Raw genomic sequence first — 144,179 nt, 5'->3', positions numbered from 1 at the left:
ACCGGGGGATAAGTTAATGGGGGACTGCTAGGGTGAAGGGAGGGGGTGCTGATGAGGAGGCGGGCGGAGGGAAGCGTTGAAGGGGTTGAGGAACGGTGGAAGTGAGGGGAGAGGGGTTACCCGGGGGGAGACGGTATGATGGTAGTTGAGTGAGGGGATTAGGGATGAGGGAGGGAGTGAGGACGCAATTGGGAGAAGGGGGCTGCAGCGACACACGCACTGACGTCACTCCGCCAATCCGAGGGGGACTGTCGACGCACGCACCCTGCCTTGTCGCAGAGGTCACACTGGGGTGCGCATGCATCAGGAAGGTCACAGTGGCTGGAGTCACTCCGCGTGTCGGGCAGCTGCTCAGTGGAGAGGGAATGCGTGACGTTTGGGGTCGAGACCCTTCAGTCTGATGGGAAGTACAGAGATAAGGAAGTGTAAGGAGCGACAACAGGACAAAGGGAATGGAGTTGAAGGAAAATGTAGAATAGATCATTGTTAGTTGGGAGAAGGTAACAGGCAATAGGTGCAGGAGTAGGCCACTCCGCCCTTCGATTGCCAGCACCGCCATTCAATACTGGACATGGCCAGATCACATCCAAAGGATAAGGGGAAATCCTTTAAAACCGAGATGATGGAATGAACTTTTTGCACGCAGAGAGTGGTGAATCTCTGGAACTCTCTGCCACAGAGGGTAGTTGAGGCCAGTTCATTGGCTATAGTTAGAGGGAGTTAGATGTGGCCACCTTGTGGCTAAGGGATCAGGGGTATGGAGGAGAAGCAGGTACGGGATACTGAGTTGGATGATCAGCCATGATCATATTGAATGGGCGGTGCAGGCTCGAAGGGCCGAATGGCCTACTCCTGCCACCTAATTTCTATGTTTCTATGTTTCTATGTTTCTAATCTGAGTATCCCGTTCCTGCGTTTTCCCCACATCCCTTGATTCCGTTAGCCTTTGAGCTAAATCTAACTTGAAAATCTAGTCTTGAAAAACTCCAGTGATTAAGCAAGTTCAGTATTCTGACTGCGCATGCCCAGGTCATAGGTCACTCGCTGCAAACATTCTCGACGGCTGTGCTGCTGTGTGGGTGCAGGTCTGCGTTTTGCCCGTGGTTGGGCCCGGGTCTCTGGCACTGCGGGCACTGTTAAGTTGCTGCTGGACCTTCCCCATCCCCTCCCGGGTGTCCCGTCTATGTCCGGGAGTGTCCGGAGTTTTCCGGGTTGGCCCTGAGCTGGCCCCGGACTTGCAGCTGGCGTGAGCTGGGCAGACACTGGCTCCAGCTCGTCTCTGCCTGTCCCACCGGGTTGGTCGGCAGCCCTGGACTGGTAGGGCGCTGGGCCCTGAGCGGTGGTGGCCCTGGACTTGCAGCCAGCGTGAGGGGGAGGGGGTGGGGGGTCGCTGGCTCCTGCTCGGCTCCAGCTCCCAGGGGGGCTATTCCTAGGCGGGCCGGGGACCGTCGGCTGCGCCTCTCGCCTTGTCCAGTGGCTGTCGGCGCCTCGGTGCCGGCCGGAGCCGAGCGCCGGTCATCGGTGGGGATGCACACGGGATGCTGCGGTGGCTCGGCCGGTCAGGCAACATCTCTGGCGAAGGGATGTTGCCTGACCCGAAGCGTCACCCGTTCCTTTTCTCCGGGGATGCTGCCTGTCCCGCTGAGTTGCTGCAGCGTTTTGTGTCCCCCCGTTGATGGCTGGTGCTCGGCTTTCACCGGTGCCCGGGGGAGTTGGACGGCGGTCTCTGGTTGCGGCGGCGAGTGCGGCTGTGTGTGTGTGTGTGTGTGTGTGTGTGTGTGTGTGTGTGTGTGTGTGTGTGTGTGTGTGTGTGTGTGTGTGTGTGTGTGTGTGTGTGTGTGTGTGTGTTGTGTGTGTGTGTGTGTGTGTGTGTGTGTGTGTGTGTGTGTGTGTGTGTGTGTGAGAGAACCGCCGAGATTGTCCCCATTTCCGTAGAGATTTCACTATTACATCCATATATCCAACCCTCATTAAATGTCATTGTGTTTATGTACACATTTTAATAAAATCCTCCCCCCCTCTCCTCCCCTCATCCTCCCATCCCCATCCCTCTCTTCCCAACCCCTTACCTCTCTCCCCTTTCCTCCCCCACACCATTCCCTTCTTTCCTCCTCCATCCCCTTCCCCCTCCGCACTCTTCCCCCCTTTCATCCACACTGTTCCCCCTCTACCACCAACCCCATCTCCCCCCTTGCCTCCCTCCCCCTCCCACACCTCTCTCTCCCCTCCTCTCTCTCCTCCTCTCCCTCCCTCTCTCTCTCCCCTTCCCTCTCTCCTCTACCTATCCATCTCCCTCTCCTCACCCCTCTCACTCTCCTTCCCCCCCCTCCTACCACTCCCATTCCCTCCACTCTCCACACCCTTCCCATACCCCTCTGTCCCTCTTTCTCCACTCCCCCTAGAGTGCATTCCCCCTAGAGTGCCAGAGACACAATGTATTTCCCCCCTCTCTGTACTGTACACTGACAATGACAATTAAAATTGAATCTGAATCTGAATCTGACCTCCCTCCCAACTCTTACACCTCACCCCCCCTCTCCCCAACCTCTCTCTCCCCTTCGTTCCCCCTCCCTCTTTCCCCCCCTACCCCTCTGACCCTCTTGCATCACCTCCCCCAACTCCACTCCCCCTCCCTCCACCACTCTTCCACCTCTCCCCCCGCTCCCCCCTTCCACTCCTTCCCCACTCTTTCCCCTCTCAACCCCCACCCCTCCCCCACTGCCCCCCTCCCTCCACACTCTTCCCCCCTACTCTCCTACCCCCCATCTCCCTCTTCCCCCCTCCCCCACACCCTCTCTTCCTTCCCCCCTCCCTCTCTCTCCTCCCCCTCCACCCCCCTCTCTCTCCTCCCCTCTCCGTCCCTCTCTTCACCCCCCTCTCCTCCCCCTCCTCCTCTTCCCACCCCCATCCCTCTCTCTCCCACTCCCCTTCCCTCTCCCCCACCCCTCTACCCCATCTCCCTCCTCCCCTCCCTCCGCCTCTCGTTCGCCCCTCCCCCTCCCCCTCCCTCTCCCCCTCCCCCACCCCCTCTCTCCTCTCCCCTCTCGCCATCTCACCCCTCTCCTTCCCCCCCCCCGACCTCCTCCCATCCCCATCCCATTCTTCCCCCCCACCCCCTTCCCTCTCCCCGCACCCCTTCCCTCTCTCCCCAACCACCCCTGCCCCTTCCCCCTCTACCCCCCCTCCCTCCACTCTCTTCCTCCTCCTCTCTCCCCTACCCCCACACACATCTCTCCCCCTCCCCACTCTCTCCTCCCCCTCTCCCTCCCTCACTCCCACTCCTCACCCCTCCCCCCTCCCCTCCCTCAACACTATTATCCCTCTCCCCCTCTCCCCCTCTCCCCTCCCATCCCACTCTTCCCCCGCCCCTATCACTCTCCCCTCCCTCCACACTCTTCCACTCTCCATCCTCCCTCCCCTCCCCCCTCCCCCCTCCCCCTCCTCCCTCTTTCCCCTTCCCCCCACCCCTCTCCCCCCACTCTCCTCCTCCCCGTCCCCCCTCTCCATCCCCATCTCCCCCCACCCCTTCCCTCTCTCTTGCACCACTCCCCCGCTACCACTCACCCCACCCCCCTACCCCTCTACCCCCTTCCTGCCCTCCCCGCTCTCCTCCCACTCCACATCCCCCTCCCCATCCCCCCTCTCTCTCCCCCTACCCCACTCTCCTCTCCCTCCCAAATCTCTCCAGTTCCTCCTCCCCCTCTCCCTTCCTTCCCTCTCTTCTCCCCCTCCGCCTTCCCCCTCCCCCCTTCCCCCCCCCCCCCCCACCTGTGTGTTTGGGGGGTGGTTAGTGTGAGTGTGATGCCCAACGGGTCTGCACTTGGTCTAGTTCACTTATAAAACTCGTGTGTGTGTGTGTGTGTGTGGCTTTGTTTGTGGGTCAATGTCAGATTAGATTTTCAGATTTTTCGCCTCCTGCTGGCCAGCCACCACAACGGCTCTCCTCCAATAACGCCGACATTTTCCCTAACGGCTGCTGCCGCCCAGCCTTCCTCCACTGCCCCCCGGCCCGGATCTGTCACGCTGGCTCAAGCCAAAAATCGGCTGTTCCCCCGCTGCTTTTCGCCGTCTTCTGTACGAGGACGGCGAAAAGCAGCGGGGGAACAGCCGATCTTTGGCTTCAGCCAGCGTGACAGAGCCAGCGCATCAACGGCCTGTCGGCCCGCAGGCGCATTGAGGGCGTACGCAGCGGCTAGACGGACGTCTGCAGGCTCTTGACCAAAGATTCGCTATAAGATCTTTGCTCTTGACGGCGTAGGCCTGGCCCGCAGGCTCACCCGGCATCACGCCCGCCCATTCCACCCTCCCCCTCCCCGTACTTGGGGTCTGATGCACGTTCGGGGAACAGACCCAATGCGTCTGCACTTGTGTCCTTTAAATGCTTTTTTTAGTACTTGCTTCAACTACCTCCTCTGGCAGCTCGTTCCAGATACCCACCACCATGTGTGCGAAAAGTGTCCTCGGGTTTCAATAAAATCTCTCTCCTCTCGCCTCACACGTCCTCTGGTTCTGTATTTCCCTACGCCGGGTAAAAGACTCCACGCAACTACTTAATTTACCGCCATGATAAAGGGAGGGTTTGCAGGATCTGATACAACTGTAAGATCATCATTCAGCCTCCTGGAATAACATTATAGCCTGCCTGCCTCTTATCCCCCCACCCCGCGCCACGACCCTATTTACTAAGGCATTTGTGGGGGGCACAGCAGTGACGGCTCTAAACTATGGATGCTGTCATGCAGAATTTGTACATTCTCTCTGTGATGACCTGTATTTCCTCTGGGTCAAGATCATGCCCTGGTTTTACTTTCCCAAATGCGACACCTCGCGCATATTAAACTCTCCTAACCACTCCCTAGCCATTTGCCAAATTGTTCAAGATCCTGCTGTAATTTGTGATAATCATCTGCGTTATCTATGACACCACCCACTATCCCCAAATTTACTAATAAAGTATTTCCCTCCTTTCATATTACAGTGTACATCAGACAGAAAGTGTCTAAAACGTTTCTGAATATCAGTGAGACTCCAAGTCTAGTACGTCTGTTTCAATAGACAATAGACAATAGGTGCAGGAGTAGAGGCCATTCGGCCCTTCGAGCCAGGACCGCATTTAATGTGATCATGGCTGATCATCCCCAATCAGTACCCTGTTCCTGCCTTCTCCCCATATCCCCTGACTCCGCGATTTTTAAGAGCCCTATCTAGCTCCTACTTGAACGCATCCAGAGAAGCTGCCCCCATAGCCCTCTGAGGCAGAGAATTCCACAGGTTCACTACTCTCTGTGAGAAAAAAAGTGTTTCCTCGTCTTCGTTCTAAATGTCTTACTCCTTATTCTTAAACTGTGGCCCCTGGTTCTGGTCTCCCCCAACATCGGGGAAATGTTTCCTGCCTCTAGCTGTCCAAGCCCTTAACAATCTTATATGTTTCAATTAGATATCCTCTCATCCTTCTAAACTCCAGTGTTCAAGCCCAGCTGCTCCATTCTCTCAGCATATGACAGTCTCGAGAATTAACCTTGTAAACCTACGCTGCACTCCCCCAATAGCAAGAATGTCCTTCCTCAAATTAGGGGACCAAAACTGCACACAGTATTTTCAATCGGTAGTTTCAATAAAATGACATGCAGCAGTTTATTTTGCACTTAGTCAATAACATAACCCTTATAAAACACTGAATGAAATAAAGATTGGTGAAGGAAAAGATACACAACATTTCACAAATTAATCACAATAGCACCCGATTGATAAAGTAACGTCTAAGAAATAGTCTGGAATGTCACAGTGATTCATTGTGTGAAGTTCAGTGGCTAGAAAGGTTTGATTGGAGACTGGTCATAATACATAGGTGTACTTCAAAAAGGGCTTGAATAAACATTCCTACTCCGAAGTAATCGCTGCACCATCTTGAACAATTTGATCATAATTTCCCCGATCAAATCAACCCAGAGATTAGTGAGTAAGATTCTCGTTCTCAGAATGCTGCCCAATCCGAGCTCCTCCTGAGCTATTCCTGTCTCTGCATTTGCACAGGGCTCAACCTGGAGGTATGCAGGCTGAGATGTCCTGCAGATCAATTGACAAGGCGAGGGCGCTCGAGATACTCAGTATGAATTGGGCCCAGCTTGTCCACACGGGTGGCAGCGTACCCCTTTGAACAGGATGGCCAGGATTCAGGAAATTGATCAAAAATATAACCATGCCGAAGGTGGAAATATTTCTTCTTGGAATTGTCACAGTTTAATATTTAATCCTTGTCTGAGTTCGCGCAGAGACTTCAGTTGATTCTGTCCGTCTGAACTGATCGGATTCCCCTGGAGTCTGAAACAGATTGAAGAGTAAAGAGAATACGGAGATTGAACATTAGTGTCAATAACAGGGAATTAAGTTAATATTTCATAGAAACGTAGAAACATAGAACATAGGTGCAGGAGGAGGCTATTTGGTCCCTCGAGCCAGCACCGCCATTCATTGTGATCATGGCTGATCGTCCCCTATCAATAACCTGTGCCTGCCTTCTCCCCATATCCCTTGATTCCACTAGCCACTAGAATTCTATCTAACTCTCTCTTAGATCCATCCAGTGACTTGGCCTCCACTGCCCTCTGTGGCAGGGAATTCCATAAATTCACAACTCTCTGGGTGAAAAAGTTTTTTCTTACCTCAGTCTTAAATGACCTCCTCTATATTCTGAGACTGTGTCCCCTGGTTCTGGACTTGCCCAACATTGGGACCATTTCTACTACATCTAGCTTGTCCAGTCCTTTTATAATTGTATATGTTCCTATAAGATACCCTCTCATCCTTCTAAACTCCAGTGAATACAAGCCTAGTCTTTTCAATCTTTCCTCATAAGACATTCCCGCCATCCCAGGGATCAATCTCCTGAACCTATGCTGCACTGCCTCAATCACATGGATGTCCTTCCTCAAATTAGGAGACCAAAACTGTACACAATACTCCAGATGTGGTCTCACCAGAGCACTATATAACTGCAGAAGAACCTCTTTACTCCTATACTGAAATCCTCTTGTTGTGAAGGCCAACATTTCATTAGCTTTCTTCACTGCCTGCTGAACCTGTAAGCCCACTTTCAGTGACCGGTGTACATGGATGCCCATGGCTCACTGCACCTCCCCCTTACCTAACCTAACCCGATTGAGATAATAATCTGCCCCCTTGTTTTTGCCGCCAAAGTGGATCTCTTCACATTTATCTATATTATACCGCATCTGCCCACTCACTGGTCAGTCTGCAACCTCCTAACGTCCTCTTCAGAGCTCTGCCAACCAGCTTTGTGTCATCCGCAAACTTGCTAGTGATGCTCCTAATTCCCTCTTCCAAAGCATTAATATATATGGTAAACAGTTGCGGCCCCAACACCGAGCCTTGCGGCACTCCACTCGCCACTGCCTGCCATTCTGAAAAGCACCCGTTCACTCCTACTCTTTGCTTCCGGACTGGCAACCAATTTTCTATCCATATCATTCCTGGGCGTGTACACCTCTGAAGATCTTTCCTGGTCCGAGAACACTAATGCAATTATCAATAAAGCTCATCAGCGCCTCTACTTCATGAGAAGATTACTGAGAGTCGGTTTGTCAAGGAAGACTCTCTCTAACTTCTACAGGTGCACAGTAGAGAGCATGCTGACCGGTTGCATCGTGGCTTGGTTCGGCAATTTGAGCGTCCTGGAGAGGAAAAGACTACAAAAAGTAGTAAACACTGCCCATCCCATCATCGGCTCTGACCTACCGTCCATCGAGGGGATTTATCGCAGTCGCTGCCTCAAAAAGGCTGGCAGTATCATCAAAGACACGCACCATCCTGGCCACACTCTCATCTCCCTGCTACCTTCAGGTAGAAAGTACACGAGCCTGAAGACTGCAACAACCAGGTTCAGGAATGGCTACTTCCCCACAGCCATCAGGCTATTAAACCTGGCTCGGACAAAACTCTTGATTATTAGGAACCCATTTTCTGTTATGTGCACTTTATCAGTTTATTTATTCATGTGTGTATATATTTATATTATGGTATATGGACACACTGATCTGTTTTGTAGTAAATGCCTACTATGCTCTATGTACTGAAGCAAAGCAAGAATTTCATTGTCCTATACAGGGACACATGACAATAAACTCACTTGAACTTGATATCAACATCCTACCCCCAATACCATGTGCTCTAATTTCAACCACATTTACAGACAAATATCACCAGAAAAGCATCAAATCCACAGATACTTTATCACGTAACACTGTAACACACTTACACGATCTGCTTCAAATTCTTGCGTTTCTCAATGAGGCGGCGGAGAGTGGGAACAGATACGTCTGTGAAAGAGTTTGCTCCCAGATCCACAACTTTCAGTGAATGCATTTTCCTGAGACACGAAGAGAGATCCTCCGTGCATGAATCTGTCAAGCCATTGTTATACAGCCTGAGGAGCAGACAGAGAAATAACAGCAGTTAGAGTCAGGGGGGACTGTGGCCCTTTCTCCCAACAACATTAGTCCCACCTGCCTGCGTTTGGTCCACATTCCTCCAAACTGTATCATCCATGTGCCTGTCTAGCTGTTTCTTAAACGTTGGGATAGTCGCAGCTTCAACAACCTCCTCTGGCAGCTTGTTCCATACACCCACCACCCTTTGTATGACATGCCAGCACTGGTTATTTCACTAATGGTAACGGTAATTACATAAGGTCATGGAATTATGGAGTTCCTGTACATCAGGGAAACAGACCACTCGGCCAAACACACCCAAAACAGCCAATGGCCACTTTTACGTTTCAACCCGGTCTGCCGCTACTAAGCACGAGCCTTCTATGTCATGATTGGTCAGGACAGTTGTGAATTGCTGCCAATAACTCAGCTTCCACCAATCTTTCTGGCAACACATTGCAGATACAACTCAATGGGTAAAAACGGTTGCCTCCGACCCCCATAAACCTCTCACACATCACTGGAATTTGATATCCCCAATTTTACTACACCTGATCGAGGGAAAAGCTCATGTCATCTACTCTAAAGGGCCTGTCCCACGGGCGCCATTTGCGCGCCACGCAGGTGGCACGCGAGGATTCTGAGAATAAAGTTCAGTAACTTTTTTAGAACTTTTAAGAATGTTATTCCCCATCTGTTCACCATCAGCAACACAACCCATCACCATGACACAAAAAAAACAGAAAATCATAGAGCAAGGAAAATGATAGAGCAAGAAAAGTGGGCAGTTGACCTGCTCTTCACAAAATTAGGAAAGGCAGACACTGAAATGTCGAAATTTCCTAAGAGTAGCTCGTTTCCATAGAAACATAGAAAAATACGTGCAGGAGTAGGCCTTTCTAAAATCAAGAAACCGTTCCTGCCTTTCCCCCCATATCCCTTGATTCCCTTAGCCCCAAGAGCTAAATCTAAATCTCTCTTCAAAACATCCACTGCTTTCTGTGGCAGAGAATTCCACAGATTCACAACCCTCTGGGTGAACAAAAATGGCATTAAAGTGTTGGGACGATCACCTCTGCCCATGCTGTATGCGTCTATAACTGGTAACTTAGTAGGTGAGGCAACATCTCTGGAGCACATAGGTAATGTTCAGCCATACCCGTCTGGGGCACAAGGAAGAGAAGGGGAAAAGGGACGTGTCAGGTGGCAGAGGTATGCGTTGGGGAACAGTTCGGGACCAGTGATCACAATACCATTAGCTTCAATATAATTATGGAGACGGGCAGAACTGGACCTAGGGTTGAGATTTTTGATTGGAGAACGGCTAACTGAGGAGATGCGAAAGGATTTAAAAGGAGTAAATTGGGACATTTTGTTTTATGGGAAAGATGTGGAAGAGAAATGGAGTACATTTAAAGGTGAAATTTTAAGAGTACAGAATCTTTATGTCCCTGTTCGGTTGAAAGGAAATAGTAAAAATAGGAAAGAGCCATGGTTTTCAAGGGAAATTGGACACTTGGTTCGGAAAAAAAGGAAGATCTACAATAATTATAGGCAGAATGGAGTAAATGAGGTGCTTGAAGAGTATAAAGAATGTAAAAAGAATCTCAAGAAAGAAATTAGAAAAGCTAAAAGAAGATATGAGGTTGCTTTGGCAAGTAAGGTGAAAGTAAATCCAAAGGGTTTCTACAGCTATATTAATAGCAAAAGGATAACGAGGAATAAAATTGGTCCATTAGAGAGTCAGAGTGGACAGCTATCTGCAGAGCCAAAAGAGATGGGGGAGATATTGAACAATGTACTTTCTTCGGTATTCACCAAGGAGAAGGACATTGAATTATGTGAGGTAAGGGAAACAAGTAGAGTAACTATGGAAACTATGAGATTCAAAGAAGAGGAAGTACTGACACTTTTGAGAAATATAAAAGTGGATAAGTCTCCAGGTCCGGACAGGATATTCCCTAGGACATTGAGGGAAGCTGGTGTAGAAATAGCAGGGGCTATGACAGAAATATTTCAAATGTCATTAGAAATGGGAATACTGCCGGAGGATTGGCATACTGCGCATGTTGTTCCATTGTTTAAAAAGGGGTCCAAGAGTAAACCTAGCAATTATAGACCTGTTAGTTTGACGTCAGTGGTGGGCAAATTAATGGAAAGGATACTTAGATATAATATATATAAGCATCTGGATAAACATGGTCTGATTAGGAACAGTCAACATGGATTTGTGCCTGGAAGGTCATGTTTGACTAATCTTCTTGAATTGTTTGAAGAGGTTACTCGGGAAATTGATGAGGGTAAAGCAGTGGATGTTGTATATATGGACTTCAGTAAGGCCTTTGACAAGGTTCCTCATGGAAGGTTGGTTAAGAAGGTTCAATGTTTGGGTATTAATGGTGGAGTAGCAAGATGGATTCAACAGTGGCTGAATGGGAGATGGCAGAGAGTAATGGTGGATGGTTGTTTGTCAGGTTGGAGGCCAGTGACTAGTGGGGTGCCACAGGGATCTGTGTTGGGTCCACTGTTGTTTGTCATTTACATCAATGATCTGGATGATGGTGTGGTAAATTGGATTAGTAAGTATGCAGATGATACTAAGATAGGAGGGGTTGTGGATAATGAAGTAGATTTTCAAAGTCTACAGAGAGATGTATGCCAGTTGGAAGAGTGGACTGAAAGATGGCAGATGGAGTTTAATGCTGATAAGTGTGAGGTGCTACATCTTGGCAGGACAAATCAAAATAGGACGTACATGGTAAATGGTAGGGAATTGAAGAATGCAGGTGAACAGAGGGATCTGGGAATAACTGTGCACAGTTCCCTGAAAGTGGAATCTCATGTAGATAGGGTGGTAAAGAAAGCATTTGGTGTGCTGGCCTTTATAAATCAGAGCATTGAGTATAGAAGTTGGGATGCAATGTTAAAATTGTACAAGGCATTGGTGAGGCCAATTCTGGAGTATGGTGTACAATTTTGGTCGCCTAATTATAGGAAGGATGTCAACAAAATAGAGAGAGTACAGAGGAGCTTTACTAGAATTTGCCTGGGTTTCAGCAACTAAGTTACAGAGAAAGGTTGAACAAGTTAGGGCTTTATTCTTTGGAGCGCAGAAGGTTAAGGGGGGACTTGATAGAGGTCTTTAAAATGATGAGAGGGATAGACAGAGTTGACGTGGATAAGCTTTTCCCACTGGGAGGAGGGAAGATGCAAACAAGGGGACATGACTTGAGAATTAATGGACTGAAGTTTAGGGGTAACATGAGGGGGAACTTCTTTACTCAGAGAGTGGTGGCTGTGTGGAATGAGCTTCCAGTGAAGGTGGTGGAGGCAAGTTCGTTTTTATAATTTAAAAATAAATTGGATAGCTTTATGGATGAGAAAGGAATGGAGGGTTATGGTCTGAGCGCAGGTATATGGGACTAGGGGAGAATACGTGTTCGGCACGGACTAGAAGGGTCGAGATGGCCTGTTTCCGTGCTGTAATTGTTATATGGTTATATGGTTATAGGGACGTTACTTAACATTCCAGAATATAATGTTTAAACCATTGTGCTGGCAACAATACTGATACTTACTCCAGTTCCTGCAGTTTACATTGTTGGCTCCCCAGGGCCTCAGAGAAACGTTTTATGCCCGGATCTCCAAGTAGGTTATCGCCCAGTGACAGAACTTTCAGCGAGCAGTTTGTGACAAGAGCAGAGGCCAGATCCTCACTGCACGACTCTGTGAGACCGACGTCCCATAAACTGAGGACATGAGACAAGAATGTAAGAGAATGACATTGTCAGCACAAGTTAAAATAGTACAGCACCCGAACAGTCCCATTTGCCCACAATGTGTGGTGAACATGATGCCAAGATCATCTCATCTGCTTCCATATAATTCATACCGCTCCATTTCGTGATCATTGACATGCCTTTCCAAAAGTATCTTAGATGCCAATATCACATCTACCTCAATTGTGTAAAAGACCTTTCCAAGCACATCTCCGTTAAACTTTGTCTGCCTCACCTGGAAGCTATGCCCTCTTGTATTTGATTTTCAATCTTGGGAAAAGGTTTATGGCTGTCTATCCTATCTATGCATCTCGTAATGTTGTATGTCATTCCTCCCCCCCCCCCCCCCCCATACGTTTGTGTGTTGGAGAGAAAACAATACAATCTGTCCAACCGCTCCCTGTATCTGATAATCTAGGCATAATTGCCTAATCTAGGCACAATAATGATCAACTTCCTCTGCAACCTTTCCAAAGCCTACACATCCATCCAGTAACGGCATGCAAAACTCCAAATGTGTCCTATCAAACGTCCATTCAAGCTGCATCATGCATTCCTGACGCTTGTACTCAATGCCCCACCTATGGCATAACATGTGCCCTCTTGACCACTGTCCGACTGAATGCCTCGCCAGCGAGCACGACCTCCCATGGCCAACCTGGAAGACACTCAACAGATTACGAGTGGAGCAGGGGAGATGCAAAGCACTTATGAAAGCATGGAACTACCAGGCAGAAGACACATGCAGCTGTGGAGTAGTACAGACAATGTCCCACCTACTGGAGTGTGACGACTCCGCTCAGTGCCGCCCCCAGGACCTGGCTGAACCGACCCGACCAGCTGTGACCTGCGCCAGATACTGGCAGAATGACATCTGACATTGCAACGGACTCGAAGAAGAAGAAGAAGACCACTGTCTAATTCTGTTTCAACTATCAGGGAGATATGAACTTGGACCCAAAGATCACATGTACATCAATGCTGTTAAGGGTCATGCCATTAATTGCATATTTTCTCTCACATTTGATTGAAAGGCAACACAACAGACTTGATCAGATTAAACACCGGAAACATTTGAATATTTAAAAATAAATCGTTATGCTCCCACCCCCACTTAAAATTTCAGTCATTGTTATCTATATTACTAAAAGTCTGAACTTATAACCATATAACCATATAACAATTACAGCACAGAAACAGGCCATCTCGGCCCTACAAGTTCGTGCCGAACAATTATTTTCCCTCAGTCCCACCTGCCTGAACTCATACCATAACCCTTCTGATCCATATGCCTATCCATTTTTTTTTTGACCGCTTTTGGCCCACTGTGCTACGATTTCTGAGAGAACGCCGCCACCAACGACCGTAATTTTTGGCCACCTCGCTCAGAGCCCCCCTCCACCAGAGGAGTTTTCCCATCGATGAAAAATCAGAGAGATATTAATGTTTCTAAAAAAATACCCATTCTCTCTGCTCCCCCCGCTGGTGGCAGGGGGAGGGACCATAAAACCCGGAAGTGTAGTGCCTCACTCAGTCTCTGCCAGACCCAGGAAGCAAGAGGGTCATGGCAGAGAGCTGATAATAACACTGAACGCACGTCTACTCCATGGTGAGTCCCCTCGATGCGGCTCTAAAGTGGCTGCAGCCCAATTGTTTGCCTCGCCTTTTTAATATCTTTGTGTTCACAAAATGAATCTTGGTTGTCAGGTGGCTGCAGCTTAATTGTTTGCTTTCGCTTTTTAACAAGTTTGTGTTCACAAAATGAATTTTGGTTGTCCGGTGGCTGCAGCCCAATTGTTTGCCTCGCCTTTTTTAACATGTTTGTATTCACAAAATGAATTTTGGTTGTCGAGTGGCTGCAGCCCAATTGTTTGCCTCGCCGTTTTTAAAAAGTTTGTGTTCACAAAATGAATTTTGGTTGGCGGGTGGCTGCAGCCAAATTGTTTGCCTTGGCTTGGCTTTAAAATCGTTGCAACAGTTGGATGCCAGCCCAAGAATCCATTCTGCCCACAATGTCTGTACTAGCCCTCTGGATCCCAGTACCTTCGGCCCGCAACACTCATACTAGCGCAAAAGAAAGCCCCTACAGCCCCTCCACTGGCGAGCAATATGGGAATTGTTGGGGGGTGGAATAATGCGTTGGTGACCAGCCCTCCCTTGTGATGCTGGGACCCAACGGGTCCCACTTTGTCTAGTTGATCATATAGTTATTCATATGGACGTATATATAACCACTTCAATATAATACAATTTAATTTCAGTCTCTATTTCATTTTGAACAAAACAATCACTCGCCGTTTGGTACTTACTGCAGTTTCTGTATTTTGCAGTCTGGATTCTTCAAAGCCTCAGATACCAACTTCACTCCGGGTGTTCCCAGTGCATTAGAACTCAGAGAAACATTTATCAGAGAACAGTTTGTCTTGAGAGCGGAGACGAGATCCTTGGCACCAGAATCCGTCAGACCGATACTACATAGCCTGGATGGACACAAAATGCTGGAGTAACTCAACGGGTCAGGCAGCATCTCTGGAGAAAATGAATAGGTGACATTTCAGGCAGAAAAGAAAAGGGCAGGACACAGAGCTGCCAAGATATGACGTTCGGAAGGGTGGAGTCTTTAATGGCCCAGTGTTGGCTCGGGAAGATGTGCTGTCAACACTGATACAAGGATGCGAACAGTGGAAGGAGTAGGTTGACTAGATCTGGGATGGGGACGGGGGTGATGGTGATTCCAGGAGTTAATTGGGATTAAATAATCCAATTTCATAGTTTCTACAATTTGCATGTGACCTCACTGTGACAGTGGAGGAGGCTCAGCACGAAAAGAGATTTTGGCAATCGGATGGGGAGTTTAAATATTTGCCAACCGGGAGATTGCGTAGGCCTAGGCAACTGAGAGTCAGTGTTCAGCGAAATGATCTCCAAGTCTACACTTGATCTCACCAATATATAGGAGCTTACACCAGGAGCACCGGATACAGTAGATTAGTTTGGAGGAGGCGCATGTAAACTTTGACCTCAACTGAAATTACAGTCGGCGTCGCTGGATGCAGTCACGGGGGGTGGGGGGGGGGGGGGGGGGGGGGGGTGCAAGGACAAGTTTTGTTTATCCTGCAAGTTGCGAAGGGAACGGTCTGTGCAGAAAGCAGAAATGGGTGGAGATGAGAAGATATAACAAGTGGTAGGATCCCGGTTGACTTGATGAAAATGTTGCATGATGTGTTGTATGCGATGCCTGATGGGGTGAAAGTTGAGGAGTAGGGGGACTCTGTCCCTGTTGCGACTGGGGGGAGGGGGAGCAAGAAACAACGAAATGGAGGATTGAGTGAGGCTCTTATCTATGATGAAAGTGGAATATTCCTGTTCCCGAATGAATGAGGACATTTCGGATGTCTGAGCATGGAGCACCGCATCTTGGGAGTAGATGCAGTGGAGACGAAGGAATTGGAATTCGGGGAGAGTGTCTTTGCAAGAGCCAGTGTGGGAAGAACTGTCATCCATATAACTATGGGAATCAGTAGGTCTATGATAGGCGTCAGTTGATTGTCTATCTGCTGCGATGGAAACACACATTTCCTGCAATGGAACCATTACAGGCAATAGACTAACGACTGATAGTATAAACCAGCATGCGCAGTTCCTTTGTACATAACCTGAAGTTCAGAGAAAAACATGTCTAATCCGTGTACATTTTTCTCTGTTCCTCATCTCAAATCCGCTCATACAGCAAACATGAATGCACATAATTGAACCAATTACTGCCATAAACATTTGTCAATATCAGGCACCCAATATTGAACACAATTTCTCGCACTCCAGTACTTACCTTAGAGTTTGTATTTTGCAATCTGTGTTCCTCAGAGCAGCACACAGTAGTTTCACTCCCGAATCTCCAAGTTTATTGTTATCTAGTCCCAGTTCCATCAGCGAGCCATTTGCACTGAGCGCAGAGACGAGTTTCTTCATGCAAGAAGCTGTTAAACTGTTATTTTTCAGCCTAGTGATCAATAAGATGTGACAAAAGCAGAGAGTCATTAAGCGGTTCAAAAAACAAAAACTCACGTCGCAGCGGCCTCTGCAGTCCGTCTGTCTTTGTGTTATTTTTTGTCCCGTTTTAATGTAGTTTTTATTTTTTTGATGGGGTATGTGTGTGTGTGTGTGGGGGGGCGTGGGGTGAGGACTTTTAAAATCTTTCCCCTACATGGAGAACCCGACCTTTTCCCTGTCGGGTCTCCGTTGCCATTAGGGCTGCAACGTGGAGCGGCCTCCAGCAGTAACGTCCTGGGGCTCCAGTCACGGAGCTGCGGAGCTACTCACCATCGTAAAGCTGGCCGAGTCCGGAGCGGGAGGAGCGGTGGTGGTGCACTGCTGCGACCCGACCCTCGGTGATTCGGAGGCTTACCGCAGGTCTTGTGGATGGTGATATCGGGAGCCCGCGGGTCCCTGCTGGGAGACCGCTTTTCGGGGCTTCCGCAACGGCGACTTCTCCCGCCCGAGTAGCGGGGTCGAGGATGAGCGGGGCCTTACATCATCGCCCGGCGTGGCTTCAACGGCTGCGGGACTTTGCCAGCGCCCGCCGGGGGCTCCAACAACAAGACCCGGAGCGCGGTCTTGCATCACCCGGCGCGGCGTTAATGGCCGCGTGACAATTGTCATCGCCCGCCGGGGGCTCTGACTTTGACTCTGACATCGGGGGGGAGAGGGAAATGCAGGGGGGAGATACTTTTTTTTTGCCTTCCATCACAGCGAGGAGGAGATGCGCTGTGATGGATGTTTGTGTAAATTGTGTTGTGTCTTGAGTTTTTTTCTTGTATGCATGACTGCAGAAACAACATTTCACTTGAGTCTCTATGAGGTTCTAGTGACAAATAAATTGTATTATATTGTGTATTGTGTAAATTGCCAATATTCACTGACGACCTATGAATAACGTTTCTCGTACCATGTTGTTTTGGAAACAATCTATTAGAGTATTTTACTTACTCCAATTTCTGTATTTTATTTTCCGAGTTCTTCAGAGGCTCAGATAGATGATTCACACCCACATCTCCCAGTTTGTTTATCCTTAAAATCAAGCTCCATCAGCGAACGGTTTGCGGCAAGAGCAGTGGCAAATTCGGCAATTGGAGAAGCGGTGAGGCCATTATTTCCCAATCTGGGCAACATAACCAAAATAAAAAGCATGGGTTCGGAACATTGTGAGATTTCACCAGTAATTCTTTGAATTGCATTGCGTTTCATCATAAACTAGTTCCAGTGAGCGAGTTCGGTATACCGTCTGCACATGCCCAGGTCATAGGTCACTCGTGATAAACATTCTTGGCAGCTGTGAATGTACACAAACCTACATTTCATCCATAGTCAGGATCAAACCCGGGTCTCCGGCACTGCAAGCGCTGTTGAATTGCTACTCGACCGTCCCCGTCCCCTCCCGAGTGTTCCATCCCTGTCCCGGGGTGGCCGGAGATGTCCGGGGTGACCCTGGATTGACGGGACACCGGCGCGAAGCATTGGCGGCCCACGCTTGCAGCCAACGCGGGTAAGGAGCGCTAAATCGACTGCTGGTGTCCCATCAGTCCAGGGCTGTCGGTTAACCTAGCTGGACAGGCAGAGTTGAGCTGGAGTTAGCTCTTCTTCCCCATGTTGGCTGTATGCCTGGGCCACCCCTGTTGCCGAGAATGTTTATCACGAGAGATCTTTGACAAATCCCATGAATCCTTGCGTTTATCGGAATACCGAACATGTTATCAGGGGGTCATGACCCAAAACGTTACCTATTCCTTTTCTCCAGATATGCTGTTTGACCCGCTGAGTTACTTCAACTTTTTGTGTCTATACAATACTCGCATACATCGCGAACTCCAGGACTTACCCCAGTCTCTGGATTTCACAGTTCGGATCCCTCAGAGCGACAGACACCAGCTTCATGGTTGAATCTCCCAGGTCATTATTTCCCAATCTAAACCAAACCAAACAACAAACCAGACAAGTTGAACCAAGTTGAACCAGACGACTGATGTGATATAATTTATTTCATTCAAATTAGTCATTAAACACATCAATGCATTTAGGCAATTAGTAACCAGATTATGTCACTACATTTCCTATTGACAGCATACAGTCTTTGAGTCCAAATCCATTTGTGTTAAAGTTTTCTTATAAATCAATGATTTATGAATGTTTCTCTGGGAAGTCTCATTTCCCAATTTCCTCCTGGGGCTTTGATCATATATGCAAATGTTTGAATTTTGCTGTGATATCCTTGTCTTAATTGCGGCATATCAATGAAATGGATGAATTATGAAATAAATTAATATTGATTTGGTTAAAAATAATTTGTTTCAAAATTCAGTCGTTTGAGGATCTTTTGGAAATTCCGAGAGGCAGTTTGTTTCATTTGTTAACCACCTTGTGAATGTAAATGTATCGCAGAGATTTATGTAAAATCATTCCCTTCTCAACTTAAACCTCTGACCTCTAGCTCTTGATTCCCATACCCTGGGGACAAAAGTGTGTATTGAGCCCTTCCATTCCCCTCATGGTTTTATACACCAGTGCTCAGCTACCTGCGCTCCATGGAATAAAGTCCATGGAGTTAATAGCGGGCCCACCAGAACAGAATGTAATACTTCAAGTTCTGCCTCACCAAAGTCTTGTACAACTGCAATGTAACATTGAAACCTGTATACTCATTCCCCAGACTGATGACTGGCATCTTGCCAAATGCCGTTTTCACCCAATCTATGTCTCTCAGAGAACTATGTATAACTACTCCCAAATCCCTCTGTCCCCCACAAGTGGCCTTTCTCCCTGGCAGGCGTATAATGCTATTAGTGCTTCTAAGCACTATAATTAAATTAAAAAAAAACCTTCTTTAGACATAAAAACATGGTTAGTTTGAATATCAATGACACCAGTCTGATCCCCAAACCTAATAAGTAAGCAATCAAAATATTTAGAGTTACCGCAAGTGGTGACACTTATGCAGCCTGGGTTCCAGCCGCTGGAGTCCTTCATGTTGGATGTGGCAGCTCTCCAAATCGAGGTGTTTTATTGTATCGCAGCAGCCAATGACATGAGACAGGACTGCACAGTCAATCGGGGTCAGTCGCAATCCACTGAATGAAAGTGTTTCCACAGATCCCAGTGCGTTCCGAGCCAGTCCACTATTATGAGACTCAAACAGGTAGTGCATTGTGTTCAGGAGACTCCTCTTGCCAGCTTCACACTCTGCGTTTCCAGCCTGGCATTTAACCTCCTCCTTCACCCAGTCAATCACCTGGCAGGTAATTTCATTAGGAAATGGACCCAGAAACTCCCCCAGGCACCGTGTTGACAATGAGGAGGAGAGACCAGCAACAAACCGGAGAAATATCTCAAATCTCCCATCTGTCGTGCTGTGGGATTCGGTGAGTAGTCTCCGAAGATCCTCAGAATATGGAGTCAGGAATTGCGCGAGTGCAGCTACAAACTCTTGGATGGTGAGGTGAGGGAATGTGTACACCACATTCTGAACAGAATGATCTCTGTCCAATAATTCCATCAGAAAGCCAGACAGGGACTGGGAAGGCTGCAGATTGTACTTGGCCAAATCTCCATCTGTAAACACAATTTTCTTCTCCGATACACCTGTAAAGGCCATCTGACCAAGCCTCAGTATCACCTCACGGAGGTTCTCAGTCTCTGGCTTAGGGCCGTGGTTTTGCAGGATGTTGTAAATATAGTAGGAATATAATTGGGTGATGGTCTTGGGAACTCGGTTAGAGTCCTTACTTCTTTGTGTGAAGAAGGGGCCCAGTGTCATGCCAAGGATCGAGCAGTAGGAGGGGTTGTAGCTCATGGTGTACAGAATCTCGTTCTCTTTCACGTGTTTGAAAACAGCTGCAGCCACCGACTGATCTTCAAAATGCCTGGTGAAATATTCCTTCCGTTGCTCACCAACAAATCCCAAGATTTCAGCACACACACTAACCTTTGCCTTTTCCAATAAATGTAGTGCACATGGACGGGTGGTCACTAGCACTGAACACCCTGGGAGCAGCTTGTGCTGGATTAAATTGTACACAATGTCAGACACTTCACACCACCACTCGGGATCTGGGCACTGGTGCTTAGGTTCTGTATCTCTCCGACTGTCAGCAAAATCGATTCTGCCCTTGAATTCATCCAAACCATCGAATATAAACAGCAATCCATCTGGATTCTTCCAGACCTCTCCCAGGATATTCCCAAAGTAAGGGTACTGTTCCAGAATCAATTCCTTCAGGGTTATTTGAGAGTTAATGGTGTTCAAATCCCGGAATCTGAAACTGAAGACAAACTGGAAGTGTTGGTATATTTTCCCCGTGGCCCAGTCATGAACAATCTTTTGCACCATTGTTGTTTTTCCAATCCCCGTAACTCCGGCCACTATTGCAAAACTCCCAGAGTTCACTTCGGTCGCTGACACCAAGTTTCTAGATTTGTATCCGAAAAAACGCCAGATTTGGTCCCAATAAGTCACGTTTTGGAAAAAGCAGCTCTGAAACAATTGATCAATCCGGATTTTTTCCAACTCTCTCTGGAGACATTTCACTCTGCACTTCTCATGGTCCCGGCCTCTTGCCAGCAACTCATGTTCCACCAGGCTCCGATCTCGAACAGTAGAGATGACCGTGAGCGCAGCGTATCGATCGACCAACTGGAAATCCTTAACCTTTTCCCTCATCAGGATTGTGTTCACACTCAATGTTTCAGTCCGTGCCCGCAGAGTCTCCTTGTGATCCTTTTGAAGATCTTTATTTTGGAAATAAAGGCAATGGTTGAGACAATATTAATGCTAAAGATGGAATCAAGGACATGAAATGTAATGTGCATGAAAATGAGCAATGACTGAGAAACATGCTAAATAAGTGTCAGTGAGCATTTTTTTGGCTGAAAGTCAAGTTAACCCTCTGCCCTCTTTAGTTATTGTCTTGACCAGAGATAACTACAAACTATGGCGACGTACCAGTTGTGGTTCGACAGGATAGCTGATATAACCCGCCTGTATTCACACTGAGTGTTCACGACCGATTTAATTCAATGTAGTCTATCTCTTGCATTACTATGGGTTAGGCAGATATAATCGCAGTCGCATGAAAACCGTTGAATGGAAGTTTAATTACTAAATGCAAAATTAAGTCATAAAAAATCATGCTAAGATAATGGCCCTGTCCCACTGTACGAGTTCATTCAAGTGTTCTCCCGAGTTTAAAAAATATATCAAACTCATGGTGAGCACGGAGAATGAATGTAGCGGGTACGTCGGAGCTCGGGGATGTCTCTTAGCGGCTCGTAACGCTAACGGCAGGTACTCGGGAAAACACGCTAACGGCAGGTAAGCTCGGGAATACTCGTGAAGATTTTTCAACACGTTGAAAAATGTCCACGAGAGCCCCGAAAACGCTCGAGCGGCCATTACCGTAAATCTCCGAGTTCGAATTAGTGCAAACTCGGGGAGAACTCTTGAATGAACTCGTACAGTGGGACAGGGCTTTAACTTTACTAAAACATCGAACCACATATCAAGAATCATATATATTAACCCAAAAATACCTATGAAAGATAACAATAGAATAGTAGAGCACTGTACCGGGTCATTCGGCCCAGGCTGTTTCTACCAAATATGATGCCAAGTTAAACTCATGTGCCTGTACAGGATTAATATCCTTATTTTCCCTCCATTCTACATGCAAATCTAAACGCTGCATAAACGCCACTGTCGTATTTGCCTCCACCACCAAACCTGGCTAGGCGTTCTATGCCCTCACTACCCACTACATCTCGGCACAGTAACGGCATGTGGCACAGCAGTAAAATGTATGCCAACGCCGCCTGCAGGCCCAGAGACCCGGGTTTGATCCCGACTACAGGTGCTGTCCGTACGGAGTTTGTACTTTCTCCCATTGACCAAGTGGGTTTTCTCCGACATCTTCGGTTTACTCTCACACTTCATTGACGTGCAGGTGTGTCGGTTAATTGGCTCGGTAGAAATGTACATTGTCCCTAGTGTGTAGGATAATGTTAAAGTACGGAAATCGCTGGTCAGTGCAGACTCAGCGGGCGAAAGGGCATGCTATGATATGTTTTAATCTACAATTTAAGATGGAGATAGGAAAATCGGAAGTATCAGTATTAGAGTTGAACAAAGGGGACTATGGGGCCATGAGGGAGGAGCTGGCTACAGGTAACAGGACAGATACACTAGCAGGCATGACAGTGGAACAACAATGGCAGGCACAGTGGCTTGCAAAAGTTTTCATACCTCTTGAACTTTTCCACATTTTGTCACGTTACAACCACAAACGTAAATGTATTTTATTGGGATTTTATGTGATAGACCAACACAACGTGGTGCATAATTGTGACGTGGAAGGAAAATGATACATGGTTTTCAAATTTTTTACAAATATAAAACTGAAAAGTGTGGCGTGCAAAAGTATTCAGCCCCCCTTAGTCAATACTTTGTAGAACCACCTTTCGTTGCAATTACAGCTGCAAGGCTTTTGGGGTATGTCTCTACCAGCTTTGCACATCTAGAGACTGATTTTTTTGCCCATTCTTCTTTGCAAAATAGCTCAAGCTCAGTCAGATTGGATGGAGAGCGTCTGTGAACAGCAATTTTCAAGTCTTGCCAGAGATTCTCAATTGGATTTAGGTCTGGACTTCGACTGGGCCATTCTAACACATGAATATGCTTTGATCTAAACCATTCCATTGTAGCTCTGGCTGTATGTTTAGGGTCGTTGTCCTGCTGGAAGGTGAACCTCTGCCCCAGTCTCAAGTCTTTTGCAGACTCTAACGGGTTTTCTTCCAAGATTGCCATGTATTTGGCTCCATTCACCTTCCCATCAACTCTGACCAGCTTCCCTGTCCCTGCTGAAGAAAAGCATCCCCACAGCATGATGCTGCCAGCACCATTTTTCACAGTGGGGATGGTGTGTTCAGGGTGATGTGCAGTGTTAGTTTTCTGCCACACATAGGGTTTTGCATTTAGGCCAAAAACTTCAATTTTGGTCTCATCTGACCAGAGCACCTTCCTCCACATGTTTGCTGTGTCCCCCACATGGCTTGTGGCAAACTGCAAACGGGACTTCTTATGGCTTTTTTTCAACAATGGCTTTTTTCTTGCCACTCTGCCACAAAGGCCCGATTTGTGGAGTGCACAACTAATAGTTGTCCTGTGGACAGATTCTCGCACCTGAACTGTGGATCTCTGCAGCTCCTCCAGAGTTACCATGGGTCTCTTGGCTGCTTCTCTGATCAACGCTCTCCTTGCCCGGCCTGTCAGTTTAAGTGGACGGCCATGTCTTGGTAGGTTTGCAGTTGTGCCATACTCTTTCCATTTTTGGATGATGGATTGAACAGTGCTCCATGAGATGTTCAAAGCTTGGGATATTTTATTATAACCTAACCCTGCTTTAAACTTCTCCGCAACTTTATCCCTGACCTGTCTGGTGTGTTCCTCGGGCTTCATGATGCTGTTTGTTCACTAATGCTCTTTAACAAACCTCTGAGGCCTTCACAGAACAGCTGTATTTATACTGAGATTAGATTACACACAAGTGGATTCTATTTACTAATTAGGTGACTTCTGAAGGCATTTGGTTACACTGGATTTTATTTAGGGGTATCAAAGGGGGCTGAATACTTTTGCACGACACACTTTTCAGTTTTTTATTTGCAAAAAAATTTGAAAACCACGTATCATTGGCCTTCCACTTCACAATTATGCGCCTCTTTGTGTTGATCTATCACATAAAATCCCAATAAAATACATGTACGTTTGTAGTTGTAACGTGACAAAATGTGGAAGAGTTCAAGGGGTATGAATGCTTTTGCAAGCCACTGTATTTCTGGTAATAATACAGAAGGTGCAGGATCAGTTCATTTCAAAGAGGAAGAAAGATTTCAAGGGGAATATGGGTCTGAATAGGGAAGTCAGGGACAATATAAAAATAAAAGAGAAGAGGTATTACATAACAAAGATGAGCGGGAAGCCAGACGATTGGAAAACTTTTAAAGAGCAACAGTAGATAACTAAAAAGGCAATACGGGAGAAATGATGAGGCACAAAGGTAAGCAAGCCAAGAACATAAAGGAGGATAGTAAAAGCTTATTTAGGTATGTGAAGAGGATAAAAATAGTTTAGACCAAAGTTGGATCCTTGAAGACCGAAACAGGTGAATGATTATGGAGATCAAGGAAATGGCAGACGAGTTGAACAGATACTTTGGATATGGCTTCACTAAGGAATACACAAATAATCTCCCTGATGTATTAGTGGCCAGAGGATCTAGGGCAGGGATGGGGAACCTTTTCATGTTGGAATGTTAGCTGTAATCTAATAAGGCCGCATCCAAGAAACTTGAATTAGATATACTTCAAATTGTACATTATTTTGTTAAAATAGCCGTCATGACTTACTAATGTTTTAAGTGTGACCGTCAGTCGGGGAAGATTATTTTGTTCAATATTCTTTTACTCTTTGGTATTTTAAATACGTTCATTTTAAGATTAAAATTAAAATAATAAAAGACGAACAAAAACAGGAATAAAAATAAAAGGATTCGTTCTACAAAATTTGGATTCATTCACAAGGCTGCACTTAATGACCTAGAAGGCGGCATGCGGCCTTAGGTTCCCCACCCCTGATCTAGGGTGACAGAGGAACTGAAGGAAATCAACATTAGGCAGAAAATGGTGTTGAGTAGATTGATGGGACTGATGGCTGATAAATCCTCAGGGCCTGATGGCTTGCATTCCAGGGTACTTAAGGAAGTGGCTCTAGAAATCGTGGACGCATTGGTGATCATTTTCCAATGTTCTATAGATTCACAATCAGTTCCTGGGGATTGGAGGGTAGCTAATGTTATCGCACTTTTTAAGAAAGGCGGGAGAGAGAAAACTGGGAATTATAGACCAGTTAGCCTGACATCGGTGGTGGGGAAGATGCTGGTCAATTAGAAAAGATGAATTAGCGGCCCATTTGGATAGCAGTAACAGGATCGGTCTGAGTCAGCATGGATTTACAAAGGGGAAATCATGCTTAACTAATCTTTTGGAAAATTTTGGGCAGATGCAGTTTAATGTGGATAAATCTGAGGTTATCCACTTTGGTGGCAAAAACAGGAAGGCAGATTGTTATCTAAATGGTGTCAAGTTGGGAAAAGGGAAGTACAATGAGATCTGGGGGTCCTTGTTCATCAGTCATTGAATAAGCATGCAGGAACAGCAGGGAGTTTAGAAAGCGAATGGCATGTTGGCCTTCATAACAAGTGGGTTGAGTATCAGAGCAAAGAGGTCCTTCTGCAGTTGTACAGGGCTCTAGTGAGACCAGACCTGGAGTATTGTGTGCAGTTTTGATCTCCAATTTTGAGGAAGGACATTCTTGCTATTGAGGGACTGCAGCGTAGGGATGTTGGGGATTCCAGATCCAGGGGCCATATTTTAAGAATAAGGGGTAAACCATTTAGAACGGAGATGAGGAAAAACATTTTCACACAGAGGGTTGTGAATCTGAGGAATTCTCTGCCTCAGAAGGCAGTGGGGGCCAATTCTCTGGATGCTTTCAAGAGAGAGAGTTGGATAGAGCTCTTAAAAATAACAGAGTCCAGTGATATGGGGAAAAGGCAGGAACGGGTACTGAGTGTGGATGATCAGCCATGATCACAGTGAATGGTGGTGCTGGCTCGAAGGGCCAAATGACCTACGTCTGCACCTATTGTCTATTGTTTTCGCCCTGTGTCTCTAAATTAAACTCATCACCATTAAACTTTCCCTCGCTCAGCTTATAGCTGGACATTTCCACCATGGGAAAACATTTCTAGCTTTCACCACCAGCTACATTCACATCCTCCTCCTAAGTGCATATCTGGAACCCAAGACCACCCAACGAGAACAGAATTTCTGGGCCGTATCAGACCTCGCAAGCGAACTGTGGCGATTAACCATTAATGTACTGAAATATCCCACCAAATGTGGGTTCCAGTGTCAGACCCCACAGTGCGAGACTTCCTGGCTGGAATTGTCAGACTTCAGATGTTGAGGGTTTGGCAATTTGATGGATTCTCTGCTAGCGATGCGTAATGTAGATACTTACTGATGACTAAACAGCACGGAACAGTTTATGTGGTCCATTGCTGGACCCTTGAAGAATCCACAGGATGTGACAGCATGTACTCAAAGGAGCTACAAGCGCATGCCCGAGGCTAGGAATCCTGCAGAGACTATCGCTGTAAATTCAATCCAACATTTGCAAGGACCAAGTCAGGAATATGAAGGTGGATTCGCAGGTAGATAGGGTGGTCAAAAGCGATTTTGGCAGATTGGCCATTGGTCAGAGTTGAAAAGTTGGGAGATCATGTTGCAGTTGTATAAGACGTTAGTAAGACTGTATTTAGAAAATCGTGTTTAGTTCTGGGCACCGTGTTATCGGAAAGATGTTGTCAAGATGGAAAGGGTACAGATAAGATTTACGAGGATGTCTAGAGGGTCCGAGCTACAGGGAGAGGTGACGAGGCCGGGTCTCTATTCCTTGGAGTGCTGGTGGAAAAGCGGTGATCTTATAGAGGTGTACAAAATCATAAGAGGAATAGATCGGGTAGATGCTCAGAGTCACTAGCCCACAGTAGGTGAATCGAGGACCTGATGACATCGGTTTACGGTGAAGGGAAAAGATTTAATAGGAAACTATGCAGTATCTTTTTCATACAAAGGGTGGTGGGTGCATGGAACAAGCTGCCAGAGGAGGTAGTTGAAGCAGGAACCATCCCAATTTAGAAGCAGTTAGACATGTACATGGATAGACAGGTTTAGAGGGATACGGGCCAAACGCGGGCAGGTGGGACTAGTGTAGCTGCAACATGTTGGCCGGTTTGGGCAAGTTGGGCAAAAGGGTCTGTTTCCACTGTATCGCTATGACACATAAGTGGTTCAGGAAGGCAGCATCAAGAGCAATTAGTGTTAGGACATTGGATGCTGGGCAAAGCCCCATCACTTGAAAGAATAAAAAGCTTTGTGCCAAATGCAATGGGATTCCCATAGCTCTGGCCCAACTCCCAGATTCAAATAAACTCTAAACGGGCAGCCTAAGGCAGACAATCAAATTCTCAGAGTGACAGGAAGGCTTTGTGATTTCCATTCCATTGCTTACCTTTCAGGTGAGTGGGCACTTGAGATAAACACCGTTCTGTGTCCATGTGGGCGAACTGACCATCACCTGTTCAAACAGAGTAGCTTGCATGAATGCATTTATGTGCAACATCCTCACATTAGCAGTCAGTATAGTTGAAATGTAACGTAAAATATGCTGTTCATCGTACCACGTTCCTGTATTTCTTTCAATATTCTGTTCAGCTTCGGTAACGTACAACGCATTTTCACAAGGGATTCCCACATCACCCTTTGAGCCCCAGAGCCCTTCTCCATTACCAGATCCAGTAGGAGTTTGGAACCGGCCGCTTGGTTTCCCTTCATCGCGAGATCAGTCACATTCTGTCATGAATAATGGTACATAAAGTCATAATGGTAGCAGAATCGGACCATTCGGCCCATCAAGTCTACTCCGCTATTTAATCACGGCAGCTCTATCCTTCCTCCTAATCCCATTACCCTGCCTTCTCCCCATGAACACCTGACACCCATACTAATCAAGAATCTATCTCTCTGCCTTAAAAACATCCATTGACTTGGCCTCCACAGCCTTCTGTGACAATGAATTCCACAGTTTCACCACCCTCTAACACAAGACATTCCTCCTCATCTCCTTCGTCTTCTGCTTTGCTCCCTTCTTGTACAGCGGGGTAATATTGGCAATTTTCCAATATGTTAAGGCGAAGCCTTAAGTTTAAGGCATCTGGTAAGGTGTGGAGGGAGCAAGCAGTAGTCTGGAGGAAAGGGTCGGTTCCGGGATAGTATGGAGTGGCACTGGGATGGGGGTACTGTTATTACTGACCCAGCGTGGACACTGAGTGACCCAGCACCAGGTCTGACTACTGGAGGATCAGTGTTGATCTACTCCAGGATAACTGCTGAACAAATGCAAGAACCTCTAGTCTGCTAATATAACGGTCGATTTGCTGCCTGACGGCACCAGAGTCCCGGGTTCGATCCAGACTATGGGTGCTATCTGTACGTACAGACAGCACCCATACGTTCTTCCTGCAACCGCATGGGCTTTCTCTGAGTACTTTGGTTTCCTCCCACCCATTCCAAATACCAACATGTTTGTTGGTTAATTGGCTTGGTATCAATGTAAACTGTCCCTAGTGTGTATGAATGTGTTACTGTGTGGGGATTGGTGGTCGGTCTCAGTATGTCTAAACTAAACTAAACCTCAGATGTCACTATTGGGCTCAATGAGGGGCCCGTGTGGAAACGGCATGAAGGAGCGGGCATTGAGTTCAAAACTTGTTCACACAGGAGGGAGATAGACGTGAAGTCGTATTAGATTCAGATTCAGATTCAGATTCAGATTCAATTTTAATTGTCATTGTCAGTGTACAGTACAGAGACAACAAAATGCATTTAGCATCTCCCATGAAGAGCGACATAGCAAACGATTTGAATAAAAAATAATAAGTGTCCGGGGGGGGGGGGGGGGGGGGGGGGGGGGGGGGGGGGGGGGGGGGTGGTGATTGGCAGTCACCGAGGTACGTTGTTGAGTAGAGTGACAGCCGCCGAAAAGAAGCTGTTCCTCGACCTGCTGGTTCGGCAACGGAGAGACCTGTAGCGCCTCCCGGATGGTAGGAGGGTAAACAGTCCATGGTTGGGGTGAGAGCAGTCCTTGGCGATGCTGTGCCCCTCCGCAGACAGCGCTTGCTTTGGACAGACTCAATGGAGGGGAGCGTGGAACCGGTGATGCGTTGGGCAATTTTCACCACCCTCTGCAATGCCTTCGGGTCGGAGACAGAGCAGTTGCCATACCATACTGTGATGCAGTTGGTAAGGATGCTCTCGATGGTGCAGCGGTAGAAGTTCACCAGGATCTGAGGAGACAGATGGACCTTCTTCAGTCTCCTCAGGAAGAAGAGACGCTGATGAGCCTTCTTGATCAGAGTAGAGGTATTGTGGGTCCAAGAGAGGTCATCGGAGATGTTGACTCCCAGGAACCTGAAGCTAGAAACACGTTCCACCTCCGTCCCGTTAATGTGGATGGGGGTGTGCGTGCCGCCTTGGCGATGCTTGGCGATTTCCCTATTAACACAGGGAAATGTGTTTGCAGTGAACTGGCAAATGGGGAAAGTTAGTTATTGGGATCAGCCACAAGGATCGTGAACACCAGTCATTGATTAATTTGGCGGCTGCTTTCAATGTCTTTATTGTTGCTAATTCTTCAAGTTGCACTACTAACCTTGTGCACATTGCAGCAACTACAAAGCTGTGAAAAGGTCGTCAGTAAAAGAAAACAACTCAAACATGAGACATGATGAAATATTCCCAAATACAAGACAGTCAGGTGGTTACGTTCACAAGTTATAGAAGTAAAGGTATCTCTCCCTCACAACCCCTTTCTCCTGCCTTGTCCCCATAACCCACTCCAAGCCTTTGATCCACATGCTACTCCATTTTATAGTCATCTGTTATTTTGCATCTGTTCCGACAGTCAGTGATGAAATAGAATATACATCCAATCTGTGTCCCATTCACTTACTTGGTACTCTGGTCCACTGAAGTGACTCGTTTGTATTAACATGAAGCTGAGTCCATCCACTGCCTCTTCAATCGCCTGCTCCAGTCGGTCCCGGTAGAATCTCGTCAACTGGAACAGCTTGTGATCATCACAATGTGACACGAAGGCAGAGATTACAGAGGTCAGATCTGTAAACACAGGAGGGGATGGTGAATACCTTCTGAGAAACCCACGCTCACCATTGGCCCTCTGCACACACAGCTATTAGTGTATCACTCTAGGACTCGATGACTCTAACTGGGCATGGGGAAATAGATTCAAGGACAGTCCTGTTATCTCCATAGTGCAATAACTCGAAAAACCAAGAATTAAAATATATCTTTGCCTTCCAATTTAATGTACCAATCCATATCTTATCTCTATAATTATAAAACTTTGATCTTTGTTTGTGTGTGTGTGTGTGTGTGTGTGTGTGTGTGTGTGTGTGTGTGTGTGTGTGTGTGTGTGTGTGTGTGTGTGTGTGTGTGTGTGTGTGTGTGTGTGTGTGTGTGTGTGTGTGTGTGTGTGTGTGTGTGTGTGTGGGTGGGAGGGGGGGTGAGTGGGTGTGGGTGTGTGTATCTGCTCGAAAAAACGATGCCCTTACGGTAATTTTTTTAACATATTCCTGAAGAGTTTTATCCCGTGGAGTCCAAAACCGTCTTATCTGAAAAACGCATGTCTTAATTCTCGAGCTATTTATGAAAAGGTTCACATATCTGAAATAGCATTGAAAATAAATGAGATGAGGACCTCACAATGGCTCTGCTCCCCGCTGTATTCCATGCGTTGTGAGTGACGTCACCTTCCGACACCTCTACCCCCCCCCCCTCCCCCCGTTTTTTTTTTTTGCTGTGTTCCGCGCGCTGCGAGTGATGCCACCCTCGATCCCTCTCTCCCTCCACTCTCCGGTTATTCGAAGACGAGCCAGTCGGGCCCTGTACTCCAGCTCATTCCGGCTCATCTTTCCAGAAAATTCTCAATGGTCATTCTCACTTTGTAAACGATGTTTCATGCTGATTTCCACATATTCAAAGATAAGAGTCCGATTGAACTTCATTTTTTTCCTTTAACTTCAAAAATGTGAATTACTAATACTACCTAAAGATATTAATAATAGATTTGCCCAATTTTACCAAAACCTATTCGCGGAAAGCGGAGATTTAAAAAATCGGGATTACAAAAACTGGAGGGGGAGGATATCCCCCACCTCTCAAAACATGGGGGCGTGTCCATTCTGCCCCCCCCCCCCCCCCCCGGGTTTCCGCCCCAGCCCCTCTCCACCTCTATCTCCCTCTGCTCCCCTCCTCCGCTCACCCCCCTCCTCCTGCCCCCCCTCGCTCGCCCTTCCCTCCCCACTCTCCCCCCCTCTCTCTTACCCCCCTCCCCTCTCTCTCATCATCTTTCTCCCCCCGCAACCACGCGTTGAGGGGACGGGATCCAACGGGTCCCACTCGGTCTAGTATAGATATAAAACGCTGATATAACTCAGCGGGCCAGGCAGCATCTATGGAGGAAAGGAATAGGTTTTGGATAGAGATTTAGAACAAATGAATTAAAGATAAGCAAAAAAGTTACAATGATAAAGGAAACAGGCCATTGTTAGACGTGGGCTAATACCAATATTCTGTGCTTCTGGAAATGTTGCTATCTTCTAGCGCTGTGCTTTATTTATCAAACAAAACAGCTGAGATTTCCACTGGTTGTTGGGAGGCATCTTTCACATCCAGGTCTGCCCAAGGCTAAAATAGACTTTTCCTATCCCCTTGGCTGACAGTTTGGAATATTGCATGCCGTTCCCGTTGCCCCTTTGCAGTAAGCATATGCAGCGTCGGAGAGGATGCAGAAGAGATTTACAAGAATTATGCCTGATTTAGGGGGTATTAGCTAACAGGGGAGGCTGGACAATCTTGGATAGTCTTGTATGGAGCTCTGGAGATTGAGGGGAGACTCAATAGAAGTGGCAAGTGCAGGGAATGCGGTGGTGGATGCAAATCCTGCAGTGGCATTGAAGAACCCTCACTGCAACTCTTGGACACTTCCAGCACTCAGGGCCTCTTCAGCCGTGAGGCTAACGTCACAATTAGATGACATATTTCTAAGTCCATTACACGACTTGATCACGGCTCCATCCTCATTTGGCGAGATTTGACCCATCAGGACAAGTTTAAAGATCGTTTTGGGCTTACCTTCGTCCATTCTGATTCCTTTAAACTTGTACTTGTTTGTAGCTTTGGTCGTGCTGCTGTGATCAATCACTTTCCGCTGAGGACCAGTAACCAGATAGCGATAAAAGTGTGAAACATTCCGTGCTGCTCAAGTTAGCTGTTACTCTGATATCGGTGGAAGTGGCTCACAAAAAATAACTGAAAAAAAGAAATAACAAACTCAACCACAATGCTCTGAGTATCATTAAGCAAAAGATGTACCTTGAACTTTCAGCCATTGTTGAATTTCTGAGACAAATTCCAACATTCCCCCATCAGACCGCTCAGGCATTCAACAAGGTTCCGCATGGTAGGCTGCTCTGGAAGGTTAGATCGCATGGGATCCAAGGAGAGATAGGTGAATGGATAGCAAATTGGCTCCAGAAAAGTAAGCAGAGGGTGATGGTGGGAGGTTGCTTCTCATACTTGAGACCTGTGACTAGTGGTGTGCCTCCGGGTTTTGTGCTGGGCCCGTTACTGTTTGTCATCTACATCAATGATTTGGATGAGAACTTGTAGGGAAAATATTAGCAAAAGCGATGATGATACCAAAGTGGGTGGTTTTGCAGATAGTGAAGGTGATAGTGAAGGTGAAGGCAGATAGTGAACAGCGGAGTCAGGGGATATGGGGAAATGTTAGGAACGGGGTACTGATTGGGGATGATCAGCCGTGATCACATTGAATGGCGGTGCTGGTTCGAAGGGCCGAATGGCCTACTCCTTCACCTTTGGTTGTGAAAGATTGCAGCATGAACTGGAAAGGTGGACTGTGTAATGGTTGATGGATTTTAATACAGAACTGTGAGGTGTTGCATTTTGGGATGTCTAACAAAGGCAGGCCCTACAAAATGAATGGTATGGCTCTGCAGTGTTGTAGAGCATATCGACCTAGAACTGCTGGTGCATAGTGCCTTAAAGGTCGAGTTGCAGGTAGATAAGGTGGTCAAAAGGCTTTTGGCACATTGGCCTTCATCAGTCAGAGTATAAAAGTTGGGAGGTCATGATGCAGTTATATAAGATGTTGGTGAGATCGCAGGAGTATTGTGTTCCGTTCTGGGCACCATGTTTTAGGAAATATATTGTTAAGCTTGAAACGAATCAGAGAAGATTTACGAGGATGTTGCCAGGACTAGAGGATGTGAGATATAGGGAGAGGTTAAGTAGGCTGGGTCTCTATTCCTTGGAGCGCAAGAGGATGAGGGGAAATCTTATAGACATGTACAAAATTATGAGACAAATAGATCAGGTAGATGCACAGTCTCTTGCCCAGAGATGGGGACTTGAGGACCAGAAGACATAGGTACAAGGTGAAGGGGAAAGGATTTAATACAAATCTAGGGATGACTTTTTCATACAAAGGGTGGTGGGTGCGTTGAACAAGCTGCCAGATGAGGAGGTTGAGGCTGGGATAATCCCAATGTTTCAGAAACAGTTAGGCAGGTATATGGATAGGACAGGTTTGGAAGGATAGGGACCAAGCGCAGGCAGCTGGAACTAGTGTAGCTTGTACATGTTGAGTTCCTTTGTCCTCCTCTGTTAAATTCTAAATTTCTCACAGTCTGCTGCTTCCTCTGTCCAATTTATATGCCTCTTCCTTGGATTTAACACTATCCTTAATTCCCCTCATTAGCCACCTTCCCCGTTTTATTTTTTTCAACAGTGAAGAACAATTTTTTGTAGTTCATCTATACGATCTTTAAATCTTTGCCATTTAATCTTTAAGTACCATTTGCAAGCCTATCCTAGCCAATTCCCATCGCATACCGTCAGTTTCCTTTCATGACCCTATTCTCTGAATTAACCGTGTCGCTCGCCATCTTAATGCAGAACATTATATAAAGACTACCTGGAGATGGGACACTCCATACCCTGAGTCAGTTCAGATGCCTCTCCCAGCGAAAGAGATTATATCAGCGTGGATATAGTTCAAGTGATCCGGGATCCTCTTTCTAATATATTTTATTATGGTCTCCCTTCCGTGAATCTATCACCGTTTCGATCATGCAATGAATTCACTTCTAATGCAAGCCAAAGCTGCAAAATTATAGTGAAAGGCCTGGATAGAGTGAATGTGGAGAAGATGTTTCCACTAGTGGGGGAGACCAGGACCAGAGTCCATAACATTTATAAAAGTACATACCTTTAGAAAGGAGACGAGGAGGAATGTTTTTAGTCAGAAGGTGGCGATTCTATGGAATTCATTGCCACAGATGGCTGTGGAGGCCAGGCCAATGGATATTTTTAAGGCGGAGATTGACAGAAATTCATTTAGTATGGATGCCGGGGGTTACGTTTAGAAGGCAGAATAGGGGGGTTGCATGTAAGGTCATCAGGTCAAAGGGCGTGCTTAAGACATGAATAATGTACATTGTTACCATAGTTTAATTTCAATTTAACGTATATTTGAGGGGGTTGGGTTGGTCCAATATAGTGGTAACCCTCAGTTTGTGACAAATGAGTTTCATGCATTAACACGATCCTTACCCATTACCCTACAACCTGTAGAGATGTAATATTTTTGTGCTACATTTACCATGCAGCGTTATAATTAATATTGCACGTTTCAGTAGATACATGAGTATTGCTCGTTTGGTCACATACTCCATGTTTATAGCAAGAAAGTACTGTTGAAAAACAGCAAAAGTGAAGAAATCAGCAATCGTGCTTTAGAAAAAAAAGACTTTCTGAATTTAATGTAACGGTTGTTATGGTGGACACCAAACTAAAGTGTAAAAAACACATAGGAACGCATGTTAAACAAGGAATTTTCTCATGAAACTTCATGAACGATCTCTCCCTGTCATATACTGCCGCTGTGAGGGTTTTTGATTCATCTGAATCATGTTGAATTAGTTTATTTGTGAACCCCCGTTTTATGTATGATGTCAAACTTTTGTACCCAGTTTTGTAAAAACACACGCACATACATATATTTATCTAGTTTCTTTCTTGGGTTTTTCTTTCAATCACTCTCTCTCTCTCCCTCGATGAAATCCTAATATTATGAATAAAATTTTAAAATTCCTTTCATTCCTAACATATATCATGATCTTGATTTTTTTAAAGTCCTATTAACTCATTTAAATGTTGTCTAAATTATGCTTGAGGAAGTTTTAAATTTTATATTAGATTTTACATTACACAATTAAAATTTACATTACACAATAATGTTGTCTGGCACTCAATTCACCTACTTTCGGCAAGAGACCCTGTGTATCCACCCGATCTGTTCCTCTCATGATTTCATACATTTCTATAAACCCACCCTCTATCCTCCTGCACTCCAAGCAATAGAGTCCCAGCCTTCTAAACCTCTTCCTATAGATCATGGGAAGGACCAGCAGGGAAAAGTGACGGAATATGGTGGGGCTGATGGCCTTAAATGTGTTTACTTCAATGCAAGGATTATATTAGAGAAGGCAGATGGACTTAGGGCCTAGCTCAGGGCTTACGACATTGATGTTAAGGCTATTGCGAAAACATGGGAGGGATTCTGACACGACTGGCAGCTCAATGCTCCCAGGTTCCAATGAATCAGACATGATGGAAAGGGATACAAAAAAAGGTAAAGTTGCGCTACTAATCAGGGAGACTGTGACTTTCCCAGAGGACATACTGGAGTGTTCATCTGCTGCGGCTGAATGGGTAGAGTTTACAAATAAGGAAGGTGAGAAAACTTTAATGAGATGATATTATAGTCCCCCAGTAGTAAACGGGAGATCGGGTAACAAATGTGTAGACAGATTCATAAGCAATAGGGTGATCTTATTGGGTGACTTCAACTTCAATATTGACTGGGACTTGCTCATAGTCATAGAGTGATACAATGTGGAAACAGGCCCTTCAGCCCATCTTGCCCACACCTGCCAACATGTCCCAGCTACACGAGTCCCACCTGCCTGCATTTGGACCACAAACCTCCATGGACTGACTTGGACTTAATGGCAGACGAAATGTGTAGGAAGGAACTGCAGATGCTGGTTTAAATTGAAGATAAACACAAAAATCTGGAGTAACTCAGTGGGACAGGCAACATCACTGAATAAAAGGAATCTGTGACGTTTCCGGTCGAATCACTTAAGGGAGATGTAGGTTGTTGTTATGTGAGACGCAGAAGTTCGCGTCTGTGTACAAGGAATTGCTTGTCCACAGAATAGATGCCAACACACAAATTCATCAGAACAGGGAGCAGTCTCATTGCTGAAATCAATTAAGACCAATTCTGCAACAGATCTATCAGACAACTACGCACAAAAGTAGTTTTAAATTCCGTTTAACCCTTTCTGCTATAGGGAATGCACCATTAGAATTTAAACGTTCACTGTATAAAATTCTCTCTGCTACATTCCTGACAAAATCTTGGCAGGTTTCCTTCCCGCTGATATATTTTTGTTATGGTCTCCCTCCCGTGAATCTATCACAGTTCCGATTATGCACTGAATTCACTTCTAATACAACTCAAAGCTGCAAACATTACAGTGAAACACCTGGATAGAGTGAATGTGGAGAGGATGTTTCCACAAGTGGGAGAATCTAGGTCCAGAGGCCGCAGCCTCAGAGTTAAAATATGTAAGGAGACGAGGAGGAATTTATTTAGTCAGAGGGTGGCGATTCTGTGGAATTCAGTGCCACAGATGGTTGTGGAGGCTAAGGTGGAGATTGACAGAATCTTGATTAGTACGGGTGTCAGGGGCTCCGTACAGAGGTCAGGAGAATTGGGTTAAAAGGGAAAGATAGATCAGCCACGATTGAATGGCGGAGTAGACGTGATGGGATGATTGGCCCAATTCCGTTCCTAGAACATATGAACATTAACTGTTGTAGTGTTTCCGTGCTGAAATTGTTATATGGTTATATCAGGTGGGACTAAGGGAAAAAAGATGTTCGGCACGGACTTGTAGGGCCGAGATGGCCTGTTTCCGTGCTGTATTTGTTATATGGTTATATGGTTAGTTAATCGGGGACCACTTTTCTCGCTACGCATTGTGCTTGATTCCGTCCTGAGTAACCATGGGCTGTTTTTTGGGTGTGGGGCAAAGATTCAACCATGTTCAACTGGCAGTGAGCTGAAGATGTATGTCTCCGCTCGTGTACCCGGAAATATAGCATCCAGTCAGCTGAGCACTACAGTGCAAGTGGAATTCGCTGGCCCGCGGACTGTTACAGCCTGAAGCCGCGGTCTGCGGAGCTTCTAGCCATGGGCGCGGCGTCCGGAGCCTGGGACCCCTCGCTAGGGATCCCCGGAGAAGAGCTCCGACCGCCGGCCCGCGGCTGCTAACATCCTGAAGCCGCGGTCTTCGGTAGGGAAGCGCCGATTCGGGACTTACCGTCCTGATGAGAGGGCCTGTACATCTGGCCGCCCACAGCGGCGACTGCGGAGGTTTATATCCCCGACCACAGGGGGAACAATGGAGGACGACTGACTGTACTTTGTGCCTTCCACCACAGTGAAGAATGCTGTGGTGGATGTTTGTGTTAAATTATATTGTGCATTGTGTGTGTTTTTTTGTTTGAACCGCTGCTGGCAAATTCATTTCACTACACTTTATTGTGTATGTGATGAATAAAACTGATTGATTGATTGTATGATTGATTGAATCATATGCGTGCAGTTAACGGGAAAAAGAGTGTATGAAAGGTCATGTTTAAGCTAATAGGGCAATGGGATGGGATCCAATGCAAGGAGACAGAGGGACATAAAAGCACAGAAGCAAAATGTATAACCATATAACCATATAACAATTACAGCACGGAAACAGGCCATCTCGGCCCTACAAGTCCGTGCCGAACAACTTTTTTTTCCCTTAGTCCCACCTGCCTGCACTCATACCATAACCTTCCATTCCCTTCTCATCCATATGCCTATCCAATTTATGTTTAAATTATACCAACGAACCTTCCTCCACCACTTCTACTGGAAGCTCATTCCACACCGCTACCACTCTCTGAGTAAAGAAGTTCCCCCTCGTGTTACCCCTAAACTTCTGTCCCTTAATTCTGAAGTCATGGCCTCTTGTTTGAATCTTCCCTATTCTCAAAGGGAAAAGCTGATCCACATCAACTCTGTCTATCCCTCTCATCATTTTAAAGACCTCTATCAAGTCCCTCCTTAACCTTCTGCGTTCCAGAGAATAAAGATCTAACTTATTCAACCTTTCTCGGTAACTTAGTTGTTGAAACCCAGGCAACATTCTAGTAAATCTCCTCTGTACTCTCTCTATTTTGTTGACATCCTTCCTATAATTGGGCAACCAAAATTGTACACCATACTGCAGATTTCGTCTCACCAATGCCTTGTACAATTTTAACATTACATCCCAGCTTCTATACTCAATGCTCTGATTTATAAAGGCTAACATACCAAAAGCTTTCTTTACCACCCTGTCTATATGAGATTCCACCTTTCATGTAGAAGGGAGATAAGAAAAATAAACCCGAGATCTTTGTACATAAATGCGAGGAGCATTGAACTGAGTGTGCAGTTAGTAGTTGAGGAATATGATAAAGTTGGAATTACAGAAGCATGACTCCAGGGTGACCAAGGCTGGAAGCTAAACATGCAGTGGTTGTCGATATTCAGGAAGGATTGACAGACAGGAAGACAAGGTGGGTTGGCATTGTTGGTTAAAGAGGAGATTAATGGAAAAGCAAGGAGTGATATTAGCTTGTAATAATGTAGAATCGGTATGGGTAGAACTGCAAAATAGCCAAGGGCAGAAAACATTTGTTGGAATTGTGTACAGACCACCAAGCAGCAGTAGGGAGATAGCATCAATCAGAAAATTCAGAATGCGTGTAGCAAAGTTACAGGCAGTTATCATGGGTGCAGAAGCCGTGAGGTGGTGAGTCCAGAAGCCGTGAGTCCGTGAGTCCAGAAGCAATGAGTCCGTGAGTAGTGAGCCCAGAAGCCTATGTACAAAAAGACTGGGGAACGGAGAGGAGGTGGGGTGAGTCGGCAGTGGCGGTAGACGCTGGGAACGGATTGTATGAAGAACCGGGGGTGGTCTTAACTTCAAGCACGGCTGCGAGATGCGCTCTTCCTGGCGACGAGTACACGGTGGTTGACAATGACCGAACACGGGGAAAGCCGATAGTAAACAGGCCATCCCTAATTTGAGGAAGGACATCCTTGTGATTGAGGCAGTGCAGCGTAGGTTCACGAGATTGATCCCTGGTATTGTGGGGCTGTCATATGAGGAAAGATTGAAAAGACTAGGCTTGTATTCACTGGAGTTTAGAAGGATGAGGGGGAATCTTATTGAAACATATAACATTATAAAAGGACTGGACAAGCTAGACAAGAAAAATGTTCCCAATGTTGGGCGACTCCAGAACCAGGGGCCACACACAGTCTTAGAATAAAGGGGAGGTCATTTAAGACTGAGGTGAGAAAAAACGTTTTCACCCAGAGAGTTGTGAATTTGTGGAATTTCCTGCCACAGAGGGCCGTGGAGGCCAAGTCACTGGATGGATTTAAGAGAGAGTTAGATAGAGCTCTAGGGGCTAGTGGAGTCAAGGGATATGGGGAGAAGGCAGGCACAGGTTATTGATAGGGGACGATCAAACATGATCACAATGAATGGCGTTGCTGACTCGAGGGGCCGAATGGCCTCCTCCTGCACCTATTTTCTATGTTTCTATGACACCCCATGGAAGCGATGGGTGCAACCGGCTTTCATTGCCAGCTGCAGCTGGGACTTTGAATGGTGCCAGAATTAGGCGTCTATTGTATACTAGACTAAGTGGGTTCCATTGCGTTCCAGCATTACACGGGAGGGTTGGTCACCAATGCAATATTCCACCTCTCCACCAATTCCAATATTGCTCGCCAGTGTGGGGGGAGGGGGGGGGCATTCTGTTGCGCTAGTATGGGTGTTGCGGGCTGAAGGTACTGGTTTCCAGAGGGCTAGTATAGACATTGTGGGCCGTATGGAGCTTGGGCAGGCGTCCAAATGTTGCAACTATTTTAAAAGCCAAGGCAAACAATTGGGCTGCAGCCACCCAAAAGACTGTGAACACAAACATTTTAAAAAGGGCTGCAGCCACTTAACAGCCGCATCGAGGGACTCACCGTGGAGTAGACGTGCGTTAAGTGTTATTCGCAGCTCAGAGAGTCGTGACCCTCTCGCTTCCTGGTCCGGCAGAGACTGAGTGAGTCATGACACTTCCAGGTTTTATAGTCACTCCCACTGCTGCCAGCGGGGGCAGCAGCGAAAATGGGGATTTTGTAAAAACATTAATATCTCTTTCATTTTTCATCGACGGAAACAATCCTCCGCACTCATACGGCGGAGGGGGGCTCTCAGTGAGGTGGCCAAAAATGACGGCCGTAGGTGGCTTCTCGGAAATCGCAGCACAGCCGGCCAAAAGCGGTCAAGATCAGAAATTTAGTAATATAGATAGACAGTGGGCTGTTTTCTTTCCACAATGTTCTAACCGCGTGTCGTGTTATGTACAGAAATAATCTCACTTTATGCAAATAAATAATCTCACTATAATTTGCTACACGTGATAATAAAAGAATAATTGAAACGTTAATCTCTTGAAATCGTTACATTATCCTTTCCCCGATATACCTGTACTCCTTTTAATTTGCTGCACCTGCTACTCGGATCACTCACGCTCTCCTGAGGAGCAGTGACCAGAGAAGGATGAAAATGTGCAACATTGGATTCGTGGAAAGACTCAAAGGATGGCGGCAGAAGAATGTTTGAGGTATGTGATGAGATACCGGTAGGCGGCGCGGCTCTGGCGAGCAGCGGCCTCTGCAGCCTGTCCGCGTTTTTATTATTCTTTTGTCTGTGTTTTTATGTAGTTTTTGTTATTTTATGTTGGGGGTGTGTGTGGTGGGGGGGGGTGGGGGTGGGGTGGGAGGGGGGGGGGAAACTTTTTGAATCTCTCCCTGCACTGGAGACCCGACCTTTTCTCGTCGGGTCTCAGGTGTCGTTGAGGCCGCAACGAGGAGCGGCCTCCAACAGGAAGAAGCCGGGGACTCAGGTGTCGACTCACCGTTGCCGTCGCGGAGCTGGCCGAGTCCGGAGCGGGTGGAGCGGTGGAGGAGCGCTGCTGCTGCCGCTGCTGCTGCTGCTGCTACCGGAGAGTCGGAGGCTGCCGCTGAGGGTCTGTGGACGACGGCACCGGGAGCCCACGGCTCCCTGGAGGGAGACCGCTTCTCAGGGCTCCTGCAACGGCGACTTCTCCCGCCCGAGTTGCGGGGTCGAAGAGCTCCTGGAGCGGGGCCTACATCACTGCCCCGCGCGGCTGGAATGGCCGCGGACTTTGCGAGCGCACACCGGGGGCTCTAACACCAAGACCCGGTGTGCGACCTCGCACCACCCGGTGTGGCTTCAATGGCCGCGGGACAATCGCCATCGCCAGCTGGGGGCTTTGACTTTGACTCTGACATCGGGGGGGGGGGGGAGTGCAGGAGTGCAGTGGAGAGACAAGTTTATTTGGCCTTCCATCACAGCTATGTGATGGATGTTTATGTTAAATGTAATTATGTTGTGTCTGGGGTCTATTTGTGTGTAATGTATGGCTGCAGAAACGGCATTTCGTTTGGACCTCCAGGGGTCCAAATGACAATTAAATTGACTCTTGACTCTCTTGACTCTCGAGAGGTGTGCCTCAGGATTCAATGCTGGGACCGCTGTTGTTTGTCATTTAGGTTAACAATTTGGATGAGAATGTATGACGCATAATCAGTGATTTTGCAGATGGTTCTACAATTGCTGTTATTGTAGATTGTTGCCGAAAGCCGCAGCAGAATATGGATTGGTTGGATTGGTGGGCTGAGACTTGATTTAGGGAATTTAGCACAGCCAAATGCGAGGTATTTCATTTTAGGAGGTCAAACCAGGGCACGACCAACTCTGCGAATGGCATGGCACTGGGTTTTGCTGCAGAGCTAAGGGACCTCGGAGTACAGGTTTCTTGAAAGTGGCATCACAGATATATAGTGTGGCCAAGAAGGCTTTCATCAGTCAGGGTAGTGAGATTTAAAGGTGTGAGTTAATGTTACATTGGTCAGGTCATATTTTCCGTATTGTGTTCTGGCTTAGGCTGGAAAGGGGACGGAGGATTTGTAAGGATGTTGCCAGGTGGCTGAGCTATAGGGAGAGGTTGAGTAGGCTAGGACATTATTCCTTGGAGCACTGTGGGATAATGGCTGATCTTATAGAGGTGTGTACGATCATGAGATGAATAGATAGGGTCGATACACAGGGTATTTTACCAGATTTGGGGAATCAAGATCCAGAGTGTTTAGGCTTTGGACTAGGGGCTAGTGGAATCAAGGGATATGGGCAGAAGGCAGACACGGGTTATTGATTGGGGAAGATCAGACATGATCACAATGAATGGCGGTGCTGGCTCGATCGGCCGAATGGCCTCCTCCTGCACCTATTTTCTATGTTTATGGTGAGAGGATAACTATTTAATAGAAATCTGAGGGGCAACTGTTTTGCCCAAATGGTTGTACACATATGGAATAAGCTGGCGGTGGCTGTAGTTGGGGCTGGTACTAAATGCTTAAAATCATTAGGACAGGCACATAGGTAGGATAGAATAGAGGGATCTCGGTCAAATGCGGGTAGATTGGACTCATGTAGGTGGGATACTTGCCCACAAATAATCTAATTTTGATTAACAGGGCATGATCATCGGACCATCGGCAATGGCAAGAGCGGAGGGCAGGGCCGGATTTAGATGAAGAGATGCCCTAGGCTATTCCACTTGTGAGTCCCCTCCCAATCCCCCACCCCCACGACGAGAGGAAGATGGAAAAGTCCAGCAGATTGACACCAATGTGGAGCCGAGCGTGGCCAATGAGATAAGGGCTGGAAAGCTGCGCTTTTTAATTTATTCCCAGTGCTAGTGTCGAGTTATCGGCTTAAAACACTATTATTCTGAAATGGAGGGCAAGGAAAATTACTGAAATGTTATTTGAGACCACAGTGCGTTGCGACAGCATATGTAAGAAAGGCCTTTGACAGTGTCAAATATTTTATACACTAGGCCTGTATGAAGCTTTTCAAAAAGGGGGGTGGCATGGCAGGATTACAAAACATTTACAGTGGCTTGCAAAAGTTTTCATACCCCTTGAACTTGTCCACATTTTGTCACGTTACAACCACAAATGTAAATGTATTTTATTGGGATTTTATGTGATAGACCAACACAACGTGGTGCATAATTGTGACGTGGAAGGAAAAGGATATATGGTTTTCAATTTTTTTTACAAATAAAAAACTGAAAAGTGTGGCGTGTAAAAGTATTCAGCCCCCCTGAGTCAATACTTTGTAGAACCACCTTTCGCTGCAATTACAGCTGCAAGTCTTTTGGGGTATGTCTCTACCAGCTTTGCACATCTAGAGACTGAAATTTTTGCCCATTCTTCTTTGCAAAATAGCTCAAGCTCAGTCAGATTGGATGTAGAGCGTCTGTGAACAGCAATTTTCAAGTCTTGCCAGAGATTCTCAATTGGATTTAGGTCTGGACTTTGACTGGGCCATTCTAACACATGAATATGCTTTGATATAAACCATTCCATTGTAGCTCTGGCTGTATGTTTGGGGCCATTGTCCTGCTGGAAGGTGAACCTCCGCCCCAGTCTCAAGTCTTTTGCAGACTCTAACAGGTTTTCTTCCAAGATTGCCCTGTATTTGGCTCCATCCATCTTCCCATCAACTCTGACCAGCTTCCCTGTCCCGGCTGAAGAAAAGCATCCCCACAGCATGATGCTGCCACCACCATGTTTCACAGTGGGGATGGTGTGTTCAGGGTGATGTGCAGTGTAAATTTTCTGCCACACATAGCGTTTTGCATTTAGGCCAAAAATTTCAATGTTGGTCTCATCTAACCAGAGCACCTTCCTCCACATGTTTGCTGTGTCCCCAACATGGCTTGTGGCAAACTGCAAACGGGACTTCTTACGGCTTTTTTTCCAACAATGGCTTTCTTCTTGCTACTCTTCCATAAAGGCCCGATTTGTGGAGTGCACGACTAATAGTTGTCCTGTGGAGAGATTCTCCCACCAGAGTTACCATGGGCCTCTTGGCTGCTTCCCTGATCAATGCTCTCCTTGCCCGGCCTATCAGTTTAGGTGGACGGCCATGTCTTGGTAGGCTTGCAGTTGTGCCATAATCTTTCCATTTTCGGATGATGGATTGAACAGTGCTCCGTGAGATGTTCAAAGCTTGGGATGTTTTATTATAACCTAACCCTGCTTTAAATTTCCCCACAACTTTATCCCTGACCTGTCTGGTGTGTTCCTTCGGCATCAAGATGCTTGTTTGTTCACTAATGTTCTCTAACAAGCCTCTGAGGCCTTCACAGAACAGCTGTATTTATACTGAGATTAGATTACACACAAGTGGACTCTATTTACTAATTAGGTGACTTCTGAAGGCAATTGGTTGCACTGGATTTTATTTAGGGGTATCAGAGCAAAGGGGGATGAATACCTTTCCATGGCACACTTTTCAGTTTTATATTTGTAAAAAAATTTGAAAACCATGTATCAATTTCCTTACACTTCACAATTATGCACCACTTTGTGTTGGCCTATCACATAAAATCCCAATAAAATACATTTACATTTTTGGTTGTAACGTGACAAAATGTGGAAATGTTTAAGGGGTATGAAAACTTTTGCAAGCCACTGTATGTGAAATAAGTGCACGCAGCGCATATCTCAAGTGCGAAGCTCAAAGGCCCTTGCGGCCGAGGTCCAGGGCCCGCTTAAGGGTGCTGGAAGCTCTGGGGATTTAGATGCTCTATGGTACATTCTGAGCCTTATTCTGGAGCATTTTTGCACCAAATATATGACCATTATTTCAGAAATAATTTTGGTTGAGTCAGAGTAATGAGTGGTTGGAATGGGATGATTGGGGTCATTGTTGTATACATTTGTTTTAATCAATAATTGAAGCTGACCTTGTTTTAATAATCAAGTTGTACTGTAAAATGTTATGTAAATTGTTATAAAGGATCATGCAAACACTGCAAATAAAATACTGTAAGTTTTTGAAGTAGATACAACCTCTTTTTAGAAAATGTTTTGTGTGTTGATTTGATTGCCTTTTACTGTTCGACTGTGTTAGTGTGTGCACATTAAAAATGATGCAAAATGAAAGTCACAAACTATGGAATACATATTTTTCAGTGTGATCAAGAAAAAGAAAGCAGTTCCAATGGTTTGATATTATTCATATGGAGGAGAAAATATAATTGCTCTATAATGCGCAATATTCCATTACTTATCAGGATTAGACACTTAGGATCTTTGGTAGACACGGGGCACGGAGTGCAAATGGAGATCTGAGGCCATCCAGGCCCACTGCGCACACGCGGAGAGACAGCTTCATTTTGCGCCGCTGCTGCGTCACCGGCTTCCCCCAACTGCGCTGGCTAAGAAGGTCGCAATTTTCCCCAAAAAACTTCTAGCAGGCCAGAACCAGAATTTCGGGAAATTTCCATCAAATTGGAAACGTTGATAGCTCTCCATTTTTTCTTTCTCTGGATTTTTTTTACTATGGGGGGGAAAACACCTTGGCCGGAACCCCTAGATTTTGAGGCCCTAGGCTTCAGCTTGTGAACCTTATACGTAAATCCGGTCCGGGCGGCGGATACAAAGGTCCTGACTATGGGTGACCAAAGGAAGATGACTGAACTTTATTGCCTTCCATCACAGTGAGGAATGTGAATTCCACTGTGGTGGATGTATATGTTAAATTTTATTTTATGTGGCTGTGTGTATTGTTGCTTTTCACCTAGTATGGCTGTATGGTAACTCAAATTTTATTGTATCTTGGTTAAGTGACAATTAACGCAAACTTGAACGACTTATTCAAATCAATTCTAACTGCCTAAATTCGCCTTGCTCCAATTTAACGAGGATGACTTTTGCCTTTTACCATACATACCTTTAAACTAATAAAACTACGGTACCACCCCCCACCCCACATCCCATGACAACACTCCGCAATCCCCCTGCGTATTTGTTCCTTTACTTCACATTGACTATTTGTAGCACAACCTTACAGGCGAGAAACCCATTGAAATGTGTGTAAATCAACCCCATTGGCCTGTTCCATATATGTGTGAAGTGGCTGCTTTATCTGAAAGCCATAAATGTGTGTTCTGCCTTTCCTTGTAAGGAGTCTCCTTCTTCTGATTCTAGTGAGTCGGCGTTTAGGGTTCTGATAGTAAATGAACACACCCTGGGTAAAGTTCATCTCAGTCTGATAATGATTAACTATGTTTACCGCTTCATCAGTTGATGCCTTCAGGCCCTTGTTTTAAGTCGAGACTATACTCCCTAGCCTTTCATGACGTCCACTGAGTAAGGGCTACATGATGTATATATGTATGTAGTCTGTTTTTGTTGTACTATTCTTATAACATATGTAAAGCACTTTGGCCAACGACAGTTGTTTTTTAAATGTGCTATATAAATTAATGTGACTTGATTTGGTTCCAAGCCCGAGGCTTGTTCCACATCATGTAATAGCCCGGCGATTTGGATTGTTGGATAAGATTGTCCCGTGTCCTCACCCTCCCTGGTTACTGCTTATTTTCCCTTCAGCCCTTCCCTTACAACACACGCCATGAGCTATATCGCGCCTCAGGCTGATGAAACATTGTTCACGAAATTACATGTTATTTACAAGATAATAACTTCCAGATAGACTCTCGGATATCTATGAGGTCACCGGCCTCCAGAGAGAAGGTTGCCGCACAGGTGTGAGCGCGCTCACTCTAAGGTGAACGATAAATATTTTGAAATATTACTTTCTCTTGCACAATGCCAGTTACTTTCAGTAGATCCTGACAGTTCTCGCTAGGATTGTAGCTGCATTAATCCTGGTGTCAAGGAAGAGAGAAATTAAATCAGAATCCGATGTCCCTCCTGGATTATTGCAGTAAAGAACTTTGAGCAGCAGGACATTGTGACTATGATCTACTGGAGATAAAATTCCGGTTAACTCTTAGCGTTCACAGATGAGACTAGTTTGTCTCTGATTTAGATGCTGCCCTGTTAAAGTTTCACATCAACATGAACGCGAAATTATGCAGTGCATTCGTTATTTTTTCTACCCGTTGATGATTTTACTTTTTATTTTACTTATTGTTTCCTAATCTGTTAGCTTTTTACATACTTTAGATAGAACGAAGAGCTCCGAAAATTAAAATAATTGGATCTTCGAACCGTGCTCAGGTTAAATTATTCAAGGGAAATCCAAGAATTGTGTTGCCCCACAAAGTATCCCTCTGACGAGGCAAAGTGAGTTTTTTTAAACGTTATTCTGGAGTACTCTCTTCATAAAACTGATCTGGCTGGTGGAACAGTTATATCCACTCTTTTCGATCTCGGTGACTGACGTTAAAGGAAATCACCATATCATATCAAATGTACTTTCCAATAGTGAATAATATAGATGGATTATTAGGTGAATTGTTCACAGCTACGGTTATCGTTCACCAACTCCCTCGACATTCAGCAAAGTTGACAGTCGTTGTTCACCTGCTTTGGCGAGGACAACCTGTCGCCACAGTCCGGACCTGCATCTCAGTAGGAAAGGTCTCAAGATCGAAAACTTGTTCATAACTTGGAGCAAGGGATTGTATCAGCAGCTACTGAGATTATTGAGGACATTTTGTTTTGAATGTTGAGAGTTACGTATTTTTAAACAAAAATGTATTTCCTTGCTGACCAATTATTGAAGCACTAATCTGGTGACACTATTTCGTAGCCACATAAAAATACGACCATGGCAGGTTTTCCCATGAAAGCGCAATGGCGTTGCCCCCACACGGTTTGTTTTCTTACCTGGTTTCGCCCTCCCGATTCTGATACACGCAAATCCGGGAGATTGAGTTTTATACTGCCTAACAATGAGCAAACACACCTCGAGTAAAGTTCAGATAATAAAAAGTCATAAAGATGGACTTCAGCCTCACCAAAACATTATTAAATACCCGTGCATGTTGAGCTCCCAAGGGCGGGCACGGTGGCCCAGCGGTGCAGTTGCTGCCTTTAAGGGCTTGTCCCACTTTCACGACCTAATTCACAACCTTTTTTACTTGTGGACATTTTTGTATTGTATTGTATATCTTTATTGTCATTTCCTGAGTATTCACATACCCAGAGGAAACAAAAAAAACGTTGCTCAACCAGTGTCCATTCAGTGTGCATTAAAAATAAATAGAAATAAAAAATACATGTATCATGAACAAATTTAACACTCTACTAAACATTCAACAGGCGTTCCGATCGGCAGCGGCACAACAGTGGCTCTGCTGCAGTGTGTCCAGGTTGGGGGTTTGTGCGCGATACTTGGCAGGGGGCAAAGTCCATTTAGCAGTCTTATAGCCTGTGGGAAGAAGCTGAGGAGCATCCTGCTGGTTTTGCAGCTAATGCTCCTGTACCTCTTCCCAGATGGCAGGATGGAGAAAATGTCATGTGATGGGTGGTAGGGATCTTTGATGATGGAGATGGCTCTGCTGATACATCTCTTCCTGTATGTGTCCGGCAGGAAGGGGAGTGGAGCACCAATAATCCTGCTGCCGGTCTTCACAATCCTGTCTAGTTGGTGCCGTTCGTACGCCTTGCAGCTCCCGAACCGGGAAGTGATGCCGTAGGTCAATGTGCTCTCGACAGTCCCCCTATAAAAAGTCCGTAGGTGTGTAGCGGGGAGACCTGCTTTACGTACTCATCGGAGAGGGTGTAGTCGCTGCTGGGCTCTCTTGACCAGTGCTGTGGTGTTGGCCGTGGACGTCAGGTCATCAGACAGATGTAGCCCAGTTGCATGTGCCAGCATCAACCCCCAATAGCTCCAACTTCTCCACCAGCTGCTGCGGAATGATTGTATTGAAAGCAGAGCTGAAGTCTATGAAGAGGATCCTGGCATAGGTATTTTTCCGATCGAGATGTGACAGTACGAGGTTCAGTGTTGTTGAGACTGCGTCCTCTGTGGATCATCATGCTAGAAAAACGCTCCCGACCTACTTGATGCCACGAGTACCTCCGACTAGCATCACAACCTCCTTGGACTTACCTACGACCTCCTGACGATCCTGCTGCGAGTCAAGGGCAAACTCGGCAGAGGTCGTGAATTAGGGGGTGAAAGTGGGACAGGCAAAGGGAACTGCAGAAGAAGGGAAACAAAGAACTCTGATGAAAGGTGATGTATTTAGAATACACTTTTCGTTTGGCAATTTCCTTTTCCGACTTACAATTTCACAAAAAATACACAAAATGGAAACGTTTAACGATTTTCCCAATGGCGCATTGCCCTGATTTCAACTTTATTTAACAGATAATCCAAACATTTCTGGTTAGTGAGCGATATGGAAACTTTGGACATGGCGTTTATATTTGTCAACCAGAAGAAACTGAAGGCATGTGGGATAACTTTAAGGATTTGGAACTCAGAGTGCGACAGCCGGCTCCTCCGTTGCGATCTTGGCAGATCTGACTGATCTCAGCGCTTTAGTCCTATCCATTGCTTGCAATATCTTACTCTATTGTTCAGTGAGAATGTATGCAACAAAATACTCATTCCCTCGCCCTGAGGTAGAAAATTACAAGACTCGCATTGAAAGAGAGAGTGGAAAATAAATCTCATCTTAAACTGTCGAAAACTGTCTTAAAATAACTGTCTTAAAATAAATCTCATCTTAAACTGTCTTAAACTGGCGACGTCGAGTTTCAGTTTGTCCAACAACAGAAATGTATCCATTAACCAAGTTCCCTCTCATTGTTCCAAACTCCAGACAATACACTTTTATTCGTCTAATTTTTTTCCCCCACCTTGGTCAGTCTGATCACCTCTCATTGTTCCTGCTCCCTAAGTACTCCCCACTCATCAGACGGGTTAAACCCACTGTGAGGACAGTTAAAGTCTGGTCAGAATAAGCGGACTCCAGCAGTGTTTTGGAAACATTGACTGGAAGGTGTTTGCAGCCCAGGCCACCCTTAACTCCCACACGGATATTGATTCCTGCACATCCTCTGTTCTGGACATTATAAACTCCACCTTCAATAGTGTCACCTCCCCTCAAACGGGTGACCATATTCCCGAATCAGAAGCCATGGATGCGAAGCGAGGTCAGGCTGCTGCTGAAAGCACGGGACGCCACTTTCAGGTCAGGCGATGCTCGAGCCTACAGTTCATCCAGGGCTAACCTGAAGAGGGGCATGAAGAAGGCCAAGCACTGCCATAAGCTCAGGATTGAGGAGCACTTCAACAACAACTCCGACCCCCGACGCATGTGGCAAGGCATCCAGGCCATCACGGACTACAGACCCTCCAACACCACCCCCACATCTAGCGACGCCTCCTTCCTTGAGGAGCGTAACCACTTCTAAGGCCGCTTCGACAGGGACAATCTAGAGACAGCCATCAAGGCTGTGCTCCCTGCCAATCACCAACCCCTCACAGTCACACCCTACGACGTATACGTGGCACTGAGTAGGACTAATGCACGTAAGGCTGCTGGCCCTGACGGTATCCTCGGGCGTGTCCTCAGATGTCTGGGCTGACATCTTCAACCTGTCATTTGTCCAAGCAGTTGTCCCCACATGACTTGAAACCACCTCCATCGTGCCGGTGACAAAACACTCCACTGCGGCAAGCCTCAACGACTTCCGCTCAGTTGCACTTACGCCCATCATCACCAAGTGCTTCGAGAGGCTGGTCCTGGCACACCTCAAAGGCTGCCTACCCCCACATTGGATCCCTATCAGTTTGCCTACCGCAAGAACAGGAGTACGGAGGATGCCATCTCAACGGCACTTCACTCCGCCCTCTCCCACCTCGACAACAGAGACACTTACGTAAGAATGCTGTTCATCGATTACAGCTCAGCATTCAACACCATTATTCCATCAAAACTGATCACCAAACTCGGTAACCTGGGCATCGACCCCTCCCTCTGCAACTGGATACTGGACTTTCTAACCAACAGACCCCAGTCTGTGAGGTTAGACAAGCACACCTCTTCAACCCTCACCCTGAACACCGGCGTTCCTCAGGGCTGTGTGCCGAGCCCCCTCTTCACCTACGACTGCACACCTGTACATGGAACTAACACCATCATCAAGTATGGAGATGATACAACGGTGATTGGCCTCATCAGCAACACGATGAGTCGGCCTATAGGGAGGAGGTCCAGCTCCTAGCAGCATGGTGCGCTGACAACAACCTGGCCCTTAACTCCAAGAAGACCAAGCAGCTCATTGTAGAATTCAGGAAGTCCAGAGGCGGCACGCACACCCCCATCCACATCAACGGGACGGAGTTGGAACGTGTTTCCAGCTTCAGGTTCCTGGGGGTCAACATCTCCGATGACCTCTCTTGGACCCACAATACCTCTACTCTGATCAAGAAGGCTCACCAGGGTCTCTTCTTCCTCAGGAGACTGAAGAAGGTCCATCTGTCTCCTCAGATCCTGGTGAACTTCTACCGCTGCACCATTGAGAGCATCCTTACCAACTGTATCACAGTATGGTATGGCAACTGCTCTGCCTCCGACCGGAAAGCACTGCAGAGGGTGGTGAAAATTGCCCAACGCATCACTGGTTCCTCGCTCCCCTCCATTGAGTCTGTCCAAAGCAAGCGTTGTCTGTGGAGGGCGCTCAGCATCGCCAAGGACTGCTCTCACCCCAACCATGGACTGTTTACCCGCCTACCATCCGGGAGGCACTACAGGTCTCTCCGTTGCCGGACCAGTGGGTCCAGGAACAGCTTCTTCTCTGCGGCTGTCAAACTACTCAACAATGTACCTCGGTGACTGCCAATCCCCCCCCCCCCCCTCCCCCCGGACACTCCTCCCACAGGAAAAACAGTAAGACTGTATGCATGTAAATAGATTTATTTATTGAAATCATATTCTATGTCTCTCTTCCAGGGAGATGCTAACTGCATTTCATTGTCTCTGTACTGTACACTGACAATGACAATTAAAATTGAATCTGAATCTGAATCTGAATCTGAATCTGAATTAAGCAACATAGTCAGATGCCGAAAAACATTTTCACCCAGAGAGAATCTGAGGAATTCTCTGCCGCAGAAGGCAGTGGAGGCCTTCACTGGATGTTTTCAAGAGGGAGTTAGATTTAGCTAAGGGAATCAAGGGTTATGTGGAAAAAGCAGGAACGCGGTACTAATTTTATATGATCATATAACCATATAACAATTACAGCACGGAATCGGGCCATCTCGGCCCTACAAGTCCGTGCCGAACAATTTTTTTCCCCCTTAGTCCCACCTGCCTGCACTCATACCATAACCCTCCATTCCCTTCTCATCCATATGCCTATCCAATTTATTTTTAAATTATACCAATGAACCTGCCTCCACCACTTCCACTGGAAGCTCATTCCACACCGCTACAACTCTCTGAGTAAAGAAGTTCCCCCTCATGTTACCCCTAAACTTATGTCCCTTAATTCTGAAGTCATGTCCTCTTGTTTGAATCTTCCCTATTCTCAAAGGGAAAAGTTTGTCCACATCAACTCTGTCTATCCCTCTCATCGTTTTAAAGACCTCTATCAAGTCCCCCCTTAACCTTCTGCGCTCCAGAGAATAAAGACCTAACTTATTCTTTTCACAATAGCAGGCAGTGACTAGTGGGGTACCGCAAGGCTCAGTGCTGGGACCCCAGCTATTTACAATATGTATTAATGATCTGGATGAGGGAATTGAAGGCAATATCTCCAAGTTTGCGGATGACACTAAGCTGGGGGGCAGTGTTAGCCGTGAGGAGGATGCTAGGAGACTGCAAAGTGACTTGGATAGGCTGGGTGAGTGGGCAAATGTTTGGCAGATGCAGTGGATAAATGTGAGGTTATCCATTTTGGTGGCAAAAACGGGAAAGCAGGCTATTATCTAAATGGTGGCCGATTGGGAAAGGGGGAGATGCAGCGAGACCTGGGTACACCAGTCATTGAAGGTAGGCATGCAGGTGCAGCAGGCAGTAAAGAAAGCAAATGGTATGTTAGCTTTCATTGCAAAAGGATTTAAGTATAGGAGCAGGGAGGTTCTACTGCAGTTGTACAGGATCTTGGTGAGACCACACCTGGAGTATTGCGTACAGTTTTGGTCTCCAAATCTGAGGAAGGACATTATTGCCATAGAGGGAGTGCAGAGAAGGTTCACCAGACTGATTCCTGGGATGTCAAGACTGTCTTATGAAGAAAGACTGGATAGACTTTGTTTATACTCTCTAGAATTTATGAGATTGAGAGGGGATCTTATAGAAATTTACAAAATTCTTAAGGGGTTGGACAGGCTAGATGCAGGAAGATTGTTCCCGATGTTGGGGAAGTCCAGGACAAGGGGTCACAGCTTAAGGATAAGGGGGAAATCTTTTAAAACCGAGATGAGGAGAACTTTTTTCACGCAGAGAGTGGTGAATCTCTGGAACTCTCTGCCACAGAGGGTAGTTGAGGCCAGTTCATTGGCTATATTTAAGAGGGAGTTACATGTGGCCCTTGTGGCCAAGGGGATCAGTGGGTATGGAGAGAAGGCAGGTACGGGATACTGAGTTGGATGATCAGCCATGATCATATTGAATGGCGGTGCAGGCTCGAAGGGCCGAATGGCCTACTCCTGCACCAAATTTCTATGTTTCTATTCAACCTTTCTCTGTAACTTAGTTGTTGAAACCCAGGCAGCATTCTAGTAAATCTCCTCTGTACTCTCTCTATTTTGTTGACATCCTTCCTATAATTGGGCGACCAAAATTGTACACCATACTCCAGATTTGGTCTCACCAATGCCTTGTACAATTTTAACATTACATCCCAGCTTCTATATTCAATGCTCTGATTTATAAAGGCTAGCATACCAAAAACTTTCTTTACCACCCTATCTATATGATATTCCACCTTCAAGGAACTATGCACGGTTATTCCCAGATCCCTCTGTTCAACTGTATTCTTCAATGCCCTATCATTTACCATGTACGTCCTATTTTGATTTGTCCGGCCAAGGTGTAGCACCTCACATTTATCAGCATTAAACTCCATCTGCCATCTTTCAGCCCATTTTTCTAAATGGCCTAAATCACTCTGTAGACTTTGGAAATCCTCTTCATCAGCCATGATCATATTGAATGGCGGTGCTGTCTAAGGACCGAATGGCATACGCTTGCACCTATTTTTCTATGTTTCTATGTGTCACAAAAATCTTCTAATATATTGATTGCATGCCAAATCTGTCGAACATTTTCGCATTAAGTCAACTTGCGCACTCTAAGTATCGGTTGAATATCTTTGATTTCAAACTCATTGACATATTTCCGAAATCTGCCAACAGGGACTGTATGTAACAATCTAGAACTAGCGTCACTGGTGACTTGAAATATTTGAAACATTACCCACCCCTCACACCCTCCCGCTATTCCCCTCATCTCGGACGGCAGTTAGTTTCTCCAGTAAAACAAAAGTCAAGAAAGAACTCCGCGGGACGAACAGCGTCGGTGGAGGACAGAAGTTTTTGGTTCTAGATCATGGATTTGGACATCTATCCGCTGAATTCCCTCCAGATTCCTGCAATTAAAGCCCCCAGTGTAACTGCTTTCTACACCTACCTGTTAAAGAACCGGACTGGGCAACTAGTGTCAATCTGGAGCAAACGGGTCCTTTTCACAATGGCAGGCAGTTACTAGTGGGGTACCGCAAGGCTCAATGCTGGGACCCCAGCTATTTACAATATATATTAATGATTTGGACGATGGAATTGAATGCAACATCTCCAAGTTTGCGGATAACACTAAGCTTGGGGGCATTGTTAGCTGTGAGGAGGATGCTAGGAGGCTGCAAGGTGACTTGGAGAGGCTGCGTGAGTGGGCAAATGTATGGCAGATGCAGTAGAATGTGGATAAATGTGAGGTTATCCATTTTGGTGGCAAAAACTGGAGAGCAGACGATTATCTAAATGGTGGGCGATTGGGAAAAGAGGAGATGCAACTAGAACCGAGTGTCATGGTATACCCGTCATTGAAAGTAGGCATGCAGGTGCAGCAGGCAGTGAAGAAAGCCAATGGTATGTTAGCATTCATAGCAAAAGGATTTGAGTATAGGAGCAGGGAGGTTCTACTGCAATTGTACAGCGTCTTGGTAAGACCACACCTGGAGTATTGCGTACAGTTTTGGTCTCCAAATCTGAGGAAGGACATTATTGCCATAGATGGAGTGCAGAGAAGGTTCACCAAACTGATTCCTGGGATGTCAGGACTTTCATATGAAGAAAGACTGGATAGACTCGGCTTGTACTCGCTAGTATTTAGGAGATTGAGGGGGGATCTTATAGAAACTTGCAAAATTCTTAAGGGGTTGGGCAGGCTAGATGCAGGAAGATTGTTCCCGATGTTGGGGAAGTCCAGAACAAGGGGTCACAGCTTAAGGATAGAGGGAAATCCTTTAAGACCGAGATGAGAAAAACATTTTTCACACAGAGTGGTGAATCTCTGGAACTCTCTGCCACAGAGGGTAGTTGAGGCCATTTCATTGGCTATATTTAAGAGGGAGTTAGATGTGGCCCTTGTGGCTACAGGGATCAGGGGGTATGGAGAGAAGGCAGGTATGGGATACTGAGTTGGATGATCGGCCATGATCATATTGAATAGCGGTGCTGGCTCGAAGGGCCGAATGGCCTACTCCTGCACCTATTTTCTATGTATCTGTGTATCTTGCCAACGTGGCCAGGTCACGTGAGATTAAATTACCCGAAGCCTCTGTTGACTCCGTCCAGAACCATTGACCCCCAGAGTGCAAGTTCAGTGCGGGTGGGGATCCCATCCTCCTGCTGCTGGAATCATTGGGGGTCAGTGATGGGTTAAGTCAGCGAGGTGCTCAAACGACCCAGTACTAATAAGTTCTGCATTAGTACATCATAATATAATATTGCCAACAACACACAGTTCATGGGGAATATTGCACTCAGGAAATTTACTTAATTCGGCCCATATCGCCAACCCCACACTGCACACGTGATGCAGATTTACCATTGATACACTGACCCTGTACCTCAAACTAATTAGACAGAAAAGAGCACATTGATTTTATTCACATTAAAACACAAGGCACTGTTTTTTCGGTATATGTTGAATGGAGGTACCTGAAACTAGTGTAAATATAAAATGATTGGTGAAGATAAATGTAGGCCCTTTACAATCAGAGACAGGTGAATTTTATAATGGGAAACAAGGCAATGGCAGACCAGTTAAATGAGTACTTTGTTCTGTCTTCACGATGGTAGACACAGGCAATCTCACATAAATACTAGGAGAACGAGGATCTAGTGGGAGGGAGGAACTGAAGGGAATCCACATTTGTCAGGAAATGGTGTTTGGTAAACTGTTGGAACTGAAGGCAGATAAATCCCCAGGGACTGATGGTCTGCATCCCAGAGCACTCAAGGAGGTGGCCCCAGAAATCGAAGATGCATTAGTGATCATTTTCCAATGTTCTCTCGGCTCTGGATCAGTTCCTGTGAACTGGAGAGTAGCCAATGTAACCCCACTTTTTAAGAAAGGAGGGAAAAAGAAAGGGAATTATAGACCAGTTAGCCTTGCACCGGTCGTGGGGAAGATGCTTGAGCCAATTGTTAAAGATGCTATAGCAACGCATTTGGAAAGCAGTGACAGGTTTGGGAAAAGTCAGCATGGATTTCTGCAGGGGAAATCATGCTTGACTAATCTTCTGGACATTTTTCAGGATGTAACAAGTAGAATGGATAAGGGCGAGCCAGTGGATGTAGTGTATATGGACTTTCAAAAAGCCTTTGACAATGTCCCGCACAAGAGATTAGGGTGCAAAATTAGGGCACATGTTGTTGGGTAACGGTATTGACATGGATAGACAACTGGTTGGCAGACCGGAAGGAAAGAGTATGAATTAACGGGTCCTTTTCAGAATGACAGGCAGTGACCTGTGGTGTGCCTCAAGGCTCAGTGCTGGGACCCCAGGTATTTATAATATACTAGACTAAGTGGGACCCGTTGGGTCCCAACATCACACGGGAGGGCTGGTCCCCCAACGCAATATTCCACCTCTCCACCAATTCCAATATTGTTGGCCAGTGGGAGGGCTTTCTAGAACCCTAGTATGGGTGTTGTGGGCCGAAGGGACTGGATTCCAGAGGGCTAGTATGGATATTGTAGACTGAATGGATTTTTGCACTTGCAGTTCATTAAGTCACGGGTGGTGGGCTGGCATTTCACTTACTCTTGGCTGGTGGGCTGGCATTTCACTTACTCATGGCTGGTGGGCTGGCAGCCCAGTCATTCACAGCTGGTGGTGGCAGTTCATTCAGTCAACCCTCTTCCCTTCTCCCCCCACTCTGCTCCATGCCATTCCCCTCCCCCACACGCATTCAGTCCATCTCCCCTCAATCTCCCCCCATGCACTCTTAGTGGCTCTCCACACACACACGCATTCACACAGATACTCAGACACTCACACAGACACACACTCAGACACTCATATACAGAGACACAGTCAAACACTCACACACATACACAGACACTCACATGTACACACACTCATACACAGACACTCACACACTCATCCACAGACGCTTACACAGACACAGCAACTCATACATACGCACGCACGCACAGACAGACGACGCGCGCACACACTTTAGAAGCAATAGAGATACTATCTGCAAGCATTTTAGAACCAATAGACATTTTTGCATGCGTTAGAAGCAATAGTCATTTTTTGCAAGCTTTAGAACCAATAGTCATTTTTGCAAGCTTTAGAACCAATAGATATTTTTTTTGCAAGCTTTAGAACCAACAGACATTTTTTTGCATGCTTTAGAACCAATAGACATTGTTTGCAAGCAATTTACAACCAATAGACTTTTTTTGCAAGCATTTTAGAACCAATAGACATTTTTTGCAACTATTTTAGAACCAAAAAATACACATTCTGCAAGCATTATAGAACGAAAAGAGACACTTTTTGCAAACATTTTAGAACCGATATACACTTTTTGCAAACATTTTAGAATTAATAGACATTTTTTTGCGAGCTTTAGAACCAATAGACAATTTTTGCAAGCTTTAGAACCAATAGAGACATTTTTTGCAAGCTTTAGAACCAATAGACTTTTTTTTTTGCAAGCTTTAGAACCAATAGACATTTTTGCAAGCTTTAGAACCAATAGACATTTTTGCAAGCTTTAGAACCAATAGACATTTTTTGCAAGCTTTAGAACCAATAGACATTTTTATGCAAGCTTTAGAACCAACAGACATTTTTTGCAAGCTTTAGAACCAAAAGAGACATTTTTTGCAAGCTTTAGAACCAATAGAACCAATAGATATTTTTGCAAGCTTTAGAACCAATAGACATTTTTTGCAAGCATTAGAACCAATAGAGACATTTTTGCAAGCTTTAGAACCAATAGACATTTTTGCAAACATTTTAGAACCACAAAGAACATTCACATTTGAGTATACATGTGTTCAGTGTTATTCACAGCTCAGAGCAACGTGACCCTCTGCCTTCCTCCATCTTGAAGAGTGAGTGAGCCACACTACTTCCTGGTTTTATAGTCCCTCCCCCCTGCCGCCAGCGGGGGCAGCAGAGAGAATGGGGGAATTTTGTAAAAACATTAATATCTCTGTCATTTTTCATCGACGGGAAAAATCCTTGGCGTACATGCGGCGGAGGGGGGCTCCGAGCAAGGTGGCCAAATATGACGGCCATAGGTGGCGGCGTTCTCCCGGAAATCGCAGCGCAGACGGCCAAATGCGGTCAAGAACAGAGATTTAGTAATATAGATATCAACGATATATATTAATAGGTGTGACTTGGATAGGTTGAGTGAGTGGGCACATGGCAGTTGCAGTATAATGTGGATACATGTGAGGTTATCCACTTTGGTGACAAGAACACGAAGGCAGATTATTATCTTAATGGTAGATAAACATAAAATCTGGAATAACTCGGCAGGACAGGCAGCATCTCTGGAGAGAAGGAATGAATGGGTGACATTTCAGTTTGAGATCCTTCTTCAGACTCGGAATCTGAAGAAGGGTATCGACCCGAAACATTTACCCGTTCCTTCTCTCCAGAGATGCCGCCTGTCTCGCTGAGTTACACCAGCTTTTTGTGTCTATCTTCACTTTAAACTAGCATCTGCAATTCGTACTGAAATGTTATCTGAATGGCGTCAGATTAGTAAATGGGACCTGGATGTGCTTGTACATCAGTCACTAAACGGAAGCATGCAGGTACAGCAAGCAGTAAATATAGCTAATGACATGTTGGCCTTAATTGCGAGAGGATTTGACTTTAGGAGCAAGGACATTATAGCTAATGAGGGAATGCAACGTATGTTCACCAGGTTAATTCACGGGATGGCGGACCTGACATACGATGAAAGAATGGGTCTTGTAATCACTGGAATTTACAAGTATGAATTCCACAGACTCACAACTCTGTGTGAAAAAGTGTTTCCTCATCCTCATTCTTAAACTGTGGCCCCTGGTTCTGGACTCCCCCAACATCTGAAACATGTTTCTTGCCTCCAGCGTGGCCAAACATGTTTCAATAAGATTTCCTCTCATCCTTCTAAATTAGAAGCCAGCCGCTCCATTCTCTTAGCATATGACAGTCTCGCCATCCCGAGATTTAGCCTTGTAAACCTACGCTGCATTCCCTCAATAGCAAGAATGTCCTCCTTCAAATTAGGGGACCAAAACTGCACACAATATTCCAGGCGTGGTCTCACTAAGGCTCTGTACAACTTCAGAAGGACCTGTTTCCCGTGTTGTATGACAGACTCTAAGCGAATTTGATGTTGGGGAAGTCCAGGACAAGGGGTCACAGCTTAAGGATAAGGGGGAAATCCTTTAAAACCGAGATGAGGAGAACTTTTTTCACAAAGAGAGTGGTGAATCTCTGGAACTCTCTGCCACAGAGGGTAGTTGAGGCCAGTTCATTGGCTATATTTAAGAGGGACTTAGATGTGGCCCTTGTGGCCAAGGGGATCAGAGGGTATGGAGAGAAGGCAGGTACGGGATACTGAGTTGGATGATCAGCCATGATCATATTGAATTGCGGTGCAGGCTCGAATGGCCGAATGGCCTACTCCTGCACCTAATTTCTATGTTTCTATGTAACTTAGTTGTTGAAACCCAGGCAACATTCTAGTAAATCTCCTCTGTACTCTCTCTATTTTGTTGACATCCTTCCTATAATTGGGCGATCAAAATTGTACACCATACTCCAGATTTGGTCTCACCAATGCCTTGTACAATTTTAACATTACATCCCAGCTTCTATACTCAATGCTCTGATTTATAAAGGCTAGCATACCAAAAGCTTTCTTTACCACCCTATCTATATGACATTCCACCTCCAAGGAACTATGCACGGTTATTCCCAGATCCCTCTGTTCAACTGTATTCTTCAATTCCCTACCATTTACCATGTACGTCCTATTTTGATTTGTCCTGCCAAGGTGTAGCACCTCACATTTATCAGCATTAATCTCCATCTGCCATCTTTCAGCCCATTTTTCCAAATGGCCTAAAACACTCTGTAGACTTTGGAAATCCTCTTCATTATCCACAACACCCCATATCTTGGTATCATCTGCATACTTACTAATCCAATTTACCAACATCTGCTGTTCCTAGTATCTAGACTGGGCGTGCATTCCACCCTACACTTGCACTCAGTCCGCCAAGGCCTGCTGGATCTCCCGGTTGCCAACCATTTTAACTCCCCTTCCCACTCCCACACTGATCTTTCTGTCCTGGGCCTCCTCCATTGCCAGAGTGAATACTGGAGGTTAAAGCCCAATGACATGAATACACAAACTGGAGGTTAAAGCCCAATGACATGAATATTGAATTCTTCAAATTAAGGAGACCCCCCCGCCCTCCTATTGAAGTCCTGGAGTTTGTCCCGACCCCATCTCTTTTTTTCCAGCTTTCTCCCCTGACTCCCATCAGTCTAAAGAAGGATGCAGACCCGACACGCGCCTATCCATTCCCCTCCAAAGTGCCGGTGGAACTCAGCAGGTCAACCATGTCCTAACTCAAAGTTTTGAGTTAGGACTCTTCTTCAGACTGATTGGAGTGAGTGGGGGGAGGAAGCTGAAAAAAAGAGATGGGGGCTGGACAAAGCCTGGTAAGTGATAGGTAGACACAAAATATAAGCCCTCCTTGGCCCTGTCGAGAATGTGGTTCCATTCTTTGGATGGGGTGTAAGGTCCGAGCTGATCGGACATCGACATTTGTGCGCTGATTGTGGCGAGGGTTTCACCCGCATGTCCAGCCTGTGGCAGCACCAGCGGTGAGCGCCCCTTCCCCTGCCCGTCAATAGACAACCAGATTCAGGTTCAATCTTTATTGTCATTGTGCAGTGTACAGTACAGAGACAACGACATGCAGTTAGCATCTCACCCAGAAGAGCGAACATAGAATAATGGAACAGTAAAATATATATATGTACAAACAGTAGCAATATATACAAACAATAGGTGCAGGAGGCCATTCAGCCCTTCGAGCCAGCGCCGCCATTCACTGGGATCATTGCTGATCATCCACTATCGGTACCCCGTTCCTGCCTTCTCACCATATCCCCTACCTCGCTATCTTTAAGTGCTCTATCTAACTCTCTCTTTTAAAAGCAACCAGAATTGGCCTCACTGCCTTCTGAGGCAGAGAATTCCACAAATTCACAACTCACTGGGTGAACAAGTATTTCCTCATCTCCGTTGTAAATGGCCTACCCCTTATTCGTAAACCGTGGCCTCTGGTTCTGGACTTCCCCCAACATCGGGAACATGTTTCCTGCATCTAGCGGGTCCAATCCCTTAATAATCTTATATTTCAATAAGATCCCCTCTCATCCTTCTAAACTCCAGTGTATACAGCCTTTACCGCTTCATTCTTTCAACATATGACAGTCCCGTCATCCCTGGAATTAACCTTGTGAACCTACGCTGCACTTCCTCAATAGCACGAATGTCCTCCCTCAAATTTGGAGACTGCACACAATACTCCAGGTGTGGTCTCACCTGTACAACTGCAGAAGGACCTCTTGTCTCCTATACTCAACTCCTCTTATGAAGGCCAGCATGCCATTAGCTTTCTTCACAGCCTGCCGTACCTGCATGCTAACCTTCAATGTCTGATGTTCTGTGGTAATGGCTTCACCCGCCTTGACCACCTGCTGGAGCACCGGCAATTTTTGAAGATGTGACTTGGAAAATGGACAAGGGAGAGCCAGTGGATGTAGTGTACCTGGACTTTCAGAAAGCATTTGATAATGTCCCACATAGGAGATTAGTGGGCAAAATTAGGGCACATCATATTGGGGGTGGAGTGCTGACATGGATGGAAAATTGGTTGGGCAGACAGGAAACAGAGAGTAGGGATTAACGGGTCCCTTTCAGAATGGCAGGCAGTGACTAGTGGGATACCGCAAGGCTCGGTGCTGGGAACGCAGCTATTTACAATATACATCAATGATTTGGATGAAGGGTTTCGAAGTAACATTAGCAAATTTGCAGATGACACAAAGTTGGGTGGCAGTGTGAACTGTGAGGAGGATGCTATGAGAATGCAGGTGACTTGGACAGGTTGGGGAAGTGGGCAGATGCATGGCAGATTAAGTTTAATGCGGATAAATGTGAGGTTATCCACTTTGGTAGCAAAAACATGAAGGCAGATTACTGCCTAAATGGCGTCAAATTGGGAAAAGGGGAAGTACAATGGGATCTGGGGGTCCTTGTACATCCGTCTATGAAAGTACGTGCAAGTACAGCAGGCAGTGAAGAAAGTGAATGGCATGTTGGACTTTATAACAAGAGGAATCGAATATAGGAGCAAAGAGATCCTTCTGTAGTGGTACAGAGTCCTAGTGAGACCACACCTGGAATATTGTGTGCAGTTTTCGTCCCCTAATTTGAGGAAGGACATTCTTGCTATTGAGGGAGTGCAGCGTAGATTTACAAGTTTATTCCTGGGATGGCGGGACTGTCATATGCCAAGAGAATGGAGCAGCTGGGCTTGTACACTCTGTAATTTTGAAGGATGAGAGGAATCTCATTGAAACATATAAGATTGTTAATGGTTTGGACACGCTAGAGGCAGGAAGCGTGTTCCTGATGTTGGGGGAGTCCAGAACCAGGGGCCTCAGTTTAAGAATAAGGAGTAAATCATTTAGAACGGCGACAAGGAAACACTTTTTCATTAAATGGAAGAATTTTGGAACCACTGGGGCTCTTCATAGAGCTGGCTACCTGGCCAATCTGAGCAATCGGGGGAGAAAGGCCTTGGTCAGGGAGGTGACAAAGAACCTGATGGTCACTCTTGACAGAGCTCCAGAGTTCCTCTGTGCAGATGGGAGAACCTTCCAGAAGGACAACTATATGTGCAGCACTCCACCAATCAGGACTTTATGGTACAGTGGCCGGACGGAAGCTACTCCTCAGTAAAAGGCACATGACAGCCCACTTGGAGTTTTCCAAAAGGCACCGAAAGGACTCTCAGACCAAGAGAAGCACGATTCTTTGGTCTGATGAAACCAAGATTTAAATCTTTGGCTAGAATGCCAAGCGTCACGTCTGGAGGAAACCAGGCACCACTCATCACCTGGCAAATACCATACCTACGGTGAAGCATGGTGGTGGCAGCATCATGCTGTGGGGATTTTTTCAGCGGCAGGGACTGGGAGACTAGTCACGATCGAGGGAAAGATGAACGGAGCAAAGTACAGAGAGATCCTTGATGAAAACCTGCTCCAGAGCGTTCTGGACCTCAGACTGGCGCGGAGGTTCACCTTCCAACAGGACAACAACCCTAACCACACAAGCTTCGTGCCAAGTCTGTGAATGTCCTTGTGTGGTCCAGCCAGAACCCGAAAACTTGAACCTGATCGAACATCTCTGGAGGGACCTGAAAAATAGCTGTGCATCGACGCTCCCCATCCAACCTGACAGAGCTTGAGAGGATCTGCAGAGAAGAATGGGAGAAGTTACCCAAATACACGTGTGCCAAGCTTGTAGCGTCATACGGAAGTCGACCTGAGGCTGTAATCGCTGCCAAAGGTACCTCAATAAAGTACTGAGTAAAGGGTCTGAATACTTATGAAAATGGGATATTTCAGTTATTTATTTTTTATTACTTTGCAAACATTTCTAATCACCTGTTTTCACTTTGTTTTATTATGGGGTATTGTGTGTAGATTGATGATAAAAAATGAATTTAATCAATTTTAGAATAAGTGTGTAACGTAACAAAATGTGGAAAATGTGAAGTGGACTGAATACTTTCTGTAAAAGAAGCAAGTCATTGTTGGCTGTTTGGCAGGTGAGAATGAGGAGCTAGTGTGACTTGGGTGGGGGAGGGATGGATGGAGAGGGAATGCAAGGGTCAATACTCACACCATTGGTTTGTAAGCTGCCCAAGCGAAATATGAGATGCTGTTTCTCCAATTTGCATTTAGCCTCACTCTGACAATAGAGCAGGCCTCGGACCGAAAGGTCAGTGTGGGAATGGGAAGGGGAATTGAAGTGTTTGGCAACCAGGAGATCAGGTAGGTCCAGGCAGACTGAGCGAAGGTGTTTAGAGAAATACAATTGCCCAATCTATTTTGGTCTTACCAATATATGATTCCACATCTGGAACAATGGACAGGATAGTAGATGAGGTTGGAAGAGGTGCAAGTGAACCTCTGCCTAACCCGAAAGGACTGTCGGGGTCCCTGGACAGAATCGAGGAAGGAGGTCTAGGAACAGGTGTGTCGAAGGAGGAGATATAGGAACGGGTGTGTCAAGGGAGGAGGAACAGGGAAAGGTGTGTATGTAATGTGAATGTCTGAAGAAGGGTTTCAAACCGAAGTGTCACCCATTCCTTCTCTTCAGAGGTGCTCCAGCCTTTTGTGTCTATCTTTGGTGTAAATGTAAGATTGATTTCTCCAGATGACTCCAAACATCTCAATTTTGTAAAATGTATCATGTATCTTGGCTTTGAAACTTTGTTTCATGTATTTTGTGTTTTATGACTGTTGGCAGATTAATTTCCCTCCGGGGATAAAATTCTATTGTGTCGTCTACAGATGCCCCGTACAAAGCATCCTATCTGGTTGCATCACAGCTTGGTTAGGGAAGACTGCAAGAAACTGCAGAGGCTTGTAGATGTAGCCCTGTCCATCACATAGACCAGATCTCCTACCATTGACTCCACCCACCCGGAAAAAATGGCAAAAATAATTAAAAAGATAAGACACAAAAAGCTGGAGTAATTCAGCATCTTTGGAGAGAAGGAATGGGTGTCGTTTTGGGTTGAGACCCTTCTCTTTAATGGTATATGGACACAATGATCTGTTCTGTAGTCATACCTACTATGTTCTGCTGTGCTGAGGCAAAGCAATAATTTCATTGTCCTATCAGGGACACATGACAATAAATTCTCTTGAATCTTTATCTCATGCCGGATGGGAAGTGGTAGAGACGGAATGTCCAGAATGTGATGTCTTTAATAAGCGAGTTCGGTATTCCGACTGCGCATGCCCAGGTCAAAAGTCACTATGCATAAGCAGCCTTGGAAAGGAGTGGAGCAGTGGACCTTCATTTCTTCTTTATTTCCAGCTGATTCTTCTAGGAAAGAAAATATTGCTTTCAAACTATGAAATAGTTGTATTTATTGTTCTTTTGTTAAAAGTTAAGATTATTTTGTCATTTTTATTGCTTTAAGCTTTGGTGAGTGAATGAGATTGTGTATGTCCGGGTTTGGCAATTTGCTGTTGGGCTGTCCCCGTCCCCTCACGGGTGTCCAGTCCCAGTCCCCAACCCCCTCGTCCCTGACTGGGGGCAGCCAGAGGTGTTTGGACGGGCTGGTGTTGGCAGGAGGCTGAGTTGCTGCAGCGCTTTGTGTGTATCCCTGTTCATGGCTGGTGCTCGGCTTTCACTGGTGCCGGGGTGGGGTTTGGCTGGAGGTTCCTGGCCCGTCGGGGAGCGGGGTTGGGCTGGAGTTTGCGTTTCTTCTCCGCGCTGGCTGTGGGCCTGGGGACACTGGTGACGTCGGTCACAGCCAGTGCAGAGAGGAAGCGGCAACCCCAGATCAACTCACGCTGGGCCAACCGAAATCCACAACTCCCCGACAGGACCTGGATAGGCCCTGGGATACATACAAGGCGCTGCAGCAACTTGGCCTCCTCCCTGCACGGGCTCCGAGCCCAGCCCAACACCTCTGTCCACCCTCGGACAGGGACTAGAGGATGGGGATGGCCCACAGCAACTTAAAAGACCAAGGCCCGACACCGACCACGGACAAGCACGATCTCGCTCACTCACCAATAAAATGACAAAATAATTGTAACTAAGGAACAATAAATACAACTATTTCATAGTTTGAAAGCAATATTTTCTTACCTAGAAGAATCAAAGATGGAAAAATCTGAAGAAATGAAGGTTCACTGCTTTCCAGAGCTGTAGATACACAATGATCTTTGACCGGGGCATGCGCAGTCGGAATACCGATCTCGCTTATTCTGAAGAAGGGGCTGGACCGGGGACGTCACCCATTCCTTCTGTCCAGAGATGCCAATCAATGGCGGGGGGCGGTCCTCTGGGGGCGCTGGAGGGGGCGGGACGTCTCGCTTGGCGATGCAACCCTCCAGCAACGCTTCCATTGGTCACAGGGAATGCCGATCGGCGGGCGAATACCCAATGGCGGAGGCTGATCCTCCCATGACGTCCGGTAGGGGGGGCGGGTTCTCTTTCCCATTGGTTGTGGTTAATGTCAGTCAGGGATGGTAATCATTGGGCGGGGCTTGACCCACCGATGACGTTCGAGAAGGGGCGGGACATAGCGGGCCTGTTCTTTCCTATTGGTTATGGAGAATGTCAGTCTGCGGCACCATCCAATGGCGGAGGAAGACGTGATGACGTGATGACGTGCGCCGTCGCCAGCAGCCGCTCCCCGACTTGGACGGCAGCAAAGATGGACGACAGTGTCTTGTGAAGAGTCCACCTGGTAATATACTGGAAGGTGGACAATATTTACATTTACAAGCCAATTAACCTACAAACCTTGCAGTTTGTAGTGTGGTAGAGTTTGTAGAATGGTAGAGTTTGTCTTTGCAGTGTGGGAGGAAACCGAAGATCTCGGAGAAAACCTAAAACCTAATCGAGGTTTACTAGTGTCTGTGTGGTGAGTTCACGTTCAAGGTCAAGTTCAAGTGAGTTTATTGTCATGTGGCCCTGGTAGGACAATGAAATTCTTGCTTTGCTTCAGCACACAGAACATAGTAGGCATTTACTACAAAACAGATCAGCGTGTCCATATTCCAGTGTGAGGAACGGAGTTTCTCGATTATGGTGCGGACATGGGGAGAAGGTTCAGGAGGTTGGAGGGGATGAAGGTTCAGGCGGGTGGGGAGAAGGTTCAGGAGGGTGGGGGGATTTAGGCGGTTCAGGAGGTTGGAGGGGATGAATGTTCAGGCGGGTGGGGAGAAGGTTCAGGAGGGTTGGGGGATTTAGGCGGTTCATGAGGGTGGTGGGGATGAAGGTTCAGGCGGGTGGAGGGAGATTTAGGAGGGCGTTATGAGGATTCAGGATGTTGAGAGGGGTGGAAGTTTGCAACCTCATCATGCTCCGCCCTGTTTTGACTGATGCAATCAACTCGACGTGCACAAACGGAAGATCAAATAGAGCAAGTTGCCCAACAACTTTAGGCTGTGCACGCCACATGAAAAAAGAAGAAGGATGTTGAGGAGGATCAGCGGGGGTGGAGATGGTGCAGGGGGGGTGGAGTGGTGAGAGGGATTGGGAGGTGGGGAAGGGTGGTGAGAGGGTGCAGGAGAGTGGGAAGAAGGTTCACGGGGGGTGGTGAGTGGGTTCAGGGGATGGGGAGAGGGTTCAGGGGGGTGCTGAGTGGATTCAGGGATGGGGAATGATGGGTGATGAAGGCTCTGGAGGGTGGAGTTGGTGAGGGGAGGGTGCTGAAGGGATTGTGTGTGGAGAGGAATTTCAGGAGGGTGGGGTGAGGGTTATGGCGGGTGGGGCGAGGGTTCAGGAGGGTTCAAGGGGTGTGATGGTAGGGGGGATAGGAAGAGGGTTCACGGGGTGTGGGGAGGATGATGAGAGGGATCAGAAGGTACTAGGATGGTTCAGGATGTGGGGAGAGGGTGCTGACAAGGTGCTAATAAGGTGATGAGAGGGCTCAGGGTGGGGAGGGTTCAGGATGATAAGGAAGGAGCTGAGAGGGTACAGGTTGGTTCGGGTGCTGAGAATTTGGGGTGTGGGGTGGGTTCAGGGGGTTGGGAATGCTGGGCAGGGATGCTGAGAGGATTCAGGTTGTGGGGATGCTGAGAGGGTTCAGGAGCGGGTGGGTGGTGAGGATTCATGAGAGTGGTGAGAGGTTTCAGGAGGGAGGGGGAGTGCTTAGAGGGTTCAGGCGTGGTGGGGAGGGGAATGAGAGGGTTCAGCCGTGGTGGGGAGGGGAATGAGAGGGTTCAGGAGTGTTGGGAGGGTTCAGGAGGGTATTATCCAGAAGATAATAAAGCAGGAATGCCGTGTTGCGTGAATGCCGGTAGGTTGTGGTGGGAAGTCAGCTGTGCGGGCCACTAATGAGACAGCCTGGGTTACAAGAGTAAAGATGTTTTTCTACAATTATCATGGGTTTTTTGTGTGGCTGCGCCTTGTGTACTGGGTAAACTGGTCTCCTGACTTCAATAAAGACAGCGTGCATAAACTTCTTCGGAATGGTGTTGCAAGTCTGTCGTGTGTGAAGAGGTTGAGTGTGCTCAGATGCTATGATGCGTGGGAGGGGGTGCTAATCCCCCATTATGACAACGTTATTAGTCAGCTGCATTCAATCCCCAGGCATATTTGTTCTTCTAATTCCCGTAGACTAATCGGGGGGCTTGTTGGACACTCCCCACATGGTTATTCCGTATTTACTTCAATGTCATTTTCACTGAGTACTTACATACACAGAGAAAACGAAAAAATGTTTCTCAATCAGTTCCTGTCAGTGCAGTTAATAAAAACAGAATAAATACATACAACTTTAAAATTAACTTATCTAAAATAGACTTTAAAATTGCACTAAAAACAGAAATTTAGACTGGACAGTGGCTTTGCTTTGACAAGTGTCTAGCTGTCCAAGTATGGGCGAGGTTAGGTGTGTTGGTGTATGATGTATGGGGAGGGGACACAGTCCGTTAACCAGTTTTATTGCCTGCAGGAAGAAGCTTTGCAGCATCCTGCTAGTTCTGCGATTGGGAAAGGGGGAGATGCAGCGAGACCTGGGTGTCATGGTACACCAGTCACTGAAGGTAGGCATGCAGGTGCAGCAGGCAGTAAAGAAAGCGAATGGTATGTTAGCTTTCATTGCAAAAGGATTTGAGTATAGGAGCAGGGAGGTTCTACTGCAGTTGTACAGGGTCTTAGTGAGACCACACCTGGAGTATTGCGTACAGTTTTGGTCTCCAAATCTGAGGAAGGACATTATTGCCATAGAGGGAGTGCAGAGACGGTTCACCAGACTGTTCACCAGACTGATTCCTGGGATGTCAGGACTGTGTTATGAAGAAAGACTGGATAGACTTGGTTTATACTCTCTAGAATTTAGGAGATTGAGAGGGGATCTTATAGAAACTTACAAAATTCTTAAGGGGTTGGACAGGCTAGATGCAGGGAGATTGTTCCCGATGTTAGGGAGGTCCAGGACAAGGGGTCACAGCTTAAGGATAAGGGGAAAATCCTTTAAAACCGAGATGAGAAGAACTTTTTTTCACACAGAGAGTGGTGAATCTCTGGAACTCTCTGCCACAGAGGGTAGTTGAGGCCAGTTCATTTGGCTATATTTAAGAGGGAGTTAGATGTGGCCCTTGTGGCCAAAGATCTTATAGCGAAGCAAGATGGATTACTCTCACGCAAACGTGAGGTACGCTCATGGGCGGATTCATGGGTGATTATAGGACACATTTTAGCAACCTGACTCCGCCATCTTGTTCCGCTTTCTTGCTCCCGCCTTCTTGCTTCCGGCCAAAGATTGGATCCGCAGCGGGGAGAAGGAGTGCGGGGCCCGGGGCAGCGGGGAGAGAGAGTCCGGGGCATCGGGGAGAGAGAGTGCGGGGCCCGGGGCAGCGGGGAGAGAGAGTGCGGGGCCCGGGGCAGCGGGGAGAGAGAGTCCGGGGCAGCGGGGAGAGGGAGTGCGGGGCCCGGGGCAGCGGGGAGAGAGAGTGCGGGGCCCGGGGCAGCGGGGAGAGAGGGCGGGGTCCGGGGCAGCGGGGAGAAGGAGTGCGGGGTCCGGGGCAGCGGGGAGAGAGAGTGCGGGGCAGCGGGGAGAGAGAGTGCGGGGTCTGGGGCAGCGGGGAGAAGGAGTGCGGGGCCCGGGGCAGCGGGGAGAGAGAGTGCGGGGCCCAGGGCAGCGGGGAGAAGGAGTGCGGGGCAGCGGGAGAAGGAGTGTGGGGTCCGGGGCAGTGAGGAGAAGGAGTGCGGGGCGAGCGGGGAGAGAGAGTGCGGGGCCCGGGGCAGCGGGGAGAGGGTGTGTGGGGTCCGGGACAGCGGAGAGAGAGAGTGCGGGGCCCGGGGCAGCGGGGAGAGAGAGTGCGGGGCCCAGCGGGGAGAGAGAGAGAGTTTATGTTTATTATTTAATGTCCCTTGTCTAGTCTGAAATAAAGTTCATATTGGATTAGAAGAAATATAATTGTGTGTGTTATATACATTTATATAATTTTCATGTATGTGTGTTTATAAACATTTTGTTCTTTAACAAGAATCAACAGAATTATGAACTAACAGAATTATGAATCTAACCCTATAATCACGCACAAAAAGTCCCCCCCTGTCAATCACCCTGCGAGTCGGGTTGGTTCCGGTTACTACAAAATCAACTCAAACACTGTTTGTGAGCCATTTAAAAAGAAATGATTTAAAAAACATTAAAAAAGACAATTACCAGAATCAAATTTTATTCTTGACAAGAAGTTTGAACTGACAGATTTATGAATCTGACCCACACAAACTGTTGCCCCGCAACATTGATTACAGTGCGAGTCGGGTCGGGTCAGCTAGGCTCAGGTTGCTAAAATGGGCGTGGAAAATGCCCATGATCCCCTCCATAGCGTACTACACGTCAGTCCATTGCATTTAGCAGGAGTAGCCTATCTTGCTCTGCTATAAGATCTTTGCTAAACGTAACCCCCGGCATCCATACTAAATTAATTTCTGTCAATCTCCGCCTTAAAAATATCCATTGGCCTGGCCTCCACAGCCATCTGTGGCAATGAATTCCATAGAATCGCCACCCTCTGACTAAAAACATTCCTCCTCGTCTCCTTTCTAAAGGTATGTACTTTTATAAAGGTTATGGACTCTGGTCCTGGACTCCCCCACTAGTGGAAACATCTTCTCCACATTCACTCTATCCAGGCCTTTCACTATAATTTTGCAGCTTTGGCTTGCATTAGAAGTGAATTCAGTGCATGATCGAAACGGTGATAGATTCACGGAAGGGAGACCATAATAAAATATATTAGAAAGAGGATCCCGGATCACTTGAACTATATCCACGCTGATATAATCTCTTTCGCTGGGAGAGGCATCTGAACTGACTCAGGGTATGGAGTGTCCCATCTCCAGGTAGTCTTTATATAATGTTCTGCATTAAGATGGCGAGCGACACGGTTAATTCAGAGAATAGGGTCATGAAAGGAAACTGACGGTATGCGATGGGAATTGGCTAGGATAGGCTTGCAAATGGTACTTAAAGATTAAATGGCAAAGATTTAAAGATCGTATAGATGAACTACAAAAAATTGTTCTTCACTGTGGAAAAAAATAAAACGGGGAGGGTGGCTAATGAGGGGAATTAAGGATAGTGTTAAATCCAAGGAAGAGGCATATAAATTGGACAGAGGAAGCAGCATACTGTGAGAAATTTAGAATTTAACAGAGGAGGACAAAGGAACTCAACATGTACAAGCTACACTAGTTCCAGCTGCCTGCGCTTGGTCCATATCCTTCCAAACCTGTCCTATCCATATACCTGCCTAACTGTTTCTGAAAACATTGGGATTATCCCAGCCTCAACCTCCTCATCTGGCAGCTTGTTCAACGCACCCACCACCCTTTGTATGAAAAAGTCATCCCTAGATTTGTATTAAATCTTTTCCCCTTCACCTTGTACCTATGTCTTCTGGTCCTCAAGTCCCCATCTCTGGGCAAGAGACTGTGCATCTACCTGATCTATTTGTCTCATAATTTTGTACATGTCTATAATATTGCCCCTCATCCTCTTGCGCTCCAAGGAATAGAGACCCAGCCTACTTAACCTCTCCCTATATCTCACATCCTCTAGTCCTGGCAACATCCTCGTAAATCTTCTCTGATTCGTTTCAAGCTTAACAATATATATCCTAAAACATGGTGCCCAGAACGGAACACAATACTCCTGCGGTCTCACCAACATCTTATATAACTGCATCATGACCTCCCAACTTTTATACTCTGACTGATGAAGGCCAATGTGCCAAAAGCCTTTTGACCACCTTATCTACCTGCAACTCGACCTTTAAGGCACTATGCACCAGCAGTTCTAGATCGATATGCTCTACAACACTGCAGAGACATACCATTCATTTTGTAGGGCCTGCCTTTGTTAGACATCCCAAAATGCAACACCTCACAGTTCTGTATTAAAATCCATCAACCATTACACAGTCCACCTTTCCAGTTCATGCTGCAATCTTTCACAACCAAAGGTGAAGGAGTAGGCCATTCGGCCCTTCGAACCAGCACCGCCATTCAATGTGATCACGGCTGATCATCCCCAATCAGTACCCCGTTCCTAACATTTCCCCATATCCCCTGACTCCGCTGTTCACTATCTGCCTTCACCTTCACTAACACCTTCACTATCTGCAAAACCACCCACTTTGGTATCATCATCGCTTTTGCTAATATTTTCCCTACAAGTTCTCATCCAAATCATTGATGTAGATGACAAACAGTAACGGGCCAAGCACAAAACCCTGAGGCACACCACTAGTCACAGGTCTCACGTATGGGAAGCAACCTTCCACCATCACCCTCTGCTTACTTTTCTGGAGCCAATTTGCTATCCATTCACCTATCTCTCCTTGGATCCCATGCGATCTAACCTTCCAGAGCAGCCTACCATGCGGAACCTTGTTGAATGCCTGAGCGGTCTGATGGGGGAATGTTGGAATTTGTCTCAGAAATTCAACAATGGCTGAAAGTTCAAGGTACATCTTTTGCTTAATGATACTCAGAGCATTGTGGTTGAGTTTGTTATTTCTTTTTTTCAGTTATTTTTTGTGAGCCACTTCCACCGATATCAGAGTAACAGCTAACTTGAGCAGCACGGAATGTTTCACACTTTTATCGCTATCTGGTTACTGGTCCTCAGCGGAAAGTGATTGATCACAGCAGCACGACCAAAGATACAAACAAGTACAAGTTTAAAGGAATCAGAATGGACGAAGGTAAGCCCAAAACGATCTTTAAACTTGTCCTGATGGGTCAAATCTCGCCAAATGAGGATGGAGCCGTGACCCAGTCGTGTAATGGACTTAGAAATATGTCATCTAATTGTGACGTTAGCCTCACGGCTGAAAAGGCCCTGAGTGCTGGAAGTGTCCATCAGTTGCAGTGAGGGTTCTTCAATGCCACTGCAGTATTTGCATCCACCACCGCATTCCCTGCACTTGCCACTTCTATTGAGTCTCCCCTCAATCTCCAGAGCTCCATACAAGACTATCCAAGATTGTCCAGCCTCCCCTGTTAGCTAATACCCCCTAAACCAGGCATAATTCTTGTAAATCTCTTCTGCATCCTCTCCGACGCTGCATATGCTTACTGCAAAGGGGCAACGGGAACGGCATGCAATATTCCAAACTGTCAGCCAAGGGAATAGGAAAAGTCTATTTTAGCCTTGGGCAGACCTGGATGTGAAAGATGCCTCCCAACAACCAGTGGAAATCTCAGCTGTTTTGTTTGATAAATAAAGCACAGCGCTAGAAGATAGCAACATTTCCAGAATCACAGAATATTGGTATTAGCCCACGTCTAACAATGGCCTGTTTCCTTTATCATTGTAACTTTTTTGCTTTAATTCATTTGTTCTAAATCTCTATCCAAAACCTATTCCTTTCCTCCATAGATGCTGCCTGGCCCGCTGAGTTATATCAGCGTTTTATATCTATACTAGACCGAGTGGGACCCGTTGGATCCCGTCCCCTCAACGCGTGGTTGCGGGGGGAGAAGGATGAGAGAGAGGGGAGGGGGGGTAAGAGAGAGGGGGGGAGAGTGGGGAGGGAAGGGCGAGTGGGGGGCAGAGGAGGGGGTGAGCGGAGGAGGGAGCAGAGGGAGATAGAGGTGGAGAGGGGCTGGGGCGGAAACCCCGGGGGGGGGGGCAGAATGGACACGCCCCCATGTTTTGAGAGGTGGGGGATATCCCCCCCCCCCCCCCAGTTTTTGTAATCCCGATTTTTAAATCTCCCCTTTCCGCGCATAGGTTTTGGTAAAATTGGGCAAATCTATTATTAATATCTTTAGGTAGTATTAGTAATTCACATTTTTGAAGTTAAAGGAAAAAAATGAAGTTCAATCGGACTCTTATCTTTGAATATGTGGAAATCAGCATGAAACATCGTTTACAAAGTGAGAATGACCATTGAGAATTTTCTGGAAAGATGAGCCGGAATGAGCTGGAGTACAGGGCCCGACTGGCTCGTCTTTCGAATAACCGGAGAGTGGAGGGAGAGAGGGATCGAGGGTGGCGTCACTCGCAGCGCGCGGAACACAGCAAAAAAAACGGGGGGAGGGGGGGGGGGGTAGAGGTGTCGGAAGGTGACGTCACTCACAGCGCATGGAATACAGCGGGGAGCAGAGCCATTGTGAGGTCCCCATCTCATTTATTTTCAATGCTATTTCAGATATGTGAACATTTTCATAAATAGCTCGAGAATTAAGACATGCGTTTTTCAGATAAGACGGTTTTGGACTCCACGGGATAAAACTCTTCAGGAATATGTTAAAAAAATTACCGTAAGGGCATCGTTTTTCGAGCAGATACACACACCCACACACCCACTCACCCCCCCCCCCCCCCCCACACCCCCCCACACACACACACACACACACACACACACACACACACACACACACACACACACACACACACACACACACACACACACACACACAACAACAAAGATCAAAGTTTTATAATTATAGAGATAAGATATGGATTGGTACATTAAATTGGAAGGCAAAGATATATTTTAATTCTTGGTTTTTCGAGCTATTGCACTATGGAGATAACAGGACTGTCCTTGAATCTATTTCCCCATGCCCAGTTAGAGTCACCGAGTCCTAGAGTGATACACTAATAGCTGTGTGTGCAGAGGGCCAATGGTGAGCGTGGGTTTCTCAGAAGGTATTCACCATCCCCTCCTGTGTTTACAGATCTGACCTCTGTAATCTCTGCCTTCGTGTCACATTGTGATGATCACAAGCTGTTCCAGTTGACGAGATTCTACCAGGACCGACTGGAGCAGGCGATTGAAGAGGCAGTGGATGGACTCAGCTTCATGTTAATACAAACGGGTCACTTCAGTGGACCAGAGTACCAAGTAAGTGGATGGGACACAGATTGGATGTATATTCTATTTCATCACTGACTGTCAGAACAGATGCAAAATAACAGATGACTATAAAATGGAGTAGCATGTGGATCAAAGGCTTGGAGTGGGTTATGGGGACAAGGCAGGAGAAAGGGGTTGTGAGGGAGAGATACGTTTACTTCTATAACTTGTGAACGTAACCACCTGACTGTCTTGTATTTGGGAATATTTCATCATGTCTCATGTTTGAGTTGTTTTCTTTTACTGACGACCTTTTCACAGCTTTGTAGTTGCTGCAATGTGCACAAGGTTAGTAGTGCAACTTGAAGAATTAGCAACAATAAAGACATTGAAAGTAGCCGCCAAATTAATCAATGACTGGTGTTCACGATCCTTGTGGCTGATCCCAATAACTAACTTTCCCCATTTGCCAGTTCACTGCAAACACATTTCCCTGTGTTAATACGACTTCACGTCTATCTCCCTCCTGTGTGAACAAGTTTTGAACTCAATGCCCGCTCCTTCATGCCGTTTCCACACGGGCCCCTCATTGAGCCCAATAGTGACATCTGTGGTTTCGTTTAGTTTAGACATACAGAGTGGAAACTGGACATTTAGCCCCCTGAGACCGACCACCAATCCCCACACAGTAACACATTCATACACACTAGGGACAGTTTACATTGATACCAAGCCAATTAACCAACAAACATGTTGGTATTTGGAATGGGTGGGAGGAAACCAAAGTACTCAGAGAAAGCCCATGCGGTTGCAGGAAGAACGTATGGGTGCTGTCTGTACGTACAGATAGCACCCATAGTCTGGATCGAACCCGGGACTCTGGTGCCGTCAGGCAGCAAATCGAACCTTTATATTAGCAGACTAGAGGTTCTTGCATTTGTTCAGCAGTTATCCTGGAGTAGATCAACACTGATCCTCCAGTAGTCAGACCAGGTGCTGGGTCAGTCAGTGTCCACGCTGGGTCAGTAATAACAGTACCCCCATCCCAGTGCCACTGACTATACTATAACGGAACCGACCCTTTCCTCCAGACTACTGCTTGCTCTCTCCACACCTTACCAGATGCCTTAAACTTAAGGCTTTGCCTTAACATATTGGAAAATTGCCAATATTACCCCGCTGTACAAGAAGGGAGCAAAGCAGAAGACGAAGGAGATGAGGAGGAATGTCTTGTGTTAGAGGGTGGTGAAACTGTGGAATTCATTGTCACAGAAGGCTGTGGAGGCCGTCAATGGATGTTTTTAAGGCAGAGAGATAGATTCTTGATTAGTATGGGTGTCAGGTGTTCATGGGGAGAAGGCAGGGTAATGGGATTAGGAGGAGGGATAGAGCTGCCGTGATTAAATAGCGGAGTAGACTTGATGGGCCGAATGGTCCGATTCTGCTACCATTATGACTTTATGTACCATTATTCATGACAGAATGTGACTGATCTCGCGATGAAGGGAAACCAAGCGGCCGGTTCCAAACTCCTACTGGATCTGGTAATGGAGAAGGGCTCTGGGGCTCAAAGGGTGATGTGGGAATCCCTTGTGAAAATGCGTTGTACGTTACCGAAGCTGAACAGAATATTGAAAGAGATACAGGAACGTGGTACGATGAACAGCATATTTTACGTTACATTTCAACTATACTGACTGCTAATGTGAGGATGTTGCACATAAATGCGTTCATGCAAGTTACTCTGTTTGAACAGGTGATGGTCAGTTCGCCCACATGGACACAGAACGGTGTTTATCTCAAGTGCCCACTCACCTGAAAGGTAAGCAATGGAATGGAAATCACAAAGCCTTCCTGTCACTCTGAGAATTTGATTGTCTGCCTTAGGCTGCCCGTTTAGAGTTTATTTGAATCTGGGAGTTGGGCCAGAGCTATGGGAATCCCGTTGCATTTGTCACAAAGCTTTTTATTCTTTCAAGTGATGGGGCTTTGCCCAGCATCCAATGTCCTAACACTAATTGCTCTTGATGCTGCCTTCCTGAACCACTTATGTGTCATAGCGATACAGTGGAAACAGACCCTTTTGCCCAACTTGCCCAAACCGGCCAACATGTTGCAGCTACACTAGTCCCACCTGCCCGCGTTTGGCCCGTATCCCTCTAAACCTGTCTATCCATGTACATGTCTAACTGCTTCTAAATTGGGATGGTTCCTGCTTCAACTACCTCCTCTGGCAGCTTGTTCCATGCACCCACCACCCTTTGTATGAAAAAGATACTGCATAGTTTCCTATTAAATCTTTTCCCTTCACCGTAAACCGATGTCATCTGGTCCTCGATTCACCTACTGTGGGCTAGTGACTCTGAGCATCTACCCGATCTATTCCTCTTATGATTTTGTACACCTCTATAAGATCACCGCTTCTCCACCAGCACTCCAAGGAATAGAGACCCAGCCTCGTCACCTCTCCCTGTAGCTCGGACCCTCTAGACATCCTCGTAAATCTTATCTGTACCCTTTCCATCTTGACAACATCTTTCCGATAACACGGTGCCCAGAACTAAACACGATTTTCTAAATACAGTCTTACTAACGTCTTATACAACTGCAACATGATCTCCCAACTTTTCAACTCTGACCAATGGCCAATCTGCCAAAATCGCTTTTGACCACCCTATCTACCTGCGAATCCACCTTCATATTCCTGACTTGGTCCTTGCAAATGTTGGATTGAATTTACAGCGATAGTCTCTGCAGGATTCCTAGCCTCGGGCTTGTAGCTCCTTTGAGTACATGCTGTCACATCCTGTGCATTCTTCAAGGGTCCAGCAATGGACCACATAAACTGTTCCGTGCTGTTTAGTCATCAGTAAGTATCTACATTACGCATCGCTAGCAGAGAATCCATCAAATTGCCAAACCCTCAACATCTGAAGCCTGACAATTCCAGCCAGGAAGTCTCGCACTGTGGGGTCTGACACTGGAACCCACATTTGGTGGGCTATTTCAGTACATTAATGGTTAATCGCCACAGTTCGCTTGCGAGGCCTGATACGGTCCAGAATTCTGTTCTCGTTGGGTGGTCTTGGGTTCCAGATATGCACTTAGGAGGAGGATGTGAATGTAGCTGGTGGTGAAAGCTAGAAATGTTTTCCCATGGTGGAAATGTCCAACACCAGAGGACATAGCTATAAGCTGAGTGAGGGAAAGTTTAATGGTGATTAGTTTAATTTAGAGACACAGGGCGAAAACAATAGACAATAGGTGCAGACGTAGGTCATTTGGCCCTTCGAGCCAGCACCACCATTCACTGTGATCATGGCTGATCATCCACACTCAGTACCCGTTCCTGCCTTTTCCCCATATCACTGTTATTTTTAAGAGCTCTATCCAACTCTCTCTTGAAAGCATCCAGAGAATTGGTCCCCACTGCCTTCTGAGGCAGAGAATTCCTCAGATTCACAACCCTCTGTGTGAAGATGTTTTTCCTCATCTCCGTTCTAAATGGTTTACCCCTTATTCTTAAAATGTGGCCCCTGGATCTGGAATCCCCAACATCCAGTCCCTGTGCAGTCCCTCAATAGCAAGAATGTCCTTCCTCAAATTTGGAGATCAAAACTGCACACAATACTCCAGGTCTGGTCTCACTAGAGCCCTGTATAACTGCAGAAGGACCTCTTTTCTCTGATACTCAACCCACTTGTTATGAAGGCCAACATGCCATTCGCTTTCAAAACTCCCTGCTGTTCCTGCATGCTTATTCAATGACTGATGAACAAGGACCCCCAGATCTCATTGTACTTCCCTTTTCCCAACTTGACACCATTTAGATAATAATCTGCATTCCTGTTTTTGCCACCAAAGTGGATAACCTCAGATTTATCCACATTAAACTGCATCTGCCCAAAATTTTCCAAAAGATTAGTTAAGCATGATTTCCCCTTTGTAAATCCATGCTGACTCAGACCGATCCTGTTACTGCTATCCAAATGTGCCGCTAATTCATCTTTTCTAATTGACCAGCATCTTCCCCACCACCGATGTCAGGCTAACTGGTCTATAATTCCGTTTTCTTTCTCCCGCCTTTCTTAAAAAGTGCGATAACATTAGCTACCCTCCAATCCCCAGGAACTGATTGTGAATCTATAGAACATTGGAAAATGATCCCCAATGCGTCCACGATTTCTAGAGCCACTTCCTTAAGTACCCTGGAATGCACGCCATCAGGCCCTGAGGATTTATCAGCCATCAGTCCCATCAATCTACTCAACACCATTTTCTGCCTAATGTTGATTTCCTTCAGTTCCTCTGTCACCCTAGATCAGGGGTGGGGAACCTAAGGCCGCATGCCGCCTTCTAGGTCATTAAGTGCAGCCTTGTGAATGAATCCAAATTTTGTAGAACGAATCCTTTTATTTTTATTCCTGTTTTTGTTCGTCTTTTATTATTTTAATTTTAATCTTAAAATGAACGTATTTAAAATACCAAAGAGTAAAAGAATATTGAACAAAATAATCTTCCCCGACTGACGGTCACACTTAAAACATTAGTAAGTCATGACGGCTATTTTAACAAAATAATGTACAATTTGAAGTATATCTAATTCAAGTTTCTTGGATGCGGCCTTATTAGATTACAGCTAACATTCCAACATGAAAAGGTTCCCCATCCCTGCCCTAGATCCTCTGGCCACTAATACATCAGGGAGATTATTTGTGTATTCCTTAGTGAAGTCCAATCCAAAGTACCTGTTCAACTCGTCTGCCATTTCCTTGATCTCCATAATCATTTACCTGTTTCGGTCTTCAAGGGTCCAACTTTGGTCTAAACTATTTTTATCCTCTTCACATACCTAAATAAGCTTTTACTATCCTCCTTTATGTTCTTGGCTTGCTTACCGTTGTGCCTCATCATTTCTCCCGTATTGCATTTTTAGTTATCTACTGTTGCTCTTTAAAAGTTTTCCAATAGTCTGGCTTCCCGCTCATCTTTGCTATGTAATACCTCTTCTCTTTTATTTTTATATTGTCCCTGACTTCCCTTTTCAGACCCATATTCCCCTTGAAATCTTTCTTCCTCTTTGAAATGAACTGATCCTGCACCTTCTGTATTGTTCCCAGAAATACAGTGGCTTGCAAAAGTATTCATACCCCTTGAACTTTTCCACATTTTGTCATGTTACAACTACAAACGTACATGTATTCTATTGGGATTTTATGTGATAGACCAACACAAAGTGGCGCATAATTGTGAAGTGGAAGGCCAATGATACGTGGTTTTCAAATTTTTTTACAAATAAAAAACTGAAAAGTGTGTCGTGCAAAAGTATTCAGCCCCCTTTGATACCCCTAAATAAAATCCAGTGCAACCAAATGCCTTCAGAAGTCACCTAATTAGTAAATAGAATCCACTTGTGTGTAATCTAATCTCAGTATAAATACAGCTGTTCTGTGAAGGCCTCAGAGGTTTGTTAAAGAGCATTAGTGAACAAACAGCATCATGAAGCCCGAGGAACACACCAGGCAGGTCAGGGATAAAGTTGTGGAGAAGTTTAAAGCAGGGTTAGGTTATAAAAAAAAAATCCCAAGCTTTGAACATCTCACGGAGCACTGTTCAATCCATCATCCAAAAATGGAAAGAGTATGGCACAACTGCAAACCTACCAAGACATGGCCGTCCACTTAAACTGACAGGCCGGGCAAGGAGAGCATTGATCAGAGAAGCAGCCAATAGGCCCATGGTAACTCTGGAGGAGCTGAGGAGATCCACAGCTCAGGTGGGAGAATCTGTCCACAGGACAACTATTAGTCCTGCACTCCACAAATCGGGCCTTTATGGCAGAGTGGCAAGAAAAAAGCCATTGTTGAAAAAAAGCCATAAGAAGTCCCGTTTGCAGTTTGCCACAAGCCATGTGGGGGACACAGCAAACATGTGGAGGAAGGTGCTCTGGTCAGATGAGACCAAAATTGAAGTTTTTGGCCTAAATGCAAAACGCTATGTGTGGCAGAAAACTAACACTGCACATCACCCTGAACACACCATCCCCACTGTGAAACATGGTGGTGGCAGCATCATGCTGTGGGGATGCTTTTCTTCAGCAGGGACAGGGAAGCTGGTCAGAGTTGATGGGAAGGTGAATGGAGCCAAATACAGGGCAATCTTGGAAGAAAACCTGTTAGAGTCTGCAAAAGACTTGAGACTGGGGCAGAGGTTCACCTTCCAGCAGGACAACGACCCTAAACATACAGCCAGAGCTACAATGGAATGAGTTATATCAAAGCATATTCATGTGTTAGAATGGCCCAGTCAAAGTCCAGACCTAAATCCAATTGAGAATCTCTGGCAAGACTTGAAAATTGCTGTTCACAGACGCTCTCCATCCAATCTGACTGAGCTTGAGCTATTTTGCAAAGAAGAATGGTCAAAAAATGCAGTCTCTAGATGTGCAAAGCAGGTAGAGACATACCCCAAAAGCCTTGCAGCTATAATTGCAGCGAAAGGTGGTTCTACAAAGTATTGACTAAGGGGGGCTGAATACTTTTGCACGCCACACTTTTCAGTTTTATATTTGTAAAAAATTTGAAAACATGTATCATTTTCCTTCCACGTCACAATTATGCACCACGTTGTGTTGGTCTATCACATAAAATCCCAATAAAATACATTTACGTTTGTGGTTGTAACGTGACAAAATGTGGAAAAGTTCAAGGGGTATGAAAACTTTTGCAAGCCACTGTGCCTGCCATTGTTGTTCCACTGTCATGCCTGCTAGTGTATCTGTCCTGTTACCTGTAGCCAGCTCCTCCCTCATGGCCCCATAGTCCCCTTTGTTCAACTCTAATACTGATACTTCCGATTTTCCTATCTCCATCTTAAATTGTAGATTAAAACATATCATATCATGCCCTTTCGCCCGCTGAGTCTGCACTGACCAGTGATTTCCGTACTTTAACATTATCCTACACACTAGGGACAATGTACATTTCTACCGAGCCAATTAACCGACAAACCTGCACGTCAATGAAGTGTGAGAGTAAACCGAAGATCTTGGAGGAAACCCACTTGGTCAATGGGAGAAAGTACAAACTCCGTACGGACAGCACCTGTAGTCGGGATCAAACCCGGGTCTCTGGGCCTGCAGGCGGCATTGGCATACATTTTACTGCTGTGCCACATGCCGTTACTGTGCCGTGATGTAGTGGGTAGTGAGGGCAGAGAACGCCTAGCCAGGTTTGGTGGTGGAGGCAAATACGACAGTGGCGTTTATGCAGCGTTTAGATTTGCATGTAGAAGTGGAGGGAAAATAAGGATATTAATCCTGTACAGGCACATGAGTTTAACTTGGCATCATATTTGGTAGAAACTGCCTGGGCCGAATGGCCCGGTACTGTGCTCTACTATTCTATTGTTATCTTTCATAGGCATTTTTGGGTTAATATAGATGATTCTTGATATGTGGTTCGATGTTTTAGTAAAGTTAAAGCCCTGTCCCACTGTACGAGTTCATTCAAGAGTTCTCCCCGAGTTTGCACTAATTCGAACTCGGAGATTTACGGTAATGGCCGCTCGAGGGCTTTCGGGGCTCTCGTGGACATTTTTAAACGTGTTGAAAAATCTTCACGAGTATTCCCGAGCTTACCTGCCGTTAGCGTGTTTTCCCGAGTACCTGCCGTTAGCGTTACGAGCCGCTAAGAGACATCCCCGAGCTCCGACGTACCCGCTACATTCATTCTCCGTGCTCACCATGAGTTTGATATATTTTTTAAACTCGGGAGAACACTTGAATGAACTCGTACAGTGGGACAGGGCCATTATCTTAGCATGATTATTTATGACTTAATTTTGCATTTAGTAATTAAACTTCCATTCAACGGCTTTCATGCGACTGCGATTATATCTGGCTAACCCATAGTAATGCAAGAGATAGACTGTACATTGAATTAAATCGGTCGTGAACACTCAGTGTGAATACAGGCGGTTTATATCAGCTATCCTGTCGAACCACAACTGGTACGTCGCCATAGTTTGTAGTTATCTCTGGTCAAGACAATAACTAAAGAGGGCAGAGGGTTAACTTGACTTTCAGCCAAAAAAATGCTCACTGACACTTATTTAGCATGTTTCTCAGTCATTGCTCATTTTCATGCACATTACATTTCAAGATACAAGATACATTTAATTGTCATTTGGACCCCTTGAGGTCCAAACGAAATGCCGTTTCTGCAGCCATACATTACAAACAAATAGACCCAAGACACAACACAATTTACATAAACATCCATCACATTGCTGTGATGGAAGGCCAAATAAACTTATCTCTCCACTGCACTCTCTCCCCCCCCCCCCCCCCCCCCCCCCCGATGTCAGAGTCAAAGTCAAATCCCCCGGCTGGCGATGGCGATTGTCCCGCGGCCATTAAAGCCACGCCTGGTGGTGCGAGGTCGCACACCGGGTCTTGGTGTTAGAGCCCCCGGCGTGCGCTCGCAGAGTCCCGCGGCCATTCCAAGCCTCGCGGGGCGGTGCTGTAAGGCCCCGCTTCAGGAGCTCCTCGACCCCGCAACTCGGGCGGGAGAAGTCGCCGTTGCGAGAGCCCTGAAAAAGTGGTCTCCCTCCAGGGACCCGTGGGCTCCTGGTGCCGCCGTCCGCCAGACCCGCAGTTGCAGCCTCCGAATCTCCGGAGGTCGGGCTGCAGCAGCAGCAGCGCTCCACCACCGCTCCACCCGCTACGGACTCGGCCAGCTCCGCGACGGTGAGGTGAGTCGTCGGCACCAGAGTCCCCGGTCTCTTCCTGTTGGAGGCCGCTCCTCATTGCAGCCCCAACGATAACGGAGGCCCGACAAAGAAAAGGTCGGGTCTCCCGTGCAGGGAGAGATTTAAAAGTTTCCCCCTCCCTCCCACCCCACCCCCCCACACACACACCCCAACAAAAAAAAACAAAAAAACTACATAAAAACAGACAGAAAATAATAAAGCGCGGACGGGCTGCAGAGGCCGCTGCTGACGAGAGTCGCGCCGCCCACTATTTGGTTCTTGGTCATCTTGGTCCTTGATTCCATCTTTAGCATTAATATTGTCTCAACCATTGCCTTTATTTCCAAAATAAAGATCTTCAAAAGGATCACAAGGAGACTCTGCGGGCACGGACTGAAACATTGAGTGTGAACACAATCCTGATGAGGGAAAAGGTTAAGGATTTCCAGTTGGTCGATCAATACGCTGCGCTCACGGTCATCTCTACTGTTCGAGATCGGAGCCTGGTGGAACATGAGTTGCTGGCAAGAGGCCGGGACCATGAGAAGTGCAGAGTGAAATGGCTCCAGAGAGAGTTGGAAAAAATCCGGATTGATCAATTGTTTCAGAGCTGCTTTTTCCAAAACGTGTCTTATTGGGACCAAATCTGGCGTTTTTTCGGATACGAATCTAGAAACTTGGTGTCAGCGACCGAAGTGAACTCTGGGAGTTTTGCAATAGTGGCCGGAGTTACGGGGATTGGAAAAACAACAATGGTGCAAAAGATTGTTCATGACTGGGCCACGGGGAAAATATACCAACACTTCCAGTTTGTCTTCAGTTTCAGATTCCGGGATTTAAACACCATTAACTCTCAAATTACCCTGAAAGAATTGGTTCTGGAACAGTACCCTTACTTTGGGAATATCCTGGGAGAGGTCTGGAAGAATCCAGATGGATTGCTGTTTATATTCGATGGTTTGGATGAATTCAAGGGCAGAATCGATTTTGCTGACAGTCGGAGAGATACAGAACCTAAGCACCAGTGCCCAGATCCCGAGTGGTGGTGTGAAGTGTCTGACATTGTGTACAGTTTAATCCAGCACAAGCTGCTCCCAGGGTGTTCAGTGCTAGTGACCACCCGTCCATGTGCACTACATTTATTGGAAAAGGCAAAGGTTAGTGTGTGTGCTGAAATCCTGGGATTTGTTGGTGAGCAACGGAAGGAATATTTCACCAGGCATTTTGAAGATCAGTCGGTGGCTGCAGCTGTTTTCAAACACGTGAAAGAGAACGAGATCCTGTACACCATGAGCTACAACCCCTCCTACTGCTCGATCCTTGGCTTGACACTGGGCCCCTTCTTCACACAAAGACATAAGGACTCTAACCGAGTTCCCAAGACCATCACCCAATTATATTCCTACTATATTTACAACATCCTGCAAAACCACGGCCCTAAGCCAGAGACTGAGAACCTCCGTGAGGTGTTACTGAGGCTTGGTCAGATGGCCTTTACAGGTGTATCGGAGAAGAAAATTGTGTTTACAGATGGAGATTTGGCCAAGTACAATCTGCAGCCTTCCCAGTTCCTGTCTGGCTTTCTGATGGAATTATTGGACAGAGATCATTCTGTTCAGAATGTGGTGTACACATTCCCTCACCTCACCATCCAAGAGTTTGTAGCTGCACTCGCGCAATTCCTGACTCCATATTCTGAGGATCTTCGGAGACTCCTCACCGAATCCCACAGCACGACAGACGGGAGATTTGAGATATTTCTCCGGTTTGTTGCTGGTCTCTCCTCCTCATTGTCAACACGGTGCCTGGGGGAGTTTCTGGGTCCATTTCCTAATGAAATTACCTACCAGGTGATTGACTGGGTGAAGGAGGAGGTTAAACGCCAGGCTGGAAACGCAGAGTGTGAAGCTGGCAAGAGGAGTCTCCTGAACACAATGCACTACCTGTTTGAGTCTCATAATAGTGGACTGGCTCGGAACGCACTGGGATCTGTGGAAACACTTTCATTCAGTGGATTGCGACTGACCCCGATTGACTGTGCAGTCCTGTCTCATGTCATTGGCTGCTGCGATACAATAAAACACCTCGATTTGGAGAGCTGCCACATCCAAAGTGAAGGACTACAGCGTCTGGAACCCAGGCTGCATAAGTGTCACCACTTGCGGTAACTCTAAATATTTTGATTGCCTACTTATTAGGTTTGGGGATCAGACTGGTGTCATTGATATTCAAACTAACTATGTTTTTATGTCTAAAGAAGGTTTTTTTTAAATTTAATTATAGTGCTTAGAAGCACTAATAGCATTATACGCCTGCCAGGGAGAAAGGCCACTTGTGGGGGACAGAGGGATTTGGGAGTAGTTATACATAGTTCTCTGAGATGCATAGATTGGGTGAAAACGGCGTTTGGCAAGATGCCAGTCTTCAGTCTGGGGAATGAGTATACAGGTTTCAATGTTACATTGCAGTTGTACAAGACTTTGGTGAGGCAGAACTTGAAGTATTACATTCTGTTCTGGTGGGCCCGCTATTAACTCCATGGACTTTATTCCATTGAGCGCAGGTGGCTGAGCACTGGTGTATAAAACCATGAGAGGAATGGAAGGGCTCAATACACTCTTTTGTCCCCGGGGTAAGGGAATCAAGAGCTAGAGGTCAGAGGTTTAAGTTGAGAAGGGAATGATTTTACATAAATCTCTGCGATACATTTACATTCACAAGGTGGTTAACAAATGAAACAAACTGCCTCTCGGAATTTCCAAAAGATCCTCAAACGACTGAATTTTGAAACAAATTATTTTTAACCAAATCAATATTAATTTATTTCATCATTCATCCATTTCATTGATATGCCGCAATTAAGACAAGGATATCACAGCAAAATTCAAATATTTGCATATATGATCTAAGCCCCAGGAGGAAATTGGGAAATGAGACTTCCCAGAGAAACATTCATAAATCATTGATTTATAAGAAAACTTTAACACAAATGGATTTGGACTCAAAGACTGTATGCTGTCAATAGTGAAATGTAGTGACATAATCTGGTTACTAATTGCCTAAATGCATTGATGTGTTTAATGACTAATTTGAATGAAATAAATTATATCACATCAGTCGTCTGGTTCAACTTGGTTCAACTTGTCGGGTTTGTTGTTTGGTTTGGTTTAGATTGGGAAATAATGACCTGGGAGATTCAACCATGAAGCTGGTGTCTGTCGCTCTGAGGGATCCGAACTGTGAAATCCAGAGACTGGGGTAAGTCCTGGAGTTCGCGATGTATGCGAGTATTGTATAGACACAAAAAGTTGAAGTAACTCAGCGGGTCAAAAAGCATATCTGGAGAAAAGGAATAGGTAACGTTTTGGGTCATGACCCCCTGATAACATGTTCGGTATTCCGATAAACGCAAGAATTCATGGGATTTGTCAAAGATCTCTCGTGATAAACATTCTCGGCAACAGGGGTGGCCCAGGCATACAGCCAACATGGAGAAGAAGAGCTAACTCCAGCTCAACTCTGCCTGTCCAGCCAGGTTAACCGACAGCCCTGGACTGATGGGACACCAGCAGTCGATTTAGCGCTCCTTACCCGCGTTGGCTGCAAGCCTGGGCCGCCAATGCTTCGCGCCGGTGTCCCGTCAATCCAGGGTCACCCCAGACATCTCCGGCCACCCCCGGGACAGGGATGGAACACTTGTGAGGGGACGGGGACGGTCGGGTAGCAATTCAACAGCGCTTGCAGTGCCGGAGACCCGGGTTTGATCCTGACTATGGATGAAATGTAGGTTTGTGTACATTCACAACTGCCAAGAATGTTTATCACGAGTGACCTATGACCTGGGCATATGCAGACGGAATACCGAACTCGCTTACGGGAACTAGTTTATGATGAAACGCAATGCAATTCAAAGAATTACTGGTGAAATCTCACAATGTTCCGAACCCATGCTTTTTATTTTGGTTATGTTGCCCAGATTGGGAAATAATGGCCTCACCGCTTCTCCAATTGCCGAATTTGCCACTGCTCTTGCCGCAAACCGTTCGCTGATGGAGCTTGATTTTAAGGATAACAAACTGGGAGATGTGGGTGTGAATCATCTATCTGAGCCTCTGAAGAACTCGGAAAATAAAATACAGAAATTGGAGTAAGTAAAATACTCTAATAGATTGTTTCTAAAACAACATGGTACGAGAAACGTTATTCATAGGTCGTCAGTGAATATTGGCAATTTACACAATACACAATATAATACAATTTATTTGTCACTTGAACCTCATAGAGGCTCAAATGAAATGTTGTTTCTGCAGTCATACATACAAGAAAAAAAGTCTCAAGACACAACACAATTTACACAAACATCCATCACAGCGCATCTCCTCCTCGCTGTGATGGAAGGCAAAAAAAAAGTATCTCCCCCCTGCACTTCCCTCTCCCCCCCGATGTCAGAGTCAAAGTCAGAGCCCCCGGCGGGCGAGGACAATTGTCCCGCGGCCATTAACGCCGCGCCGGGTGATGCAAGACCGCGCTCCAGGTCTTGTTGTTGGAGCCCCCGGCGGGCGCTGGCAAAGTCCCGCAGCCGTTGAAGTCACGCCGGGCGATGATGAAAAGCCCCGCTCCAGGTCATCCTCGACCCCGCTACTCGGGCGGGAGAAGTCGCCTTTGCGGAAGCCCCGAAAAGCGGTCTCCCAGCAGGGACCCGCGGGCTCCCGATATCACCATCCACAAGACCTGCGGTAAGCCTCCGAATCACCGAGGGTCGGGTCGCAGCAGTGCACCACCACCGCTCCTCCCGCTCCGGACTCGGCCAGCTTTACGATGGTGAGTAGCTCCGTGACTGCAGCCCCAGGACGTTCCTGCTGGAGGCCGCTCCACGTTGCAGCCCCAACGGCAACGGAGACCCGACAGGGAAAAGGTCGGGTTCTCCGTGCAGGGGTAAGATTTTAAAAGTCCCCACCCCACGCCCCCCCACACACACACACATACCCCATCAAAAAAATAAAAACTACATTAAAACGGGACAAAAAATAACAAAAAGACAGATGGACTGCAGAGGCCGCTGCGACGTGAGTTTTTGTTTTTTGAACCGCTTAATGACTCTCTCTGCTTTTGTCACATCTTATTGATCACTAGGCTGAAAAATAACAGTTTAACAGCTTCTTGCATGACGACACTCGTCTCTGCGCTCAGTGCAAATGGCTCGCTGATGGAACTGGGACTAGATAACAATAAACTGGGAGATTCGGGAGTGAAACTACTGTGTGCTGCTCTGAGGAACACAGATTGCAAAATACAAACTCTAAGGTAAGTACTGGAGTGCGAGAAATTGTGTTCAATATTGGGTGCCTGATATTGACAAATGTTTATGGCATTAATTGGTTCAATTATGTGCACTCATGTTTGCTGTATGAGCGGATTTGAGATGAGGAACAGAGAAAAATTGACACGGATTAGAAATGTTTTTCTCTGAACTTCAGGTTATGTACAAAGGAACTGCGCATGCTGGTTTATACTATCAGTCGTTAGTCTATTGCCTGTGATGGTTCCATTGCAGGAAATGTGTGTTTCCATCGCAGCAGATAGACAATCAACTGACGCCTATCATAGACCTACTGATTCCCATAGTTGTATGGATGACAGTTCTTCCCACACTGGCTCTTGCAAAGACACTCTCCCCGAATTCCAATTCCTTTATCTCCACTGCATCTACTCCCAAGATGCGGTGTTCCATGCTCAGACATCCGAGATGTCCTCTTTCATTCGGGAACAGGAATATCCCACTTTCATCATAGATAAGACCCTCACACAATCCTCCATTTCGTTGTTTCTTGCTCCCCCTCCCCCCCCCCAGTCGCAACAGGGATAGAGTTCCCCTACTCCTCAACTTTCACCCCATCAGGCATCGCATACAACACATCATGCAACATTTTCATCAAGTCAACCGGGATCCTACCACTTGTTATATCTTCTCATCTCCACCCATTTCTGCTTTCTGCACAGACCGTTTCCCTTCGCAACTCGCAGGATACACAAAACTTGTCCTTGCACCACCCCACCCCCCCCCCCCCCCCCCCCCCCCCCCCCCCCCCCCCCCCCCCCCCCCCCCCCCCCCCCCCCGTGACTGCATCCAGCGACGCCGACTGTAATTTCAGTTGAGGTCAAAGTTTACATGCGCCTCCTCCAAACTCATCTACTGTATCCGGTGCTCCTGGTGTGAGCTCCTATATATTGGTGAGATCAAGTGTAGACTTGGAGATCATTTCGCTGAACACTGACTCCCAGTTGCCCAGGCCTACGCAATCTCCCGGTTGGCAAATATTTTAACTCCCCATCCGATTCCCAAAATCTCTTTTCGTGCTGAGCCACCTCCACTGTCACAGTGAGGTCACATGCAAATTGTAGAAACTATGAAATTGGATTATTTAATCCCAATTAACTCCTGGAATCACCACCCCCCCCCGTCCCCCCGTCCCCATCCCAGATCTAGTCAACCTACTCCTTCCACTGTTCGCATCCTTGTATCAGTGTTGACAGCACATCTTCCCGAGCCAACAATGGGCCATTAAGGACTCGACCCTTCCGAACGTCATATCTTGGCAACTCTGTGTCCTGTCCTTTTCTTTTTTGCCTGAAATGTCACCTATTCATTTTCTCCAGAGATGCTGCCTGACCCGTTGAGTTACTCCAGCATTTTGTGTCCATCCAGGCTATGTAGTATCGGTCTGACGGATTCTGGTGCCAAGGATCTCGTCTCCGCTCTCAAGACAAACTGTTCTCTGATAAATGTTTCTCTGAGTTCTAATGCACTGGGAACACCCGGAGTGAAGTTGGTATCTGAGGCTTTGAAGAATCCAGACTGCAAAATACAGAAACTGCAGTAAGTACCAAACGGCGAGTGATTGTTGTATTCAAAATGAAATAGAGACTGAAATTAAATTGTATTATATTGAAGTGGTTATATATACATCCATATGAATAACTATATGATCAACTAGACAAAGAGGGACCCGTTGGGTCCCAGCATCACAAGGGAGGGCTGGTCACCAACGCATTATTCCACCCCCCAACAATTCCAATATTGCTCGCCAGTGGAGGGGCTGTAGGGGGGGGGGGCTTTCTTTTGCGCTAGTATGGGTGTTGCGGGCCGAAGGTACTGTTGCAAAGATTTTAAAAGCCAAGCCAAGGCAAACAATTTGGCTGCAGCCACCCACCAACCAAAATTCATTTTATGAACACAAACTTTTTAAAACGGCGAGGCAAACAATTGGGCTGCAGCCACTCGACAACCAAAATTCATTTTGTGAATACAAACATGTTAAAAAAAGGCGAGGCAAACAATTGGGCTGCAGCCACCTGACAACCAAAATTCATTTTGTGAACACAAACTTGTTAAAAAACGAAAGCAAACAATTGGGCTGCAGCCACCTGACAACCAAGATTCATGTTGTGAACACAAAGATATTAAAAAGGCGACGCAAACAATTGGGCTGCAGCCACTTTAGAGCCGCATTGAGGGGACTCACCATGGAGTAGACGTGCGTTCAGTGTTATTATCAGCTCTCTGCCATGACCCTCTTGCTTCCTGGGTCTGGCAGTGACTGAGTGAGGCACTACACTTCCGGGTTTTATGGTCCCTCCCCCTGCCACCAGCGGGGGGAGCAGAGAGAATGGGTATTTTTTTAGAAACATTAATATCTCTCTGATTTTTCATCGATGGGAAAACTCCTCTGGTGGAGGGGGGCTCTGAGCGAGGTGGCCAAAAATTACGGTCGTTGGTGGCGGCGTTCTCTCAGAAATCGTAGCACAGTGGGCCAAAAGCGGTCAAAAAAAATTGGATAGGCATATGGATCAGAAGGGAATGGAGGGTTATGGTATGAGTGCAGGCAGGTGGGACTGAGGGAAAATAATTGTTTGGCACGAACTTGTAGGGCCGAGATGACCTGTTTCTGTGCTGTAATTGTTATATGGTTATAAGTTCAGACTTTTAGTAATATAGATAACAATGACTGAAATTTTAAGTGGGGGTGGGAGCATAACGATTTATTTTTAAATATTCAAATGTTTCCGGTGTTTAATCTGATCAAGTCTGTTGTGTTGCCTTTCAATCAAATGTGAGAGAAAATATGCAATTAATGGCATGACCCTTAACAGCATTGATGTACATGTGATCTTTGGGTCCAAGTTCATATCTCCCTGATAGTTGAAACAGAATTAGACAGTGGTCTTCTTCTTCTTCTTCGAGTCTGTTGCAATGTCAGATGTCATTCTGCCAGTATCTGGCGCAGGTCACAGCTGGTCGGGTCGGTTCAGCCAGGTCCTGGGGGCGGCACTGAGCGGAGTCGTCACACTCCAGTAGGTGGGACATTGTCTGTACTGCTCCACAGCTGCATGTGTCTTCTGCCTGGTAGTTCCATGCTTTCATAAGTGCTTTGCATCTCCCCTGCTCCACTCGTAATCTGTTGAGTGTCTTCCAGGTTGGCCATGGGAGGTCGTGCTCGCTGGCGAGGCATTCAGTCGGACAATGGTCAAGAGGACACATGTTATGCTTGCTTTCATAGGTGGGGCATTGAGTACAAGAGTCAGGAATTCATGATGCAGCTTGAATGGACGTTTGATAGGAAACATTTGGAGTTTTGCATGCCGTTACTGGATGGATGTGTAGGCTTTGGAAAGGTTGCAGAGGAAGTTGATCATTATTGTGCCTAGATTAGGCAATTATGCCTAGATTATCAGATACAGGGAGCGGTTTGGACAGAATGTATTGTTTTCTCTCCAACACACAAACGTATGGGGGGGGGGGGGGGGAGGAATGACATACAACATTACGAGATGCATAGATAGGATAGACAGCCATAAACCTTTTCCCAAGATTGAAAAACAAATACCAGAGGGCATAGCTTCCAGGTGAGGCAGACAAAGTTTAACGGAGATGTGCTTGGAAAGGTCTTTTACACAATTGAGGTAGATGTGATATTGGTATTTAAGATACTTTTGGAAAGGCATGTCAATGATCACGAAATGGAGCGGTATGAATTATATGGAAGCAGATGAGATGATCTTGGCATCATGTTCACCACACATTGTGGGTCAAAGGGACTGTTCGGGTGCTGTACTATTTTAACTTGTGCTGACAATGTCCTTCTCTTACATTCTTGTCTTATGTCCTCAGTTTATGGGACGTCGGTCTCACAGAGTCGTGCAGTGAGGATCTGGCCTCTGCTCTTGTCACAAACTGCTCGCTGAAAGTTCTGTCACTGGGCGATAACCTACTTGGAGATCCGGGGATAAAACGTTTCTCTGAGGCCCTGGGGAACCAACAATGTAAACTGCAGGAACTGGAGTAAGTATCAGTATTGTTGCCAGCACAATGGTGTAAACATTATATTCTGGAATGTTAAGTAACGTCCCTTTCCCCCTTCTCTTCCTTGTGCCCCAGACGGGTATGGCTGAACATTACCTATGTGCTCCAGAGATGTTGCCTCACCTACTAATTTACCAGTTATAGACGCATACAGCATGGGCAGAGGTGATCGTCCCAACACTTTCATGCCATTTTTGTTCACCCAGAGGGTTGTGAATCTGTGGAATTCTCTGCCACAGAAAGCAGTGGATGTTTTGAAGAGAGATTTAGATTTAGCTCTTGGGGCTAAGGGAATCAAGGGATATGGGGGGAAAGGCAGGAACGGTTTCTTGATTTTAGAAAGGCCTACTCCTGCACGTATTTTTCTATGTTTCCATGGAAACTAGCTACTCTTAGGAAATTTCGACATTTCACTGTCTGCCTTTCCTAATTTTGTGAACAGCAGGTCAACTGCCCATTTTTCTTGCTCTATCATTTTCCCTGCTCTATGATTTTCTGGGTTTTTTTGTGTCATGGTGATGGGGTGTGTTGCTGATGGTGAACAGATGGGGAATAACATTCTTAAAAGTTCTAAAAAAGTTACTGAACTTTATTCGCAGAATCCTCGCGTGCCACCTGCGTGGCGCACAAATGGCGCCTGTGGGACAGGCCCTTTAGAGTAGATGACATGAGCTTTTCCCTCGATCAGGTGTAGTAAAATTGGGGATATCAAATTCCAGTGATGTGTGAGAGGTTTATGGGGGTCGGAGGCAACCGTTTTTACCCATTGAGTTGTATCTGCAATGTGTTGCCAGAAAGATTGGTGGAAGCTGAGTTATTGGCAGCAATTCACAACTGTCCTGACCAATCATGACATAGAAGGCTCGTGCTTAGTAGCGGCAGACCGGGTTGAAACGTAAAGGTGGCCATTGGCTGTTTTGGGTGTGTTTGGCCGAGTGGTCTATTTCCCTGATGTACAGGAACTCCATAATTCCATGACCTTATGTAATTAGCGTTACCATTAGTGAAATAACCAGTGCTGGCATGTCATACAAAGGGTGGTGGGTGTATGGAACAAGCTGCCAGAGGAGGTTGTTGAAGCTGCGACTATCCCAACGTTTAAGAAACAGCTAGACAGGCACATGGATGATACAGGTTTGGAGGAATGTGGACCAAACGCAGGCAGGTGGGACTAATGTTGTTGGGAGAAAGGGCCACAGTCCCCGCTGACTCTAACTGCTGTTATTTCTCTGTCTGATCCTCAGGCTGTATAACAATGGCTTGACAGATTCATGCAAGGAGGATCTCTCTTCGTGTCTCAGGAAAATGCATTCACTGAAAGTTGTGGATCTGGGAGCAAACTCTTTCACAGACGTATCTGTTCCCACTCTCCGCCGCCTCATTGAGAAACGCAAGAATTTGAAGCAGATCGTGTAAGTGTGTTACAGTGTTACGTGATAAAGTATCTGTGGATTTGATGCTTTTCTGGTGATATTTGTCTGTAAATGTGGTTGAAATTAGAGCACATGGTATTGGGGGTAGGATGTTGATATCAAGTTCAAGTGAGTTTATTGTCATGTGTCCCTGTATAGGACAATGAAATTCTTGCTTTGCTTCAGTACATAGAGCATAGTAGGCATTTACTACAAAACAGATCAGTGTGTCCATATACCATAATATAAATATATACACACATGAATAAATAAACTGATAAAGTGCACATAACAGAAAATGGGTTCCTAATAATCAAGAGTTTTGTCCGAGCTAGATTTAATAGCCTGATGGCTGTGGGGAAGTAGCCATTCCTGAACCTGCTTGTTGCAATCTTCAGGCTAGTGTACTTTCTACCTGAAGGTAGCAGGGAGATGAGAATGTGGCCAGGATGGTGCGTGTCTTTGATGATACTGCCAGCCTTTTTGAGGCAGCGACTGCGATAAATCCCCTCGATGGACGGAAGGTCAGAGCCGATGATGGGATGGGCAGTGTTTACTACTTTTTGTAGTCTTTTCCTCTCCAGGACGCTCAAATTGCCGAACCAAGCCACAATGCAACCGGTCAGCATGCTCTCTACTGTGCACCTGTAGAAGTTAGAGAGAGTCTTCCTTGACAAACCGACTCTCAGTAATCTTCTCAGGAAGTAGAGGCGCTGATGAGCTTTATTGATAATTGCATTAGTGTTCTCGGACCAGGAAAGATCTTCAGAGGTGTACACGCCCAGGAATGATATGGATAGAAAATTGGTTGCCAGTCCGGAAGCAAAGAGTAGGAGTGAACGGGTGCTTTTCAGAATGGCAGGCAGTGGCGAGTGGAGTGCCGCAACGCTCGGTGTTGGGGCCGCAACTGTTTACCATATATATTAATGCTTTGGAAGAGGGAATTAGGAGCATCACTAGCAAGTTTGCGGATGACACAAAGCTGGTTGGCAGAGCTCTGAAGAGGACGTTAGGAGGTTGCAGACTGACCAGTGAGTGGGCAGATGCGGTATAATATAGATAAATGTGAAGAGATCCACTTTGGCGGCAAAAACAAGGGGGCAGATTATTATCTCAATGGGGTTAGGTTAGGTAAGGGGGAGGTGCAGTGAGCCATGGGCATCCATGTACACCGGTCACTGAAAGTGGGCTTACAGGTTCAGCAGGCAGTGAAGAAAGCTAATGAAATGTTGGCCTTCACAACAAGAGGATTTCAGTATAGGAGTAAAGAGGTTCTTCTGCAGTTATATAGTGCTCTGGTGAGACCACATCTGGAGTATTGTGTACAGTTCTGGTCTCCTAATTTGAGGAAGGACATCCATGTGATTGAGGCAGTGCAGCATAGGTTCAGGAGATTGATCCCTGGGATGGCGGGAATGTCTTATGAGGAAAGATTGAAAAGACTAGGCTTGTATTCACTGGAGTTTAGAAGGATGAGAGGGTATCTTATAGGAACATATACAATTATAAAAGGACTGGACAAGCTAGATGCAGTAGAAATGGTCCCAATGTTGGGCAAGTCCAGAACCAGGGGACACAGTCTCAGAATATAGAGGAGGTCATTTAAGACTGAGGTAAGAAAAAACTTTTTCACCCAGAGAGTTGTGAATTTATGGAATTCCCTGCCACAGAGGGCAGTGGAGGCCAAGTCACTGGATGGATCTAAGAGAGAGTTAGATAGAATTCTAGTGGCTAGTGGAATCAAGGGATATGGGGAGAAGGCAGGCACAGGTTATTGATAGGGGACGATCAGCCATGATCACAATGAATGGCGGTGCTGGCTCGAGGGACCAAATAGCCTCCTCCTGCACCTATGTTCTATGTTTCTACGTTTCTATGAAATATTAACTCAATTCCCTGTTATTGACACTAATGTTCAATCTCCTTATTCTCTTTACTCTTCAATCTGTTTCAGACTCCAGGGGAATCCGATCAGTTCAGACGGACAGAATCAACTGAAGTCTCTGCGCGGACTCAGAAAAGGATTAAATATTAAACTGTGACAATTCCAAGAAGAAATATTTCCATCCTCGGCATGGTTATATTTTTGATCAATTTCCTGAATCCTGGCCATCCTGTTCAAAGGGGTACGCTGCCACCCGTGTGGACAAGCTGGGCCCAATTCATACTGATGTATCTCGAGCGCCCTCGCCTTGTCAATTGATCTGCAGGACATCTCAGCCTGCATACCTCCAGGTTGAGCCCTGTGCAAATGCAGAGACAGGAATAGCCCAGGAGGAGCTCGGATTGGGCAGCATTCTGAGAACGAGAATCTTACTCACTAATCTCTGGGTTGATTTGATCGGGGAAATTATGATCAAATTGTTCAAGATGGTGCAGCGATTACTTCGGAGTAGGAATGTTTATTCAAGCCCTTTTTGAAGTACACCTATGTATTATGACCAGTCTCCAATCAAACCTTTCTAGCCACTGAACTTCACACAATGAATCACTGTGACATTCCAGACTATTTCTTAGACGCTACTTTATCAATTGGGTGCTATTGTGATTAATTTGTGAAATGTTGTGTATCTTTTCCTTCACCAATCATTATTTCATTCAGTGTTTTATAAGGGTTATGTTATTGACTAAGTGCAAAATAAACTGCTGCATGTCATTTTATTGAAACTACCGATTGAAAATACTGTGTACAGTTTTGGTCCCCTAATTTGAGGAAGGACATTCTTGCTATTGGGGGAGTGCAGCGTAGGTTTACAAGGTTAATTCCCGAGACTGTCATATGCTGAGAGAATGGAGCAGCTGGGCTTGAACACTGGAGTTTAGAAGGATGAGAGGATATCTAATTGAAACATATAAGATTGTTAAGGGCTTGGACAGCTAGAGGCAGGAAACATTTCCCCGATGTTGGGGGAGACCAGAACCAGGGGCCACAGTTTAAGAATAAGGAGTAAGACATTTAGAACGAAGACGAGGAAACACTTTTTTCTCACAGAGAGTAGTGAACCTGTGGTATTCTCTGCCTCAGAGGGCTATGGGGGCAGCTTCTCTGGATGCGTTCAAGTAGGAGCTAGATAGGGCTCTTAAAAATCGCGGAGTCAGGGGATATGGGGAGAAGGCAGGAACAGGGTACTGATTGGGGATGATCAGCCATGATCACATTAAATGCGGTCCTGGCTCGAAGGGCCGAATGGCCTCTACTCCTGCACCTATTGTCTATTGAAACAGACGTACTAGACTTGTAGTCTCACTGATATTCAGAAACGTTTTAGACAATTTCTGTCTGATGTACACTGTAATATGAAAGGAGGGAAATACTTCATTAGTAAATTTGGGGATAGTGGGTGGTATCATAGATAACGGAGATGAGTATCACAAATTACAGCAGGATCTTGAACAATTTGGCAAATGGCTAGGGAGCGGTTAGGAGAGTTTAATATGCGCGAGGTGTCGCATTTGGGAAAGTAAAACCAGGGCAGGATCTTGACCCAGAGGAAATACAGGTCATCACAGAGAGAATGTACAAATTCTGCATGACAGCATCCATAGTTTGGTGCCGTCACTGCTGTGCCCCCCACAAATGCCTTAGTAAATAGGGTCGTGGCGCGGGGTGGGGGGATAAGAGGCAGGCAGGCTATAATGTTATTCCAGGAGGCTGAATGATGATCTTACAGTTGTATCAGATCCTGCAAACCCTCCCTTTATCATGGCGGAAAATTAAGTAGTTGCGTGGAGTCTTTTACCCGACGTAGGGAAATACAGAACCAGAGGACGTGTGAGGCGAGAGGAGAGAGATTTTATTGAAACCCGAGGACACTTTTCACACACATGGTGGTGGGTATCTGGAACGAGCTGCCAGAGGACCCCAAGTACGGGGAGGGGGAGCGTGGAGTGGGCGGGCGTGATGCCGAGTGAGCCTGCGGGCCAGGCCTACGCCGTCAAGAGCAAAGATCTTCGCTATAAGATCTTTGGTCAAGAGCCTGCATACGCCCGTCTAGCCGCTGCGTACGCCCTCAACGCGCCTGCGGGCCGACAGGCCGTTGATGCGCTGGCTCTGTCACGCTGGCTGAAGCCAAAGATCGGCTGTTCCCCCGCTGCTTTTCGCCGTCCTCCTACAGAAGACGGCGAAAAGCAGCGGGGGAACAGCCGGTTTTTGGCTTGAGCCAGCGTGACAGATCCGGGCCGGGGGGCAGTGGAGGAAGGCTGGGCGGCAGCAGCCGTTAGGGAAAATGTCGGCGTTATTGGAGGAGAGCCGTTGTGGTGGCTGGCCAGCAGGAGGTGAAAAATCTGAAAATCTAATCTGACATTGACCCACAAACAAAGTCACACACACACGAGTTTTATAAGTGAACTAGACCAAGTGCAGACCCGTTGGGTCTGTTTCCCCAACGCTCGTTTGCGAGTGGGGGCTGCGGCATCACACTCACACTAACCCACCCCCCCCAAACACACAGGTGGGGGGAGGGGGGAAGGGGGAGGGGGAGAAGAGGGGAAGGAAGGGATAGGGGGAGGAGGAACGGGAGAGATTTGGAGGGAGAGGAGAGAGGGGGGAGGGGGAGAGAGGGGGGATGGGGATGGGGAGGGGGAGAAGAAGAGGGGAAGGAAGGGAGAGGGGGAGGAGGAACGGGAGAGATTTGGGAGGGAGAGGAGAGGGGGTAGGGGGAGAGAGAGAGGGGGATGGGGAGTGGGAGGAGAGCGGGGAGGGCAGGAAGGGGGTGGGTAGAGGTGTAGGGGGTGGGGTGAGTGGTAGCGGGGAGTGGTGCAAGAGAGAGGGGAAGGGGGGGTGGGGGGAGATGGGGATGGAGAGGGGGGACGGGGAGGAGGAGGAGATTGGGGGAGAGGGGTGGGGGAGGGAGGGGGTGGGAGAAGGGGAAAGAGGGAGGAGGGGGGAGGGGAGGGGAGGGAGGGAGGAAGGAAGGGGAGAGAGAGTGGAAGAGTGTGGCGGGAGGGGAGAGTGATAGGGGGGGGGGGAAGAGTGGGGGTGGGAGGGGGGGGGGGGGTAGGGGAGAGGGATAATAGTGGTGAGGGAGGGGAGGGGAGGGGTGAGGAGGAGGGGAGGGAGGGGGAGGAGAGAGTGGAGGGGGAGAGATGTGGGGGGGTAGGGGAGAGAGGAGGAGGAGTGTGGAGGGAGGGGGTTAGAGTGTGGAGGGAGGGGTAGAGTGGGGAGGGGGAAGGGGTGGGGGAGGGAAGGAAGGGAAGGGGAGGGGGGGAGAGGGGGAAGGGGGGGGGGAAGAAAGGGAAGAGGGGTGGGAGGAGGAGGGGGGGGGGAGAAGGAGAGGGGTGAGATGGAGAGGGGGAGGAGAGAGGGGTGGGGAGGGGGAGAGGGATGGGGAGGGGGAGGGGGGGAGGGAGGGGGGAGGGAGAGGGGAGAGAGGGAGATGAGGGAGAGAGGGGGGGGGAGAGGGGGGGGAGGAGGGGGAGAGAGGAGGGGGAGGGATGGGGGGAGGGAGGGGTGGGAGAGACGGAGGAGGGGGAGGAGATGGAGGGAGGGGTGAAGAGAGGGGACGGAGAGGGGGAGAAGAGAGGGCTGGTGGAGGGGGAGGGAGAGAGGGATGGGGAGGAAGAGAGGTGTGGGAGAGGGGGGAAGGGAGAGGGGGGGTAGGAGAGTAGGGAAGAGTGTGGAGGGAGGGGGAGAGGAGTTGGGAGTGATGCAAGAGGGTCAGAGGGGTAGGGAGGGGGGGGAGAGAGGGGGAATGAGGGGAGAGAGAGGGTTGGGGAGAGAGGGGTGAGGTGTAAGAGTTGGGAGGGAGGTCTAGGGGGAGTGGAGAGAAAGAGGGACAGTGGGGTAGGGAAGGGTGGGGAGAGGGATGGGAGTGGGAGGAGGAGGGGGGAAGGAGAGTGAGAGGGGTGAGGAGAGGGAGATGGAGAGGTAGAGGAGAGAAGGGGAGGGGAGGGGAGAGAGAGGAGGGGAGAGAGGTGGGGGAGGGGGGGGAGGGAGGCGAGGGGGGAGATAGGGTTGGGGGTAGTAGAGGGGGAACAGTGTGGAGGAAGGGGAAGAGTGGGGAAGGGGAAGGGGGTGGAGGAGAGGGAAGGGTGTGGGGGATGGAAGGGGGTTGGGGAAAGAGAGAGAGGGGGTGGGGGAGGGAAGGGGAGAGAGGTAAGGGGTTGGGAAGAGAGGGATGGGGATGGGAGGATGAGGGGAGTAGAGGGAGGGGAGGATTTTATTAAAAATGGGTACATAAACACGATGACATTTAATGAGGAGTGGATATATAGATGTAATAGTGAAATCTCTACGGAAATGGGGGAAATCTCTGCGTTACGCACGCACGCACACACACACACACACACACACACACACAGCCGCATTCGCCGCCGCAACCAGAGACCGCCGTCCAACTCACCCGGGCACCGGTGAAAGCCGAGCACCAGCCATCAACGGGGGGACACAAAACGCTGCAGCAACTCAGCGGGACAGGCAGCATCCCCGGAGAAAGGGAATGGATGACGTTTCAGGTCGAGACCCTTCGCCAGAGATGTTGCCTGACCGGCCGAGCCACCGCAGCATCCCGTGTGCATCCCCACCGATGACCGGCGCTCGGCTCCGGCCGGCACCGAGGCGCCGACAGTCACTGGACAAGGCGAGAGGCGCAGCCGACGGTCCCCGGCCCGCCCAGGAATAGCCCCCCTGGGAGCTGGAGCCGAGCAGGAGCCAGCGACCCCCCACCCCCTCCCCCTCACGCTGGCTGCAAGTCCAGGGCCACCACCGCTCAGGGCCAGCGCCCTACCAGTCCAGGGCTGCCGACCAACCCGGTGGGACAGGCAGAGACGAGCTGGAGCCAGTGTCTGCCCAGCTCACGCCGGCTGCAAGTCCGGGGCCAGCTCAGGGCCAACCCGGAAAACTCCGGACACTCCCGGACATAGACGGGACACCCGGGAGGGGACGGGGAAGGTCCAGCAGCAACTTAACAGTGCCCGCAGTGCCAGAGACCCGGGCCCAACCACGGGCGAAACGCAGACCTGCACCCACACAGCAGCACAGCCGTCGAGAATGTTTGCAGCGAGTGACCTATGGCCTGGGCATGCGCAGTCAGAATACTGAACTTGCTTAATCACTGGAGTTTTTCAAGACTGGATTTTCAAGTTAGATTTAGTTCAAAAGCTAACGGAATCAAGGGATGTGGGGAAAACGCAGGAACGGGATACTCAGATTCTGGATGATCAGCCATGATCATATTGAATGGCGGTGCTGGTTCGAAGGGCTGAATGGCCTACTCCTGCACCTATTGCCTGTTACCTTCTCCCAACTAACAATGATATATTCTACATTTTCCTTCAACTCCATTCCCTTTGTCCTGTTGTCACTCCTTACACTTCCTTATCTCTGTACTTCCCATCAGACTGAAGAAGGGTCTCGACCACAAACGTCACGCATTCCCTCTCTCCACTGAAGTTGCCCGACCCGCTGAGTGACTCCAGCACCGTGTTACCTTCTTCCCATGATGCATGCTGCCCCCCCCCCATGTGACTCTGCGCAATTGCAGGGTGCGTGGTCGACAGTCCCCCCTCGGATTGGCGGTGACGTCAGTGCGCTGGTCGTGCAGCCCCCCTTCTCCCACTTGCGTCCTCACTCCCTCCCTTCATCCCCTCTCCCCTCACTCAACTCCCATCCTCCCGCTCTCCCCTCGTAACCCCTCTCCCCTCACTTCCACCGTCTTCATCCCCTTCCACACTTCCCTCCCCTTGCCTCCTCATCACCACCCCCCTCCTTCCCCCTCGCATCTTCCCCATTCAACTTATCTCCCGGTCCCCTCCCCATCTCCCCCTTCAAGCACCAGTAATGTTCTTGCGTTAGTAATGTCCTGTTTGCCAGCTTGTTGACCCTCTGTGTTCCCCTCCTGCAGGGTTTAGGAGGTGTTGCTGTTGACGGAGAGACAGGGACGTGAGCGGTCATTGCGGGCTGTCAGGGTGCCGGTGAGTCGTCGTCCCCCCCCCCATCTACTCGGTGTGCGGGCTGAGCTTTGAAGGGCTGAGCTTCCATGGAGGATCGCATGACTGGACACAACAGGAGAAGCGTTATGAGTGCGACGTGTGTGGCAAGGTCTGGCTGTACCCGAGCCTGCTGGAGACCTCGAGCGGGTGCACACGGGAGAACGCCCCTTTGAATGCTCCAACTGCAGCAGGAGAGCAGGTGCTGCAGGTGCACCAGCAGGTGCACAGCAGCGAGCGGCCCTTCATCTGTTCCGATTGTGGCAAAGGCTTCAAGATGTCCAAGCACCTGAAGGTGCACAGGCGCCTGCACACCGGGGAGCGGCCCTAGACCTGCACTCAGTGCAGCAAGGGCTTCACACGCTCCACCAACCTTATGTCCCATCAGCACACCCACACCGGGGAGCGGCCCTACACCTGTAGCGACTGCGCCTCCATGCCTTGTCTCACCAGCGCGTGCACACCAACGGCCAGCTCTACGACTGCCCGTACTGCGGTGAGTCGTGTGATAGCTCCCGGGGGTTGCGGCAGCACCGGCGGGCTCACGCCGGTGAGCAGCTGCTCCCACTGCGGCAAGAGTTTCAAGAGAGCACGGGGGCTGCGGGAGAACTAGCGGATACACACCGGAGAGAGACTCTTTGAGTGCGTTGAATGTGGCGAGGGTTTCACCCGCATGTCCAGCCTATGGCAGCACCAGTGTACCCACAGCAGTGAGCGCCCCTTCCCCTGCCCATCCTGTGTTCACGGCTACACCCGCCTTGACCACCTGCTGGAGCACCGGCACGTGCACACTGGCCAGCGCCCTTTCACCTGCCCGCTCTGTGGCAAGGCCTTTGTCCGCTTATCCAGCCTGCTGGCACACCGCAATGTGGATAGGCACTGTTTAGGTAGGCACAAAATGCTGGAAGGAACGGGTAATGTTTCAGGTCGAGACCCTCTTCAATCTCAACCCAAAACATCACCAATTCTTTCCCCCCAGAGATGCTGCCTGCCCCGCTGAGCTACTCCAGCATTTTGTGTCCTTTTTTGAAAACCAGCATCTGCAGTTCCTTGTTTTTTAACCATTCTGGTTAACCATCTCTGCACCTTCCCCAAAGCCTCCACATCAGTCCTGTAATGGAGTGACCAGAACTGTATGCAATACTCCAAATGCTACCTGATCAATGGCCCTTAAAGCTGCACACATACATTCCTCTCTCCTTACCTCACACCCTTTTATCTCCTTATTTTCTCTTGCCTCTTTCACTTACTCCACTCACCTGCCGATCACCCCCTCATCTGTTAACATCGTGTCAGTCTGAAGAAGGGTCTCAACCATAAAAGTTACCTATCCATGTTCTCCACAGATGCTGCCTGACCCGCTGAGTTATTCCAGCACTCTGTGAAACGTCACGCATCCATGTTCTCCACAGATGCTGCCTGACCCGCTGAGTTACTGCAGCACTCTGTGAAACGTCACCCATCCGTGTTCTCCACAGATGCTGCCTGACCCGCTGAGTTACTGCAGCACTACGTGTTCGAGCCATACAGTGCGGATACAGGCCATTCCGCCCAACTTGCCCACAGCTACCAACATGTCCCAGCTACATTAGTCCCACGTGCCTGCGTTTGCTCCATATCCCTCCAAACTTTTCCCATCCATGTACCTGTCTAGTTGTTTCTTAGATGTTGGAATAGTCCCAGCCTCAGTTACCTCTGGCAGCTCGTTCCATACACCCACCACCCTTTGCCGGGCTCTCGCATAACTTTTTCCCCTGTTGCCAGCTGGGCAACCTAGGCAGCTTTTTACGTTGCCAAATGACAGTTTAGGTGGTCATTTAAGACGGCTTGCATGACGCGTAGTTAATGTGCTCGGACAAAGTGCGTAGTTACCAGTCAGAATTATGGTCAATGGAGCATTCATATATTATTTCTGCTTCAAATAAAGTCACAAACTAAACATATTCACCAATCAAGACAGGATATATACCACAATGACATGCAGCAAAATGACAATACAGCATCTCATCTCCTTTTCCACGTTGCAATGAATGCAATTTCTATTATTTCTTACCACTACTAAACAAAATTCTGGTTGGATTATTCAGCGTATGATCAACCTCAGAGAGACCAAGCGCAGGCTTGGCGATCGCTTCGCACAACACCTACTACACTCAGTTCGCAATAACCAACCTGATCTCCCAGTGGCTCAACACTTCAACTCCCCCTCCCATTCTGAATCCGACGTCTATCCTGGGCCTCCTCCATGGCCAAAGTGAGGCCCACTGCAAATTGGAGGAACGGCACCTCATATTTTGCTTGGGTAGTTTACACCCCAGCGGTATGAACATTCTCCTTCCTTCCCCTCCCATTCCCAGCTCTCCCATAATCTCCGCCTCTTCCTTTCTTTTTCCCGACCACCCCTCCCCCCTCGCCGACATCAGTCTGAAGAAGGGTCTCAACCCGAAACGTCGCCGATTCCTTTGCTCCATAGATGCTCCCTCACCCGCTGAGATTCTCCAGCTTTGTCTACCAACGGGATCCCACCACGAGCCACATCTTCCCATCTCCTCCCCTGTCGGCTTTCCATAGAGACCGCTCTCTCCGTAACTCCCTGGTCATTTTGTCCCTTCCCACGCAAACCATCCCCTCTCCTGGCACTTACCCTTGCAACCGCAGGAAATGCTGCACTTGTCGCTTTACCTCCCCCCTTCACTCCATTCAAGGACCCAAGCCGTCTTTCCAGGTGCGGCAGAGGTTCACCAACCTCCTTGCATCCGCTGCTCTTGGTGTCAGCTGCTCTACATTGGTGAGACCAAGCATAGGCTTGCGATCGCTTTGCCCAACACCTCCGCTGGGTTCGCAATAACCAACCTGATCTCCTGGTGGCTCAGCACTTCAACTTCCCCTCCCATTCCGAATCCGACTTTTTTGTCCTGGGCCTCCTCCATGGCCAGAGTGAGCCCCACCATATTTTGGAGGAGCCTCACCTCATATTTTGCTTGGGCAGTTTACACCCCAGCGGTATGAACATTGACCTCCAATTTCAAGTAGTCCCTGCTTTCTCCTCCGCTTCCCAACTCTCCCTCAGCTCACTGTCTCTGCCTCTTCCTATCTTCTCCCCCCTCCCCCCGCACGCTCTAATCAGTTTGAAGAAGAGTCTCTACCCAAAACATCGCCTATTTTCCTTGCTCCATAGATGCTGCCTCACCCGCTGAGTTTCTCCAGCATTTTTGTCTCCCCATTCACACAAGTTCTGTTATCCCACTTTCCTCACCCACTCCCTACACATTAGCGGCAATTTTACAGAGACAAGTTAACCTACAAAGCCAATGCTTCTTTGGGATGTGGGAGGAAACCCACACGGTTGCAGGGAGAATGTGCAAATTCAACACAGACAGTGCCCGAGAACAGGATCCATGCAAAGGGAGGGAGAAAGTGGTCAAAGCCGACCAGTTGCAGTGGCAGTGTGCATGTGCAGGGCAGCACATGCGCACAACCACAGCAGATGATGTGCTGGCCAATGATCCTCGCTATAGGATCTTTGTTGCTGGCCGTGGTTGTGCCCATGTGCACCGCGGAGAGGAGCAGGCGGAGACCCGAGACACGGACACGATAGTGGGTGGAGGGAGAGTGACAGGGAGAGAGAGAAAGATAGAGAGGGGCCCCGCTCAGGTGTCCAGGGTGCTTGCCAAGCCGGGCAAAATGGCATTTAGGTTCCCCGACGGGGCTGTGGGTAGCCATTGGCAACCGGTCAACCGCTAATGTCGAGCCCTGCTTTGTGTGAAAAAGTTACCTTTCAGATTCCTATTAAATCTTTTCCCCTTCACCTTGAACCCTTGTCATCTGGTCTTCGATTCCCACACTCTGGGCAACAGATTCTGTGCATCTAACTAAATTCCAGTATCTGCAGTTTCTTGTGTCTCCCTCACCTATATTTACCTATCACTTGTGAAGAAGGGTCTCAGCCTGAAACGTCACCCATTCCTTCTCTCTCGAGATGCTGCCTGTCCCGCTGAATTACTCCAGCATTTTGTGTCCAACTATCACTTACCAGGCTTTGCCCAGCCCCCATCTCTCTTTTCCAGCTTCTTCCCCCCACTCTCTCCAATCAGTCTGAAGAAGGGTCCTAACTCAAAACTTTGCCTGTCCATTCCCTCTAATATGGTGGAGGAACTCAGTGGGTCCGGCCACATCTGTAGAGGGAAGGGAATCTAAGGCGACCACTCCACCTCCTTTTCAACTTTCTCCACCCGCCCCCCAGACCAAGCAGTCTGAAGAAGGGTCCTGACCTAGAATGTTGCCTGTCCATGCTCTCCAGAGGTGCAAGTTACTCTTGGAGATTGTGTCTCTTTTTGTAAACCGTATAACCATATAACAATTACAGCACGGAAACAGGCCATCTCGGCCCTACAAGTCCGTGCCGACCAACTTTTTTCTCTTAGTCCCAGCTGCCTGCACTCATACCATAACCCTCCATTCCCTTCTCATCCATATGCCTATCCAAGTTATTTTTAAATGATACCAATGAACCTGCCGACACCACTTCCACTGGAAGCTCATTCCACACCGCTACCACTCTCTGAGTAAAGAAGTTCCCCCTCATGTTACCCCTAAACTTCTGTCCCTTAATTCTCAAGTCATGTCCTCTTGTTTGAATCTTCCCTATTCTCAAAGGGAAAAGCTTGTCCACATCAACTCTGTCTATCCCTCTCATCATTTTAAAGACCTCTATCAAGTCCCCCCTTAACCTTCTACGCTCCAGAGAATAAGGACCTAACTTATTCAACCTATCTCTGTAACTTAGTTGTTGAAACCCAGGCAACATTCTAGTAAATCTCCTCTGTGCTCTCTCTATTTTGTTGACATTCCTTCCTGTAACTGGGTGACCAAAATTGTACACCATACTCCAGATTTGGTCTCACCAATGCCTTGTACAATTTTAACATTACATCCCAGCTTCTATACTCAATGCTCTGATTTATAAAGGCTAGCATACCAAAAGCTTTCTTTACCACCCTATCTATATGAGATTACACCTTCAAGGAACTATGCACGGTTATTCCCAGATCCATCTGTTCAACTGTATTCTTCAATTCCCTACCATTTACCATGTACGTCCTATTTTGATTTGTCCTGCCAAGGTGTAGCACCTCACATTTATCAGCATTAAACTCCATCTGCCATCTTTCAGCCCATTTTTTCCAAATGGCCTAAAACACTCTGTAGACTTTGGAAATCCTCTTCATTATCCACAACACCCCCTATCTTGGTATCATCTGCATACTTACTAATCCAATTTACCAACACCTGCTGTTCCTAGTACCTAGACTGAGCGTGCATTCCACCCTATACTTGCGCTAGGTCCACCAAGGCCTGCTGGATCTCCCGGTTACCAACCATTTTAACTCCCCTTCCCACTCCCACACTGATCTTTCTGTCCTGGGCCTCCTCCATTGCCAGAGTGAGGTGCCACACAAACTGGAGGTTAAAGCCCAATGACATGAACATTGAATTCTTCAAATTAAGGAGACCCCCCCCGCCCTCCTAATGAAGTGCTGGAGTTTGTCCCGACCCCATCTCTTTTTTTCCAGCTTTCTCCCCTGACTCCCATCAGTCTAAAGAAGGATGCAGACCCGACACGCGCCTATCCATTCCCCTCCAAAGTGCCGGTAGAACTCAGCAGGTCAACCATGTCCTAACTCAAAGTTTTGAGTTGGGACTCTTCTTCAGACTGATTGGAGTGAGTGGGGGGAGGAAGCTGAAAAAAGAGATGGGGGCTGGACAAAGCCTGGTAAGTGATAGGTAGACACAAAATATAAGCCCTCCTTGGCCCTGTGGAGAATGTGGTTCCATTCTTTGGATGGGGTGTAAGGTCCGAGCTGATCGGACATCGACATGTGTGTGCTGATTGTGGCGAGGATTTCACCCGCATGACCAGCCTGTGGCAGCACCAGCGGTGAGCGTCCCTTCCCCTGCCCGTCAATAGACAACCAGATTCAGATTCACTCTTTATTGTCATTGTGCTGTGTACAGTACAGAGGCAACGAAATGCAGTTAGCATCTCACCCAGAAGAGCGAACATAGAATAATGGAACAGTAAAAGATATATATGTACAAACAGTAGCAATATGTACAAACAATAGGTGCAGGAGGCCATCCAGCCCTTCGAGCCAGCGCCACCATTCACTGGGATCATTGCTGATCATCCACTATCGGTACCGCGTTCCTGCCCTCTCACCATATCCCCTGCCTCACTATCTTTAAGTGCTCTATCTAACTCTCTCTTTTAAAAGCAACCAGAGAATTGGCCTCCACTGCCTTCTGCGGCAGGGAATTCCACACATTCACAACTCACTGGGTGAACAAGTATTTCCTCATCTCCGTTTTAAATGGCCTACCCCTTATTCGTAAACCGTGGCCTCTGGTTCTGGACTTCCCCCAACATCGGGAACATGTTTCCTGCATCTAGCGTGTCCAATCCCTTAATAATCTTATATTTCAATAAGATTCCCTCTCATCCTTCTAAACTCCAGTGTATACAGCCTTTACCGCTTCATTCTTTCAACTTATGACAGTCCCGCCATCCCTGGAATTAACCTTGTGAACCTACGCTGCACTTCCTCAATAGCACGAATTTCCTCCCTCAAATTTGGAGCTGCACACAATACTCCAGGTGTGGTCTCACCTGTACAACTGCAGAAGGACCTCTTGTCTCCTATACTCAACTCCTCTTATGAAGGCCAGCATGCCATTAGCTTTCTTCACAGCCTGCTGTACCTGCATGCTAACCTTCAATGTCTGATGTTCTGTGGTAATGGCTTCACCCGCCTTGACCACCTGCTGGAGCACCGGCAATTTTTGAAGATGTGACTTGGAAAATGGACAAGGGAGAGCCAGTGGATGTAGTGTACCTGGACTTTCAGAAAGCATTTGATAATGTCCCACATAGGAGATTAGTGGGCAAAATTAGGGCACATCATATTGGGGGTGGAGTGCTGACATGGATGGAAAATTGGTTGGGCAGACAGGAAACAGAGAGTAGGGATTAACGGGTCCCTTTCAGAATGGCAGGCAGTGACTAGTGGGATACCGCAAGGCTCGGTGCTGGGAACGCAGCTATTTACAATATACATCAATGATTTGGATGAAGGGTTTCGAAGTAACAATAGCAAATTTGCAGATGACACAAAGTTGGGTGGCAGTGTGAACTGTGAGGAGGATGCTATGAGAATGCAGGTGACTTGGACAGGTTGGGGAAGTGGGCAGATGCATGGCAGATGAAGTTTAATGCGGATAAATGTGAGGTTATCCACTTTGGTAGCAAAAACATGAAGGCAGATTACTATCTAAATGGCGTCAAATTGGGAAAAGGGGAAGTACAATGGGATCTGGGGGTCCTTGTACATCCGTCTATGATAGTACGTGCAAGTACAGCAGGCAGTGAAGAAAATGAATGGCATGTTGGACTTTATAACAAGAGGAATCGAATATAGGAGCAAAGAGATTCTTCTGTAGTGGTACAGAGCCCTAGTGAGACCACACCTGGAATATTGTGTGCAGTTTTTGTCCCCTAATTTGAGGAAGGACATTCTTGCTATTGAGGGAGTGCAGCGTAGATTTACAAGTTTAATTCCCGGGATGGCGGGACTGTCATGTGCCAAGAGAATGGAGCAGCTGGGTTTGTACACACTGGAGTTTAGAAGGATGAGAGGAATCTCATTGAAACATATAAGATTGTTAAAGGTTTGGACACGCTAGAGGCAGGAAGCATGTTCCTGATGTTGGGGGAGTCCAGAACCAGGGGCCTCAGTTTAAGAATAAGGAGTAAGCCATTTAGAACGGAGACAAGGAAACACTTTTTCATTAAATGGAAGAATTTTGTAACCACTGGGGCTCTTCATAGAGCTGGCTACCTGGCCAATCTGAGCAATCGGGGGAGAAAGGCCTTGGTCAGGGAGGTGACAAAGAACCTGATGGTCACTCTTGACAGAGCTCCAGAGTTCCTCTGTGCAGATGGGAGAACCTTCCAGAAGGACAACTATATGTGCAGCACTCCACCAATCAGGACTTTATGGTAGAGTGGCCAGAGGGAAGATACTCCTCAGTAAAAGGCACATGACAGCCCACTTGGAGTTTGCCAAAAGGCACCGAAAGGACTCTCAGACCAAGAGAAGCACAATTCTTTGGTGAGAACGAGGAGCTAGTGTGACTTGGGTGGGGGAGGGATGGATGGAGAGGGAATGCAAGGGTTACCTGAAGTTTGAGAAATCAATACTCACATCATTGGGTTGTAAGCTGCCCAAGCGAAATATGAGATGCTGTTTCTCCAATTTGCATTTAGCCTCACTCTGACAATGGAGCAGGCCTCGGACCGAAAGGTCAGTGTGGGAATGGGAAGGGGAATTGAAGTGTTTGGCAACCAGGAGATCAGGTAGGTCCGGGCAGACTGAGCAAAGGTGTTCAGAGAAATACAATTGCCCAATCTATTTTGGTCTTACCAATATATGATTCCACATCTGGAACAATGGACAGGATAGCAGATGAGGTTGGAAGAGGTGCAAGTGAACCTCTGCCTAACCCGAAAGGACTGTCGGGGTCACTGGACAGAATGGAGGAAGGAGGTCTAGGAACAGGTGTGTCGAAGGAGGAGGTATAGGGAAGGGTGTGTCAAGGGAGGAGGAACAGGGAAAAGGTGTGTATGTAATGTGAATGTCTGAAGAAGGGTTTCGAACCGAAACGTCACCCATTCCTTCTCTCCAGAGATGCTCAAGCCTTTTGTGTCTATCTTTGGTGTAAATGTAAGATTGATTTCTCCAGATGACTCCAAACATCTCAGTTTTGTAAAATGTATCATGTATCTTGGCTTTGAAACTTTGTTTCATGTATTTTGTGTTTTATGACTGTTGGCAGATTAATTTCCCTCCGGGGATAAAATTCTATTGTGTCGTCTACAGATGCCCCGTACAAAGCATCCTATCTGGTTGCATCACAGCTTGGTTAGGGAAGACTGCAAGAAACTGCAGAGGCTTGTAAATGTAGCCTTGTCCATCACATAGACCAGATCTCCTACCATTGACTTCACCCACCCGGAAAAAATGGCAAAAATAATTTAAAAGATAAGACACAAAAAGCTGGAGTAATTCAACATCTCTGGAGAGAAGGAATGGGTGTCGTTTTGGGTCGAGACCCTTCTCTTTAATGGTATATGGACACAATGATCTGTTCTGTAGTCATACCTACTATGGTCGGTGGGGGCGCTGCACTGGCGGCAGCCCTGTCAGCAGCGCGTTAGTTTTTTCAATTTATTTATTTTTTTGGTATGTTTTAAAGTATGTTTTAATGTTCCTTCGTGTGTTTTGTGTGGGGGGTGGTGTGGGGGGGTGAGGGGGAAACCGTTTCGGTCGCCTCCTCCAAGGAGAGGCGACTTTTTCCAGGTCGCCTCCCCCGTGGCCTAACAGCGAGGATCGGCGCGGCCTTTCCCGGAGACGCGCCCGGGGCTCAGGGCTCCGGCGGCGGGTGCAGCGTGGACTGTCAGCACGGAGCTGGGGCTCGCTGGAGGGAAGCGCTCTGTTCCGTTGGCCCGCAGCAGACGGCAGCCTGAAGCCGCGGTCTGCACAGCTCCAGCTGGCACGGCGTCTACAGCCCGGGATCCCTCGTGGGGGACCCAGGGGGAAGAAGAAGCTTCCACCGCCGGTCCGCGGCCAACTTCTACCGCGGGTCCGGTATGGACTTAACATCACCCCTGGAGGGGAGCTTCGACCGCCGGCCCTGCAGACTGCGGTGCTTATGGCTGCGACGTGGAGGGAACTTTAAATCTTCGGCCGCCGGCCTATACCAACTAAAAGCTGCGGTCTCCGGTGGGGATGAGCCGACTCTGGACTTACCTGGACTTGTACCTTGTCCTTACCATCTGGACGCCCGCAGCGACTGCTGCGGAGGGTTGAGGTCCCGACCACGGGGGAAAATGGAGGAGGACTGGCCAAATTGTGTGCCTTCCACCACAGTGATGAATGCTGTGGTGGATGTTTATGTTAAAATTTTATTGTGTTTTTGTGTGTGTCCTTTATCAGTGTATCGCTGCTGACATATCATTTCACTTGCACTTTTTGTGCAATGTGACAAATAAACCGTTGTATTGTATTGTACTATGTTCTGTTGTGCTGAGGCAAAGCAAGAATTTCATTGTCCTATCAGGGACACATGACAATAAACTCTCTTGAATCTTTATCTCATGCCGGATGGGAAGCGGTAGAGACGGAATGTCCAGAATGTGATGTCTTTAATAAGCGAGTTCGGTATTCGGACTGCGCATGCCCAGGTCAAAAGTCACTATGCATAAGCAGCCCTGGAAAGGAGTGGAGCAGTGGACCTTCATTTCTTCTGTTTTTTTCCAGCTGATTCTTCTAGGTAAGAAAATATTGCTTTCAAACTATGAAATAGTTGTATTTATTGTTCTTTTGTTAAAAGTTAAGATTATTTTGTAATTTTTATTGCTTTATGCTTTGGTGAGTGAACGAGATTGTGCTTGTCCGGGTTTGGCAATTTGCTGTTGGGTTGTCCCCGTCCCCTCCCGGGTGTCCAGTCCCAGTCCCCAACCCCCTCGTCCCTGACTGGTGGCAGCCAGAGGTGTTTGGACGGGCTGGTGTTGGCAGGAGGCTGAGTTGCTGCAGCACTTTGTGTGTATCCCCGTTCATGGCTGGTGCTCGGCTTTCGCTGGTGCCGGGGTGGGGTTTGGCTGGAGGTTCCTGGCCCGTCGGGGAGCGGGGTTGGGCTAGAGTTTGCGTTTCTTCTCCGCGCTGGCTGTGGGCCTGGGGACAATGGTGACATCGGTCACAGCCAGTGCAGAGTGGAAGCGGCAACCCCAGTAACTCACGCTGGGCCAACCGACACCACCACTCCCCAATAGGATCTGGATAGGCCCTGGGCTCCCAGCCCAGTTCAACGCCTCTGTCCACCCCCGGACAGGGACTAGAGGATGGGGATGGCCCACAGCAACTTAAAAGACCAAGGCCCGACACCGACCACGGACAAGCACGATCTCGCTCACTCACCAATAAAATGACAAAATAATTGTAACTAAGGAACAATAAATACAACTATTTCATAGTTTGAAAGCAATATTTTCTTACCTAGAAGAATCAAAGATGGAAAAATCTGAAGAAATGAAGGTTCACTGCTTTCCAGAGCTGTCGGTGTACAATGATCTTTGACCGGGGCATGTGCAGTCGGAATACCGATCTCGCTTATTCTGAAGAAGGGGCTGGACCGGGAACGTCACCCATTCCTTCTGTCCAGAGATGCCAATCAATGGCGGGGGGCGGTCCTCTGGGGGCGCTGGAGGGGGCGGGACGTCTCGCTTGTCGATGCACGTCACCCTCCAGCAACGCTTTCATTGGTCACAGGGAATGCCGATCGGCGGGCGAATACCCAATGGCGGAGGCTGATCCTCCCATGACGTCCGGTAGGGGGGCGGGTTCTCTTTCCCATTGGTTGTGGTTAATGTCAGTCACGGATGGTAATCATTGGGCGGGGCTTGACTAGCCCATGACGTTCGAGAAGGGGCGGGACATAGCGGGCCTGTTCTTTCCCATTGGTTGTGGTTAATGTCAGTCACGGATGGTAATCATTGGGCGAGGCTTGACCCGCCCATGACGTTCGAGAAGGGGCGGGACATAGCGGGCCTGTTCTTTCCCATTGGTTGTGGAGAATGTCAGTCTGCGGCACCATCCAATGGCGGAGGAAGACGTGATGACGTGATGACGTGCGCCGTCGCCAGCAGCCGCTCCCCGACTTGGACGGCAGCAAAGATGGACGACAGTGTCTTGTGAAGAGTCCACCTGGGAATATACTGGAAGGTGGACAATATTTACATTTACAAGCCAATTAACCTACAAACCTTGCAGCTTGTAGTGTGGTAGAGTTTGTAGAATTGTAGAGTTTGTCTTTGGAGTGTGGGAGGAAACCGAAGATCTCGGAGAAAACCTAAAACCTAATCGAGGTTTACTAGTGTCTGTGTGGTGAGTTCACGTTCAAGTTCAAGTGAGTTTATTGTCATGTGGCCCTGGTAGGACAATGAAATTCTTGCTTTGCTTCAGCACACAGAACATAGTAGGCATTTACTACAAAACAGATCAGCGTGTCCATATTCCAGTGTGAGGAACAGAGTTTCTCGATTATGGTGCGGACATGGGGAGAAGGTTCAGGAGGTTGGAGGGGATGAAGGTTCAGGCGGGTGGGGAGAAGGTTCAGGAGGTTGGAGGGGATGAAGGTTCAGGAGGGTGGGGGGATTAGGCGGTTCATGAGGGTGGAGCGGATGAAGGTTCAGGAGGGTGGGGAGAAGGCTCAGGAGGGTTGGGGGGATTTAGGCGGTTCGTGAGGGTGGTGGGGATGAAGGTTCAGGAGGGTGGAGGGAGATTTAGGATGGCGTTATGAGGATTCAGGATGTTGAGAGGGGTGGAAGATTGCGACCTTCTCATGCTCCGTCCTGTTTTGACTGATGCAACCAACTCGACGTGCACAAACGGAAGATCAAATAGAGCAAGTTGCCCAACAACTTTAGGCTGTGCACGCCACATGAAAAAAGAAGAAGGATGTTGAGGAGGATCAGCGGGGGTGGAGATGGTGCAGGGGGGGTGGAGTGGTGAGAGGGATCGGGAGGTGGGGAAGGGTGGTGAGAGGGTGCAGGAGAGTGGGAAGAAGGTTCACGGGGGATGGTAAGTGGGTTCAGGGGATGGGGAGAGGGTTCAGGGGGGTGCTGAGTGGATTCAGGGATGGGGAATGATGGGCGATGAAGGCTCTGGAGGGTGGAGTTGGTGTGGGGAGGGTGCTGAAGGGATTGTGTGTGGAGAGGAATTTCAGGAGGGTGGGGAGAGGGTTATGGCGGGTGTGGCGAGGGTTCAGGAGGGTGGGGGCGAGGGTTCATATAACCATATAATATAACCATATAACATTTACAGCACGGAAACAGGCCATCTCGACCCTTCTAGTCCGTGCCGAACACATAATCTCCCCTAGTCCCATATACCTGCGCTCCGACCATAACCCTCCATTCCCTTCCCATCCATATAACTATCCAATTTATTTTTAAATGATAAAAACGAACCTGCTTCCACCACCTTTACTGGAAGCTCATTCCACACAGCTACCACTCTCTGAGTAAAGAAGTTCCCCCTCATGTTACCCCTAAACTTCAGTCCCTTAATTCTCAAGTCATGTCCCCTTGTTTGAATCTTCCCTACTCTGTGGGGAAAAGCTTTTCCACGTCAACTCTGTCTATCCCTCTCATCATTTTAAAAACCTCTATCAAGTCCCCCCTAACCTTCTGCGCTCCAAAGAATAAAGCCCTAACTTGTTCAACCTTTCTCTGTAACTTAGTTGCTGAAACCCAGGCAACATTCTAGTAAATCTGTACTCTGTACTCTCTCTATTTTGTCGACAAGAGTTCAAGGGGTGTGATGGTAGGGGGGATAGGAAGAGGGTTCACGGGGTGTGGGGAGAATGATGAGAGGGATCAGAAGGTGCTAGGATGGTTCAGGATGTGGGGAGAGGGTGCTGACAAGGTGCTAATAAGGTGATGAGAGGGCTCAGGGTGGGGAGGGTTCAGGATGATAAGGAAGGTGCTGAGAGGGTACAGGTTGGTTCGGGTGCTGAGGATTTGGGGTGTGGGGTGGGTTCAGGGGATTGGGAATGCTGGGCAGGGATGCTGAGAGGATTCAGGTTGTGGGGATGCTGAGAGTGTTCAGGAGTGGGAGGGTGGTGAGTATTCTTGAGAGTGGTGAGAGGTTTCAGGAGGGAGGGGAGAGTGCTTAGAGTGTTCAGGCGTGGTGGGGAGGGGAATGAGAGGGTTCAGCCGTGGTGGGGAGGGGAATGAGAGGGTTCAGGAGGGTATTGTCCAGAAGATAATAAAGCAGGAATGCCGTGTTGTGTGAATGCCGGTAGGTTGTGGTGGGAAGTCAGCTGTGCGGGCCACTAATGAGACACCCTGGGTTACAAGAGTAAAGATGTTTTTCTACAATTATCCTGGGTTTTTTGTGTGGCTGCACCTGGTGTACTGGGTAAACTGGTCTCCTGACTTCAGTAAAGATAGCGTGCATAAACTTCTTCAGAATGGTGTTGCAAGTCTGTCGTGTGTGAAGAGGTTGAGTGTGCTCAGATGCTATGATGCGTTCAATCCCCAGGCATATTTGGTCTTCTAATTCCCGTAGACTAATCGGGGGCTTGTTGCACACTCCCCACATGGTTATTCAGTATTTACTTCAATGTCATTTTCACTGCGTACTTACATACACAGAGAAAACAAAAAAATGTTTCTCAATCAGTTCCTGTCAGTGCAGTTAATAAAACCAGAATAAATACATACAACTTTAAAATTAACTTATCTAAAATAGACTTTAAAATTGCACTAAAAACAGAAATTCAGACTGGACAGTGGCTTTGCTTTGACAAATGTCTAGCTGTCCAAGTATGGGCGAGGCTAGGTGTGTTGGTGTATGATGTATGGGGAGGGGACACAGTCCGTTAACCAGTTTTATTGCCTGCGGGAAGAAGCTGTGCAGCATCCTGCTAGTTCTGCAGCTGATGCTTCTGTACCTCTTCCCTGATAGAGGTCCTTAATAGTGGAGATGGCTCTCGGATTGTGCTTCTGATAGATCTCCAACAGGAAAGGGAGTGGAGCACCAATGATCCATCTGGCTGTCTTCACTATCCTGTTGTTGTTGGTTTTGTTCATAAGCCTTACAGCTCCCTCTTACATCATCCTCTTTCCATTTCTCAGCCTCGCTGTACGAACCAACTACAACTGGTTATCTTGGACTGCTGCCGTGACTTTGTTCTTGATCAATAAAGGAGGGTATATGAGACAAGCTGCCGGTCTGCTCTGCTCATTCCCTGTATAGTGTCAGCCCAGGTTGGAATTCGCAAAATGCAGCATCTCGCATTTTTCACTGTATTAAATTCCGTCGACCATTCCTCCGCCCTCCTGCACGACTATCTGCAATACCATCCGCTTTTTCTGCCATAAAATCACTCGGCTTATGTTTACCAATTGTTTCTGTCATTTCTGCAGAACTTCAGGGCCGGTGATTGTGCAACGCAAAGGATACGCAACAAACAGAAGGAAGGCCCGGCAGTTTCAAGAATAAAAATGGACACAGCTATATTTGCATCTTTATATTTGCATGTGTCAAGCATTCAGAGGTGGATTTCAACTACCCTGTTTGAAACGACAGCTAAAGAAAGCGGACAATACATAGATACATAGACAATAGGTGCAGGAGTAGGTCACTCTGCCCTTTGAATATTGATTTCTCTACCTTCAAGTAACCCCTCCATTCCATCTATCTCCATTCCTTCCTCACCCAAGTCACGCCAGCTTCTCGTTCACACCCAACAAACGGCTAACAACGGCCTGCTTCCTTTATCATTGTTACTTTTCAGCATATATTTAATTCACTGTTCTATATCTCTTTACATCATTGTCGATATCTCTCCTTTCTATTTCCCCTGACTCTCAGTCTGAAGAGGGCTCTCGACCCAAAATGTCACCAGAGATGCTGCCTGTCCTGCTGAGTTACTCCAGCTTTTCGTGTTTATCTTTGGTTTAAGCCAGCATCTGCGGTTTGTTCCTACACAGGCTTACTGGCCTCTGAACAGAAAAACAAGTCTTCACAAATACCCTTTCACCACTGTCTTCAATTCATGTTTGAATACGATTGGCTACCTTGCCTTTCATTCCATGTGATTTAACCATCCACCCTAATCATCCATGCAGGCCCATGTCAAAGGTCTTATTCAACATCCTCGGCCCTGACTTTATCACTTCCTTTGGTGACTTCTTCGGAAATCCCAATTAGATTTGCAATACACGAATTCCCATGCAGAAAACCCTGCTGTTAACCTGTGCAGAAAACCCTGCTGTAAATCTGTGCCGATCCAAATGCATCTAGATTCTGTCCTTAGAAATCCCAACGCTGACGTTAAGCTCACCGGCTTCGAGTTTCCTGGCTTGTTCTTATGATATGATAGAACTTAATTTATCCCAGGAGCGAAATTCAACAGTCATAATTCAGATTCAGATTCAATTTTTAATTGTCATTGTCAGTGTACAGTACAGAGACAACGAAATGCATTTAGCATCTCCTTTGAAGAGTGACATAGCAAACGATTTTGAATAAAAAAAAATAATAATAAGTGTCCGGGGGGGGGTGATTGGCAGTCACCGAGGTACGTTGTTTAGTAGAGTGACAGCGGCCGGAAAGAAGCTGTTCCTCGACCTGCTGGTTCGGCAACGGAGAGACCTGTAGCGCCTCCCGGATGGTAGGAGGGGTAAACAGTCCATGGTTGGGGTGAGAGCAGTCCTTGGCGATGCTGAGCGCCCTCCGCAGACAGCGCTTGCTTTGGACAGACTCAATGGAGGGGAGCGTGGAACCGGTGATGCGTTGGGCAATTTTCACCACCCTCTGCAATGCCTTCCGATGCAGGAAGATTGTTCCCGATGTTGGGGAAGTCCAGAACAAGGGGTCACAGTTTAAGGATAAAGGGGATGTCTTTTAGGACTGCGATGAGAAAAACATTTTTTACACAGAGAGTGGTGAATCTGTGGAATTCTCTGCCACAGTAGATAGTTGAGGCCAGTTCATCGGCTATATTTAAGAGGGAGTTAGATGTGGCCCTTGTGGCTAAAGGGATCAGGGGGCATGAAGAGAAGGCAGGTACAGGATATTGAGTTGGATGATCAGCCATGATCATATTGAATGGCGGTGCAGGTTCGAAGGGCTGAATAGCCTATTCCTGCACCAATTTTCTATGTTTCTATAAACTCTGTTTAACCGTTCTATTCTCTCCTGCGCCACTCTTTTACTTTTTATATACCTGCGGGATCTCTTTTGATTACTTTGCTTACAGGGTACCTTTCACATGCTGTTTTTGCTCTCCTTAGCGTACCCGGCAACTCTTACAATTGTTCTGTATTTTCCCCTGATTAGTCTCAACATCTGTCATTAACCAGCTTTTTGAAACGTAGTCAACCCCGCCCTTCACTCTACCAAGAACAATGTGCCCCAGTGCTCTTACGATTTCACTTTTGAATAAGTGCCCTCCTGCCAGCTTCCCATTACCAACAAATAGACTCTCCCAATCAATTGGTACAAGAGCCTAATATCTCCAAAATCGATTTGTCCCAGTTTAGGAAGTTAATCTGTGGACCAGTCCTATCTGTCTACATAAGTACATTACATACAATAAATTAATAGTCACTACTCCCAAAGTACTCCCCCACTGACAGTTTAGTCGCCTGCCCTGCATTGTCCCCGCACACTCTCTTTACATTGATTAAGGATGTTTTCACGAGCGTGTTTAACAAATTTCACCCCGTCCAAACCGGTTACGCAATGAGTGATCAGTAAATATATGGCAAGATAAATACTCCCATGAGTACCACACTGTTATTACATCTACCTGCAATCTCCCACACAAAGTATCCTCTAATTCACATTGAACCTGCAGTCCAAAATATAGTCCCAGCAGATTATTCTCTGTCTATGTTCTACCCATTCTGACTCGCTGGATACTCCCTTATGGGTATCCCCTCCAAGAACTGCAGTGAAGGTGGCCCTGATCAAAACGGCAGCTCCTTCGTTCCCTTGTCACTTTGAGGTCACTGCAAACCTCCTCGTCAAAGCCTCAAACACTTAGTCCTCACAACACAGCCTCCCCTGAATAGCCTTTTCCAATGGTCCCTAAAGGCTCTCTGGAGCGTTTTGGGGTCAGAGACCACTGTACGATTAGGTTTAAGATAGTTATGGATATCCCTCCCCGCAGAGCTCAAATGATAAATTGGGGTAAGGTGAACTTTGAGGGTATGAGAACATATATGGAAAGATTAGCAAGTTTGCAGATGATCTGAAAGTAAGCATGCAGGTACAACAGACAGTGAAGAAAGCAAAAGGCACATTGGCTTTCATAATAAGATGAGTTAAGAATAGGAGCAAATGGGTCCTTCTGCAGTTGTACAGGACCCTAGTGAGACCACACCTGGAGTATTGTGTGCTGTTTTGGTCTCCAAATTTGAGGAAGGACATTCTTGGTATTGAGGGAGTGCAGCATAGGTTCACATGGTTAATTCATGGGATGGCAGGACTGTCATTTGTTGATAGAATGGTGCCGCTGGGCTTGTATACTCTGGAATTTAGAAGGATGAGGGGGATCTTATTGAAACATTTAAGATTATTAATGGTTTGGACACGCTAGAGGCAGAAAACATGTTCCCAGGGGACACAGTTTAAGAATAAGGAGTAAGCCATTTAGAACGGTGATGAGGGAATACCTTTTCACATAGAGTGTTGCGAGTCTGTGGAATTCTCTGCCTCAGAGGGCTGTGGAGGCTGGTTCTCTGGATACTTTCAAGTGAGAGTTAGATAGAGCCCTTAAAGGTAGTAGAGTCAACAGATATGGGGAGAAGGCAGGAACGGGGTACTGACCGTGGCTGATCACATTGAATGATGGAGCTGGCTTGAAGGGCTGAATGGCCTACTCCTGCACCTATTGTCTTGTCTATTGATACAAAAGTGGGTGGTTTTGAAGATGGTTGTGCAAAATTGCAGAGGGATCTTGATCGATTGGCCAGGCTGAGGAATGGTTGCTGGAATTTAATACAGACTTTAATACAGAGATGTTGCATTTTGGGAAGTCTAACATGGGCTGGACCTACATAGTACACACAGTGAATGGTCGGGCTCTGGGGACTGTTGTAGAGCTGAGGGATCCAGGAGTGCAGGTGCGTGGTTCCTTGAAGGTGGAGTCGCAGGTAGATTGGGTGGTCAAAAAGGCTTTTGACTCATTGGCCTTCATGAGTACAGAAGTTGGGAGGTGATGTTGCAGCTATATGACATTGATGCAGAGCCGGATGTAGATGAAGAGCTATTTCACTTGTGAGCCCCCCCCCCCGCCCTCCCAATCCCCCACCCCCACGACTAGAGGACCATGACTACCTGACAGTGACAGTGTGACACTTTTAGATCCTATTGTATGTTGTCATTAAACAGTTGGTTTTAAAATACATATTGGATTCACCGCGGAGCGGGCGATGCCTTACCTGGATCGCTGTTTGAAGCTCTGGAGTGTTGGGCCTTTGGCAGGGATGGGGGTTGGGGCCGGAGGAAGGCAGGTGAGTGGACTGAGGCCAATGTCTGGTGGAGGGGTGGGGGGGTGGGCCGGAGGGAGGGGGGTATGAGGACTATAGGGTGGGTGGGGAAGGGCTGGGGTCACATTGTTTGGGGGGAATGGGGAAGACCCAGTGGAACAGCCACTGATGTTACCAGGGTTAGGGGAACTAGCATTAGGACCCAGCGCTGTCAAACCCAGGGTAGTGGGAGTTAACAGCGTGGAAATTTCAGGCCCGGTGCTGAGTCCAGGCTGCAGGTAAGGCGACAGCTTCGGGCTGCTGGAGGGCGGTGGAATGGCCAGGGTCAGCGGGCAAAGAGTAGGAGGTCCCGGTGGGCGGATGGTCGGTGAGGCAGCGAGATGAGTAGGCCCTCCTAGATCTCGAGGCCATAAGCTTAAGCTTGTCTAACTTGTACGTAAATCCGGCCCTGCATTGATGAAGCTGCATTTAGAGTATTGTGTTCAGTTATGGGCATCATGTTATAGACAAGATGTTGTCAAGCTAGAAAGGGTAAAAAAAGATTTACGAGGATGTTGCCAGGAATCGAGGGTTTGAGATGCATGGAAAGGTTGAGAAGGATGGGACTCCTTGGAGTGCAGGAGGATGAGGAGTGATCTTATCGGGGTGTATAAAGTCATGAGAGATATAAATCGGGTAGATGCAAACAGTCTTTTGCACATAGTGGGTGAATCCAGGACCCAGAGGACACAGATTTAAGGTGAAGGGTAAATGATTTACTGGGAATCTGAGGGGTAACATTTTTGCACAAAGGGTATAGAAACAAGCTGCTGGAGGAGGTAGTTGAGGCAGAGACTATCCCAACGTTTAAGACACGTGGTGTACATGGATAGGACAGTTTAGGAGGGATTTTGGACGGACAGGTGGGATGCGTTGATGGGAAATGTTGGCTCGTGTGGCCAAGTTGGGCTAAAGGAACTGTTTCCACGCTCTATGACTAATAATTAGGTTTGCACGATGGCGCAGCGGCAGAGTTGCTGACTTACAGCGCTTTTAGCATCAGAGACTCGGGATCGATTCGGACAACTGGTGCTGTCTGTATGGAGTTTGTGCGTTCACCTCGTGACCTGCGTGGGTCTTCTCCGATATATTTGGTTTCCTCCCACACTCCAAAGACGTACAGGTGTGTGGGTCGGTTGGCTTTGTATGTAAATTGTAATTTACATACAATTTACGACGTGTGGGTCGGTTGGCGTTGTAATGTAAATTGTCCCTAGTGTGTGTAGGATAGTATTAATGTGCCTGGATTGCTGGTCAGTGCGGACTCGGTGGGCTGAACGGCCTGTTTCCGCGCTGTATCTCTAAACTAAAACATAGGCCACTCTGCTATATCTTCACTTCTTTTGGCTGATGTGTTTCACAATAAGCCACTGGAAAGGCGATATGTCACCCTAATAGCTGGTGCTCAGCTCTGCTCCCATCCTGGCTGGAGATGCACGTTACGGTTGCCGGGAGGTGTCTGGTGAGTTGCTGACTTGAAGCTTTGGTTTGTCAATTGAAAATGCAGAAACAGCCCAGAGAGAAAGTTATCAATGTGAGTGATGCTCTTCCATATTTGCAGATACAATATCTTCTCTAACTGAGCTGCTGGAGAAGTGGGAAGATTCTCAGCTGGTCCAATTGACAAATTATTACCGGAAGGGACTTGAACAGGCGATTGAACAAACGGTGGAGAAAGTCGGCCTCATCCTAATATACGAGAGACATTTCAGTGGGCAAGAATATGAGGTGAGTGGTAGAGATGGATGATTGAGTGACTTGAGACCTCACCAAGAGGATTTCCTTTCCGAGAGCATGACAGAGATTCAACAATTGATGTTTTTCAAAGCTCGCTGAATTCTGTACCAGTGGATTGGAAGTGATGGCCACCTTGTTCAATAGTGTTAAAGTTCTATTCACGCTATCAGATAACAAAACGCATTAGTCACTTTCAGAATGTAACAATTCCTCTTTATTATGCATAGAATATAGAATAGAATAGCCTTTTATTTGTCATTCAGACCGAAGTCTGAACAAAATTTAAGCAGTCATACATACAATAAAAAACAACAATAAACACACATTAACATCCACCACAGTGAGACCACCTAACATCTCCTCACTGTGATGGAGGCAAAAGTCTTAGGTCTGCAGTCTCTTCCCTCCTCTACTCCCTCTGCGCTGAGGCGATACCCCCCCCGGGCGATGTTATAACAGTCCCGCGGCTCAACACCGCGGCCCGGGGTGGTCGTAGCTGCAGCCCACCCAGACCTGCAGACGCAGCCGCTGGCCCGCGGCCGAACCCCGGACTCAGGCCACCGCCGCCAGAACACCGTCCCAGCCACCCTCACGTGAGTATCTGTCGACTTCAGCCTCAGGCTGGGCCGCCCCGACATTGGCGCCGAACCTCCCCCGGGCCGGGCCACCCCGACATGGGCATTGCTCCTCCCTTCGGCCGGGCCGCCCCGACATGGGCGCCGAACCTCCCTCGGGCTGCGAGCGCCGCACCTCCCCGAGCTCGGCCGCTCCGACGGGAGCCTCGTTCCATCTCGGGCTGGCCGCTCCTCTCCTGTGCCGGACCGCCCTCACGGGAGCGAACTCAGGGCGAGTCCTGACGGTCTCTGCCTCCGGAGCCTCGAGGTCGCCAGCTCCATTTAGGCCTCAGCGCCGACGGAGGCAGAGAAGGGGAATACGACAGAAAAGTCGCATTCCCCCGCAGGGAGAGACTGCACACCCCGTTCCACCCCCCCCCCCCCCCACAAAACACCACTAAAAAAACAAAAACTAGACTAACCAAACAAAATAAACAACACAAAAAACACAAAACAAACAGGACTGCCGATGAGCCGCTGCAGCCAGAGCCGCACCGCCACTTCCGCCAGAATACGAGAATGGGAGAGCAACCACAAGTATGGCTACATACTCGTTACCCCTCGCGGTCCCACACAATTGTATCACGCTCAGACAGTACATGTATAACTGAGTATTCGCGGGTAGTTAGTCACACATTCCTCAGCACATTCCTCCACCAGATCGTATCCTTTCTGGTATCAGTTCTTGTCTGGATCACACTTGTCTTTCTGTGTGGCTTCTTAGCAATCAGGCGTCTTATCTTTTGAGTCCTAACATTCTGAATCTCTTTCTTTTATCATGCATGACATTGCAATTTCAGCTATTCACAGCATTTTATCTTGTTTTCACATATTTCCAGCATGAGCAGTTCCTCTGCCTGTACACTCTTAAGGGCCTGTCTCACTTGCAGCGATTGCATGCGTTTGGCGCCACCAAACGGAAGCAGAGTTCACGCTAAGTACACGCTAAATACGCTCCATTTGCGTCATACTCACCAATTAGCTGGGCAGGAGGTGGGTCGACTGAATTTGGGCGTCGCACGTCGTCGGGCGGTGACATCATCACGCAACGCCACGTGGTAGGCTTATGCTGTCAAGACGCTGCGTACACCGTCAAGATGCAGCGTACGCCATCAATGCGCCTGCGTGCCGACAGGCCGTTGGGACGCGAAATTTTCAGACAGTGCGGGATTTTCGGAGCGCCGCTCGATGTCGGGACCAGCCCCGCACAACTCCATACGCCTCCGTGCTTCGAAGTGGGACCGGCCCCGCGCGGACATACGGTGCCCTCACAATCACATGCAAGTGGGACAGGCCCTTTAACCCTTTTCATTTCTAAAACTCTTTCATTCCCATCTGTTTAATCATGACATGATAACAGTGAAAGTCCCCGTGAAGCACAAAGTGGTCGGATACACAGTATTAGAAATATTAATGCAAACACCAACAGAAAAATAGAGCCATAGGTGTACTGTGGACTCTGGTGCTAGTTGCTGTCCTATTGCGAAAGCCGTGTAAGGCCAGAATCGCAGTATTGTTAAGGGGCAGTGTTAAGAGGGGTATTCCTCCTCCACCATTATGTGGGATGTGCCTACACACGCAGCATGCACTTATATTGTCGCGGAGGGGCGAATTTATAGCTCGTAGACAGAAACAGATTATTTCCCCGGGTCCAGCCCATCCGGAACAACAAAGGAGGGTCAGTAGCCCCATTGTCCTTTCTTGGTTCTCCAATCCGTTTGCAGTCAGATGTATCCAACGGGGGTGGTCTTCAATCTTCATGGCGGTTAATGTTGTTAGTAGCACCTGGTATGGTCCCTTCCAACACGGCCCCAATTTCTTCCAATCACAGTTCGTTATTAGTACATGGTCTCCTGATAGTATGGACTCGTTCCCATGTCCAACTGGTAGTGGCTTATGTGCCTCGTATCTGGGAGTACAGAACTGACAAGGCGTGAGTTAATTGCTGTGCATATGTAATTAATTCATTGCTGGGGGCATGAAGGTCAAAACTAACTTCCACACTCTCATATGCACCCCAGGTAGGTACGTAGCGGCCGGCCGTACATTATTTCAGCCGGTATTAGTTTAGTAGCTCCGTGTGGGGTCACCTTCATTTCAAAGAGGGCCGAGGGAAGGACCTTAAACCAACTCTGTCCTGTTTCCTCCATTAGATTGGCCACTTTAGTTTTCAGGGGTCCATTTGCCCTCTCGACCACTCTGGCGGCCCGTGGGTGGTGAACACATATAACCATATAACAATTACAGCACGGAAACAGGCCATCTCGGCCCTACATGTCCGTGCCGAACAACTTTTTTTCCCCTTAGTTCCACCTGCCTGCACTCATACCATAACCCTCCATTCCCTTCTCATCCATATGCCTATCCAATTTATTTTTAAATAATACCAATGAACCTGCCTCCACCACTTCCACTGGAAGCTCATTCCACACCGCTACCACTCTCTGAGTAAAGAAGTTCCCCCTCATATTACCCCAAAACTTCTGTCCCTTAATTCTGAAGTCATGTCCCTTGTTTGAATCTTCCCTATTCTCAAAGGGAAAAGCTTGTCCACATCAACTCTGTCTATCCCTCTCATCATTTTAAAGACCTCTATCAAGTCCCCCCTTAACCTTCTGCGCTCCAGAGAATAAAGACCTAACTTATTCAACCTATCTCTGTAACTTAGTTGTTGAAACCCAGGCAACATTCTAGTAAATCTCCTCTGTACTCTCTCTATTTTGTTGACATCCTTCCTATAATTGGGCGACCAAAATTGTACACCATACTCCAGATTTGGTCTCACCAATGCCTTGTACAATTTTAACATTACATCCCAGCTTCTATACTCAATGCTCTGATTTATAAAGGCTAGCATACCAACAGCTTTCTTTACCACCCTATCTATATGAGATTCCACCTTCAAGGAACTATGCACGGTTATACCCAGATCCCTCTGTTCAACTGTATTCTTCAATTCCTTACCATTTACCATGTACGTCCTATTTTGATTTGTCCTGCCAAGGTGTAGCACCTCACATTTATCAGCATTAAACTCCATCTGCCATCTTTCAGCCCATTTTTCCAAATGGCCTAAATCACTCTGTAGACTTTGGAAATCCTCTTCATTATCCACAACACCCCCTATCTTGGTATCATCTGCATACTTACTAATCCAATTTACCACACCTTCATCCAGATCATTGATGTACATGACAAACAACAAAGGACCCAACACAGATCCCCGAGGCACCCCACTAGTCACCTGCCTCCAACCCGATGAACAGCCATCCACCATTACCCTCTGGCTTCTCCCATTCACCCACTGTTGAATCCATCTTGCTATTCCTGCATTTATACCCAAGAGTTGAACCTTCTTTTCCAACCTTCCATGAGGAACCTTGTCAAAGGCCTTACTAAAGTCCATATAGACAACATCCGCTGCTTTACCCTCGTCAATTTCCCTAGTAACCTCTTCAAAAAATTCAAGAAGATTAGTCAAACATGACCTTCGAGGCACAAATCCATGTTGACTGTTCCTAATCAGACCCTGTTTATCTAGATGCTTATATATATTATCTCTAAGTATCTTTTCCATTAATTTGCCCACCACTGAAGTCAAACTAACAGGTCTATAATTGCTAGGTTTACTCTTAGAACACTTTTTAAACAATGGAACAACATGCGCAGTACACAGTGGAATTGCTGTTTAATGTTAAAATGCTGTTACACATGTTCATTAATCTTTCCGATAAAGTGTGGCCTGTTATCGGAACTAATAACGGTAGGCAGCCCAAAGTGAGGTATGTTTTCTTTAATAATAAGTGTTACCGTAGTCTCAGCTGTCGCATTTATTTGGCAAGGCTTCAATCTGCTAAACAAATCCACAACTACTATGCAATAGTTATAACAATGTGCCCGTTGCAATTCTATAAAATCTAACTGCATACGCTCGAAGGGTCGGCCTGGCATTGGTGTCACTTCCTTTGGACATTTTACGGGCTTTCTGGGATTGTTTTGCCTGCAAATTTTACATTCCAAAACTTGTTATAATGCCTCCTGGCGAATTTTGGGATACCACCCTGTTTTTGCCATTCTTACCATTCAATCCTTACCATTCCCTCCGTGCGTAAGGGAGTGTATATAGTTTAAAAGAATGGGCAGAAAAGCATCAAGTACACAAACTTGTCTGAGAGGGGTGAGCCAGAGTTCTGTCAGAGTCAACAGCGCAGCCCTCTCGTTTCCAAAAATCGTGTTACGCGGCAGAGGCGTCCCCTTGCATTAACTTTACATCACCCATGTCTGGCAAGGCCGTTCTGTCTACTGGAATCTTTGGTTCTGTGGGGACCATGTGGGGACCAGGGTGCAGGATTCGCAAGCTGCCGTGCGGGCAGTGATTTCAGCTGGGGCATTCCCTTGGGAGATTTCGTCGCAGCCACTAGTATGGGCATTGCATTAAATAATGGCCAGGTGGGCCGAGAGGGCTAAGGCTTGAAGTAGGTTTGTCACATGGAGTTGGAAGGGGCGATCATACAGAGGGCGTACAATGGCTGGTGCTGTAGCCAGCGTTGTTTTTAAATTGCAAAAACCTTCTTGTTAGGATGAGCGAGTGAATTGCTGCAGTGCCTTGGCAGAGGCAAGGGGCAACAGTAGTTTAGTCTACAATGCCACAACGGGATCCACTGCCGGCAGACATTAATCAGGCCCAGAAGAGTTCTCATCTGTTTAGGGGTGGTCAGGCTGGTGTGGTTCACAATGGGAACCGCCCGGGTGGGTGTTAACGCTCATTCAGCAATACTGAGCAGCATACATAAATATTTTACCTGCGTCTGGAGGGCTTTTAGTAGCTCATCGGTGTCCCCAGCATTCTCCTTTGGCCCTGTACTTGCAAGCAAAAGGTCGTCAACATACTGTATTACTGCTGAGCCATGGGGTCTTAAGTTGTTTTAAGATTGCGTTAAACTATGCAGACTGATGTTCGTGGTTAAAGTTCTAGTCTCCTGCATAAGTGCGATACGCTGTTGTGAATCCTGTTCAGAAATCATGCGCTGATTCCTTGGGTAGGGTTCTGCATTTGATTGCTTTGCCCATATATCAATAGGTTGTTTCAGGCATTGAGTCAGGGCGGTGAGCATAGCCACAATTCTTGCGGATCAGTGTGCCGTGCCTCGAGAGCCACCCAAGTTGGGGCATTCAAGAGGGTCTTCCATCGGTTGGATTTAGGATGGCGGTCGTTAAAGCAAACGCATCTCTCGCTGCTGCTTCATGCATGGTCAACGTCGACCGTATATATAATTCACAAATCCTGGTGGGTCTTTAATTTGGTCTGGGGCATGTTTAGACATTGACAGCATTTCATGCGGCTTCCAGGGGGTATATACATTGATTACTGGTTCCTCCCCGGACTGCGCGGGCAATGGGTTTGGCATTGCCCTCATCGGCATCATGCATTTTCCCCTTTCAGTCTTCTTTGGTTTATTGGTGTGCTGTTCCCTGGTACTCTGCGTAGTTTAACTCTTAAGTCTCAATTACTGCTCATCCTTCCCCTTCTGCCTCAGTCCTCACTCTCCTTCATCATCATCTTCTGTGGTTATCGGTCTCATCGTCATATAACCATATAACAATTACAGCACGGAAACAGGCCATCTCGACCCTTCTAGTCCGTGCCGAACACGTATTCTCCCCTAGTCCCATATACCTGCGCTCAGACCATAACCCTCCATTCCTTTCTCGTCCATATAACTATCCAATTTATTTTTAAATGATAAAAACGAACATGCCTCCACCACCTTCACTGGAAGCTCATTCCACACAGCCACAACTCTCTGAGTAAAGAAGTTCCCCCTCATGTTACCCCTAAACTTCTGTCCCTTAATTCTCAAGTCATGTCCCCTTGTTTGCATCTTCCCTCCTCTCAGTGGGAAAAGCTTATGCACGTCAACTCTGTCTATCCCTCTCATCATTTTCAAGACCTCTATCAAGTCCCCCCTTAACCTTCTGCGCTCCAAAGAATAAAGCCCTAACTTGTTCAACCTTTCTCTGTAATTTAGTTGCTGAAACCCAGGTAACATTCTAGTAAATCTCCTCTGTCCTCGTCGTCTGGGATCTTGGTGGGATCTTAGCGGGGGAGCTCCTGCTGCTAAGTGCTGGTGGCCAGGGGCATATAGGGGAGGTGGCAAGCACCATTCCCGATTTTGTTCCTCATCCTCCTCTTCTATAAACAGGGTCGCCATGCCAGACAAGGGATCCCCGGGGATATTATGCTTAGGTTTCCAATAGTCAATAGGTGCGGGTGTAGGGCTTTCGGCCCGTTGAGTCAGCACCGGCATTCAATGTGATCATGGCTGATCATCCACAATCAGTACCCCATTCCTGCCTTATCCCCATATCCCTGGGCTCTGCTATCTTTAAGAGCCCTATCTAGCTCTCTCGTGAAAGTATCCTGAGAACTGGCCTCCACCGCCCTCTGAGGCAGAGAATTCCACAGACTCGCAACTGTAAAAAAGTGTTTCCTCTTCTCTGTTCTAAATGGCTTACCCCTCTTAAACTGTGGCCCCTGGTTCTGGACTCCCTCAACGCCGGCAACATGTTTCCTGCCTCCAGCGTGTCCAAATCCTTAATAACCTTATATGTTTCAATAAGATCACCTCTCATCCTTCTAAATTTCAGAGTATTTAAGCCCAGCCGCTCCATTCTCTCAGCATATGACAGTCCCGCCATCCAGGGAATTAACCTTGTGAACCTACGCTGCACTCCCTTCAATAGCAAGAATGTCCTTCCTCAAATTAGGGGACCAAAACTGCACACAATACTCCAGGTGTGGTCTCACTAAGGCCCTGTGCAACTGCAGAAGGACCTTTTCAGAAAGGGACATCTTAGTACCTACTCTTTGTTTCCAGTCTGCCAACCAATTTTCTATCCATGTCAGCACTCTACCGCCAATACCATGTGCCCTAATTTTGTCCACTAATCTCCTATGTGGGACCTTATCAAATGCTTTCTGAAAGTATAGGTACACTACATCCACTGGCTCTCCCTTTTCCATTTTCCTTGTTACATCCTCAAACAATTCCAGAAGATTAGTCAAACATGATTTCCCCTTCATAAATCCGTGCTGGCTTGGACCGATCCTGTTACTGCTATCCAACTGTGCCGCTATTTCATCTTTTATGATTGACTCCAGCATCTTCCCCACCACCGATGTCTGGCTAACTAGTCTCTTATTCCCTGTTTTCTCTCTCCTGCCTTTTTTATTAAGTGTGATAAGATTAGCTACCCTCCAATCCACAGGAACTTATCCTGAATCTATAGAACATTGGAAAATGATCATCAATGCATCCACGATTTCTAGAGCCACTTCCATAAGTACCCTGGGATGCAGACCATCAGGACCTGGGGATTTATCAGTCTTCTGTCCCATCATCTACCCAACACCATTTCCTTCCTAATATGGATTTCCTTCAGTTCTTCCGTCATCCCAGATCCCCTGACCACCAGTACATCAGGAAGATTATTTGTGTCTTCCATAGTGAAGATGGATCCAAAGTACCTGTTCAACTCATCTGCCATTTCCTTGTTCCCCATAATAAATTCACCCTTTTCAGTCTTCAAGGGTCCAAATAAGAGTTAATTTGGTCTTGACTAATTTTTTCCTCTTCACATACCTAAAGAAGCTTTTACTGCCCTCCTTTATATTCTTGGCTACCTTACCTTCGTACCTCATCTTTTCTCCGCGTATCTTTTGTTGCTCTTTAGACGTTACCCAATCCTCTGGCTCCTGGCACATCTTTGCTATGTTGTACTACTTAGTTATCCATTTTGGTGGCAAAAACGGGAAAGCAGACTATTATCTAAATGGTGGCCGATTGGGAAAGGGGGAGATGCAGCGAGACCTGGGTGTCATGGTACACCAGTCATTGAAGGTAGGCATGCAGGTGCAGCAGGCAGTATAGAAAGCGAATGGTATGTTAGCTTTCATAGCAAAAGGATTTGAGTATGGGAGCAGGGAGGTTCTACTGCAGTTGTACAGGGTCTTGGTGAGACCACACCTGGAGTATTGCGTACAGTTTTGGTCTCCAAATCTGAGGAAGGACATTATTGCCATAGAGGGAGTGCAGAGAAGGTTCACCAGACTGATTCCTGGGATGTCAGGACTGTCTTATGAAGAAAGACTGGATAGACTTGGTTTATACTCTCTAGAATTTAGGAGATTGAGAGGGGATCTTATAGAAACTTACAAAATTCTTAAGGGGTTGGACAGGCTAGATGCAGGAAGATTGTTCCCGATGTTGGGGAAGTCCAGGACAAGGGGTCACAGATTAAGGATAAGGGGGAAATCCTTTAAAACCGAGATGAGAAGAACTTTTTTCACACAGAGAGTGGTGAATCTCTGGAACTCTCTGCCACAGAGGGTAGTTGAGGCCAGTTCATTGGCTATATTTAAGAGGGAGTTAGATGTGGCCCTTGTGGCTAAGGGGATCAAGGGGTATAGAGAGAAGGCAGGTACGGGATACTGAGTTGGATGATCAGCCATGATCATATTGAATGGCGAATGGTGCAGGCTCGAAGGGCCGAATGGCCTCTACCCCTGCACCTAATTTCTATGTGTCTATGTTACTTCTCTTTCATTTTTTTTTACTATGCCTGACTTCCCTTGTCAGCCACGGTTGCCACTTACTCCCCTTCAGTATTATTCCCAGAAATACCTGCCATTGTTGTTCCACTGTCATCTGTGCTAGGGTATCTTTCCAGTCAACCTTGGCCAGCTCCTCCCCCATGGCTCCATAGTCCCCGTTGTTCCTTTATTGCATTACCAATTGTTTATAATTCTGTTGGCCAACCGTATTCTCTTTTGTTTTTAATCTGTTCGCCTGGTCATCATAGAATCTTTATGTTTTTTGAGGTCTAAGTAACACATGTGCTGTACTGGAGCTCCACCATCACTCTTATCCAGGGCTTGTCCCATTTTATGCCCTCTTTATCTATCTATCTATCTATCTATCTATCTATCTATCTATCTATCTATCTATCTATCTATCTATCTATCTATCTATCTATAAAACTCTGGGGCCATCCGACCGACTGCAGTCCGGAGCCCTTCCTGCCTTTCAATTCGTGCCCGATACTCGCAGATGTCCAATCGGAATGGCCGATGCTCGCAGATGTCCAATCGGAATGGATCCATTTGCATGTACGGCTGCCGGCTGCATTTCTTCCTTTGATTCATTGCCACGCCCAATCCAGACGCTCAATTACCGAGATCTTTTCCATTTCGGTAGAGATTTCGCTTTTCTTTCTAAGTATCCGCTCCTCATTACATTTCGTCGTGTTGAAGTGCACGTTTTTAATCAAATCCTTCTCCTCCCCCCCCCCCCCCACACCCAAGTATTTCAAAATTAACTGGCTTCTCCATTTACATGTCAGCTTCCAACACACTTCGAAACAAAGTTGCAAGACAGGAACACTCTGAACTTTTCACTGCTGCAGCAGGCAGGGGAGGTGCCATTGGATTTTTTTTTAAATCCACTGCTGAGGGAGGCAGGGCAGTGCTGGAATCTTACTTTTGAGAACGGCTTCAGTTCCATTGGAGGAGACGGGTGCATGGTGGAATATTGGGTTGGGGGATCACACCATTGGGGGAGCAGACCCAACGGGTCTGCACTTGGTCTAGTTACTATTAATTTACACAGATCCCACTTTCCGCGGTACTCTTCTGGAAGCCAGTGGCACGTAGTCTGAACTGCTCAATTCACAAAAATTCTTATGACTAATTTACACTAATTTGCAGGAGTAGAATTAGGCTATTCGGCCCATCGAGTCTTCTCTGCCATTCAATCGTGGCTGATCTCACTAGTATTTCATATTTCCTGCTTTTTCCCCATATTCCTTGATTCCGTTAGCCCTAAGAGCTATATGTAACTCTCTGCAATGCATCCAGTGAATTGGCCTCCACTGCCTTCTGTGGCAGAGAATTCCACAGATTTACAACTCTGGGTGAAAATGTTTTTCCTCATCTCAGTCCGAAATGGCCTACCCGTTCTTCTTAAACTGTGACACTTGGTTCTGGACTCCACCAACATCGGAAACATATTTCCTGCATCTAGCTTGTCCAATTCCTGAAGAATTGTATATGTTTCTATAATATTCACTCTCATCCTAAATTCCAGTGAATATACGCCCATTCGATCCATTCTTTAATCATTTATCGGTCCCGCCAACCTGGGAATATGCATCCCTTTATCTGGGTCACGAGTACAGCCCACCATCGTCTTCACTGCTCCAAATATCGGAGTTGTCCAAACCTGAGCCGTCTTGTGCCTCGTTTGATGTGACCCTTTCAACTTGCTTACCAATATGTTCATTCTAACTCTATACAGTTCAATGACTGTCTCTACGTTGTTTCATAGCAAATCGTTCAGCGCACGGAGAGAGGAAGCCATGCCGCCGGTTCCAAGCTCCTGCTCGGACTGGTGACGGGAAAGGAGCCCCCGGTTCAAAAACAGATCTGGAAATGCTTCGTGAAAATGCAACACGTTTTCCCCAAATTGGGCAAAATGCTTAAAGAAGTGGAGGAAAAAGGTCTGGTAAACTCCATGTTAGATATATAATCTGCCTTCATTTGGAATACAGTATTACTCTGATTCATTTCCTGAAATTATTTCAACAGGTTCTGACCTCATAGAATCTTTCAAAGCGATGCAAGTTGTCTTGGAATTACCGGCTTACTTGAAAGGTATGCGATGGCATGGCATTGTACATTTTGCGTTTGATAAACATGTGAATTGGCACTTGTACTGATAATGGAGCAATGGGATTCTTACTTACTTCCACCTATCAGGGCCAGGCACACAATAACACTCATACAATATATGGTTATCAAAAATATAATCAAAAATATAATGAAGTATTAACCGTAATACAATGAAGGACACAAACTGCTGGAGTAACTCAGAGGCAGCATCTCCAGAGATAAGGAATGGGTGACTTTTCAGGTCGAGACCCTTCTTCAAACTGATGTCAGAGGATTGGGCGTTACAGAGATAAAATGCGTTCGGAGACAGTAAGACTGGTATGCGAACTGGGAAGCGGATGGGGAGAGAAGGAAAGCAAGGGCTACTTGAATTTAGAGAAGTCAATGTTCATGCCGCTGGGGTGTAAGCTACTCATGGAAAATATGAGGTGCTGTTCCTCCAATTTGCACTGGGCCTCACTCTGACGATGGAGGAGGCCCAGGCCAGATTGGGAATGGGAGGGGGAGTTAAAGTGCTGAGCAACCGGGAGATCAAGTAGGTTTAGCGGACTGAGCGGAGGTGTTCAGCAAAACGATTGCCGAGCCTGCGTTGGTCTCGCCGATATACAGGAGTCGACACCTGAAACAGTGGATACAGTAGAAGAGGTTGGATGAGGTGCAAGTGAACCTCTGCCTCACCTGAAAATACAGTGTTGCATTTCTTGCAGTTGCTGGGGAAAGTTCTTGGGGAGGGGGTGGATTGGCTGTGAGGGGACGAGTTGACCAGGGAGTTGCGGAGGAGACGGTTTCAAGATTCAAGAGAGTTTATTGTCATGTGTCCCAGATAGGACAATGAAATTCTTGCTTTGCTTCAGCACAACAGAATTATAGAAGGCATGAATACAGAACAAATCAGTGTGTCCATATACCATTGCATAAATATATACGCACATGAATAAATAAACAGATAAAGTGCAAATAAACTGATAATGGGCTATTAATGTTCAGAGTTTTGTTTGAGTTGAGTTCAATAGTCTGATGGCTGTGGGGAAGTAGCTGTTTCTGAACCTGGATGTTGCAGTTTTCAGGCTCCTGTACCTTCTACCTGAAGGTAGCAGGGAGATGAGTGTGTGGCCAGGATGGTGTGGGTCCTTGATGATGCTGCCAGCCTTTTTGAGGCAGCGACTGCGATAGATCCCCTCGATGGTGGGGAGGTCAGAGCCGATGATGGATGGGCAGTGTTTACTACTTTTTGTAGTATATTCCTCTCCAGGGCGCTCAGGTTGCCGAACCAAGCCACGATGCAACCGGTCAGCATGCTCTCTACTGTGCACCTGTAGAAGTTCCCGGTTTCTCCGGAAAGTGGGGTCCTGTTGGAGGTGGCAAAAATGTCAGAGGATTGTGCTGTATGTGATGGCTGATCGGGTGAAAGATGAGGACCAGGGGACTCTGTTCCTGTTGCGAATGGGGGAGGCGGAGCAAGAGCCGAGCTGCGGGTTATCGTGGAGACCCATGTGTGTCCCTCATCTATAATGGAAGAGGGGAACCCCCATTCCCTAAACAATGAGGACATCTCCCATGACCTGGTATAGAAAACCTCATCCTGGGCGCAGGGTGGGAAGAAGTGTAGTTTGGATATGATGATGTTAGGAATCTTTGTTTTTTTGCATTAATTAAGCTAATTTGAAACTTTTTTCACTCCCATCTGTTAAAAGATCTTCAACAGAAGCACAAGGAAACTTTGTGCGAACAGACCGAAACGGTGAAAGAAAACACGATCCTGACGAAGGAGAAGGTTAAGATTTTCCAACTGGTTGATCGATACGCTGAACTCACTGTCATTTCAAGTGTTCGAAGCCGGACACTGGTGGAACACGAGCTGCTGGCAAGAGGACATGACCATGAGGAATGGAGAGAAGAACATCTCAAAGGAGTGTTGGAAAAAATTCGGACAGATGAGTTATTCCAGCACAGCTATTCCCGGAGTAACACCGGATCTGGCAGTTCGACAGCAGTGGCTGGAGTCCCAGGGATCGGAAAAACAACAATGGTTCAAAAGATTGTTTATGATTGGGCCATGGGAAAAATATACCACCATTTTCAATTTGTCTTTAGTTTCAAGTTCCGCGATTTAAACACAATTACGTGCAAAATAAGTCTAAATGAACTGATTCTGGATCAGTATCCGTACTTTGGTAATATGCTAAGAGAAATTTGGAAAAACCAAGTAGGATTGCTGTTTATATTTGATGGTTTGGATGAATTCAAGGATAGAATTGATTTTGGTGACAGTCAGAGAGACATTGACCCTCAGCGCACGTGCACAGATCCCCAATTCCGGTGTAAAGTGTCCGATATTGTGTACAGTTTAATCCAACACAAGCTGCTCCCGGGGTGTTCAGTGCTAGTGACCACCCGCCCCGCTGCGTTACATTTATTGGATAAGGCGGAGATCAGCGATTGGACTGAAATCCTGGGATTTGTTGGTGAGGAACGGAAGGAATATTTTAACATGTTCTTTGAAGATCAGACGGTGGCAGCAGCCGTTTTCAAACACGTGGAGGAGAACGAAATCCTGTACACGATGACCTACAATCCTTCCTACTGTTGGATTCTCGGACAGGCTCTGGGCCCCTTCTTCATGAAAACACTCGGTCACTCGTATCGGATTCCCAAGACCATCACCCAATTATATTCCTCCTATATTTACAACATCCTAAAAAACCACAGCCGTGAGATTGAGAGCCCCTGTGAGACGTTAGTGAGGGTTGGCCAGATGGCCTTCACAGGAGTGGCTGAAAAAAGCATTGTGTTCACGGATGAAGATTTGAGCATGTACAAACTGCAACCTTCCCAGTTCCTGTCTGGGTTCCTGATGGAGCTTTTGGAGAAAGAGGACTGTGCCCGGAGCATGGTGTACACATTTACACATCTCACCATCCAAGAGTTTGTAGCCGCACTTGCGCGTTTCTTGACGCCAAATGCACGGGGCATCCAGAAACTCCTCACTGAAGCTCACTGCTCGACCGACGGGCGTTTTGAGGTATTTCTCCGTTTTGTCGCTGGTCTCTCCTCCCCATTGTCAGCTCGGCCACTGGAGGAGTTGCTGGGTCCATTTACTCATGAGACAACCTGCCAGGTGATTGACTGGGTGAAGGAGGAGGTTAAACGTCAGACTGGAAATGCTGGGAGTGAAGCTGGAAAAAGGAGCCTCCTGAACACGATGCATTATCTGTTTGAGTCTCAGAATCATGCACTAGCTCAGCAGACACTGGGACTTGTGGAAACAATTTCATTTGGTGGACTGCGGCTTACGCCAATTGATTGTGCTGTTCTGTCTCACGTTATTTGGTTCTGTGGCACGATTAAATGCCTCAATCTGGAGCACTGCCTCATTCAATGTGAAGGACTCCAGCGGCTGGAACCCGTACTGCACAAGTGCCAAGAGTTGGGGTAATGTTTACGTGTCTTCTTTTGGAAAGCATAACTTTGCCCTAAAAGATAATACGCTGAAGGATCTCGAGGGGGGAGGAGGCGGAATCTTTGAGTAAATGGATAGGCGACATTTCAGATCGGTTTATGTGAGGAGATAGCTGGAAAAGTGCCGTGAGAGTGGGACAATAGATAATAGTTGCAGGAGGAGGCCATTCGGCCCTTCGAGCCAGCACCGCCATTACATGTGATCATGGATGATCATCCACAATCAGTTCCTGTCTTATCCCAATATCCCCTGTTTTTAAGAGCCCTATCTAGCTCTCTCTTGAAAGCATCCAGAGAACCTGCCTCCACCTGAGGCAGAGAATTCCACAGACCCACCACTCTGCGAGAAAAAATATTTCCTCGTCTTTGTTCTAAATGGCTTACTCGTTATTCTTAAACTGTGGCCCCTGGTTCTGGACTCTCCCAACATCGGAAACAGGTTTCCTGCCTCTAGCGTGTCCAAGCCCTTAACAATCGTATATGTTTCAATGAGATACCCTCTCATCCTTCTAAACTCCAGAGTGTACAAGCCCAGCTGCTCCATTCTCTCAGCATGTGACAGTCCCGCCATCCCGGGAATTAACCTTGTAAACCTACGCTGGGCTCCCTCAATAGTCAGAATGTCCTTCCTCAAATTAGGGGTCCAAAACTGCACACAATCCTCCAGGTATGGTCTCACTCGGACGAAGCCTGGATACGCACGAGGGCATTGATTGGCAAAATAATTGATTAATTGACAAAGGCTGGAATTGTGTGTGTAGAAGAGACAGGGGTGCAATGTAAACCTGGGGAAAAGAAGGTCCGTGGAAGGTGATGGGGCGAGGATAAAAAGAGGGAGTAAAAGGGATACTTAGATTTTGAGAATGGAGAGGTCGCTAATAATTGACAGGAAAGCAGCAGGGGGCTTGGGTTTTGGTGGCATAAGCAACAGGGCGGCACGGTGGCATAGCGGTAGAACTACTGCCTTACAGTGCCAGAGGCCCAGGTTCGATCCTGGCTACGGCTGCTGTCTGTACGGAGTTTGTACGTTCTCCCCGTGGTTGTGTGGGTTTTCTCCGAAAACTTTTGGTTTCCTCCCACACAGGTTTGTCGGTTAATGCCCCAGTGTGTTTTCGTGTTGGGTAGTGTTAATGTGCTGGAATCGCTGGTCGGTGCGGGCTCGGTGGGCCGAAGGGCCTGTTTCCGCACTATCTCCAAACGAAAAAAACAACTTTAGATGTTATTTGATAACGAATATAGACGAGAGTAACTCGGGCAGAGTCTCTGGAGAAAATGGTTTTGGGTCGGGACCTTTCTTTAGGCTGATGGTACGTGGGAGGCACTGGACACTAGGAAAGACCAGGACAAATTAGGGCCGGCAACATGACCTCGGACATTTTAGGCGACTGCAGAAGACTATGCGGTCGCCACATGTTCGTGGGGGGTTGCTGGGGAGTCACCTTCATGGTCACGAGGAGTTCCTACATTCTGGGAACTAGTTGGGGCCTCATTATAGTCAGCGCAATATGTTCAACTTGTTGAAAAATTAGCAGTAACGAGAATTAAGTTGCCATGGAGAGTAGGTAGAATTTTCGTGTTGTAGGTGGGTCGCCAGGTGGTTGAAGTTTCTCTTAGGTTCTCGTAGGTTGTAGCTGGTGCTGACCAGTGAATTTCATTGGCTCATAGGGGAAAAAAACGTAAGCAGTACCTGTAGTTTTCAGAAACAAGGATAACCGAGCGGTAATGTTAATGTCCGCTGAGCTTCACAGCCGTGTATCTCTGGCTTCTTAAAAGCTATCTCCACTCCTTCTCCCCCCTCTCCCCCTTCTTTTAAAGGAGTTACCGTACAATGTGCTTTTTAGCTTCTTAATTCCAGCGCCAACCTTCCTGTTCATCGCGGTGTGTGTCCCTATCGCATTGGCTTTGCACCGTGTGAATTTCACTCAGACAGCGCTCCCCCCCCCCCCCCCCCCCCTTGCCCTGTCCCTGCCTGCATAACGGGCCCGTGAAGGAAGCAATGTGATTGTGTGTGTGTATGTTCCACTCTGACAGTCGCCGTTGAAGTCGCCAGTGTTTTCAGGCGACTGTCGGCAACTTGACGGTCACCGGCAGTGGCATGAAAAATCGCCAAAGTGGGACAGGCCCATAAGTATTCAGTGCAACAGGCACTGAGATTATTCTTGGTCACACCGTCCTTAGCCAACAATCAGCCTATCGGAGCTGCCCTGCCTAAAGTCATCTGCTTGTCCTGGTCTTTTCTTTCCTGACAGACCCACTTTCCCCCCCCCCCCCCCCCCCCCCCCCCCCCTCCCCTCCACATCCACAATCCGTCTGAAGAAGGGTCCCGACCCGAGACGTCACTTAACCATTTTCTGCAGAGATGCGAAGCTACCCAGTGGGAATATGAGGTATGCCAAACATCATGGTGGGCATAGAAGTAGGCCATGGTGGGTAGTGGGATGGACAGGAACGTTTAAATATTTAGCCTGCTCAAGGAAGTGATTGGGTCCCTGTACATGGAAGAACCCTGGTATCTTGAGGCCTCCTTGAGGAATGAAGGGGCTGAACATTGTTCCTCTTCCCCCTCAGTTTAATTTTGAAGAAAAACGTACTTTGGTAGAACGGAAACTGCTGGTTCGGCAACGGAGAGACCTGTAGCGCCTCCCGGATGGTAGGAGGGTAAACAGTCCATGGTTGGGGTGAGAGCAGTCCTTGGCGATGCTGAGTGCCCTCCGCAGACAGCGCTTGCTTTGGACAGACTCAATGGAGGGGAGCGAGGAACCGGTGGATGCGTTGGGCAATTTTCACCACCCTCTGCAATGCCTTCCGGTCGGAGACAGAGCAGTTGCCATACCATACTGTGATACAGTTGGTAAGGATGCTCTCGATGGTGCAGCGGTAGAAGTTCACCAGGATCTGAGGAGACAGATGGACCTTCTTCAGTCTACTCAGGAAGAAGAGACGCTGGTGAGTCTTCTTGGTCAGAGTAGAGGTATTGTGGGTCAAAGAGAGGTCATCGGAGATGTTGACTCCCAGGAACCTGAAGCTAGAAACACGTTCCACCTCCGTCCCGTTAATGTGGATGGGGGTGTGCGTGCCACCTCTGGACTTCCTGAAGTCTACAATGAGCTCCTTGGTCTTCTTGGAGTTAAGGGCCAGGTTGTTGTCAGCGCACCATGCTGCTAAGTGCTGGACCTCCTCCCTGTAGGCCAGCTCATCGTTGTTGCTGATGAGGCCGATCACCGTTGTATCATCTGCATACTTGATGATGGTGTTAGTACCATGTACAGGTGTGCAGTCATAGGTGAAGAGGGAGTAGAGGAGGGGGCTCAGCACACAGCCCTGTGGAACGCCGGTGTTCAGGGTGAGGGTTGAAGAGGTGTGCTTGTCAAACCTCACAGACTGGGGTCTGTTGGTTAGAAAGTCCAGTATCCAGTTGCAGAGGGAGGGGTCGATGCCCAGGTTACTGAGTTTGGTGATCAATTTTGATGGTATAATGGTGTTGAATGCTGAGCTGTAATCGATGAACAGCATACCCAAAGTATGCAAATAAGTCGCCCATAAATGGTGCTGACAAAGTCACAGCGTATCCGAGCCAGGTCCCAGTATGTCTCCCCCCCCCCCCCCCCCCCCCCCCCCCCCCCCCCCCATTCTCCCCCATTCCCCATTCGGGTCCTCCATTGATCATTATTCTCGCCCCTCCCTCATGGCAGTCCCCTCAATTGTGAAGCATTGTGACAAATGAGCAGAGGATTGATCACTGATATCACTGAGGACTGGAGGGTCAAGGTACTGGCGAAGGGATGCTGGAGACGTTATCTGATCAGTCAATGACGGCCATAGAATTAATTGTATTATCGTATTCACTGCTGTTTGACTTGTCCATTGACAAGGCTCCAACTCCCAGATCGGCACGAAGGGATTCAGTCAATGTGTCTGAGTATCCAAGTCAAGTCAAGTCGAGTTTTATTCGTCACTTGCACATAAAGTGGGGCTGGTGTAGGTCATCGGAAGATCATTGTGAGTAGGAGTAGAAGCACTGAGTGTTTATTGATGTGAGACTGAGCCCAACTTTCGGCTGCAATCACAAATGATATCTGAAAGCTGCCAGAAAATGGTTCAAACCTATTCTCCCACTTCCCCTCCCCGTTCTCCTCTCTCCCTCCTCCCCTCCCCCTCCTTCTCCTCCTCTTCCTCTTCCTCCTCGATGTCCCTCATGACTACATATAGTAAGAAGTTTCAATAAGAGAGTGTTCAAGACTCTCAGAGGGGATCACTTTTTTCAGCAGCTAAATATCTGAAAAATACTGTGTGATTTAGTTATTTTCTTCAATTAAGTGTTTTGACCAGAGATTTGAATCGGGTTTGTTTCTCACTCTGTATTTAGATTGGGGGCCAATGACCTGGGGGATTCCGGAGTGAAACATGTGTCTGCGGCTTTGAAGAGGCCGGACTGCAAAGTAGAGAAATTGCGGTAAGTACCAGACTGTGAGAGATCGAGCAGGCGCCTTTGACACAGAACGTTAATTCTGTTCCTGAAAACCACCGGGCATTTTTACCGTCCACTGTCTCTCTATTTGAAATCACCAATTTTGCAGATGGCACAAAGCTGGGTGGCAGTGTGAGCTGCGAGGAGGATGTTATGAGGCTGCAGGGTGATTTGGACAGGTTGGGTGAGTGGGCAGATGCAGTATAATGTGGATAAATGTGAGGTTATCCACTTTGGTGGTAACAACAAGAAGGCAGATTATTATCTGAATGGAGTCAATTTAGGAAAAGGGGAGGTGCAACAAGACCAGAAGGTCATAGTTTAAGAATAAGGGGTAGGCCATTTAGGACTAAGATGAGGAAAAACCTTTTCACCCAGAGTTGTGAACCTGGAATTCTCTGCCACAGAAGGCAGTGGAGGCCAATTCACTGGATATATTCAAGAGAGAGTTAGATATAGCTCTTAGGGCTAACGGAATCAAGGTATATGGGGGAAAAGCAGGGACAGGGTACTGATTAAGGATTATCAACCATGATCATATCGAATGGCTTGGAGGGCCGAATGGCCTACTCCTGTACTTACTTTCTCTGTTTCTATGGAAGTCACATCCTCTCTCTTCCCCAGGCTGCTCAGGAACCATCTTGCTCCTCCTTGCGCCAAGGATCTGGCCTCCGGTCTCTGCGCAAACCGTTCCCTGACGGAGCTGAACCTCAGTGACAATGAATTGGGAGATTCTGGTACGAAACTGGTGTGTGCGGCTCTGAGTAACACTGGCTGCAAAATACAAAAATTGTGGTAAGTGTCGGACTGAGAATGATTGTGTTTATAGCCACTG

General features: G+C 47.2%; 1 protein-coding gene and 1 pseudogene across 1 annotated transcript; one reads left to right on the top strand and one right to left on the bottom strand.

Annotated features, from left to right (window-relative positions):
• Window positions 1-5,357: 5,357 nt before the first annotated feature.
• Window positions 5,358-32,303, bottom strand: LOC129693514 (NACHT, LRR and PYD domains-containing protein 3-like; annotated as a pseudogene).
• Window positions 32,304-67,087: 34,784 nt separating this feature from the next.
• On the top strand, window positions 67,088-144,139 carry LOC129693513 (uncharacterized; the record flags this gene model as incomplete). Its single annotated transcript, XM_055630325.1, has 26 exons — window positions 67,088-67,321; window positions 73,449-73,625; window positions 75,610-75,776; window positions 77,210-77,381; window positions 77,485-77,550; window positions 84,834-86,643; window positions 87,651-87,737; window positions 88,456-88,626; window positions 89,613-89,783; window positions 91,186-91,356; window positions 92,954-93,037; window positions 93,649-93,819; window positions 95,085-95,250; window positions 101,755-102,249; window positions 103,258-103,473; window positions 103,567-103,728; window positions 103,870-104,065; window positions 114,771-114,984; window positions 118,005-118,065; window positions 118,225-118,312; window positions 123,899-124,065; window positions 135,074-135,245; window positions 135,334-135,399; window positions 137,112-138,849; window positions 143,243-143,329; window positions 143,969-144,139. Coding segments are annotated over exons 2-26 (7,079 nt in total), but the record flags the coding sequence as incomplete, so codon positions are not given.
• Window positions 144,140-144,179: the final 40 nt, after the last annotated feature.

Source organism: Leucoraja erinacea, unplaced genomic scaffold, assembly GCF_028641065.1.
Source record: "Leucoraja erinacea ecotype New England unplaced genomic scaffold, Leri_hhj_1 Leri_321S, whole genome shotgun sequence".
In the NCBI taxonomy this organism is placed as follows: Eukaryota; Metazoa; Chordata; class Chondrichthyes; order Rajiformes; family Rajidae; genus Leucoraja; species Leucoraja erinaceus.
The sequence above is the reverse complement of the archived record's forward strand: the minus strand, read 5'-3'. Positions and strand labels throughout refer to the sequence as shown.